The 121896-nt window shown below is 41.4% G+C and overlaps 1 protein-coding gene across 2 annotated transcripts; it reads right to left on the reverse strand.

Moving 5' to 3' along the window:
* Window positions 1-80164: 80164 nt before the first annotated feature.
* Window positions 80165-116052, reverse strand: ERCC3 (ERCC excision repair 3, TFIIH core complex helicase subunit). 2 transcript variants are annotated; one of them, XM_045826016.1, is made up of 15 exons: window positions 115929-116052; window positions 115420-115625; window positions 114542-114778; window positions 111938-111987; window positions 111385-111520; window positions 111040-111204; window positions 110406-110610; window positions 108633-108947; window positions 100125-100309; window positions 95331-95533; window positions 89902-89998; window positions 88717-88834; window positions 84532-84650; window positions 82510-82662; window positions 80165-80571 (listed from the first exon to the last, which is right to left on the reverse strand). In XM_045826016.1, exons 1-15 carry the CDS (start codon window positions 115954-115956, stop codon window positions 80440-80442), a joined length of 2349 nt encoding a protein of 782 aa, XP_045681972.1. In that variant the 5' UTR covers window positions 115957-116052; the 3' UTR covers window positions 80165-80439. The 2 variants fall into 2 exon arrangements, with proteins under 2 accessions (XP_045681972.1, XP_045681973.1); XM_045826017.1 differs by lacking the exon at window positions 80165-80571 and having other exon boundaries at window positions 82529-82662; window positions 84532-84652; window positions 88718-88834.
* Between the last annotated feature and the right edge of the window lie 5844 nt (window positions 116053-121896).

A 121896-nucleotide genomic window follows, 5' to 3' on the forward strand; every position in this document is an offset into this window, starting at 1 on the left:
CCAGTTTTAATTTTTGAATATTTCTTTCAAGCAGAAACTAATACTCAATTTCTTTAGAAGCTTTGACTAGAAATGGAAACACTAGTTTTGAGAAAAAAATTCAAATTGTTCTTTTAATTTTGAGCCCCTCTGCAGGGCCTTTATCTAGTGCTCAAGATTAAGTGTTGCTTCTGGTGTTTTCTCCCAATAATTACAGTATTTCAGAGGCATCTTAATGTTCTCTTCTCAAATAGGAACAGTACATTGAAATTGTCATCTAACATAGAATCCTGAAGCAGTATTACAGAATGTATATTCAAGCTCTAAATTTCTAAGTAAACATTTCCTCACTCAAATGCAGGGGAGACTACCAGTAACGAAATACAGAGTATAGCATAAGAATAAGACAACATACCAGACATGAGAATTCAGAAACACTGCTTAAAAACCAGTGTTTAACAAACTGGTTTAAACAATAGCTGTTTCCCCAAAGAGAAGACAGCTCTGGTGTGCAAGAATAAAATTAATCTTTTCACATTACTTTGCATAAAGGTTTGTCAGTCTCCCAGAACTGAGGCCAGTTTATCACCAAGAAAGCCTCTAAAAGGGATAAAGGTCAGTGACATCACACCAGCTTGTCAGTCCACTGACTACATTTAAAAATCCAGGCTTACTTTCTATTCACAGAATGCAGGTGTATAGACTTCCCAGGAGTCAGAAGTCTGTGGGTTTTTGAATGAATAGCTATAGTCCAATAAGATATTTTATCTCAAAATGTTGAAGCAACTAAGAAAAGAAAGAGCAAGGAGGGAGTCACACTTGAAACAGCAGAAAATTCACAGGATCCTTGAGGTCCTTTAGTCCCCCAGCTATGGCCAAGGGCTGCAGGGACCAAGGAAACAAGAGAACAGTTCCAAGTAGAGGACACTAAGGCTCTTGGCCAGTGTGATGCTAGGCTTTTAAAAACAGCTTTAGGTCCTGAACATAGAGTCTGCCTTGTGCACTGAGCAACTGTGAAGGTGATGAGATAAAAATACACAGGAGTATGTTGAAATGACTTACATTTTACTAGCAACTCCCAAATTTAACTCCACTGTTTCCACTCTAGGTCTAATAAAGAAAAACTCAAAAGGATCAAGAAGGAAGAAAAATACAGGTTTCCTACTGATTCAGAATCTGCAGCCACTTCAGACTTAATACAGACATGATGGGGGGGTGGCTATTGGGAGGAAGTGAATTATCTAGACTTCATTTGTTATGTTCTTAATTTAAATAGTCTTGATTTGTACCTTTGATTGTTTATCATTTTACCATTTCTACAGTTCCAAAGGAGAACCAACCCTACCTCTCAAGGTAAAACTGGAAAGGACCTGAACAATAATGAGTTTTAAAGAACATGGAAGGAAGTCTTCAGACTCTTAAATCAATCATCTCCAACCAACTGGTCCTAGGAGCAAAAGGCAACCTGCTCTAAAGACCTCATGGAACGCACTGTAACCAGAAAAGACACCAGCATTCAATCTGCCTGTCACTACCAAACCCGATAAGCAATGACAGCAATTGAATCTTTTATGGGTGCTTTATTCAGAATGGCCAGCAATCTGAGAAGATGGTGGGTTCATACCCTAACAAACCATCTTGTCTTTTCTTTCCAGGCCAGACCTTTTGTAAGGTGGGGGTAGGTGGATAAACAAGGTGTGGTGAAGGCTTTGAAATTCAGGGAGGATTAGGTGAGCGAAGCTGCAGCATTCCTGTTCTGGACAGTTAGCTGTTCCCAGGGCAGGGTGGTCATCTGCTCTCCCTGGAACACAAGGGCCTGGATGCCTCCAACTTGTTCCCAGGTGGTAATCTCTAGCAGTGCCCCAGGAGGCTGACTGTTTTCCCAGGAGCCAGGTTAGGCTTTATCTGTAGTTTCTGAAACAAAAGCTTTAATATACACATTACTTGCTAGACTTACAACTTTTTACCTTAAGCTAAAATTTTCCAAGTCTTGAGTCCCCTATCAACACCTCAGTTCCTGCTCAGTGCAGGAAGGCAGAGGAGCTCCTGACCCCTCCCCCATGACCAACTGTATCCAGAATAAAGTCTGAACACATACAGACTGTCTGTGTTGGGGAACACAAGACTGTCTCGTGTGATCCAGGCTGCTCTGCCCTGACCCTGCCCTGAGTCTCTCTCCAGGCTGTCTCGCAGGAGAAGTAGAACCCACTGATGGATCCTCAGGGTGGGCTAGGACTCTGCAAGTAGAGATGGCAAGGGAGGTCAGGCAGGGGCCAAGACTGCAATATGGACATCTTCTGAACTGTGTTGTCACTGTTAAAGAGCCAAGCTAAATGACTTGCACGTAGAGAGCTCCATCATGTGGCATCACCCAAATCTAACCTGTTCTGGCCTCACAGAACTGCTTGCACATTTCCATGTGGCATAAGACTTTGCTTTGAAGGTCTCTCACTTTAAGGCCAATGTGTCCCACGGTTTCTTTTCCTTTCTGAGTTGGTGGCACATACTCACTGAAAAATCAGAACTACACAGTGAGCATAAAAGCCCCCCCACAAAAAAAAGCCCCCTCTTCCACTTCATATTTTCAGTTACAAAGGAGCTGTGGTGTGTCCCCTCTAAACATCCTTCTGTGCATTATAAGTATCTTGTTCCTGATTTTAAGGAAATACATTGGAAGTTTGCATCATTGAAGTCTTCCTTTCTCTTCCCACAGCCCACAGGGATGTTCCTTATCTGGTTAGGGAAGACACCATTATTTCTGGTTAAAGAGAAACCTCTCTTACCGATGTGTTAACAGCTGCTGAATTTTACCAATTATTTTTGAGGGATAGTCATATAATTTTTCTCCTTTAATTTTACATTGTGATACGTTAAATCACAGATTTTCTTGAGGTGGGCCATGCTTACATTCCTGAATATACCTGACTTGATGTGGATGCATTTGTTTCATACATTGCTGGATTTCATTGGTCAATTTTTCATTTAGGCTATTTTTCATTTTTGTTAATACATCATTTTGGACTGTAGTTTTCCTCTCATTATCTTTTTAAAGTTTGAATATCAAGGTTATGCAAGTCTAATAAAAATGAGGCTTCCTTTTCCTACTCTCTATTTGTGTAAGGTGTCTTCTTCTGCAGCCCCATTTCTGACTCCTCCCACAATTGGCTACACCTGCCAGCATTCCCGTATTTTTCCAGCTTTTCTGGGCTGCCATAGTAAGTCTGGGTAGGCATGGCACCATGGCATGTTGCCAACCATCTCCAAGCTCTCACACAAGTGCAATAACCAGGGGCAATTGCCTCCCAGTTACATCCTAGGTGGAAGTCACTCCTGTCTCCCTGGCTCAAAGCACTAACCACAGCTACTTAACATATCTATGAAACCAGTCAAAAGTTATAGATATGTTAAATGACCATTCTAGAGGTTATTTGCAAAATTGTTGATATGCAAAATAACTCAATGGCCCTGCTCTATGTGTCCCATCCTCTAGTTCAGAATTGTGGGGGGAGGACATCCTATATTTTTAATATTTTCTGGACACCCTAAGTTCTGAATGACAGTCTGGTCTGATCTTGCATAGAGGCAATCCAGCCAGCAAGGCAAGACATTGGAACAAACAGACCAGGGTGGTACAGCACTCAAGTAATGGTCAGGGATAGGATAATTCCAAGAACTAGAAAGCCGCAGGATAGAAACACACAATAAGAGAAAAGTAGAGCAGTTCAAAGTAACCAATTACAAGGCTACTTCCCCATAGTGCCGCAGGGTGGGATGGGGGTGTTTACTTAAAAAACCCACCTAAAACAAAAACAAACTAAGCAAACAACTAGAACAGGAACAGAACCACAGAAATAGAGATCACATGGAGGGTTAGCAACAGGGGAGTGGGAGGAAGAGAAAGGGGGAAAAGGTACAGAGAATAAGTAGCATAGATGGTAGGTAGAAAATAGATGGGGGAAGGCAAGAATAGTATGGAAAATGTAGAAGCTAAAGAACTTAGTATAACACATGGACATGAACTAAAGGAGGGGAATGTGGGTGGGAGAGGGTGTGCAGGGTGGAGGGGAGTGAAGGGGGGAATGGGACAACTGTAATAACATAATCAATAAAATATACTTTTTTAAAAAAACCTGCATGGAGTCACCAGGTGAGAACTGGTCTCAGCTCTACTACTTCCCCTTTCTCACTCTGGAGAGATTCTGCTTTCAATAAATCCTTGATTTGCTATTTTCTCACTGTCTTCTCATGGCTTCTCGGCAGCTCCAATCTCACATTTTCTATGTTAAAACTCGAGAGTCAAGGTTGCTTGGGCCCGGTCCTCCTCAGACTGGACCCACTGGGTCTGAACTCAACTCCTGGACCAACAGCCACTGAGGATCTCATGAGTCCATGGCTTGAGCTCTCCGCTTGGCTGTTTAATCCCAGCTGTCTCCTCTGTCCAGAATCACCTAGCCACTGCACCTATCCTCCACAGACAACAGTGGTCATGAATATACAGGGTGAGTTTGAGCACCCCCACCAATCTCTCTGAAGACCTGTCTCTGTCTCCTCTTACCACAGCAGTCCACTGGTACTCACTACTTGAAACCTGAACGTTCAGTCAGAGCCCTCCTCGTTTCTCCCGCCAGGGCATTCAAGTCCCAAGGACGCCTGGGAAGACTGTTCCTCTTCTCACTAGCCTGCAGCAGCGACATAGGGACGTCCATCTCACAGCTCAGTCCATCTGTGGTTTGGGACTCATTCTCATACTCATCCTGACATTTGTTCTCCTCTTTGCAATTCTCTCCACAATGGGGAATGGTCAATCCCTACCTCTGAAGATACCCCTTAGGTGTATTCTTTGAAACATAAAGACACTCCAGTTAGACCAGGAGATTAAACCTAGAGGTTCATCTTTTTCTCCACCATGGAATGGCCCCAATATCCTCTAGACAACCAGAATCAATGGCCAGAAAACAGCACCTTCGATTTCGACATTCTCACAGATCTTGATAATTTCATGCGGTACACTGACAAGTGGTCCCAGCTCATATCTCTCCAGGCTTTTTGGACACTTAGGGCCAAACCCTCAGTCTATCAAGACCTCACTACCTTTCAACTCCTCTTCTCTAAGGAAAAGGGATCTAAGCCTACCCCTTCTGCACCTCCTCCACCCCCACTCTTCTTCAGCCACCTCCTTTGATCCCAACGATCACCCTCTGCCCTATGCAGATCCCCCACCCTTAGACAACTCATCTCCTTCAGGGAACTCGGAACCTTCACAGACCCCCAGCTCTGATTTCTCTACCCCCAGAACAAAGTCCTTATACCTGCCTGTTTCCCTGCCTCATACTCATTCTCACGGGCCTATCTCAAATCCCTCAATATCTGCCCCCACTGAGACTTCCTTGGGGATATTCCTTTCAGGGAAGTAGCAGGATGAGAGAAAGTAATGTGTGTTCATGTTCTTTTTTCATGCTCAGACTTAGCACAAATAAAGCACAGGCTCAGCTTTTTTCCTGAGGACCCCACAAATTATGTTAAGGAATTTTCAAACTTGTGATCTCACATATCAGGATGTTAATGTCATCCTCACCTCAACCATGGCCCCAGAGTAGAAAAGCCATATCTGGACTGCAGCTACAACACATATAGATGAGCTATATGCTGAGGATCCAACCCACCCCCAGAGCATGGTTGTGGTTCCTATCATCCCTCCTAACTGGGATTATGAACCAGATTCACCCGATATAAGAAAAATCTCACACTTCCTGACTTGCATTATTGAGGACATAAAGAAGGCTAGCTTTAAGGTTGTAAATTATGATAAAATTCTAGAAATCACCCAAGGCCCAGATGAAAATTCTGTGGCCTTCATGAGACATCTCAATGAGGCAGTTCTCAAATACACCAATCTGGACTCAGGCTCTGCAGAAGGGAGCTTATACCTTCACACTCATTTTATAAGTCAATCTGCACCCAATATTCAGAAAAAGCTCCAAAAACTAGAGGATAGGCCACAAACACCCCAAAGAGACCTCATTAAGATGGCTTTCCATGTGCTCAACAACAGGGAGGAGGAGAAAAAACTAGAACAGAAAATGAGAAATAAAGAGAGAGAAGAAGAAGAAAGTGCCAGGGAAAAGGAGAGTCAGGAAAGAGAGAACTCAAGATACCTAATGCTTGCCACTGCCCTCCAGGGACAAACCCCCAGGGGTCATGGGAAAGGGAAGAAATCTACCCAGGAGGGGCTCTCCAGGATCCTTGTTTCAGGTGTGGAAAGGAGGGACATTGGGTGAGGCTTGCCCAAATCCATGGCCACCTCCCAAACCCTGTCCTCTCTGCAAGAAGACAGGGCATTAGAAAGTTGACTGTCTATTGGCCTCTAGCTGAGAGACCAGACTTCCTTCCTCTATGGGAGAAGCAGCCCCCAAGTTCACAGTCCCTAACCTACTCGGTCTAGCTGCAGAAGACTGATAAGGCCCAGATTCAAGAGCCCTGACTGTTGCCATCACCACTGCTTAAACTAGGGTAACCCTGTGAGTGGCAGGTAAGCCCATCTCCTTTATCCTAGATATGGGAGCCATGTTCTTAGTTCTGCCAGAATATGCAGGGCCTTTAACCCCATCCTCAGTCTCTGTTGTAGGAATAGATGGAAAACTAACAAAACCATGGGCCATTCCTCAGCAATTCTGCCATATAGAGGAACACACCTTTGCTCACTTTCTTAATTATACCTACCTGCCCTGTCCTGCTAATAGGGAGAGATATTTTAGCCAAGCTACAAGCCTCACTTCTAATACCCTCATTATAGAGCGTAACACATACTTTAAACCCACAAACCATCCTGCTGCTAACCTTAGGAAGCCACCCTAACACCCCAGCACCTAACTCATCAGATCCCACCTTCCTTTTCTTTATTGACCCTCATGTTTGGGACACAGAACACCCTTCTGTAGCCTCACATCATAAATTGGTCAAGGTAGCTCTTAAAGACCCCAGAAAATTCCCCAGTAAAGCTCAGTATCCCCTCACTGCCCAGGCCCTAGTAGGAGTCAAACCCATTATAGGCTGTCTCCTCTCAGCAGGCCTCTTATACAATGCAGCTTCCCCAGCCAACATTTCCATCTTGCAGTAATGCAAGTAATGGAACGTACTGACTCATACAAGATCTTCAAGTGGTAAATGAGGCAACCATTCCCAATACCCCCATAGTGTTCAACTCATACTCCCTGCTCTCCCAAATACCCATATGAACCACTCATTACACTGTCCTAGACCTAAAAGATGCATTTTTTACCATTCCCCTCTCCTCCCAATCACAGAACCTCTTTGTTTTCACTTGGACAGAACCAACTACAAACTTAGCCAAACAATTGACATGGATCGTCCTCCCTCAGGGCTTCAGGGGTAGCCCCCATCTCTTCCATCAGGCCCTGGCCTCTGACCCATAAGAGATAGACCTAGCCCCTGGCACTCTACTCCAATATGTAGATGACATTTTACTCTGCAGTCCATCTGAAGAAATCTGGAAGAAGCACATCATCACCCTTCTTAACTTCCTATTTAAAAAGTGTTATCAGGTTCCAAGGCAAAGGGGCAGTTTTCACAGGCTCTGGTCACCTACCTAGGACTTTTACTAACTTCTATCTATAAGGCCATCACACAACAGTGCTGGAGTCTCATTACTAACACCCCTCTACCTCAGACCAAGCAGAAGTTACTTTCCTTGCTGCAGTTAGCCAACTTCTTTAGGACCTGGATTCCCAACGTTGGCCCAATAGCTAAACCTTTATACTAGGTGACTACCAGTGACTTACAGGAGTCAAAATGCTTTCCAGAAACTTGACACCCTTGAGCAGGCCCCCACTTTAGCTCTCTCAGACCCCCAATGACCATTTATACTATATATGGACACCTGAGATGGCTATGCCTTGGGCCTCTTAACTCAACACTATGGGCCTGACCTAAGGTCCATAGCTTATTTCTCTAAACCACTAGCTGCTTCACTCCTAGGCTGGCCAGCTTGCCTGAGGGCTCTGGCCACAGTAGTCATCATTATTCAAGAGGTTCTTAAGCTATATGCCAACCTGACAGTATATTCCTCCTGCTCCATGAATCCTCTCATCACACACTTGACTATATCTAATTCTTCTCCCTCCCAGCTACAATTTCTCCATGCTCAGACCCAAGAAAACTTTCAAGTTAAAATCCATCCCTCCCTTCAAAGTCTTAATCCAGCTTCCTTGCTGTCTCTCTTTAACTTGTCTACAGAGTCTCACCATTGTAGTGAGGTAATTCACACCTTTTTACATCCCTTCCCTAATCTCCAGGATAGCCCTCTCCTACCACCTATACCCAATTGGTTCATAGATGGGAGTTTCTTTAAGGCCCCCAAGCAGGGAGTGGGCTACGCTATCATCACCCTTGATATTCTAGAATGTAAGTCTCTCCCTCCAGGAACAACCTCTCAACAGGCAGAGCTTATAGCTCTAACTAGGGCACTAACTCTCACCAAGTGACAGACAGTGAACATATATACCAACTCCAAGTATACCTTCCATATCATACATTCACATATCCCATATGGAGGGAGAGAGGATACCTCACCTCTAAACATTCCCCCATCACTAACAGAAACCTCATCCTCAATCTCTTCCAGGCAGCCTCATTACCCAAACATGCTGCTGTAATTCACCGTAAGGGACATCAACATAAGAGAGATCACATCTCCAAAGGAAACTGTTGGGGACTGCTCTGTGTGCTTTCAGAGACTGGAGCCCTACAAGAGCAAGCTCTGAAAGAGGCTGGTAAGTCTCCCTGGAAAACCAGGTCATAACGCAGGTTGCAGGCATGACTCCATTCTAACACCAAGGGTCCCATGGGAATCAGGCCTGAAATGTACATTTTTGTCCTCTGAAGCTGGCTCTGCTCATCAATAAGCCCTGTCAGTATAACCCAGATGTTTGTGTTCAAGGCATAAGGAGTGAAACTCCCTACTTCATGATATACGCCTTTACAGCCATCTGGCGCCTGCATGTCTCACAGACACCAACCTGAAAAGATTTATGTGTTTTTTAATTCTTATCTATAGATAGTGTTAGTTTTTTATGACTACAGCCTGTTGGCCACTGATTGATAAGCTATGCACATATGCTGAATCCCCCTGCACTTCCCAACCCTAACAAAAAGCCGTGTCAGAAAAGAGCTCTGGGTATTCTCCACTAGAGGGAATCACCACCCCTTTTTTCCACTGAACAACAGGATTGCATCCAGGAAGACTCTTTATGTCCATCTGCGGCAGCCCTGGGGAACCTCGCTGACTGAAGTTCCCCTCAGGAAACAATAAAGCAGACACTGAGGCCAAAAGGCAAGCCCCAGAACACTCAACCACTTACCCAACTGTTAATTATACCCTCTAAAGCACCACCATACACCAATGAGGAACATCTAAATCTCCCCAAATGGGGAGTGACTTTTTCCAATGGGTGGTATACTCTTAAAAACAAAATAATTTCACCAGAACAACATACTACCCAAATCCTTACTGATCTGCACAACCAATTTCACATCAGTGAAAGACTGCTCACCTTTCTTCTCTCTCAGACCCTCCTACACCATTACCTACTCTCTAACCTAGAAAAAAATAACCAAGCAATGTGTCATCTGCCAACAAACAACACTACAAGGGGGATTGAGACCTCCCCCTTTCCCGACTCACCAAGCTACAGGACAGGTCCCTGGCCAGGACTGGCAGGTCAACTTCACACACATGCCACCAATACAGAAGCTCAGATATCTCCTAGTATTCATAGATACCTTCAGTGTATGGACAGAGGCATTCCCTTCTTCCTCAGAAAAAAAGCCTCACAGGTAACAGAAAAATTACTCACTCAAATCATTCCACATTTTGGCCTCCCAACATCCTTCCAATCGGATAATGGCCCAGCATTTATCTCCCAAATTACCCAGCAGGTATCCCAGTCTCTAGGTATCATGTGGAGGCTCCACACACCCTACAGGCCCCAGTCTGTAGGGTAAGTTGAGAGGATGAATGGCATCCTCAAGACTCACTTAATGCAACTTATCACCCAGACTCATCTGACCTAGGACAGACTCCTACCCCTAGCCCTCCTGAAAGTCAGGGCAGCTCCACACAAGTCACACATGTTAAGCCCTTTTGAGCTGATGTATAGGTGCTCTCTCACCCTCAGCAACATTGCTTCCAGCCATACATCTTGTGAAGACTATTTCCTATCCTAACACATACCAGGAACACCTTTAGAAACTATGCCAATTATTCTCTTCCCAGTACATCAAGGGAAATACTTTAGTGCCCCCCTCAATCATCCCAGGAGACTATTTATATAAAAAACCTTAACCCCGAAGCCTCTTTCCCCTATGTGGACAGGCCTGTACGTTGTCCTCCCCCCCCCCACCCTCCATCTGCCCTGCAGCTAAGCTTCAAGAGGTTGGGCCCTGGATACATTTTTCTCATCTCAAATTCATAACACAGGCACAACCCTCAGACACAGTAGGAGCCAGAGTACCAACTTCTCTGTCACTTGCTCCCATTCCAGAGGATGAGGAGACCCCCTCCTACAAACCATCATCATATACCTGTATCCCCACTGGAGACCTTAAGGTAAAAATCTCCTGGCCAAGGTAAACACTCCAATCTATGCTGCAAGACCTCCATCTTACAGGTTTAATACTGTTCCTCCATACAATCACGCAGGAACTCTCTTTATACCATAAACCCCCAGAGTCTATTTCTGAGCTCCCAGAAGTTATCAGAGTCCTTTGGCTATAAGGGGGCCTACAGGATTTTAACCCTCAGGAAATATAGTTCAGTACTTTCATCCTTACTCTGCTTCTTGCTGACCTCTTGCACTAATCTCAATAGGAAAATCAATCTCCTACTCTTTTTCCCTCTTATCTTTTCTATCCTGCCCTTTAGACATCCATCCCATCAGTGGTGATGGGATGCCAACACATAGCCAACATTATTCATAAAAACAATTGCAGGATATGCTCCAGTATCTCCTCCACTATGGGCATTAAGTTCATCACTTTCCCAGCAACCATATCTGAGTTACTAATACTCCAACCCTGACTATTCCATGTAGGGGAAAAATATAACTGACCCCAGTAGCAGGGAAAGCATAGGGCAGACACTCACTCTACAGCAAAGCTGGTTTCTGTTTCCAAAACTTCAACAGTACAGGGAGTAAGGTAATCTACTTAGGCACCTTTAACCATGCCCAACTATGCAATAACACTTATGTCTTGGCACAAAAAGGCAATCTTCTCACTCCCCAAAAACCCACTGGGGATGTGTCTCAATACCATCTATCACAACTCCACTGTCAAAGAACAGGTGCACACTTTTACCCACAGCACCTGGGGAATAGGGAACAGAACAGGCATAGTATACACACAGATAAATGTAACCTCCATAAATATCACAAAAGGGGAATCCTCATACACCTTTACTACTAGACTTATCTTTAATGGAGTTTGCCAACACCCACATAACCTCTCAACCGCTCCCCCATCCAATGGCAAATGTACCAAGAAAAATAGGGGGATCCTCTCTGCTTCCCAATGTAGCTCTGTTACTCCTGATTTCAGAAAATCAAAAAATAGAGGCTATTGGACAACTGTCCTGACACTAAGAGGGACAGGATTTTATTTCACGTGTGGAACCAAAGTATATCTAGTCCTCCCTAGGTACTGGTCTGGAACCTGCACCATAGTAAAACTTGTTCCTGACACAGGCATATTACTCAGCAAGAAATGGCTTCTTCTGAGAATGCCCCCAACTTTAGCTCTTTTTTTAAGTATTTCTCTCCAGTCATGGCCCAAATCATACACTAGGTCAAAGAGATCCCTAGCAGATCCTAACTGGAGCTATAATGCACATGATAACCCAATCCTAGAAAGGCCTGGTTTGGGCCACTCCATTGCTTGTGACTTCTTTTGGTTGGCAGGAATACCACTACTGGAAAGATCCATCTTAAACATATCCATTACTCTCCAACAAACCTGGAATGCCACCATCAACATGATAGAGAAGCAGCAAGAGTCACTCAATAGCCTAGCTGATGTAGTCCTACAGAACAGACAGGCCTTGGATATCTTAATGTCTGAGGTAGGAGGCACCTGTGCTATGCTTAATGAAACCTGCCATTTCTATATCAATAACACAGGTATAGTCGAGGAAAATTTAAGGGTACTGAAGAGAAATATTGACATAATACAAACTGCCAAGGAAAGGGCCTACACTAGTGGAAACCAGCTCTCAACTCTGCTTTCTTATCTCTTCCCATCACTGAAGGCACTCCTATTGCCCCTAATTACCCCTTTCCTCACTTTATTACTATTTCTCTTAGTAGGACTCTGTCTAATTAAGCTGTTAATTAACTTCATAAGAAGAATAATTGAAGCCACTGTGGCAGAAACCATGAAGACCATTCTGCTACTAAGAGGGTACCATACTTACACCATAATCCAGCACAGGAAGAGGAAGTCCCTTGCCCTGAGCTTATAAAATCTATGCTCCCCCTCAGCAGGAAGCAGCCAGAAGACCCTTGACATCCCCATTCCACTCACCCCTCCTTTTCTTTTTTTTATAAAAAGAATAAGGTAGGAATGACAGTCTAGTCTTACTTTGCATAGAGGCATCCCAGCCAGCAAGACAGGATATTGACACATAGACCAGGGTGGTACAGCACACAAGTAACCAATTGGTCAGGGACAGGATAGTTCCAGGAACTAGAGCTAGAAATCCAAGGAAATGAGTCCTAGAAACTAGAGAGCCACAGGATAGAAACACAGTAAGAGAAAAGGAGAGCAGTTCAAAGTAATCAATTATAAGACTACTTCCCCATAGTGCATAGGGGTTTTTTCCTTTTTAAAAACCCTGCACAGAGTGACCCAGGCAGGAACTGATCTCAGCTATACTTCCCTTCTCTTGCACCAGAGAGACCCTGCTTTCAATAAACCCCTTGTTTTGCTATTAGCTCTCTGTCTTCTCATGGTTTCTCGGGGACTCCAGTCTCACACTGGACCCCATTACAAATCCTTCTTTGGAGGGGAAGGCCCTGGCTGCACCCTGTTACAAACTCATAGGGAGATGAATAGGTAGATGATGATAGGTATGATAGATAGATATGTCAACATAAGAAATGTCTGAACCTGTAGGAATTTTTATATGTTTATCTGAGCCAAACTACAATTGCCAGGAAGTAAAACCTCAACAGATTAAGAAAATGCTCCAGAAAAGTGAGTTTTTCACATTATTTTATACATTTAATAAAAAGATTAGATGTAAATGGGTTACATAAAATTCATCGGTGAAAGTTAGGGAGAAGGGAAAAAGCAAAGCAGGGAAACCTCTAGGATTGGATAAAAAGGTAAAATAGTAGATGCATACTTCTTTTACATAGGTGGGTACCGAGTAGTTAACAGTCAACTATTAACATGACAAAAATAGCAATGAGGGGATTTGTGGCCTTTGCTCTGGTGCAGTGGTTGTGCCTCAGGGGTTTGGAAAAAGAGAAGTTACCTTGACACACCAAGGTATGTTATAATAAATGAAAAAGACAATAGATAGGCTCAGTTAAGGTAAAGATTAACTTTTGTCAAGGAATATTCTAGCCTGGGACAATGACTTCCTGCCATGACCTGCTTTTAGTTAGAAAATTTTAAATTTCAGATAATTCTGTATGGTTACTTTAGGAATCCGAGTTTTTAATGTCATCACACAGACCTCCTCTGAGCTTGTCCAGTTTGGTATGTGGCCCCTTTTTATCCATGCATCCCCCTTTTGGTCATAAGTCAATCCAAAGGATGCATTGATGACCAAACTTTTGGTTGGATAATGAGGTCTCACAGTGCTAGGAAGGCTCGTTTCTAGGAAGTTTCAGCGTCAGCATCCATTTTGCTGAATGATGAACCATTGGGGATGGGGCAAAACAGTAACCTTAGATTGAAGTATAGGTTGAATTTTCTCCAGAATGAAAGGTATGGAAATGGAAGGCAGTCAGTTCTTATGGGCCTTTATTAAGAAAAATACTCTGGATCCCTTCTAACTTATGAGCTATTACAATCCAGATTCTGTTTCCTGTCTCACTTTTCTATATTTTACATCTAGTATAACATTTATTTACAGTTTCATAATCTGACCATGAGATGTGTTTCTATTTACTCTTGAGGCAGGAGATAGTCAGGAAGGAGGAAACTCTGGAAGTTAAGATAAAGTACAATACAGGAGAGACACCCTATTCTAAGACCAGTTGTTTCCGCTTTCTGGAACAGAGCTGAATCCTGGTGAATCATGAATGCACTTGTGCAGAAGATGCTACATGACCCCTGCTTCATTATAATAACATTATAATAAATTAACATTGTGAGACCCCCTTCTCCAGTGGCCAGTCAGGGAAAATCATGGGAGACCACATGTGCAATAGCTTTAAAATAATACAACTACTTGTACATGTGTAATAAAAGCCTGCCAAAACTATCCAGGAAATATCCACCCTATAAGAATAGAATCCCTCCAGTCCCTGAAGCCAGTCTCTGCTGCTAGTTGGCCTACTCCCACATTCCATGGAGTGTACTATTGCTTAATACATCTGCTCTCACTTTCCCTGCTATGAACTCTCTGTGTGTTTGGTTTAATTTTTTGTCTGTGATCACCAAGAAGCTGCTTACCTATGCCCACTTGTGACACTATGTATTGGGAACTGTCCTACCTGGTTTCAGGAGCTGTAACCCCGCCAACAGGCTAAAAGGCCCCACGGCTAGGGGACCTTGGAACCATAAGCCACTAAGGAGACAAAACTTATCCTCCCAGCAGGGGCATAACCTCTGACCCCTTTACTTCACCCTGCTTGGCACCTGGAGGGTGGCTGGATAGTCAGTTATGGGTAAGATTTCTCAAGGAAGGAACAACCAACCTAAGACAGGCACAGTCATGAAAGGGCCATCAGGGAAGGATTTAGGGGATTGTAGAGGAGAGACAAAAGACCCTCACCCCTTGGCTTTGTCATAGCCTGAGTCCTCATTTTATCTATAAAAAGTCTCCTAATGCCTTGGCTGCCTTACTTTCCCGACCTGATTCAGGCCTGAAACAGTGCCGAAGGGAGGTGCAGCCCTGTGCTGGAACCAGTGATTCCTGGCAGGGAGGGCAATCAGTCCTAAGAAAGAATGCATAAAGTCCTGTGAAACCTGCTTTGCTAAGAACTTCCTAAATTTAAATGTTAAGGATCCAAGCACAAAATGAGTTTATTTCCCAAGGTTTTACAGCCAACTGGCATCACCCTGTCTACCAGACCCTGACTCAAAAGGATCCCCATGATCCAAGAAATTTTATCTGTAAACCATACCCCTTTCTTTTATATGCATCCCTATGCGAGCTAAACTCAAAAGCTCATTGAAAGTGAGGCTCAAGACCTTTCTCCTCTGAGAGACTGGTCAGCCTTTCCTCCCCATGCAGATCATGTCTTGGTAGACTTATTCTCATCCGTGGTGGCCAGGAGAGCTCTGCTGGATAAAGCTCCCCCAGAACTATGGCCAATTTATTTCTCATTGGAAGCACTCGAGTGCTGTTATTAATTTGATTTTCTATAGTTGTGAAATTGGAATCTGTAACCTTAAGTTTTAATCCAGGCCAATGCTGTAGGAATGCAATGTTATGAATTATAATTACCATCTAAAAAATTCCAGAGGCCAGGAGGACAATAAGAGTTTTATAAGTAATTTTCTCTATGACTTGGCAGCAGCTATAGAAGATGATGTTTTTTAGTCATTTCAGCTTCTATATGAATTAATGTATATAGTAGTCTTGGTTGCTTTGGGGGTAAGCACATTCAGGACAAACTATCTCCTTTTAGCTTCGTAAAAATACATATATATCTTTCCTTCCTCTTTCAATAGCATTTCTTCTATATTTCAAAGCAAGTTATAAAAGAGTATTATATAAAAGAGTAAGTTATGTTATACACCTTCAACAATTAACAGCTGGGCTGCAGACACAAGGTTTGAGAAAATCCTAAAGAAAGTACAACTGTTATTATTGTTAATATTACCAGACAGGTAAAGATAATCAAACAAATAATGTTTAACATTAATTTGTAAGTACACCAGCCTTGATGTTTTGGGATAGCTATCTATCTCTAGGGTCAGTGGCTTCTCATACTTGGGAAGTCTTTGGTCCCCACTGTAGGTGGAGGAGAGCATCAGGGATAGGAGCAAATGTCCATTTTCAGTTAAACAACCATTAAAGTCCCTTCCAACAATGTCAGAGAGAGAGTCCCTAGTTAACATCTTTTCCAATGGACAGAATCTCCTGGTTGTAAGTTGTAATTGAAATCTCTTTCTCCCAGGAGCACACTGTGAAGTGTTACTAATTTATTAGTGCCTATAAGCTGGTTAATGAGCCCTTGATAATAATGCAGAATGTCTCCTTTTATTAAAGTTGATTCATATGTCCTTTCATCTAGATTCATAGTGCAGCTAGTGACTATTTCATAGGGAGAAATGCTATGTTTCCCATAGATTTCTGGTTGAGGAGTACTGTTAGCAAACAACAATTGGGGTGCTGCTGCCTGCTGCCACCCTCCAAGCAAAATTCCAGAGGCAAAGTTTTGGTGATAAAGGAAAGCAGTCTTTATTCAAAAGCTTTGGTTTTGTAATAACAGCTTTCCACATGCATTAGTCAGTCAAAGCTATCAATTAAGGCTAAATTAACACCCGAGTTCTCCTTTCATTGCCCCTGTTAGTTTTTAATTATCCTATTTCTATAGGGCTAGTTTACAAACTAAAACAACATATGATACAAAAGCTACACATTTTGGGAATGGCAGACTTCTACCTTAGAGGTCATACCCTCTAGAACACCCAAAGAAGGATAACCCTCTGCCATTCTCTACCAGGTAAGCCTGATCCTAAGCTGTACCCTGAGTTCCTTTCCATCCAAAACACCTTCTGTTTGGAAATGTAGGAAGCTGCAGCATGAGCATCCAGGCATCCTCAAGGAAGAGAGCCCACAAGTGAGCCAGAGAGCCAGTCCTCTTTTATTTCCATGCACTCTGGAGGCATTCAGCTTCTCAGCCAATCCCATCCTAGCCTGACTGTCATTGCCTTGGCAAACTCCTCCTATAGCACCTCCCTAATTCTACCCAGTGATTTGATCAGATTTCTCTGTATCAGTGCTATCAGGAGAGTTTTGGCCAAAGGAGATTAAAAATTTCTGAATATTTACCTAGTTGAGTTTTAATTGTACTACCTCTATGTTCTACCAATCCAGAAAACTAGGAGTGATAGGTGTTAATGTGGTCAATGACACATGCTGTGAAAGAATTCACAAAGAGAAGAAAGTATGGAGAGTAAAGATCTTATTCACTCTCCAAGAAAGGAGAGAGGCATGGTGTGGGGCAATATGCTAGCACTGAGGGGTCGGGGCTTTGAGTTTTTATTGGATTATAATTGGATTAAAAAAAGGATTGCTGTTGTGTGGTCCCTGGGCTGTTGGAGCCACTGTAACAGAGGAGGTTTTGGGTGGTTTTGCATCAGCTGTGGTTTGCTCCGATGTTATCATTTGCCTGCGGCTATAGGGGGCAGTTAGTCATGTCCTGTTCTTGCTTTCCAGAAATTTCCAGTCCTGAGGACATAAGCTTAAAGAGCAAGTTGGCAGTCACATTCAACAAGGTCATAGGCCTCCTAGGCAAATGGTGCCATAATCGAAAACAGTACCTGCTTTATCCTTTCAATAGGCACAATAAAAATACTGTAGAATAGGCCAAATATTACTAATGGATTACATTGTTTGATAATAAATGTGTTTCTCAGTCACTAACTCAGAGGGAACTCCCCAATTGGGAATTAATTAATTTTTAAAATAATTTACCTATCGTAAAAGCTATTGTTATCCTGTATTGCTATATTGAGGCAAGAGAATGCCTCAACCCCTGCAAAATTATAACTAGTACATTTTTTTCTATACCTCAGTGGATATAAATGAAGTGGGAAATGTCCTTGGGACTGATGGAATGATTTATATTTGGACAGAGTATCTGCTATATACTTTATGAGCTACAGCAGGAGAAATATTGTTTACTCCATGAAATCATCTTTTAGGACCCTAATGATTTAGCTCATGTACATGTTCAAGTATATGTAATTAACCTCCTATAGGTAACATTGGTTTCTGATTGGTAATATTGGTTCCAAGTCATATCTGTTTACCTGGGATAGAGATTTGTGGCAGACACTGGCCAGCAGTATCCATCTGTCCTGCAGATGCTCATCAAAACACAAGAAAAACATACACAGAGACAACCAAGTCCTGTGGGGAAATCGGAACAGAATGGCCACTCTCTCTAGTAGGGAGCACCCCGTATCCATTCCCAAGCAGATTTTTATTGAGAATACAGACTTAGTTTGTGGATTCACAGTCTGGCAGAAAAGATCAAAAGAAGTAGGTGACTTACAAAGGTGCAGACAGAACCCCCGCTGTGGTTCTGGGCAGAGTTTGGAGTTTTAACATATTGCTTAAAGGCCTAGTTTTGGTTTCCTGTCTGTGCCTTCATATTCTAATTTAATAACATCCTCCAGCAAGCAGATCTCACAGGATCTTGCATATTCTGTGTCCCAGGCCTGATTACCCCCGGGTTCTGCCATTTCTGGTCTGGGCTGCACCGCCCCTGCTATTTCCGCAGGCCTGAGTCAACAGAGAAGACAAAGGCAGCCAGGAGACTTGGATTTCTCACTTCTAAGAACAAGGACTCAGGCTTTGACAAAGCCAAGGGGACAGCGGTTGATGTTCATCACCCCTTCATTTCCACAGCTCTGAGTCTCTTCCCAGAGGCCTCCTTGTGATCATGCCTGTCTTAGGAAATTCTCTCCATGGGAAATCTTACCCGTCATTGGCTAACTGATTAAGCTTAGGAGGTCAGGCACAGAACAGGCAGCATTCATGCCAGGGAAATAAGTTTTGTCTCCTTAGTGGCTCCTGGTCTGGAGGTCTCTCACTCAGCCTAAGTTATGGGGGGTTACAGCTTCCTGAGACCAGGCAGTGCGGTCCCCAACAGAGATTCCCCCTTTTTCTTGCCATATACTCTTTTTCCTCTTCAGCTGTCCATCACAACTATAAAAGAGAGAATTTTATTGATTTAATAGGAAGCAAGGAGCATTATCAGGTCTGGATAATTTGCCTGTTTAATGTTTCCTGTCTAGCTGCAGCATCAGCTAAATAATTTCCTTTTGCTTCCATGGTGGCAGATTTAAAATGCCCTGGAATTTGATAATCACCAATTGTTTCAATTTCTGTATGACATCTAATAATTTTACAATCTACTTTCCATTATTTATGGGCTTCCCTAAGAAAGTTAAGAAGCCTCACTCCTTCAACAGTATTCTAAAGTTATGAGCTACACCAAAGGCATAGCTATTATCAGTGTAAATATTGGCTATTTGAGCTTTGGCCAAATGACAAGACTGAATCAGAAAAATTAATTAGATTTATTGGGAAGATCTTATTTGGGAGAAAAAAGAACTTTTAATTACGTCCACCATGGAAGTCATTACATTCATCTTGATAACATTCGGTCTATCTTTCAAAGGTTCATCTGTAAACCAAATTTAATCAGCAATATCAAGAAGTTTCCTATAAACCATTCCTAGGAAGAAGAAGGTGGTCAGGTCAATTTGACTTTAATAAAACATATATAGGCTGGGTCATTAGTGAATATTTGGAATCCAATTGCAACAATATCCAGTCATACTCAGGAATCCTCTAAGCTGTTTTCTTGTTTTTGGAAAAGGAAAACATTGGATTCCTCTGAGTCTTTCATGGTTAATTAGTTTCTCATCTTTATTTTTTAAAGACTTATTTGTTTATTTTTAGAGAGAGGAGGAGGAGGGGAGAAAAAGAGAGGGGGAAACATTGACATGCAAGAGAAACATTGACAGATTTCCTCATGAGCCCCCATCCGGCAACTGAGCCTACAACTTAGGCATGTACCCTGACTGGGAATTGACCTTTTCCTTTGTGGGATGATGCCCAACCAACTGAGCCACACCATCAAGGCAGTAGCCCATGTTTAAATATTGGATAACCAAAGTATTTTACTTGGGGTAAACAGAATCAGAGCTTGTTTTTTTATCTCTTTTGTCCCTTTGTAAATAGTTGTTGTAATAAATAAATCATGTCTTTTGGGAAGTCTGGTAATTTCCTAGAACATAAACTAAGTTATCTGCATATTAGATCAGTGTGGAATGTCTAGAAAATTTAACATCATTTGAATCAGCTTTTAGTATCTAAGGCAATAGGTGGGACTCTGTATATCCTTGGAGCATTACTGTCCAAGTAAACTTTTAACCTTCCCAGATGAATGCAAAAAGGTATACAAATAGAACATCATTATAATTATTTGTTATTATAGTATTTATTATTATTATTATAGGTATTATTATTGTTGTTGTTATTATTATTTTGAAAAAGCTTCCAATGCAATTTCAAGCATCTAAAATTAGTTTAGAGTTATGGCCAAGACAGAGGCATAAGGTGGAAACCCTATGCTTTCTTGCACACCCAAAAGGAAGATAACAACTAATCTAAAACAATAAACAACCAGAAGTGCCATAAAATCAAACTTCATGGAACTCTGACAATGAAGGAATTAAGGAAACATTCAACCAGGCAGGTAGGAAGCAAAAGCACAGCTGGGTGGGCAGAGGAGACCCATGGCAAAGAGGCAGACCTCACAAGCAAGGCAGGGTTGGCTGAACTGGAAACTAAGACTGAAAGCTAGCTGTAAACTATGGTAAGGGTTGCCACAGTGGGAGAAAATCCCAGTCTCATATGAGAGTTCATTGGAAACTGGGGCTAGAACTGAGCAAGCAAACAGCATTGTTTCCTCTCTGACCCCTTCCCCACAGACAGCAACACAATGCCAAAAAGAGTGTTGCCCTGCCCTGGTAAATACCTAGGGCCCTGCCCCCTTGCAATATAACAGCTGCGCTGAGACAAAGAAATATGGCCCAAATGAAAGAACAGATCAAAGCTCCAGAGAAAGAGCTAAGCAAAGGAGAAAGCCAACCTATCTGATGGGGACTTCAAAACTCTGGTAATCAAGATGCTCACAGAAATGGTTGAGAATGGTCACAAAATGAAGCAACAAATGAAGGATACCCAAAGTGAAATAAAGCAAAATATTCAGGGAACCAACAGTGACAGGAAGGAAACCAGTACTCAAATCAACACTTTGGAACAAAAGGAAGAAATAAATATCCAACCAGAAAAGAATGAAGAAACAAGATTTCAAAAAAAAAAATGAGGAAAGGCTTAGGAACCTTTAGGACAGCTTTAAATATTTCAACATCTGAATCATAGGGGTGCTTGAAGAAGAACAAGAGCAAGAAATTGAAATCTTATTTGAACAAATAATGAAGGAAAACTTCCCCAACCTGGCAAAGGAAATAGACTTCCAGGAATTCCAGGAAATCTAGAGACTCCCAAAGAAATTGGACCCAAAGAGGAACACACCAAGTCACACCATCATTAAGTTACCCAAGATTGAAGATAAAGAGAGAATCTTAAAAGCAGCAAAGAACAGGAGAAAGTTACCTCCGAAGGAGTTCCCATAAACCATCAGCTCATTTCTCAAAAGAAACCTTGCATGCAAGAAGGGACTGGAAATAAGTATTCCAGGTAATGAAAGGCAAGGACCTACCATATTTTTCATACTACAACATGCACTCCTCCCCCAAACTTGGGAGGAATGATGGTTGTTAATGCTGCTGTTGAGTTCTGTTTACATTTCCATTGGTGAAATATTATGTTATTTATGTTATTAAATATTTTACCATATTTTTTGCTTCAAAATTTTTTTCCCTATTTTCCTCCTCTAAAACCTAGATGCGTCTTATGGTCCAAAAATATGGTACATCCAAGATTGCTCAATCCAGCAAAGCTATCATTTAGAATGGAAGGGCAGATAAAGTGCTTCCCAGATAAGGTAAAGTTAAAGGAGTTCATCATCACCAAGCTCTTATTATATGAAATGTTAAAAAGACCTGGCTGGTGTAGCTCAGTGGATTCAGTGCAGCCTGAAAACCAAAGTGTCACCTGTTCAATTCCCAGTCAAGGCACATGCACAGGTTGTGGGCCAGGTCTCTAGTGGGGGCCATGTGAGAGGCAACCAGACATTGATGTTTCTCTCCCTCACTCTCTCCATCTCTTTCCCTCTCTCTAAAAACAAACAAACAAACAAAAGGAATGTTAAAGGGACTTATATAAGAAATAGAAGATCAAAAACTATAACAGTAAAATGACAACAAACTCACAACTAACAACAACTGAGCCTCAAAAAAAAAAAGAGAAACAAAAACTAAGCAAACAACTAGAACAGGAACAGAATCAGAGAAATGGACATCACATGGAGGGTTTTCAGTAGGGAAAAGGAGGGGAGGAATAGGGGAGAAGGTAAAGGGAATAAGAAGCATAATCAGTAGGCATAAAATAGACAGGGAGAGGTTAAGAAAATGCAAAAATCAAAAAACTTATATATACAACCCATGGACATGAATGAGGGGTGTGGGTAATGCTGGATGGTTGGGGATGCAGGACAAAAGGGGAATAAAGGCAGAAAGTTGGGAAAACATGAACAATAAAACACCTTTATTTATTAATTATTTTGCTGTTCAATTACGATTGTCTGCATTTCCCTCCACTGCTCACCCCCACCCTAGACAAACCCCCCTCCCTTGCTTCCACCCTCCCCCTTAGATTTACCCATGTGCGCTCTACATTAGTTACTAAAATCCCTTCCCCCCATTATCCCCTACCACCTCCCCTCTGCTTACTGTCAGATTATTCTTACTTTTAGTGTCTCTGGTTATATTTTGCTTCCTTTTTTCTTTTGTTGATTATGTTCCAGTTAAACATGAGATCATACAGTATTTGTCCCCCACCACCTGATTTATTTACCTTAGCATAATGCTCTCCAGTACCATACATGCTGTTCCAAAAGGTAGGAGCTCCTTCTTTCTCTCTGCTATGTAGTATTCCATTGTGTAAATGTACCATAGCTTTTAGATCACCACAATTATTTATGGGCATGTAGGCTGTTTCTAGCACTTGGCTATTGTAAATTGTGCTGCTATGAACATTGGGGTGCATAGGTTCTTTTGGATGGGTGTTTCAGGGTTCTTAGGGTAAAATCCCAGGAGTGAACTTGCTGGGTCAAAAGGCAGTTCCATTTTTAGTTTTCTGAGAAAAGTCCATGCTGTTTTCCACAGTGGCTGCAGCAGTCTGCATTCCCACCAACAGGGAAGTAGGTTCCCTTTTCTGCACATCCTCTCCAACACTTGTTTTCTTTTGTGATGATTTGTCTTGATTTGTTTGTGATAGCCATTCTTTTGGGTGTGAAGTGGCATCTCCTTGTGTTTTTAATTTGCATCTCTCTGATAGCTAGTGATACTGAGCACCTTTTCATAAGTCTCTGGGCCCTCTGTCTGTCCTCCTTGGAGAACTGTCTATTCAATCTTTTGCCCATTTTTTAATTGGGTTGCTTGTCTTCCTGGAATGGAGTCATGTGAGTTCTTTGTATATTTTGGAGATCAAACCCTTGTCTGAAGTATCATTGGCAAATATATTTTCCCAAATAGTTCTCTTTTCATTTTAATGCTGTTTTCTTCAGCCATGAACAAGCTTTTGAATTTGATGAGGCCCCATTTGTTTATCATCTCCTTCATGTCCTTTGCTTTAGGGGACATATCTGTGAAGATATTGCTGTGTGGAATGTCTCAGATTTTCCTGCCAATGCTTTCCCCTAGGACTTTAATGGTGTTTAAGTTGGTGATCAAGTTTCAAATTTTTCTGCATGTATCTCTCCAGATCTCCAAACACCATTTGTTGAAGAAGCTATCTTGACTCAATTTTATGCCTCTTTCTCCTTTGTCAAATATTAATTCACCATAGAGACCTTGGTTTATTTCTGGGCTCTCTGTTCTTTTTTTTTAGTTTGTTTGTTTGTTTGTTTGTTTGTTTGTTTTTTACTCTTTTTATTTTAATTGTTGTTCAAGTAAAGTTTTCTGTCTTTCCCTCCCATCCAAGCCACTTCTTAGAGTGGAGTTGTGTAAGTTCTTTATATATTTTGGAGATTAAACCCTTGTCTGAGGTATCATTGGAAAATATGTTTTCCCATACAATTGGATCTCTTTTTATTTTAATACTGTTTTCTTTAGCTGTGCAAAAGCTTTTTATTTTTGATGAGGTCCCATTTGTTTATTCTTTCCTTTATGTCCCTTGCTCTAGGGGACATATCAGTAAAAATGTTGCTGCATGAAATATCTGAGATTTTCCTGCCTATATTCTCCTCCAGGACTTTAGTGGTGTCACAACTTATATTTACATATTTTATCCACCTTGAATTTATTTTTGTGTATGGTGTAAGTTGGTGCTCCAGTTTCATTTTTTTTGGAAGTAGCTTTCCAGTTCTCCCAACACCATTTGTTGAAGAGGCTGTTTTTACTCCATTTTATGTTGATGCACCCTTTGTCAAATATTAATTGACCATAGAGACTTGGGTGTATTTCTGGGCTCTCTGTTCTGTTCCATTAATCCATGTGCCTGTTTTTATGCCAGTACCAGGCTTTTTTTTTATTACAGTGGCCTTGTAATACAGTTTAGTATCAGGTATTTTGATCCACCTACTTTGCTCCTCTTTCTCAAAATTGCAGCAGCTATTGTGGGACATTTATAAATTTAAATTTTTGAAGTATTTGTTCTATGTCTGTGAAATATGCCATTGGTATTTTAATAGGTATTGCATTGAGTCTATAAATTGCTTTGGGTAGTATGGACATTCTGATGATGTTAATTCTTCCCATCCATGAACACGGTATACATTTCCATTTGTTTGTGTCTTCCTTGATTTCTTTCTTCACTGTTGTGTGGTTTTCTGTATACAGGTCTTTTACCTCTTTGGTTAGGTTTATTCCTAGGTATTTTATTTTCCTTTTTGTTATATCAAATGGGATTTTTTTTCTTGATTTCTGCTTCTGCTGTTTCATTGTTGGTGTACAGAAATACCTTTGATTTCTGGATATTGACTTTTCATCCTGCTGTTTTGCTAAATACATTTATTAGGTCAAGCAGTTTTTTGTCCGAGTCTATAGGATTTTCTATGTACACTATCATGTCATCTGCAAACAGTGACAGTTTTGTTTCCTCCATTCTTATTTGGATGGCCTTTTTTTTCCTTTTCTTGTCTTATCACTGAGTAGAAGTGGTGAAAGTGGACAGCCTTGTCTTGTTCCTGATATTAGTGGAAAAGTTTTTAGTTTTTTCCCATTCAGTATGATGTTGGCTGTAGATCTCTGATATATGGCCTTTATTATGTTGAGTAATGCTCCCTCTATTCCCACTTTGCTGAGTGTTTTTATCATAAATGGGTGCTGTACCTTATGAAATGCTTTTTCTGCATCTATTGACATGATCATGTGTTTTTGTCTCTGCTTTTGTTTATGTGATGTATTACATTTACCGATTTGCAAATATTGTACCATCCTTGCATTCCCAGGATGAATCCTACTTGGTCATGGTGTATGATCTTTTTAATGTGTTGCTGGATGCGGTTTGCCAATATTTTTGGAGGATTTTAGTATCTGTGTGCAGTGATATTGGCCCGAAGTTTTCTTTCTTTATTGTGCCTTTATCTGGTTTTGAGATTAGAATGATGTTGGCCTCATAAAAAGAGTTTGGAAGTCTTCCATCATTTTGGATTTTTTGAATGGTCTGTAAAGGATATGAGTTAGCTCTTCCTTAAATGCTTTGTAGAATTCTCCTGTGAGACCATCTGGTCCAGGGCTTTTGTGTGTTGGGAGTTTTTTGATTACTGCTTCAATTTCATTTGCTGTTATTGGTCTGTTAAAGCTTTCTGCTTCTTCTTCATTGTGTTTTGGAAGATTATATTTTTCTGAAAATTTGTCCATTTCACCTAGGTCTTCAAGTTTCTTGGCATACAGTTCTTTGTAGTAATTTCTTACAATCCTTTGTATTTCTGTGGTGTCAGTTGTAATCTCTCTTCTTTCATTTCTGATTGTGTTTATTTGGGTCTTCTCTCTTTTTTTCTTGATGAGTGTGCTTAAAGGCTTGTCAATTTTGTTTATCTTTTCAAAGAAACAGCTCCTTGATTCATTGATCCTTATAATTGTGCTTGTAATCTCTATGGCATTTAATTCTGCTCTGATCTTGGTTATTTTCTTCTTTCTACTCACTTTGGGCTTTGTTTTTGTTTGTTTGTTTGTTTGTTTGTTTGTTTGTTTGTTTGTTTTGTGTGTGTGTGTGTGGTTCCTCCAGTTCTTGTAGGTGTAGGTTAAGCTGTTTATTTCTGATGTTTCTATCTTTTTTAGGTAGGCCTGTATTGCTATGCACTTCCCTCTCAGGACTGACTTCGCTGTGTCCCATAACTTTTTGGTTGTTGTGAGTTTATTTTCATTTGTTTTCAGAAACTTTTTGATTTCTTCCCTACTTTCATTCTTGACCCATTCATTGTTCAATAGCATGCTATTTAATCTTCATGATTTTGAGTGTTTTGGGATTTTTCCCTTAAAGGGACTTATCTAAGAAAAAGAAGATAAAAAACATGTATAGTAAAATGACAGCAAACTCACAATTATTAACAACCACACCTAAAACAACAACAACAAAAAAACTAAGCAAGCAACTAGAACAGGAACAGAACCCCAGAAATGCAGACCCCATGGAGGGTTAGCAACAGGGGAGTGGGAGGAGGAGAGAGAAGGAAAATGTACAGAGAATAAGTAGCATAAATGGTAGGTAGAAAATAGATAAAGGGAAGGCAAGAATAGTATGAGAAATGTAGAAGCTAAAGAACTTATAACACATGGACATGAACTAAAGGGAGGGGGGATGTGGGTGGGAGAGGGTGTGCAGGGTGGAGGGGAATGAAGGAGGAAAAATGAGACAACTGTAATAGCATAATCAAGAAAATCTATTTTTAAAAAATGAAAAGAGAGCTAACCGTATGGGAAAACATTTGTCAATGACACCTCGGTTGAGGGCTTGATCTCCAAAATATATAAAGAACTCACATGATTCCACTCCTGGAAGACAAACAAAAAATATTTAAAAAATGGGCAAAAGACTTGAACAGACACTTCTCCAAGGAGGACAGACAGAGGACTCAGAGACATATGAAAAGATGCTCAGCATCACTAATCATCAGAGAGTTGAAAATTAAAACCACAATGAGATACCATCTCACACTGGTCAGAATGGACATGATAAACAAATTAATAAACAAGTGTTGGAGAGGATGGGGAGAAAAGGGAACTCTAGTGCACTGTTGGTGGGGATGCAGATGGCTGCAGCCACTGTGGAAAACATTATGGAATTTCCTCAGAAAACTAAAAATGGAACTTCCTTTTGATCCAGCAATTCTGGTGCTGGGATTATACCCTAAGAGCCCTAAAGCACCAACCCAAAAGAACCTATGCACCCCAATATTGATAGCAGTGAAATTTACAATAGCCAAGTGCTGGAAGCAATGTAGGTGCCCATCAATAAATGATTGGATCAAAAAACTATGGTACATTTACACAATGGAATTCTATGCAGCAGAAAGAAAGAAGGAGCTCCTTCACTTTGCCACAGCATAGATGGAACTGGAGAGCATTATGTTAAGTGAAATAAGCCAGGCAGTGAGGGACAAATACCATATGATCTCACCTTTAACTGAAACATAAAAAAAAAACAAAAGAAAAAAGCAAATGAAATATAACCAGAGTCATTAAAAATAAGAACCTTCTAACAATAGCCAGAGGAGAAGGGGATGGGGACAGAGGGGAGAAGGTTTTCAGGAACTACTATAAAGGACACATGGACAAAACCAAGGGAGAGGGTGGAAACAAGGGAGGGAGGTGGGTTTGGAGGGTGTGGGGGTGGAAAAGTGGGATGAAAATACAGACAACTGTAAGTGAACAACAATAAAATAATTTTTAAAATAAATAAATAAAATAACAAAAGGCATCCAATTTGGAAAGGAGGAAGCAAAACTCACTCTTTCCAGATGGCATGATAGTGTACATAGAAAACCCTATACACTTCACTGAAAAACTACTTGACCTAATAAATGAGTTTGGGAAAATGGTAGAATAAAAAGTGAACATTCAGAAATTGAAGGCATTTTTGTACACCAACAATAAAATATCAGAAACAGAAATCAGGAAAAAAAATCCCATTTAATATAGCTATAAGAAAAATAACATACTTAGAAATAAACTTAATCAAGGAGGTAAAAGACGTGTTCTCAGAAAACTACACAACACTGAAGAAATTAAGGAAGACACAAATAAATGGGGGCATATACCATGTTCATGGATTGGAAGAATTAAATCACTAAAATGTACACACTACCCAAAGCAATCTATAGGTTAAATGCAATCCTGGTCAAAATGCCATTGACATATTTCAAAGATATAGAACAAATATCTCAAAAATTTACATGGAAACATAAATGACCCTGAAAAACCTCAGCAACTTGGGAAAGAAGAACAAAGTAGGAGGGATCACAATACCTGATATCAAACAGGGCCATTGTAATCAAAATAGTCTGATATTGGCATAAGAACACATGCATAGATCAATAGAACAGAATACAGAGCCCAGAAATGAACCCATGTCAGTATGGATAGTTAATATTTGACAAATAGAGCAGGAACATAAAATGGAGTAAAAATAGCCTCTTCAACAAATTGGAAGATCTGGACAAATAATGCAAAAAAAATTGAAACTAGACCAACAACTTACGCCATAGACCAAAATAAACTAAAGATGGATCAAAGACTTAAATATAAGTCATGGTACCATAAAAGTCAGAGAGAAAAATATACACAAGAAAATTTCAGATATCCCACACGGCAATATTTTCACTGATATGTCCCCTGGAGCAAGAAATATAAAGGAAAGAATAAACAAATGGGACTTCATCAAAGTAAAAAGCTTCTGCACAGCTAAAGAAAACAGTAGCAAAATGAAAAGGGAACCAATTGTATTGAAAAATATATTCACAAATGATACCTTGGACAAGGGTTTGATCTCCAAATACATAAAGAACTCACATGGCTCCATTCCAGGAAGACAATCCAATTAAAAACTGGGCAAAGGACCTGGACAGACCTTCTCCAAAGAGGGCCTACAGAGGGTGCATAGACACATGAAAAACTGATCAGCATCACTAGCCATTAGAGAGATCTAAATTAAAACCACAGTGAGATACCACTTCACACCAGTTAGAATGACTGTTATTAATAAATCAACAAACAACCAGTGTTAGAGAGGTTGTGGAGAAAAGGGAACCCTAGTGGATTGTTGGTGGGAATGCAGACTGGCACAGCCACTGTGGAAAACAGTACGGAATTTCCTCAAAAAAATAAGGAAAGAAATGAAGATGGAACTGCCTTTTGATCCAGCGATCAACACTGCTGGCTTTATACCCCAAGAATCATGAATCACCAATTCAAAAGAACCTGTGCACCCCAATGTTCATAGAGCATTATTTACAATAGCCAAGTGCTGTAAACAGCCTAAGTGCCCATCTGTAAATGAGTGGATCAAAAGACTGTAGTACATTTACAGAATGAAATACTACACAGAAGGACAAAAGAATGAACCCCTACCCTTCACAACAGCATAGATGGAACTGGAGAGCATTATGCTGAGTGAAATAAGCTAGGTGGAAAAGACAAATACCATATGATCTTACCTATAAGTGGAATCTAATCAACAAAACAAGCAAGCAAAATAGAACCAGAGACTTGGAAATAAAGAACAAACTTACAGTGATGAAAGGGGTGGAGGAAGGGGAATAATGGGGGACAAAAGGGGAAGGGTAAAGCAATGGAACATGAATAGAGGACTCATGAGTATAAACAATGGGCGGGATGGACTGTGGGAGTGGAGTGCGGATGTGATGAGGGTGAGAAATGAGGAAAATGTAGGACTACTATAACTGAACAACATTAAATTTAAGAAAATTAAAAAGTAAATAAAAACAATAAAATTTACCTTCAAATTGGAAATAAAAACATTCAACCCCTGTCTCTGTTTATTGGTTCTGGTAGTCGACAGGCAGCATGAATGCCAACTTTTCCAGTTTGGTGACTGGTGGGATAGACTTTGGGTCTGTCTGATAAGTTTGGGTATTTGGTGGAGAGTCCTCTTGGCTGCCTGGATGGGAGGGCCCCAGGGTTCGGATTTGGAGACTCCCTAGCAACTGCCAAGTGATTTTGATATGGAGAGATCTGATTAGATCACTGGGGAGAAGTAGGACAGGGTCATTGGAGGTGGTTGACTGAGAAAATGGTAAACACTAAGAAAGGATCGGCTGAGAAGCTGAATGCCTCTAGAGCACATGGAATTATGCACCAGATATTTTAAATAGAAAGAGGGGCTCTCTGGCTTTCTTCCTCTAGGATGCCTGGATGATTGTGCTGCAGCTGCCTGCGTTTTCCAAAAGACAGTATTTTAGATGAATTTTGAATTGGAGAGGAAACTCCTTTGGAGTCTCGGGTTGGGGTAGCTTGCCAGAGGGTGGCAGGGTTATTCTTCTTTGTGTGTCCCAGAGGGAATGAGCTCTGAAGCAGAAGCCTGCCATTCTTCCAAAATTGTGTAGCTTTTATATCTCATGTTGTTTTAGTTTGTAAACTAACCCTATAGAAATAAGATAATTAAAAACTAACAGAGAACATGAGAGAACTCAGGTGTTAACGAGTTTAGCCTTAATTGATAGGTTTAAGTGATTAATGCTGTAACTAAAGAGTTAAGGACTTTAGCATCAATTGATAGCTTAAGTGGCTAATGCATGTGAAAAGTGATTATTCCAAATTGTGAAACTTTTGAATAAAGACTCCTTTCCTTTATCACCAAACCTTTGCCTCTGGAATTTTGCCTTGAGGGTGGTGGAGGGCAGCAGGACCCTACTTGCTGCTCTGTAACAATTTCATTTGGAGAACTCTCCTTCCCTGATTCTTGGCACTGCCCCTTGCCTTCACTTTTGATTGAATCACTGTGCTTTCTGGTTCAGGATTGCAGTCCCCAGTTACTTAAGGTGCCTTCTGGCTTACAGAACTCTGTCTGGTAAAAATAGTCTTCTGGTTTAATTAAGGTACCTCATGGTTTGTGTGATATTACAGAGTTCTGTCTGGTAGAATCAGGGGGAAGCAGTGTCCTTTGAAACACCCCTTTGGGGAAAATTTTGGCTGATTGACCAACCTATGCTTATAAAACTATTGTTAGGTAGATTAAGAGAAGGAGGAGGGTGGGAGAGGGTCCATAGTACTTGCATAAAAAGCTCATAAATAACTTTGATTATCATGTTTTGCTATGTAAAATGCACATTTTTATGCCCAAATTTTTGAGGGAAAAACAAGGATGTGCATTATATTAATTTCATATATATAAATTTTTTATTATTTTATTTATGCTTATGCATTAAAAGCATAACTCTGGAAAGCAATAATGATATCTGTATGTAAAATAATGCCCTGAAATATGATAATTGGTTTGTTTCTAAATATAAATAAATAAATAATTGAATTAATAAATTAAAACAAAATATTTTTTCCTGAAAGTTGCAGCCATAAACATAGGTGTGCATTATACATGGCAAAATACAGTAACTGCTTGTAGCCATGGTATCTGTTTTTAACAGGATAACAAAAGGTGGTCTGGGACAAGATAAAAATCTGACTTAACAGGCCTTATGCTTATTCTTAGGGGGTCACTCCATCCCTTAGAAGAGTATGTGCCACCTTCTTCCACCAAATAAATATGTAATTCCTTTACCCCACAAATTATATAACTCCTCAAACAGAGACCAACTGCCTATTCCTTTCCTGCCCACTTTGGCTAGGTCTATTCTTTTCCATGAGAACATATCACTAATTAACTTTGCTTACGTACTAACAGGTTTGCTGATCTGTAATTCTTTACTGTGTTGGAAAGAAGAATTGAGCCTCCCACAACATTTAGATTAAAAAGGCTATGGTTGTTTGTTGTTGTTGTTTTTATTGTAACACTGCTTGGTTTACACATAATCTGGACTCAGGAGAACATTGGCTGCTGAACAGATTTTTTTAATTACAATACTATACTGCAATCAAAATTATTTCATCAAAGATCAGGGAAGTGTATGAAATGCCTTACACAGAAGCTTTTATGAGTTTACATAATAATGATAAAGGATTAAAAGGAAATAAGTTAATGGTCTAGACAAAATGAAATTTTCCTGTGAAAGATAACAGGAACACAGAGGAAAGGGACCAGGAGGATCTAGATATCATGGCTGCTGTGAGCATGGTCAAAGTTCTCAAGGCCCCTCCAACCCTGAGGAATCTTCCTCCTTACTTGGCTGAGGGAGCTAGAGAATGTGAGCCTGAATTTGTCTCTCCATCCCAAACCCATCAGGGAACCAAATTTGGTGGAGAACAAACCCCTACCATGGCAGGGCAATACCCTTTGCAATGACTTTCAGTGGGAGTAAAGCCAGAGGGCCAGCCTGTTGAATATTATTGGGCACATACTCTGTTTTTGACATCAGATCTGTTAAACTGGAAAAGCTCAAATCCTTCTTATAGGGATAATACTACTAAAATAACTGATTTCATTGTGACAGTTTTTGCCACCTACCATCCCAGTTTGGTATACATACAAACCTTACTGAACATTTTGCTTCTGGAGAATGAGCAGAGACTGGTATTAGATAAAGCAAATGAAGAGGCTCAGAGAGTACACTAAGAAAATCTAGGTGGGGCTCCCAACCTACTAAGGCAATACTTTTAACCAAGTGAAGTTGGGACCCTAATGAGAATGGTTGCTCTCTCTTAGAGCATTTATAAGAGGTGCTCCTTAAGGGACTGAAGAAAGGAGTCCCTAAGCAGAAAAGTCTGAATACCATGCAGGCGATGCAACAAAAGCCCACAGAGGACACCTCTGAGTTTCTTGAAAGAATCTACCAGGTCTATAGGATATATTCTGATTTAGACACTTCAAAATATTAGAATGGTGAATGTGACTTTTATCTCTCAAAGTTTACCTAACATCAGAAAGAAACTTCAGAAGTTAGAAGGAGGAATAGGTATGAATCTCTCCCAATTAGTAAACTTGCCTTCAAAGTTTATAACAGAGAAGAGAAAAAGATACAAGTGGCCACTATTTTCTTGGTACAGGCTTCAGGGAAATTTCATCAGTGGGCAAGAGGCACCCAACCACATCTAAAATGCTTGTCACTGGTCAATGAGCATATTGTAAAGTAAAGGGGCACTGAAAAAAATGAATGTCCCAACCACAGAAAAAGGGGGCCAGAACCTGAAAAATCAAGTTATGCTGAGAAAAGGAATTTATTCTGATGATGAATTGTGGGGCCCAGAGGTTCTCTCATTACAACAACCTATTTAAGTCACCCCCAGGAACCTCAGGTTAAGCTAAGAGTAGGGTGACAAACTAGACTTTTTGATTCAAACTGGAGCAACATACTCTGTGGTCAATAGACCTCCAACTGAGTACTTGTGGCAGGCTGGAACTATAAGTGGAATTTCTGGAAGCCCTGAAAGCCAATTTTTTAAAAACCATTAGGATGTGCCATGGGAGATAGGGTTTTAACTCATAAACTCTTATATATTCTTGAGTGTCCAATGCCTCTCCTGGGAAGGGACTTGTCAAAACTCCATGACCAGATCATTTGTTCTCCAGAGAAATAACAGCTCTACCTACAGGTCTGTCCAGAGCATGCATGACAATTCCTCATGAAGTCATGCAGAGAGAAAGAATAAGCACATCCCTGGCCAGAAAGAAATTGAAAATCAAGCAAACCTCATTGTGTGGACTGCTGGAAGGTCTGGGATGGCCAAGTAAGCCTCTCCTGTTAAAGCTGACCTCAAACCAGGAGTGGGAACTCCCAATAAGAGTCAGTATCCCTTGTAGAAAGAGGCCCTAAAAAGAATACACACAATAATTCAGAAGTTTCAGGATTATGGACATATTTGGCCCTGCTGCTCTTCGTACAATACACTCATATTGCCCATTAAGAAACCTCACTCAAATAATATCAGTTTGTACAAGATTTAAAGGCCATAAATAACATTGTACAGGACATTCACTCCACTGTCCCAGCCATTATACTTTGATGAACAGTATACCTGGGGACAGCCTCTGGTATCCAGTATTGTACTTAAAATATGTTTTCTTTTGCATTCCAGTTGATCAAGAGTCTCAACCATTGTTTGCTGTTATATGGCAGGACCTGGAATCTCAGGTCAAGACTCAGTACTGCTGGACAGTTTACCACAAGGGTTCAAGAACTCCCTCACAATTTTAGGGAAGACCCTGAGCCAAGACTTAAAGGACCTAAAACTAGAAGGAGGAACTCTGTTACAATATGTAGACAATTTTTAATTACTGGGACATCATTTCAGCAATGTGTAACTAACACTATAGTTACCTTGAACCACCTGGCATCTTGTGGCTAAAAAGTATCAGCACAGAAGGCTCAGATTTACCAACAAGCAGTAAGGTTTCTTGGGTTCCTGCCTGAACCCAGCAAAAGGAGTCACTGGAAACAGAAGGAATCCATAATTCAAATAAGTGTTCCCAATATTAGGTAACAGTTAAGAGGATTCCAGGGAATGGTGGGCTACTGCCAAATTTGGATTTCATACTTTGGGCTCACTGTTAAACCATTGTACAAAGCTCTGAAAAGACCAGAATATGACCCATGGACAAAAGAGTGTACTCAGGCTTTTGAATACCTGAAGGCACACCTGGCTTCTGCACCAGCCTTGGGGCTTCCAAACCTACTAAAGCCCTTTCAATTATACGTTCATGAAGGAAGGGCACTGCCCTAGGAGTCCACACCCAAATGCTTAGTGACATTCCCCAACCCACTGCATACTTGTCAAAGAAATTACACCACAATGTCTAGGGGTGGCCAGTCTGAGAGCTGTACAGCCACCTGCAAACTTTTACAGGTAGCTGAAAATTTTTCCTTGGGACCACCTATCACCATTTATGCACCCCACCAAGTGTTGAACCTGCTGGAGCAAAAGGGAAATTTGCGGCTAACTACTGGAAGAATGGGCAGCTATGAAGGAATTCTTCCCAATAATCTCAACATCTCACTCAAAACTGTAAGTTAAATCCTGCCTCTCTTCCCCCAGAGCCTTACTTGGCTGCACTAATACACGACTCTGCTGAGATAATTGATAAAGTTTATTATAACTGAAGTGATTTGTAGAACCATCCTCTAGAAGAGGCAGACTGAAATTTATATATGTAGATGGGAGCAGTTATGTGGACAAAAGAAACTAAAAGGCTGGATATGCAACTGTGAATCTTGGAGTGAGAGGCCAAGGCAATAGTGCCTGGAACTTCTGCTCAGAAAGCTGAACTGATTGCATTAACAAGGGCACTGAAATTGTTGCATGGGAAGAGAGTGAATTTGTGTACTGACTCAACATAAACTTTCCTAATTTTGTATGCACATGTTTCCATCCAGAAGGAAAGAGGACTACTAGCCTACAATAGAAAGGAGATTAATCATGCAGCAGAAATTTTAAAATAATCTGAAGCTGTTCAGGTACTTTTACAGGTGGCCGTTATGCACTGCCTTGAGTGTCAAGAAGAGGACATCAAAGTAGCTAGAGGAAACAATCTGGCTGATTCAGCAGCGAAAGAGGTTGCTAAAAGAACACTTATGACTTTGGTAGCAGTGCTAGACTTCTCACAATTTGACCCTGAATGTTCAACTGCAGACTTAAAGAAAGCTGAGTCAGGATTTTGATTAAGAATGTCCTTGTAGTAGATGGAAAAATAATAAGAAAGGAGTTATATACTACTTTCTAAACACTTGGTAGAGCCAGTCATAAAGAATTTGCACAAAGACACTCACTATGTAAGGGACTCATTAACCACCTCTATTAAGCTGTGCCTAACAGGTTCTGGAATTCCTAAATCCATGCAACGAGTAATTGCTAGATGTGTTGTCTGCCAGAAGAACAACCCCAAGACAGATCCCCATCAAAAGAAAGGGAAACAATACCAAGGACAATGCCCACTTAAGGGCTGACAAATAGATTTAACCCAGGTGCCAAGGTCCAAGGATGGAAATATTTGTTAGTCTCTGTTGACCTTTTCAAGATGGGTAGAGGCCCACTTTACTAACAGTGAAATCCTCAAAGGTAATGAAAGCCCTACTGATGGAAATAATTCCTTACTTTGATCTCCCTAGCAGCATCTAGAGTGATAACAGACCTGCTTTTGTTTCAGAGATTACACAGAAGGTTAGTAAATTTTTAGGAATCAAGTAGAGATGGAGACCTCAACATGGCAGCATTTTTTCTCTCCTTCTGGGAAGGTAGAGAAAATGAATCACATCTTGAAGAAAAAGATAGCCAAGCTGTGTCAAGAAACTCATCTCCATTAGGATGAAGCTTTACCTATTGCCCTGCTCAAGATAAGGGTGGCTCCTCAGAGTGGTGTTTAATTGAGTCCTTATGAAATTGGATGACCATTTCAGACTATGATTGGGGTAGGAGATATGTATGTAAATCAATAGATGAAGGTATAAAAATATGTACAACATTTAAGTGAGACCTTAGCAGTAATTATTGACCTTGCTTCTATTAGAGACCTCTTCCCAAAAGGTTACATTTCTTTGAGCCTGGAGATAAGGTGCTACTTAGAACTTCGAAGACAGGATCTCCAGAGAACCAAATAGAAGAAAAGTGGATTAGACTTTGGGATGTACTCCTCACCATGCCAGGAATACAACTTTGGGTTCATCACACCAGAGTAAGGAAAACACCGGAAGAACAATGGAACGCCAAACCTCAAGAAGACCTGAAAGTCATCTTTCAAAAAACAATGACTTATGTTCTTTTTTTAATTTTTTAAGTAGTTTATTAATTTTTTAGAGAGTGGGGAAGGGAGGCAGAGAAACATCAATGTGTGGTTGCCTTTCACGCCACCCCCCTACTGGGGACCTGGCCCACAACTAGGCATGTGCCCTGACTGGGAATCGAACCAGCAATTCTTTGGTTCACAGGCTGGCACTCAATCCATGAACCACATCAGCCAGGGTGACTTATATTCTTTTAATTACTTCTTGTTTAACCCCACGTTGTGGAAAACTTATTCCTTTCAAACAAAATGAAAATATTTGGGTATAGTAGCAAAAAAAAGTTCTAAAGATCCCTTTTTGCTTGCAAGGGGAACTTATGTTGAACAAACTTTCACTTCATGTCTTATACATGTTTGTACTCCCCTGGAAAGCCTTTGAAATTATACTTTGTTTAAGCATATCAATAAGAAAATAACCTACTCTGATATTTATAACTGGGGACCTGTGGTAACTTTAAAGGACAGGGAAATGTTTTCCTTAAAATCACTAATGTAACCCCAGCTGGAGAGTGTGCAACTTTTGTCATCTGTACTAAAAATTGTTTTATGCTTTCAGCAAATGTGAAGATAAATTGCAATACCACCACTAATGTATCTTATGCCTTTGGTCATGTCAAATAGCCTGCAGGATGGTTTTTAATATGTGAAAGAACAGTTTATTCCTATGTCCAGCTAGTGCTTTTAGGGGCCATGCTCTCTAGGAAGACTGACAGTGTTTGTGTCTGAGATGTTCCACATCACTCAGGCTCTACAAGAACTCTCCCTTACACCTGACTGTAACAGTGATTTGTACCTTTTTAGCCCTGCTGAAGATACATCTTTAACTCTACTTGTAATGACAGCCATGGTAAACTTTTTGAATGTAGAAGTGGATAGATTAGCCTGTGCTATGGCAAAAGTTTTAAATGCCACTTTACAAGCCATCAGTGTCATTAGTCAAGAACTAAAACAAGACAGAGAAGTAGTATTAGAAAATCACATAGTTATACACTACCTCCTTTCAAGACATAATCATGGATGCGAAGAATATAAAAAAACTCTGCTGTTTCAACATGGCTGATAACTCACAGCTAATAGAGCATAAAATTAAGCAAATAAATGAAGTGGTATCTAATATAAAACAAAGAGAGGGTTTCTTTGGTATCATTTATCTAAACTAACCTTGAGGCTGCCTAGAATTACTGGCCTTAGAGAGGCATTTGTTGTTTTCATTCTTTTCATTTCTCAGTGTTATAGTTTCTTGTTGCATACCATGTGCCCCCTTATGTGAATTTGCAATTAAATATATTCCTGAATCCCTACCAGACTGTCTAATGCTAAGATACATGCTCAACAGCAAAGTAATTACTTCCATATGAAATTGATCTCATAGCAATAAGATAGTTTAGACTAACAGTGGGGGAAATGATAGGGGAACTCAAGAGTTGGAAACTTTAGTTTTAAGTAATAGTTTATAAGCTTAGTGATCAATGCATGTAGAAAGCATTTGTTCCAGGAACTGAAGGTATATCCCACCCTGACTCCAGGAGACCACAAGCAGTTCCACCTTTGTGCCTCGGGAGAACTGCAAGCAATCAAGATGCTGTCTGAGCCATTGTACTCCAGGGAGAGAACTCTGCTGACCAGGATGCAGATAAAGATCACTGCCCAGGGCACAGATGAGAGAATGCTGCACCTTTTTCTGATTAACTTTTTTCCTGAATTCCAAACCCCTTACCCACACTTTTCTCCTTATAAAAAAGATCAGTTTAAGCCCTGGATGGTGTGGCTCAGTGAGTTGAGTGCCAGCCTGTGAATCAAAAGGTTGCCAGCTTGATTCCCAGTCAGGGAACATGCCTGGGTTGTGGGCCAGGTCTCCAGTAGGGGGTGTGTGAGAGGCAACCCATCAGTGTATCTCCCACACATTGATGTTTCTCTCCTTCTGCATCTCCCTTCCCTCCATTCTTTCTAAAACTAAATTAATTAATTTTTTATTAAAAGTTGTCGTATTAGTTGCAGGTTTTTTTATAGATACCCTAAACAGGTTTTAAAAAGTTTTCATCTATTCCTGTTTTCAGATTATTTATTCAATCTTCTGCTCCAACTAATCTGCTCTTGATTCTTTCTAAGGTATTCTTTTCTAAAATTATATTTTATTGATTATGCTATTACAGTTGTCCCCTCCACTCAGCACGCCCCACTCCCTTAGGCAATACCCCCACCCGTGTTCATGTCCATGGGCCATGTGTGTAAAATCTTTGGCTACTCTCTTTCCTATACTGTACTTTACATGTCCATGGCTATTCTACCTATTTTTATTTCTTAATCCCCTCAACTCTTACCCATTCACTCACATGTCTCTCCCATCTCTTAATCTTTAACCTTTGGCATTTTAATTATGATGTGTATTTCGGGTGGGCTTCTTTGAGTTCATCTTGTTTGGGACTCTCTGTGCTTCCTGGACTTGCATGTCTATTTCCTTCACCAAATTAAGGAAGTTTTCTTCCCTTATTTTTTAAAATAGATTTCCACTATCTTGTTCTTTCTCTTCTCCTTCTGGCACCCCTAGGAAGCAAATGTTGGATTGCTTAAAGTTGGCCCACAGGCTGCTTATACTAGCCTCATTTTTTTGCATTCTCTTTTACTCTTGTTGTTCTGGTTGGTTTTTTGCTTCTTTATGTTCAAAATGATTTATTTGATTCTTGGCTTTATCACTCTAGTGTTGTTCCCCTTTAAATTGTTCATTTCACTTAGTGTATCCTTTGTTTCTGAGTGGATCTTTTTTAAGCTGCTGAGGTCCTCACAAAGTTCCTTGAGTATTCTTATAACCACTATTTTGAATTCTGCATTTCATAGATCTCTTATCTCCATTTTGTTTAGCTTCTGCTCTGGGGTCTTTTAAAAGTATATTTTATTGATTATGCTCTTAAAGTTGTTCCACTATTTTTCTCTCCTTGCCCTCCTCTGCCCTACACCCCCTCACACTCCAGTATTCCCCACTCTCTTAGTTCATGTCCATGGATTGTACATATAAGTTCTTTGGTTTCTCCATTTCCTATACTATTCTTAACCTCCCCCTGTCTATTTTATGCCTACCAATTATGCTTCTTATTCCCTGTATCTTTTCCCTCCATTCTCCCCTCCACCTCCCCACTGATATCCCTCTATGTGATCCCATTTCTGTGATTCTATTCCTGTTCTAGTTGTTTGCTTAGTTTTTGTTTGTGTTTTATATTCAGTTGTTGATAGTTGTGATTTTGTTGTCATTTTACAGTTCATATTTTTTTCATCTTCTTTTTCTTAGATAAGTCCCTTTAACATTTCATATAATAAGGGCTTGGTGATGATGAACTCCTTTAACTTGACCTTATCTGAGAAGAACTTTATTTGCCCTTCCATTCTAAATGATAGCTTTACTGGATAGAGTAATCTTGAATGTAGATCCTTGCTTTTCATGACTTTGAATATTTCTTTCCAGCCCTTTTCTTGCCTGTAAAGTTTCTTTGGGGAAATCAGCTGATAGTCTTATGGAACTCCTTTGTAGATAACTGTCTCCTTTCCTCTTGTTGCTTTTAAGGTTCTCTTAAGAGAACCTTAAGTTCTCTTTTAAAAAAAGTTCTCACCCTGGCTGGTGTAGCTCAGTAGATTGAGCATGGCCTGGGAACCAAAGGGTCGCAGGTTCGATTCCTAGTCAGGGCACATGCCTGGGTTGCAGGCCAGGTCCACAGTGGGGGGCATGCCGAGAGGCAACACACATTGATGTTTCTCTCTCTCTCTTCCTCCCTCCCTTCCCCTCTCTAAAAATAAATGAGTAAAATCTAAAAGAAAAGTTCTCTAAAAAAATCTTTGTTTAAGATTTTATTTATTTATTTTTAGAGAGGGAAGGGAGGGAGAAAGATAGAGGGAGAGAAGGAGGGAGGGAGGGAGGGAGAGAGAGAGAGAGAGAGGGAGAGAGAGAGAGAGAGAGAGAGAGAGAGAGAGAGAGAGAGAGAGATCAATGTGTGGTTGCTGGGGGCCATGGACTGCAACCCAGGCATGTGCCCTGACTGGGAATAGAACCTGCGATGCTTTGGTTCGTAGCCCACACTCAATCCACTGAGCTATGCCAGCCAGGGCTGAGAACCTTAAATCTTAAGGTTCTTAAGATTTAATCTTAAGTAACTTAATTATGATGTACCTTAGTGTGTTTCTTCTTGGATCCAATTCCTTTGGGACTCTCTGATCTTCCTGGACTTCCTGAAAGTCTACTTCCTTTGCCAGATTGAAGAAGTTCTTCCTCATTATGTGTTCAAATAAGTTTTCAATTTCTTGCTCTTCCCCTTCTCCTTCTGTCACCCCTATGATTCATATGTTGAAGCATTTAAAGTTGTCCCAAAGGTTCTTCAGCCTCTCTTCATTTTTTTGAATTCTTGTATCTTTAATCTGTTCTGGTTGGATGTTTATTTCTTCCCTTTGTTCCAAATCATTGATTTGAGTCCTGGTTTCTTTCCTTTCACTGTTGATTCCTTGTATACTTTGCTTTATTTCACTTTCTATAGCCTTTATTTCTTCCTTCATTTTGCAATGAAATTCCATCATTTCTGTGAGTACCCTGATTACCAGTGTTTTGAACTCTGCATCTGATAAGTTGGCTGTTGCTTCGTTGCTTAGTTCTTTTTCTGGAGTTTTGAACTGTTCTTTCATTTGGGCCATATTTCTTTGCTTCAACACACCTGTTACATTCTAAGAGACAGAGCTTTAGGTATTCACCAGGGCATGGCAAACCCCTCTGTTGCATTGTGTCACTGTCTGTGGGAAAGGGGTCAGAGAGGAAACAATGCCGCTTGCTCGGCTCTCACCCTATTTTCTGTCACTTCCCTCACTTTCCACAAGTAGATTGTGCCCTTTGAGGTGCTGATTCCCAGATTGGTGGGTATGTGTACATTCTAGGGCCCAATGGGCCTCTCCAATGGACTCTCCTGTGAGACTGGCAGTTTCTCCCACCTTCACAACTCCCACAGGTTTTATAGACAGAGGTTTTGAGGCCTTCTTTTCCCATGCTGGAACCCTGGGTTTCATGGTCTGTCTCACTCCCCAGTTGTTCCTCTCAATTTATCCTACTGAGTGGAGGATGAATGTAGGAACACCCTGTCTTCCAGCCCCTGCCTCACCCTTGCCATCCACCACATTTCTGTGGGTCCTCTCTACCACTCTGGATAAATGTTTCTTTGTTTCCTTGGTTGTTGGAGTTTCATGCAGTTTGATATTCTGTCAGTTCTGGGGGTTTTTTGGTTTTTTTGTTTTTAAATTGGTTGTTATCCTTCTTTTGGTTGTGCAAGGAAGCTAAGCATTTCTACCTATTCCTCCATCTTGGCAGGAGCTCTTTCTCTAAAGTTTTGATCTGTCCTTTAATTTGGTCCATGTTTCTTTGTCTTCTCATTTTGGCAGCTTGTTTGTTTGTTTGTTTGTTTGCTTGCTTGCTTGCTTGTTTTTATGTATTAGGTAGAACTGCTTTGATTCCATGTCTTGGTAGTGTGGCCTAATGTAGTAGGTGTCCTGTAGCATCCAGTGGCACAACCTTTCCTATCACCCAAATTGAGTACTCAAGATGCATGCTTTGTGTGGTCTGAGTACACCCTCCTCTTGTAGTTGAGCCTTAGTTGAATGGGAGGGATTTACCCAGGCCAATAAGCTACAAGAATTGGCTGTGACCACTGACCACCAACCTCCACCCTCTGTGGAGGATCATCTGTGCAGGGGCAGTGGTGCTCTGACGTGGTCTGTAGCTGTCCACTGGGTGCATTGGCCCTGGGGTTTCCTGGGTGGTACAGGCCAAGGTCAGCCCCTATCTGTGTTTGCTCAGAGCCACCCTGGCTGAGTTATAAAGCAATCTGAGGTGGTTGCTCTTTGTGCTGGTCTTGGAGATTTCCAGATGAAGCCAAGCTGAGAATCTAGATTGCTAGTTCCAGGCCTTGGACTCACTGAGGCAAGCTGCTGCTTTTGAGAAGATTTAAGAAGTTGTGAAGCATGAACCAAGACCAGCCATCCACATGGAAAACCAGCTTGGGCAGGCCCATACACTGGGTTGGGCAGAGTTTGGCGATCACCAGTGTAGGTCAACATTACCCCAGTTGATGGAATCTTAGATGTGGCACCAGTCTGCTGGCTCTGTGGGGTGAGGGCCCAAAAAAAGGACAATAGCCTCTGTTCACCTTGCTGCCAGACACCTCATCCTCCCCCTGAACACCAGTGATGCTCCTCAAGCTGCCTCCCTGGCCCTGGAGCCTAGAGGGAGTAAGTCTGAGTAGATGAGTCCATGTGTGGGTTCTTTAAGTGGAACTGCTTGGGGCTCCAGAAGTTTCTTCCACCAACTCAATTCCCACTGGTGTTTGCAGCCAGAAGTTTTAGAGACTTATCTTTCTGGCACTGTGACCCTGGCCTGAGATGCCTGGTATGGGACTGGGATGCCTCACTCTAAGATATCCTTCCCAAATTTGTATGCATCATATATGGATATGGGACCAGCCCATGCTACATCTCTGCCCCTCTTGCCAGTCTGGATGGATGTGGTTTCTTTAATTACATAGTTGTCAGACTTCCATTCAACTTGATTTCTGTCAGTTCTGAGTTAATGGTTGTTCTACATTTTAGTTGTAATTTTTTTGTGGTTGTGCAAAGAGGTGAGTAATGTCTGCCTACACCACCATCTTGACCAGAAGCTCCTAATGTAGTCTTCTTTTCAGTTATCATACTGTTCATTTCTGTTGCTTTTTGTTTTTATGAAATTTTTATGGTTGCTATCTTTTTGTTGAAGTTCTCTATTCTTCCCTTAAGTTCCTTAAGTATCCTTAAGACCACTGTTTTTAATTCTGCATCTCATAGATTGCCTGTCCCCATTTTGTTTAGTTCTTTTTGTAGAGTTTTGTTTTGTTCTTTCACTTGGAATATGTTTCTTTGTCTCCTCATTTTGGCAGCCTCCCTGTGTTTATTTCTATGTGTTAGGCAGAACAACTTTGTCTCCCATTCTTGGCAGAGTGGATTCTGTGAAGCCCAGTGACACAGTTTCTCTGGTCAACTGAACCAGGTGCTCTGGCGTTATCCCTTGTGTGAGTTTTCTGTGCCCTCCTGTTGTAGTTGAGCCTTGATTGTGATTAGCATGTCAGTGAGTGGAATTCTCTCTCGGGCTGATTGGCTGTAAGGGATGGCCATTACTACACAGATGAGCTGTTGTGTGGGGGCTGACCTCATGGAGCAGAAATCACTTTTATGGAGCTCTAGTATTAGCCAAGTCTACCTTTTGGGTGTGTCATTTCTAGAGGTTGTGGGTGCTGCTCTGGTGTGGTCTGAAGCCAACCACTGGATGTGTTTGTTCTGTAGGTTCTTAGGAGTGGTTTCTGTACATATCAAGTTTAGCAACTGCTTGTGCCTGCCTTAAGGCCATCTGGTAGGAGCTACAAAGTGCCTGCAGTTTATTGCCATTTGTACTGGGCTTGGAGGTGCTTGAAAGAGACTATTTTGCAAATCAAATCTGGCTACTACTAGTGTTGGTCTTAGTACATCACCATGTGAGCTGAGGCTAGCTGCCATTTGTGCTAGCTGCCATTTGTACTGTTACCACTTAATTGGTTCCAGGCCAAGACTGGCCACTGCTTATGCTAGGCTTGGGGTTACCTGATGAGAAATGCAATGTCAGTTGATACCCGTCACTGTTTGTGCAGGGTTTGGGGTAATCTGGCAAGAGGTTGACAGGGAATAAAGAGGCCAGCATTGCTTGTTTAGGGTTTGTGGACCTTTGAAAGATTTTAGGAAAGTCCACAGCATAAGCTGAGAAAGGCCACTTATGTGGAAAAGTCACTGGGAGCAACTCATGCCAGGCATGTAAGTTGGCTGGAGCAGGGTCTCAAGGAATCACAAGTGCTGGGCAAACAATATAAGCCACATTAATGGAGAGTTCAGATTTTGTACTCCCCTGTGCTGATCCACTGGGTAAGGGGAGGGCTCAAAAAATGGTGCCTTCTAGCCCTTTCATCTTAGAAGAGAACTGTCCCAACCCATGTCCCTCCAGCTCTTGCCCTGAAACTGGTCAATTTAGTTTCTTCCTCCAGGTCCCTGGTGATTTTTGAGCTGCTTCCTCTACATGGAGTTTAGAGCAAGTGATTTGTGAGTCTGTGCATGAGCCTTCTAAGACTTGCAGTGCTTGGGTCTCCAGCAGCTTCCATCTCACCTGGATGCAATCTCCATTGGTTTTCACAGCCTACTGTTATGGACTCTTATCTCCCCAGCACTAATGTCCTAAGCTGAGAAGCTCACTGTGGGACTGGAACCCCTCTTTCCTCAAGGGGACCTTATCTGCAGAGATAGCCATCCCAATTTTTTTTAGCCTCACTTGAGGACATTTTTTCATTTTTTTAGAGACAGAGGAGGAAGGAGAGAGAAGGGGAGAAAAACATCAATGCAAGAGAGAAACATCAATCAGCTACCTCCCATAGGTGCTTGAACTGGGGACTAAAGCTGCAATCTAGGCATGTACTCTGACCTGGAATCAAGCCTATAACACTTCTGCCCATGGAATGATGCTCCAACCAACTGAGCCACACCAGCCAAAGCCCCTCTCAATTCTTAATTACCACATCATGGGAATGGGACCTGCCTATTCCATTCTCTGCCCCTTCTACCAGTCTCCCTGTGGCTTCTTTATATCTTTAGTTGTAGGACTTCTTGTCAATCAGTCATTAAGTAGTTGTGTCAAAGATGGTCATGCTATAATTTAATTGTAATTTTGATGTGGTCTTAGAGGAGGCAAGCACAGCGTGTATCTGCTTCACCATCTTGACCAGAAAATGACACATAATTTAAAACTTACATTGTTTATTTCTGGAATTTTAGATTTAATAATTTCAGACCATGACTGACCATGGGTAACTGAAACTGTGGAAATCAAAACCATGAATAAGGGAGGACTACTGTATAAATTTTCAGATTCAATGTGCTAAAATTTAAAGAACTTTTGCATCCATGTTTATGAGGCAAAAATTAACATGTCTGAAATTGGTGTTACCAGTCTGGTTTTTTTTTTCTTGAACTGTCTTTGTTTTTATTATTCAAGTAATACTTTCTTTAGAGAATTATTTTGGAGGTAAAAGTATATATAGTCTTTCATAATATTCATTTACTATTCTTTTAATATCTGTAGAATTTGTAATAATGTCACCTCTCATTCTTTTTTTCCTTTTTTTTTTTAGAAGGGACTCTGTCTTCCTTTTTTTCTTTTTTAAAAGATTTTATTTATTTATTTTTAGAGACGGACAGAAACACCAATATGTGGTTGCCTCTCACATGCCACCTATTCAGGACCTGACCCGCAACCCAGGCATGTGCCCTGATTGGGAATCGAACCACAACCCTTTGGGTTACAGCCCGCACTAAATCTACTGAGCTATGCCAGCCAGGGCACCTCTCTCATTCTTGATATTTTTAATTTGTGTCTTTTTTTCTTTTTTTCTGATCCATCTGACTCAAAGTTTATCAATTTTATTGATTTTTTAAGGGACAAGTTTTCAGTATTATTGGCTTTCTCTGTTGTGTTTTGTTTCCTACCTCATTGATTTTTCTGCTTTGGTTTTTATCATTTTTCTTTTGCTTCTTTTGTGTTTTATTTGCTCTGCTTTTTCTTAAATTTGAAAATGAGGTCATTAATTTGAGCTCTTTCTTCTTATATAATATTGTCTAATTGTATACATTTCCCTCTAAATACTGAATTGATTACATCCCCCAAATTTTGATATGTTGGGTTTTGTTCTGTGTTCTTTTCTGTAACGGTCAGTCAGGTGCAACCACAAAAGGAAACACAGCACAGACTTAAGAAAACAAAAGTTCATTACACTCACAGTTCCTAGAAACAGGAGGCACATCACACCACACCATACAGGACCACATGGAGGAAGCCTCCGAGTAGTCAGCAGGCAGAAAGTGGGAGCAAGGGGAAAGCTGAGGCTAAAACATTTTTTGGACTCTCTGTGTGAGAGGCAAGGCAAAGCAGGATAGACAGTTTATGATTGGCTAGTTTGAATAATTTCAATGGGCCCTAAACTATAAAAGTGATCCCTAGTTGCATAGCACCTGGCCCTGGGATGATTATGCAGAGGAATATTATCTCCCAGACAGAGGTCAATAGAGAAGGTGTAGCACTCGATTGGTTAGTTTGCAGATCAAAGACTGCTCCTGGCTAAGTGCTTGGCTATTTCAAGAATTGGCTAGCTCAGGAATGGGCATCTCTCCCAAGTTAGAGAGTATTTTAAGATGTCAAAACATAATATACAGAAAATTTTAAACATATAAACAAGCCAGTTTTTATTTTTAGTAAATTCAAAATACTAATTTCTTTATTTTTTTTAATTTAGAATTGGTTTCTTAGTTTTCAAATATTTGGGGGTTTCCCAAATTTTTCTTCCCAAATATTTCTTTTTTAATAAATATATTTATTGATTATGCTATTACAGTTGTCCCATTTTCCCCCCTCCACTCCCCTCCACCCTGCACATCCCCTCCCACCCACATTCCCCCCCTTTAGTTCATGTCCATGTGTCATACTTATAAGTTCTTTAGCATCTATGTTTCCCATACATTCTTGCCCTCCCCCTGTCTATTTTCTACCTACCATCTATGCTATTTATTCTCTGTACCCTTTCCTCCTCTTTCCCCCTCCCACTTCCCTGTTTATAACCCTCCATGTGATCTCCCTTTCTGTGGTTCTGTTCCTGTTCTAGTTGTTTGCTTAGTTTCTTTTTGTTTTTGTTTTAGGTGTGGTTGTTAATTGTGAATTTGCTGTCATTTTACTATACACGTTTTTTTATCTTCTTTTCTTAGATAAGTCCCTTTAACATTTCATATAATGAGGGTTTGGTGTTGATGAACTCCTTTAACTTGACCTTATCTGAGAAGCACTTTATTTGCCCTTCCATTCTAAATGAAAGCTTTGCTGGATAGAGCAGTCTTGGATGTAGGTCCTTGCCTTTCATGAATTGGAATACTTCTGTTTGTTTGTTTTATTTTTAGACAGAGGGGGAGGGGAGGAGAAAGAGAGCGAGAGAAACATCAATGTTTTGTTGTTCTCATGTGCCCCCAGCTGGGGACCTGGCCCACAACCCAGGCATGTGCCCTGACTGGGAATCGAACCAGCAACCCTTTGTTTTACAAGCCCACACTCAATCCACTGAGCTACACCAGCCAGGGCTCCAGGGCTCATGACTCGGAATACTTCTTTCCAGCCCCTTCTTGCCTGCAAGGTCTCTCTTGAGAAATCAGCTGACAGTCTGATGGGAACTCCTTTGTAGATCACTCTCTCATTTTGTCTTGCTGCTTTTAAGATTCTCCTCTTCTCTTTAATCTTGGGTAATGTAATGATGATGTGCCTTGGTGTGTTCCTCCTTGGGTCCAATTTCTTTGGGACTCTCTGAGCTTCCTGGACTATTCTGGAAGTCTATTTCCTTTGCCAGATTGGGGAAGTTCTCCTTTACTATTTTTTCAAATAACTTTTCCACTTGTTGCTCTTCCTCTTCCCCTTCTGGTACCCCTATAATTCAGACATTGGGATGTCTAAAGATGTCCTGGAGGTTCCTAAGTTTCTCCTCATTTTTTTTTTTGAATTCTTGTTTCTTCATTCTTTTCTGTTTGGTTGTTTCTTTCCTCCTTCTGGTCCACTCCATTGATTTGAGTACCAGTTTCCTTCCCATCACTATTGGTTCCTTATGCATTTTCCTTTATTTCACTTAGCATAGCCTTCATTTTTTCCATTTAATTTGTGATGAAATTCTGTGAGCATCCTGATCACCAGTGCTTTGAACTGTGCATCTGATAGGTTGGCTATCTCTTTGTCACTTAGTTGTATTTACTGTGAAGCTATGATCTGTTCTTCCATTTGGGACATTTTTTTTTTGTCTTGATGTGCCTGTTAAGTAGTGAGGGGCAGAGAGCCTTAGGTGTTCACTAGGGTGGGGCAACCCAGTCATTGTGTTGTGACTTTGTTTGTTGGGGAGGGGTCTGAGAGGGAACAATGGTGCTTGCTCTGCCCTCTGCTGGATTTCAGTCCCTTCTGCAGCTTTCCCCAAGCAAACTGAGCCCTTCTGATGCTAATTTCCAGGTAGGTGGGCTTGTGTACCTTCTAGAACCCTGTGGGTCTCTTCAAGGAACTGTCCTGTGAGGCTGGGAGGCTCTCCTGGCACCTCAACCCCCACAGGTGTTTTCAACTGGTGTTTTGAGGCTTTATTTCCCTGTACTGGAACCCCAGGGTTGCGCAGTCTGTCTCGCTCCCGTTTCACCTAGTTTATCTGAGCACGAATGTGGGACCATGCGGTCAGCCTTACGCGCCATGGCCCTCCACAATCTGCTGCTTCACTGGGTCTGCCCACTTCCACCCCATACCCAGGGCTGCCAGTTGCCACCTGTGCACCCGGGGTCTGCCCACTGCCATCTTGCATGCTTGGTGTCCACAAGCCACTGCTTTTTTGCCGCAACCATCTCTGCCTGGCCATCCAACTCTGCCCCTTCTACCAGTCTGGATGAATGTGTCTATTTTAACTCCTTGGTTGTTGGACTTCCATACAGTTCAATTTTCTGTCAGTTATGGTTGTTTTTTGTTTCTAAATTGTCGTTTTCTTATTTTGGTTGTGCGAGGAGGCACAGTGTGTCTACCTATGCCTCCATCTTGGCTGGAAGTCCCCAAATCTTTCTTCTAATGATTATTAATTTATTCCCACTGCAGTAATGGAACATAGCTTACATGACTTGAATCTTTTTAAATTTTTTTTAGTTTTGTTTTTTAAGATTTTATTTAGTTTTAGAGAAGGGGGAAAGTAGGGAGAGAAACATCACTGGGTGAGAGACACATTGATTGGTTGCCTCTCACAATCCCCCAACTGAAGACCTGGCCCATAACCCAGGTATGTGTCCTGACTGGGAATCAAACCAATGAACTTTTGGTTCTCAGGCTGGTGCTCAATCCACTGAACCACACCAGCCAGGGCTCATTTTAAATTTATTGGACTTACTGTATGGCTCAAAATTGAATCTGTCATAGCAAATATTCTGTATGAACTTAAAAAGAATGTGTATTCTGCTGTTACTGGGTGGCATTCTAAATGTCAATTAGTTGAGGTTGGATGATAGTGTTAAGCCTATATATGTGCTGGTTTTGGGTCTACTTATTCTATCAATTATTGAGAAAAAGGTAATAAAATCTCTGAATGTAATTGTGAATTTATCTATTTTTTCTTTCAATTCTCTCAGCTTTTTTTCATGTGTTTCTAAACTGTTATTAGGGACATATTTAAAATTATTATAATTATTCCATCATAATTATAAAATAATCCTGGTAATGTTCTTTGCTCTGAAATCTACTTTTCCCAATATTAGTGTAGCCACTCTAGCTGTCTCTTGCTTAGTATTAGCATAGGTATATATATTTTACATTTTTTTGCATTCACCCTATTTGCACCCAAACATTTAATTTTGTTTACAGCATAATTTGGTTCTTCATTTAAAAATCTGACAATTTTTGCCCTTTAATTGAGGGTGTTTAGGCCATTTTCTATTTATTCTCTATTTGTTCCATCTGTTATTTATTTCCTTTTATCTCCTTCTCTGACTTCTTTAGGCTTATTTTTCATGATTCTATTTTATTTTCTATATTGGCTTATTGGCCATAATTTTTTGTGTGTCATTTTAGTGGTTGCTTTAGTGTTTATTTTAACTTATCAAAACTACTTTCAAGTAATGTTACACCACTTCATGTATAACACAAGAACCTTATAATAGTATACTTCCATTTCTACCCTCTTGGCTTTTCTGCTATTTTATTACAGTTCTTATTGTTTTATAAACTCCACAATATAGTATGCTTCCTTTACGTGGCAGACTCTGGCCAGCAGAGTCTGCCTTTGTGGCTGAAAGAGAAAATAAATGCAATCCTGTGGAGAAAAAGCAAATGGCATGACTACTCTCTCAAGGGGAGAGTGTCTATGAGTGCCTCGACCACTCTCTCAAGAGGAGAGCACCCTGACCCTTGCCTAGACAGGCTTTTATTATTTTTCTTGGGTCTTACATTAGAGAAAGATTTATTATTTATTACATAGAATATTGTTGTCTACATTTTAGGTACAATCAAGGAAATTAAAATAACATGCAGAGGGGAATGGTGATAAGCTGATTAGCTCTGTCCTTGGGTGAATTCACACAGGCTTTGGAAATTACCTTCAAGATAGACAATACAAATTTGTTGTTTTAGACCAGGGTGATGGAGTTTTAGCAAGAGCAAGCCATAACAGTCAGTATGCATTTTCTAGGCCTGATTCCCATGAGAAAACTCAGTTTGAAGGTCTGGCTCCTGCCCACCACTTCACTTCTGTAGGTTTTCCATACAGAGCTGAGTCACATTTGCCAGACTAAAACAAACTGGTGCCCTACACCTTTAAACAGTTATTTTTACTGTGATGAAATATATATAACAAAATTAACTATTTTAACCATTCAAGGGCAGAATTCAGTGGTATTAAGTGCACTCACACTGTTGTGCAACCATAACCACTATCTATCTCCAGAACTTAGCAAGCAAGTCTCCCTTTTGAAAAGAGAGGTACAAAAAATAAAAAGTAAAAATCTTTTATATTTACCAATGTAATGGGTTGGTCATAAAGTCTGTTCAGTTTTTTTCCATAAAACTTAGGATATAGTCCCTAAGGATGTACCATGGTGTAGTTTCCCTTATAGTTTCTGTGCTTAGGGTTCATGGAGTTTCTTGGAAATGGAGGTTGATAGTTTTTATCAAGTTTAGAAAAAATATAGCCATTATTTCTCAAAACTCTTTTTTCTTTGTTTGTTTGTTTATCTCTATCTTCCCTTCTCCTTCTTATGCTTCAGGAACTCTGAAGACACACCTATTAAACTACTTGAACTTATCCCACAGCTCACCAATGCTCTGCTCATTAGTTTCATTCTTTTTTCTGTGTTTTATTTTGGACAGTTACACTGTTGTGTTTTTGAGTTTACTGTCCTTTTCTTTTACAAAATTAACTCTCCAATACTCCCAGTTTTAGTGATCAGTTGTTGTTGGAAGAGGCTGACAATTTTTTAAACCCTCAAGAACTAGATTTTCTTTTGAAGTTTGGCTTTGACTTTTCCTCTCTTCTTTCATATTTCACCATTTAAGCAGCAAATAAATGAGATGGCACCTTGAGTGCTTTGCTTGCAAATCTAGATCACAAAATTCATTAGACATGTTCTGCTTTCCACCTAACTGCAGATGATTGTACCACCATCCATTAGATCAAATGGACTGCCTCAATAATTATGGAACTTTTCATTCCCCCAAAATAGGATACACATTCTTCTCAAGTGAACATGAAACACTCTCAAGGACAGATCATACACTGGGGCAAAAACTGGTCTCAACAAATGTAAGATAATTGTTATCACACTAAATATTTTCTGACTACAATGGTGTAAAACTGGAAATTAAACACAAGACTAAACCTGAAAAACAAGCCCACAAATATGTGGAGTTTAAACCACATGCTACTGAAAAGATATTGGGTCAAAATGGAAATAAAAGGAGAGATCAAGTGATGCGTAGATGGACTTGTGGCCAAAATGGAGGTGTAGGTGGATACACTGTGCCTCCTTGTACAACCAAAGTAAGGATAACAAAAATTTAGAAACAGAAAACAACCTGTACTGACAGAAAATTGAACTGTATGGAAGTCTGACATCCAAGGAGTTAAGACAGACACATTCATCCAGACTGGTAGGAGGGGTGGAGTTAGGTGGCTGGGCTGAGAAGGGTCGCAGCAAACAAACAAACAAACAAACAAACAAAACGGTGGCTGGCAGACCTCGGGCCCCGGTGTCACTGGGAGAACCCAGCCAGGTGGCAGATCGTGGAGGGGCACAGTGTGCAAGGCAGTTGGCTGACCGCGTGGTCCCACATTTGTGCTCAGATAAACCAGGTGAAACAGGAGCGAGACAGACCGCGCAACCCTGGAGTTCCAGTGCAGGGAAATAAAGCCTCAAAACACCAGTTGAAAACACCTGTGGGGGTTGAGGTGCCAGGAGAGCCTCCCAGCCTCACAGGACAGTTCCTTGGAGAGACCCACAGGGTCCTAGAAGGTACACAAGCCCACCTACCTGGAAATTAGCATCAGAAGGGCCCAGTTTGCTTGGGGAAAGCTGCAGAAGGGACTGAAATCCAGCAGAGGGCAGAGCAAGCACCATTGTTCCCTCTCAGACCCCTCCCAACAAACAGAGTCACAACACAATGACTGGGTTGCCCCACCCTAGTGAACACCTAAGGCTCTCTGCCCCTCACCATAACAAGAGCGACCAGACCAGGAAAAAAAAAAAAAAGGGAGAGAGAGAGAGACAGACTTGTCTCCAACAGAAGAACAGATCAGTCCCGCAGGACTCATCCTTTTGAGCGACCAACAAATAGCCAATCTATCAGATGTACAGTTCAAAACACTGGTGATCAGGAAGCTCATAGAATTGGTTGAGTTTGGGTTCAAATTACATGAAAAAATGCAGGTTACCATAAAAGAGATCAAGGAAGATGTATGGAGAACCAATAGTGAAGGCAAGAAAACTGGGACTCAAAACAATAGAGTGGACCAGAAGGAAGAAAAAAAACAACCAAGCAGGAAAGAATGAAGAAATAAGAATTCAAAAAAAATGAGGAGAAGCTTAGGAACCTCCAGGACATCTTTAAACGTTCCAACATCCGAATTATAGGGGTACCAGAAGGGGAAGAGGAAAAGCAACAGATTGAGCACGTATTTGAGCAAATAATAAAGGAGAACTTCCCCACTCGGGCAAAGGAAATAGACTTCCAAGAAATCCAGGAAGCTCAGAGAGTCCCAAAGAAGTTGGATCCAAGAAGAAACACACCAAGGCACATCATAATTACATTAGCCAAGGTAAAAGTGAAGGAGAGAAATCTAGAAGCAGCAAGAGATAAGGGGACAGTAACCTACAAAGGAGTTCCCATCAGACTGTCAGCTGATTTCTCAAAAGAAAAGAGACCTTACAGGCAAGAAGGGGCTGGAAAGAAGTATTCCAAGTCATGAAATACAAGTACCTACATCCCAGATTGCTCTATCCAGCAAAGCTCTCATTTAGAATGGAAGGGCAAATAAAGTGCTTCTCAGATAAGGTCAAGTTAAAGGAGTTCATCAACACCAAGCCCTTATTTTATGAAATGTTAAAGGGACTTATCTAAGAAAAGAAGATTAAAAAAAAAACATGTATAGTAAAAGGACAGCAAACTCACAATTATCAACAACCACACCTAAAGCAAAAACTAAAAGAAACTAAGCAAACAACTAGAACAGGAACAGAACCACAGAAAGGGAGATCACATGGAGGGTTAGCAACAGGGGAGTGGGAGGAGGAGAAAGGGAGAAAAGGTACAGGGAATAAGTAGCATAGATGGTAGGTAGAAAATAGACAGGGGCAGGGTAAGAATAGTATGGGAAATGTAGAAGCTAAAGAAATTATGACACATGGACATGACTAAAGGGGGGGATATGGGTGGGAGAGGGTGTACAGGGTGGAGGGGAGTGAAGGGGAGAAAATGGGACAACTGTAATAGCATAATCAATAAAATATATTAAAAAAATAAAAAATAATAAAACAAACAGCTGACTCTTTGGTAAAATAAACAGAATTGACACACCTCTGGCTAATCTCTCTAAGGAAAAAAGAGAAAATGCTCAAATAAATAAAATAAAAATGAAAGATAAGTTAAAATGGACACCATAGAAATATAAATGATTACACAAGAATACTATGAAAGGCTATATGCCACCATATTCAATAACCTAGAAGATATGGATAAATTCTTAGAAAAATACAACTTTTCTAGACTAAACCATGAAGAAATGGAAAACTGAATACCCCAATCACTAGGAGGAAATTGAAACAGCAATAACCTCTTAAAATAAATAAAAGTCTCACACCAGATAGCTCCTCTGGTGAATTCTACCAGACATCCAAAAAAGATCTCAAATACCCATGGGGCAGGAGATAGTCAGGAAAAAGGAAATTCTGGAGGTGCCCCAGGGCTAACATAAAGGACATCCATACAAGATCGAGACCCTGTTCTAAGACCAGCTGATCTCACTTTCTGGAAAAGCACTGAATCATGGTGACTCATGAATGCACCCGCACAGAAGATGCTACACGACCCCTGCTTCATTATAATAGCATTATAATAAATGAACATTGTGCACCCCCCTTTCCTAGTGGCCAGTCTAGAAAAATCATGGAAGACCACATTCACAGTAGCTTTCAAGTAATACAACTACTTGTACATGTGCAATAAAATCCCACCAAAACTAGCCAGGAAATGCCCATTCTGTAAGAGTAGAATCCCTCCAGCCCCTGAGGTCAGTCTCTGCAGGGAGTTGTCCTGCTCCCATGTTCTGTGGATTACACTATTACTTAATAAGTCTGCTCCCTCTCTTTCTGCTAAAAACTCTGTGTTCAGTTCAATTCTTTATCCACTGATCACCAAGAACCTGGTTACCTGTGCCCACCTGTGACAGTCTTTGGCAAGCCAGCTAGGAAAAGATGCCAGAGTGGGAAGCCCCCTTTCCGTTGCCTTCTGTTCTGTTTTGGTGAGTCTGCTTTTCCCTGATGGAAGGTCAGCCACTGAATTGGGGACATGGGTCCAGCAGTTAAAAGCTACAAGAGCACCCAACGCTTGAAGACACCTGTGATAGGATAACCTGGACACGGAATGGGGTCAGCCTTAGCCCCCACCAGGTGCAAGAAAATGTCCAGACATTAGTCAGGCACACTGTGAAAACCACAAGACACTGCCCCACCCCAAGGCTGCTCCCTCATAGGCATAGCTTGACTTTCCATTTGGGATATCAATCAACACTTTGCCTGCACTATGACTGCCTTTTCCAGTCTCCTCATCAGGCCCACAGATAGTCTTTTACACTTGTCCTCCCTGGCTGACTTTTGGCCTTTATACCTGCACTCGTACCCCACTTGCCTTTTGTGTAGGAAGGGTTCCTGCTGTCTTTGTACCCAGAATATCTATCTCAGAGTCACTAATAGTCCCATCGCTAAGTACAGTTGCAGGAATGAGCCACTCCCATCTTCGGCATGTATGTACTATCATTGTAAGCAGCAACATTGCCCAGAGCTGCTTAACAGGCACCTGCTGGTCATTGGTTACTAGAATGGCCATGTGGAGCCACTCTTACCCAATTAGTTGAATTTGGAATTCTGAGATGGTTTACTTGCTCCTGTAGGGGTATTTTAATTTCCCCTCTTGGCCCATTATCCATCTATGATATTCACCTCCAATATGAAGGGGGGAGGCCTTTAAACACCTCTTGAGGTCCCTTCGGAGGATATTCAGATTCAGGTACAATTTCCTAGAGCTCTGGAAAATTAGAATACCTGAGGGTCTTCTTTGTGATTTGGAAAAGAATCGTTTTATGGTAAGATAATCTTGGTGCCCCTCTTGGTGGTTTACAGGGCCAGAAACTATTTTGCTAGTAAGATACTTCCTTTGCCCCAAACCTGAAGGCTTACAGGAAATGAGTGTCTCTATAGATGAAGAATACAGAAATGGAAACGTACTTAGGCTACCTGGGTAGAGCAGTGGGTCTGGGGTTGTCAGGATTATAGGCAACTGCTCAAGGATACTGAAGTTGTCCCTTCCCAACAGTTCTTTGCAGCCTGGATACTCAGTAGGACCATAAATTATGCAAATGGTGTCCAGGGAACCCAAAACCTTTGAATTAAACATAGAAAAAAAAAAACAAAACTAGACTGTGATCCTCTTAAGTCTTTTAGATTTCTGTCAGCTAACATTCACTAGGATTTCTTTAGCCAGAGACATCTGGTAGGTCATTGGGTCCTGGGGGGATGCCCTGTGGCCCACTAGGAAAGTTCCTGAGGCAAGCAAAGAGGGATGCCTGTAGATTACAAAGGAGTATCTTTGAGTGTTTTTCCTTCTATTTAGGATCACCTCAGTCAAGATGGAAACCACATCTTCCATCCCTTCCAAATCATCATTGGATTGCATTCTTAGCAATTAGGATAAATTTGACCCTAAAAATTTAAAAAGGAAGAGACTAGTTTTCTTTTGTAACACTGTTTGGCCCCAATATAAATTAGGAGGTGACCTGAAAATGGGAGCAGGAATTATAATACTATCCTACAGTTAGATCTATTCTGCCTGAGGGAAGGCAAATGGTCCAAAATCCCTTAGGTGCAGGCCTTTATGGCTCTGTACTGAGATCCCTCATTTTGCTCCGGCCCCACCCTGATAGAACCTACAGGCCAAGTGTTGATCAATTAGAAGACAACCTCCTCAGTTCCCCACCTGTCTCTCAAGGGAGATTAAAGGGACCCAAGGGCTCTGGAGTCTCTACCCCTAACTTTAAAGAGGGATCAACCTCTCCATCACTTTATGCTATAGACAACTGAAAGCAGAGGAAAAACTCAGCCCCGCAGGACATACTAGGAGTGGCGCTTCGTATCTCCCTACCACTCCTACATGCCTACCCTTGAGGGAGGTAGCAGGTACCAAAGGCACTTTATAAGAGTACAAGTGCCCTTCTCTATAACTGATTTACAACAATGTCAAGACAGGCTAGGGAGTTTTTCAGAGGATCCTTCACATTTCACTAGTAATTTCCAGACTCTTACTTTAACCTAAGTATGTCATGGAGGGGTTTGTACATAATTCTGACCAGCTGCTGCTCCCTAGTTGAGAAACAGCAGTCTGGGAGGAGGCCCATAAACATGCAGACCAGCTGCACCCAGAACCCCAGCACTAGCCAGCCTGTTGCCCAAGCTGTCTCAGACCAGGATCCTGGATAGGGATACAATACTCAGGTGGGAATCCGGAATAGGGATGCAATGATACGTTGCCTGCTGGTGGGAATGAGAAACTGCGTGAAGAAACCTGTAAATTATGGAAAGATTAGGGAAATCACACAGGGCAAGGAAAAGAACTTAGCTCTCTTCAGAAACAGACTAGTAGAAGCCTTCCAAAAACATATGAACTTTGATCCATTATCCCTGGAGGGTTGAATCTTGATAGGACAGGAATCCTAGCATTTTATAAGTCAGTCTGCCCATGATATTCACAGGAAGCTTCAGAAATTATGAATGGGCCCACAGACCCCCCTAGACCCACTCATGGATATGGCCTTTTCAGTCTTTAACAATAAGGATTTGGAGGAAAGATAACAGGGAAAGAAGGAAAGGGAGAAGCAAGCTGAGCTCCTTGCACTAGCCTTTAGTGGTGCTATTGGTGGAAACCAGCCCCATCATGGGAGCTCGGGGAGGCCTCAAAAGAATCAGGGGCAAAAGGATCAGACCTGTCATAAGTGCAAGCACCCCAGACACTGGGCAAAAACTGCACTCAACCACCTGCAGGACCCTGTCCTCTATGCTAGAACATCAGTTCTGATCCCTGGCACTGGATCATCCCCAGAGTGGAAAGGAGTCATCACCCAAGGTCATGGCTACTCTTGAGGACTGTAGGTGCCCAGGAAACAGGTCAGCCCCAGGGGATACTCATATTCCCATCTCTACTGAAGAGCCCCGGGTAACTCTAGATGTGGCAGGTAAGAAAATCAACTTTCTTGTTGATACTGGGGCCACTTACTCTGACCTTAACTGTTACTCTGGACCTCTTTTCTCCAAATCAGCTAAGATAATGGGGGTTGAAGGAAACCTTGAGACCTATTTCTATACATTTCCTATCACTTGCCAATTTGAGAGTCAAAAATTCAAACACTCCTTTTTGAATATTCCTCAGTGCCCTATTCCTCTGTTAGGTCAGGACCTTTTAGCCATATGGGAACCATCTTGCTGTTCCCTGAAGAGCCACTTAAGTAAGGCCTGATAATCAGTAGTAACCAAAACCAGGAGGAAATCCCAAGTTCAGTTCTGGATGCAACAAACCCACTAGTTTGGGAGTCAGGAATTCTGGGGAGGAAAAAGACTGCATTACCAGTTAAAATCCAATTAAAACTCAAGACAGATTATCCTCACAGGAAGCAGTATCCTATTAAACAAGAGGCTTTGGAGGGATTACAGCCTATCATAATTAAATTTATACAGCATGGGTTCATAGTTCCTTGTCAATCTCCTTGCAATACTCCCATCTTACCAGTGAGAAAACCCACAAGAGAGTATAGGCTACTCCAGGATCTAAGGTTAGTCAATGAAGCAGTAGTCACTTTACATCCAATAGTAGCTAACCCTTACACCTTGCTCTCACAGGTAGCTGATGATGCTCAGTGGTATTCAGTGTTAGGTTTGAAAGATGCCTTCTTCTGCATCCCTTTGCATCCTGACTCTCAGTGTTTGTTTGGTTTTGAGTGGACTGATCCAAAGACAATGACACATCAGCAATACACTTGGACTGTGTTGCTGCAAGGGTTCAGGGACAGTCCCCACCCCTTTGCTAGGGTATTAGAAATGGATCTTAGAGATTTACAGCTACAAGGAGAGGCCATTTTACAGTATGTAGATGACATACTAATCTGCAGCCCCTCCAAGGAGGCTTCTGATCAAAATACCATCCAGACTCCGAATTTCCTAGCTGAAAGAGCATATCGGGTATCAAAGAAGAAGGCTCAGATTACCAAACAAAAAGTAAATTATTTAGAGTATATTTTGACCCCTCGGTCTAGGCAATTATCACAAGAAAGAATTAAAGCCATTACTGAGTTAACTCCACCTGCTACTAAACAGCAGCTTCACTTCTTTTTGTAATGACAGGATTCTGTAGACTTGGATACCCAACTTTAGGCTAATTGCCAAACCTTTGGGTGAAGCTACTAAGGGGCCAGACACTAAACCCGTTATATGGGGAAAGGAATGTGATCAGGCTTTTAATAAAATTAAGCAGGCCCTAGTTGAGGCCCCAGCCTTAGGCATCCCTAACTTAAACAAGCCTTTCTGTCTCCACATAGCAGAGAAGCAAGGAATAGCTTTAGGGCTCTTAGACCAACGACTAAGGAATGAACCTCAACTGGTTACATATTTCTCAAAAGAAACTGGACACTGTAGCAACTGGGTAGCCTCTGTGTCTAAGAGTAGTTGCAGCCACAACTATGCTAACTGAGGAAGCTGCTAAACTAACTCTTGGGCAGAAGCTAGAGGTCTTAACTCCCCATCAGGTACAAGAAGTATTAGAAATGAAAGGGCACCTCTGACTAACAGGAAACAGACTGACCAAATATCAGGCCCTTCTTCTGGACATTCCTAAAGTAACTGTGAAGACCTATAATACAGTAAATCCAGCCTCCTTAATGCCTACACAATCATCCCCAGATTTGACCCATTCCTATTCAGACATTATTAATCCTACTCACTCCAGCAGGACTGACTTGCTAGACCAATCGTTTCAATAGGTATTAGCAACATTTCTACCAATTCCTGCAGGACATCAGGAAAATAACTTAGGCCCCCTTAAGGATTGCCTTTCCCCCTTGCCATACACCCTCCTTAGCAGATATAATTCCACCAATGCCACAGTCGTCGCAGCACCCCTGGGCCTGGCTTTGTGGGACTCCCAATAACTGGCTAACAGATTATTCAGAACTTCAAGAAGCTATTGCTTATACATACGTCAGCAACTCTAAACATAGGGGTGACTGCACTTTAGGGACCTTGGCACCCCAAGACCTTACCATTATAAATATAACCCAGGGTCCTAAAAGTCCATCTCTCAGCAAAAAAATAAATAAATAAACTTTTGGTCTAATAGTGGCTGGAGCTGCTGCCACTATAGCCCCTGCAGCCCCCTGGGGAGGCTTTGCCTACCATGAGGCCACTCTAAGGGAACTCATTAAGATTATAGAAGAAGTCTCCAAAGACACTGCTGATACTCTAGCTGGACCCTCAAGATCAGTAGACTCACTGACAAATACAGTCATGGATAACCACCTCTCCCTTGACTATTCTAACAGAACAAGGTGTGATATGCACCGTTATCAATAAAACCTGCCACATCTATGTAAATAACTCTGGGATGGTTGAAACTAACATGAGGAAAATTTATGAACAGGCAGAGTAGCTACATAAATATAATTAACAGGGCCAAGGAATTAGGGATACCCTGACCTCCTGTCTCCCTAGCTTAATGTAGCTATTACCCATCTTAAGTCCCTTAATAACATTGCTGCTCTTACTACTTTTAGGACCTTGTTTGTTTAATTTACCTGTTAAATTTGTATCTTCTAGACTTAAGCAGTTCCATATCAAATTAATAATTCTCCAGGGTTTCCAACCAATCCCTGAGAGTGATGTTGAAGCTGACCAACATACAGCATCTGTGATAGCGTCAGGAGGTCCTCTTCAACCTCTAGATAGAATAGGGTGAGAGTTTCTTGGTTCTCCATAGGCAGGGATGACTGCCCAATCTAAGCCAAAAGAAGTTACAGAAGAATGATCTTCACCCTTCAACAACCCCCAAAAGATTTTTGAGAACCGTGTCTCTCAGGGGGAAAGTTGAAGCAGGAGATAGGAAACTCCGGAGGTGCCCCAGGGCTAAGATAAAGGACATGCATACAGGACAAAGACCCTGTTCTAAGACCAGTTGTTCCTACTTTCTGGAAAAGTGCTGGATCATGGTGACTCATGAATACACCTGAACAAAAGATGCTACATGACCCCTGCTTCATTATAATATCATTATAATAAATTAACATTGTGAGACCCCCTTCCCTGGTGACCAATCAAGAAAAATCATGGGAGACCACATGCACAGTAGCTTTCAAGTAATACAAATACTTGTACATGTGCAATAAAAGCCCACCAAAATTAGCTAGGAAATATCCACCCTATAAGAATAGAATCCCTCCAGCCTCTGAGGTCAGTCTCTACAGGGTGTTGGCCTGCTCCCATGTTCTGTGGAGTATACTATTGCTTAATAAGTCTGGTCTCTCTCTTTTTCTGCTGTAAACTCTGTTCAGTTTGATACTTTGTCTGCAATCACCAAGAACCTGGTTAACTGTGCCCACCCGTGTCACCTATACTTCTCAACCTCTTCCAAAAAAAAACTGAAGGAAAAGGACTACCTCCTACCTCATTTTAATAGGCCAACATTACCCTGATACCAAAACCCAGTAAGGGCTACACACACAGAAAAGAAAATTACAGGCCAATATCTCTGATGAACATAGATGCAAAAATTCCTTTAAAAATACTAGCAAATCAAATACATTAAAAGGATCATACATCATGATTAAGCAGGGTTCATTTGAGGGATGTTAGAATGGATCAACATCCACAAATCATTCGACGTTACCAAATAAAAGATAAAAATCATATGGTTGTATCAATAAATGCAGAAAAAGCATTTCCCAAGGCACAGCATCCATTTATGTTTAAAACACTCAGTAAAATAGATACAGAAGGAAAGTATCTCAACCTAGCAATGGGCATATAGGACAAACCCTCCACTAATATATTCAATGTTGAAAAACTGAAAGCTTACTCTCTGAGATCAGGAACAAGACAAGGATGCCTACACTTGCCATTGTTATTTAACAGGGTACTGGAAGTCCTGTCCAGAGCAATCAGTAAAGAATAAGAAACAAAAGGCATCCAAATGAGAATAAAGAAGTAGAACCATCACTATTTGTAGATGACATGATTCTGTATATAGAAAACCTTCAAGGCTCCAAGTCTTAAGTCTAATAGTCTTAAAACTATTAGAAACAGCAAACAGATACAACAAATTTTTAGGATACAAAATGAATAAGACACTTACCAAAGGAGGTGAAGGATCTGTATTCTGAAAACTACAAGGCCTTGTTGAAAGAAATTGTAGAAGACACAAAGAAATACATATATATTCCACATTAATAGACTGGAAGATTCAACATTGTTAAAATGGTCACATTCAGTGATAGGGAGGAGGAAGGGTGCCCACATTGACTGATCAGAGGAGGGCAGCAGAGGTTCAGAGGGATCGCAGTTCCCAGAGAGACTTAATATTTTTTAAATATATTTTATTGATTATGCTATTACAGTTGTCCCATTTCCCCCCTTCACTCCCCTCCACCCTGTACACCCTCTCCAACCCACATCCCCCCTCCCTTTAGTTCATGTCCATGTGTCATACTTATAAGTTCTTAACTTCTACATTTCTCATACTATTCTTACCCTGCCCCTGTCTATTTTCTACCTACAATCTATGCTACTTATTCCCTGTACCTTTTCTCCCTTTCTCCTCCTCCCACTCCCCTGTTGCTAACCCTTCATGTGATCTCCCTTTCTGTGGTTCTGTTCCTGTTCTAGTTGTTTGCTTAGTTTCTTTTGGTTTTGCTTTAGGTGTGGTTGTTGATAATTGTGAGTTTGCTGTCCTTTTACTATACATGTTTTTTTTTATCTTCTTTTCTTAGATAAGTCTCTTTAACATTCCATAAAATAAGGACTGGGTGATGATGAACTCCTTTAACTTGACCTTATCTGAGAAGCACTTTATCTGCCCTTCCATTCTAAATGAAAGCTTTGCTGGATAGAGTAATCTGGGATGTAGGTACTTGTATTTCATGACTTGGAATACTTCTTTCCAGTCCCTTCTTGCCTGTAAGGTCTCTTTTCTTTTGAGAAATCAGCTGACAGTCTGATGGGAACTCCTTTGTAGGTTACTGTCCTCTTATCTCTTGCTGCTTCTAGGATTCTCTCCTTCATTTTTACCTTGGCTAATGTAATGATGATGTGCCTTGGTGTGTTTCTTCTTGGGTCCAACTTCTTTGGGACTCTCTGAGCTTCCTGGACTTCCTGGAAGTTTATTTCCTTTGCCAGAATGGGGAAGTTCTCCTTTATTATTTGTTCAAATATGTTTTCAATCTGTTACTCTTCCTCTTCCCCTTCTGGTACCCCTATAATTCGGATGTTGGAATGTTTCAAGATGTCCTGGAGGTTCCTAAGCTTCTCCTCATTTTTTTGAATTTTTATTTCTCCATTCTTTCCTATTTGGTTGTTTTTTTCTTTCTTCTGGTCTACTCTATTGTTTTGAGTCCCAGTTTCCTTCCCATCACTATTGGTTCCCTGTGCATTTTCCTTCATTTCTTTTATGGTAACCTGCATTTGTTCATCTAATTTGCAACCAAAATCAACCAATTCTATGAGCTTCCTGATCACCAGTGTTTTGAACTGTGCATCTGATAGGTTAGCTATTTCTTGGTCACTCAAAAGGATGAGTTCTGGGGCACTGATTTGTTCTTCTGTTTGAGCCATCTCTCTCTTTTTTTTTTTGGTCTGGTCACTCCTGTTATGGTGAGGGGGAGAGCCTTAGGTGTTCTCCAGGGCTGGGCACCCCAGTAGCTAGATTGTGACGTTGTATGTGAGGGCAGGGTCAAGAGGGAACAATGGTGGTAGCTCTGTTCTCTGTGGGACCTCAGTCCCTTCTCTGGGATCCTGGGTTGCGTGCTCTGCCCTGCTCCACAATCACCGCCTCACTGGGTCTGCCAGCTGCCACTTGTGTACTCAGGGTCCACCCGCTGTGATCCTACGCACCCCAGATGCCTTATGTGCTCTCAATTGCCTTATGTGCCCAATTCTCCCTGTTCTCCGCTCCGCGGCCCATGCCCGGCTGCTCGTGTCCACTCCTCCTACCGATCTGGATGAACGGATCTATTTCAACTTCTTGGCTGTGTGACTTCCATTCAGATAAATTTTCTATCAGTTCTGGGTGTTATTCTGCCTCTAAATTGTTGTTGTTCTGATCTTGGTTGTGCGTGGAGGTACGGTGCGTCCACCTATGGCTCCATCTGGCCGGAAGTCAAGAGAAACTTAATTTAATAAGGGAACTAAACAGTCCTGAAAGGACTTTGAGATTGCACAGCACCAAGCCCAGCAAAGAGGAAGGAGGACTGGTGCAAGTTGCTTCTGATCAACGCACCTCACAGGCATTACAGCATGGTGGATTAAAGGCATTGGCCTGGCGCAGAGGGACAGTGGGTGCAGTGCAAAACCACAGGAAAGGAAAAACTTAAAGTCCAACCCCCCTCTGCCTTCAGCATCCAGGAAAACCAGAAGAACACACTTGGTGGGTTTTAAGTCAACATGAGGCTTCTTTCTTCCCCCAAAGTGTGAAACAATAAGCCCTGGAGGTGTTAAAGGACCAAATACAGATCCAGAGAGAGATCAGAAGACTAATGCCAACAACTGAGAAACTGAGAAAAATTTCACTTTGCTATCCCTACAGAACTTGCATTTTATTTTCTATTTTTCTTATTTCTTTCATTATTTTTCTTTTATTACTTTTTCCTCTTCTTTCTGTTCAGTTTTCTTCATTTTCTTAGTTTAACTGCATTGTTTGACTGGTTTTCTTTGTTCTCCCTTTCACATTCCATTCAATTTTTTCTACTCTCACTTCACTTGTATTCCAATAACACACTACTCTTGGTCTTTTTTTTCTATTCTTTTTATTCAGATCATATATTTCTTGTCACATTATTGTTGTTCCTGTATTATTGTAAATAATTGTTGTTCCATATTATGTCAGTCCTACACAGCACTCCTCCCTAGTCTTGGCCCATTTCACTGTCTTCCTGAACTTTATTACTGTTGTGGTTAACTTTATTCTCTCACACATTATGCCTAGTTTCTATCCCGCACTCTCACTATATCTCACCATCTAAACTTGCAGTAGCACCCTATCTTCTGGATTCAGCTCATATTTTTTCTCCCCTCTAATAAGAGTCCTACTTTTTTTTCACCTTTTATAAAAAGTGGCTAGTTGGGTGAAATATCAGGGTTATCACTGTACTTCTCCAAAGGATCTCCTATCTGTTTTCTACTTGTTTGGTACTTTAAATCCCATAGAATACTTTCCCAATGTCTTAATCAGTTTTGCCTTCCCCCTGCCATTGATCACACACAAAATAAAGTGGGAGTTGTGAACACCAGTAAACCCACTGGAGGAGAGAAGCCACAAACAAAGAAACCTGTTGGGAACCACCCTGCCTGGAATCAGAAGCTGTAACCCCCGCCTAGGCTAAGGCTAAGGGAATGCCTTTGGAACCATAAGCCAGCAAGGAGACAAGCTTATCTCCCTGACAGGAGCACTGCTTCTGCTCCTTCATACCTCACCCTGCCAGGACCCCAATGCTTGGTCGGTTAGCCAATGACGGGTAAGATTCCCCAAGGGGGGGAATGACCTAAGACAGGCATGATCACATGGGAGGCCCCCAAAAGAAGGGCTTTGGAGGCTATGGCAAAAGGGGGTGTTGGACTCTCACCCTTTGGCTTTGACAAAGCCCAAGTCCTCCTGCTCTGCAAGAAAATCTCTTAATCTCTTGACTGCCTTACTTCCCTTGCTCCTCCTAAGCCTGAAACAATGAGAGGGTGGTGCCGCCCTGTGCTGGAAGGGGCGGATTACCCGGGTGATCAGGCCTAAGAAAGAACATGTAAATTCCTGTGAAACCTTCTTTGTTTAGAATGCTCTCAGTTGAATGAGAAGGGTCCAAGGAGGAAGTTAGTTTGTTCCTTAAAGTCTTACAGCTCTTTGACCCTGACTCAAAACAGACCTTCAGAGTTCCTTGTTACCTATCGTTTGATCCTTACTTCCTCACAATGAATAATGTGCTTTACCTAAGTTCTTATGCAAAACAAACCCAATAAAAGCTGGTTTGGACGGTAAATTGGTGTGCTCCCCACTAGAGGGGGTGGCCGTTCTGTCCCTACTTCTCCACAGAAACTGGTCTGTCTCTGTGCATGTTTTTTTCTTGCGTTTCGACGAGCCATCCACAGCGTTCTGTGATCACTGCTGGCCAGTGACCCACGCATCAGAAACCACCAACAGGTAAAACCCCAGTACAACAAGACAACCCATACAAACTGAAGAAAGAACAATCCTAGAGTATCCACACAAAGAGATCAAAGAGAGCACACCATTGAATCCCACGGAATTCCTACATAGAAGTTCACCCTACAAAGGACAACTAGCAAAGCAGAGCATCAGGAATCACAGAAACAAACAAAAGAGTCACCTAAAATGGGGAAACAAAGAAAGAACCTGCAACCAAAAAGAATGGAAAACTCCATACTACCAGAGCTAAATGAAGTAGAGGCAAGCAAACTATCAGATAGTTTGGTTATAAGTATATTCAAGGAACTCACAGACAAGTACAAGAAACTATGTGAGAACTACAACATATGAAAAAAGAAATGTAAACTATAAACAAGAACCAAGAAGAAATGAAGAATACAATTTCTGAAATAAAAAACACACTAGAAGGAATTACAAGCAGGTTGGATGAAGCAGAGGACTGAATTAGTGAGCTGGAAGACAAGGTAGAAAGAAACACCCAGGTAGAGTAGCTGTATGAAAAAAGATTAAAAAATTTGAAGATAGCTTAAGGGAACTCCAAGATAACATGAAATGCAACAACATTCAAATCATAGGAATACCAGAAGGAGAAAAGGAACAAGGGATAGAAACCGTGTTTGAAAAAAGTGACTAAAAACTTTCCAAACCTGGAGAGGGGGAAAAACATGCAAGTTTAGGAAGCGCAGAGGGTCCCAATCAAGATGAATCCAAGAGGTCTACTCCAAGACATGTCATAATTAAAAAGCCAAGTTGTAAAGACAAAAAGAGAATCTTAAAAGCAGCAAGGAAGAAACAAGAAGTAACATACAAGGGAACTCCAATAAGACTAGCAGCTGAGTTCTCAACAGACACAATACAGATCAGGATAGAATGACAAGGAATATTCCAAGTAATGAAAAGCAAAGACCTGCAACCAAAACTACTCTACCCAGAGAGCTTCTCAATTAAAACAGAAGGTGAAATAAGAAGTTTCCCAGACAAAAGAAGGCTAAAACAATATATGTCCACAAAACCAGTCCTTCAAGACATGCTAAAGGTACTGCTATAAGAAGAGGAAGCAGCCCGGGCTGGTGTAGTTCAGTGGATTGACTGCCAGTCTAGAAACCAAAGGGTTTCCAGTTTAATTCCCAGTCAGGATACATGCCTGAGTTGTGGGCCTGTTCCCCCGTGGGGGCGCATGAGAGGGAACCACACATTGGTCTTTCTCTCCCTGTCTTTCTCCTTCCCTTCCCCTCTCTCTAAAATTAAATAAATAAAATATTTTAAAAAATAAGAAGAGGAAGAAAAAGAGTGACAGAGAAGAACACAGGTACAAAGTGGATAAAATGACAATGAATAAGTACCTACCAATAATAACCTTAAATGTTAATGGATTAAATGATCCAATCAAAAGACAAAGGGTAGCTGAATGAATAAGGGAAAATAACCCACGCATATGCTGCCTACCAGAATTCCACCTCAGAAAAAAATACCTACACAGACTGAAAGTGAAGGTTTGGAAAAAAATATTCCAAGCAAATGGACAGGGGAAAAAAAAAGCTGGGGTAGCAACACGTGTCTCAGACAATATATACTTCAAAAGCCATCATAATACTCAAGACATAAACATTGTAAACATATATGCACCCAACATAGGAGCACCCAAATATACAAGAAAATCTTGGAGGACTTCAAGAAAGATATACACAGCAACACACATATACTAGGGGATTTTAACACCACATTATCAAATGGATACATCTTTCAAAATGTCAACAAGGATATTGCAGCACTGAACAAGCACTGAACAATAACAGATACACATAGAATGTTTCATTCCAAAGAAGCAAAGAACACGTTCTCGCCAAATGCACATGCAACATTTTCAAAGATAGATCACAATAGGACACAAAATAAGTCTCAACAAATTCAAGAAAATTGGAATGATATCAAGCATTTTCTCACACCATAAAGGACTGAAACCAGAAACTAACCTCAAGGAAAAAATTAAAAAACACACAAACTCATGGAAATTGAATAGCATGCTATTAAACAGTGAATGGATTAATAATGATATCAGTGAAGAAATAAAAAAGTTTGTAGAAAAAAATGTAAACGAACCACAACAGTCCAAAACTTATGGGACAGAGCGAAGGCAGTCCTGAGAGGGAAGTTCATAGCGATACAGGCCTATCTAAAAAACATAGAAACATTTCAAATAAACAACATAACCCTACATCAACAAGAACTGGAGGAACCACAAAAAAACAAAGCCCAAAGCAAATACAGGGAAGGAAAAAATGAAGATGAGAGCAGAATTAAAGGACATAGAGATTAAAACAACAATCCAAAGGATCAATAAATCCAGGACTTGGTTCTTTGAAAAGATAAACAAAATTGACAAGCCTTTAAGCAGACTCATCAAGAAAAAAAAAGAGAGGACCCAAATAAACACAATCAGAAATGAAAGAGAAGAGACTGCAACTGATACCACAGAGATACAAAGAATTGTAAGACATTACTAAGAACAACTATATGCCAAGTAATTTGAAAACTAGGGTGAAATGGATAAATTTCTAGAAAAACATAATCTTCCAAAACTCAGTGAAGAAGAAGCAGAAAGCCTGAACAGACTAATAACCGCTGATGAAATCAAAGCTGTAATCAAAAACTCTTGGCACACTAAAGCCCTAGAACCGACAGTTTCACAAGACAATTTTACAAAACATTTAAGGAAGAGCTAACCCCTATCTTTTAACAAATTATTCCAAAAAATCCAAGAAGAGGAAAGACTCCCAAACTTTTTACAAAGTCAGCATCATCCTAATTCCAAAACCAGACAAAGGCACAACAAAGAGGGAAAACTACAGTCCAAAATCACTGATGAACACAGACACTAAAATCCTCAGCAAAATATTGGCAAACTGCATCCAGCAATACATTAAAAAGATCATACATTATGATCAAGTGAGATTCATCCCAGGGATGCAAAGATGGTACAACATTCACAAATCAATAAGTGTAACATATCACATAAACAAAAGGAAATACATAAATCACATGATCATATTAACAGATGAGGGAAAAGCATTTGATGAGGGAAATCATTTGATAAGGTACAGCACCCATTTATGATAAAAAACACTCAGCAAAGTGGGTGTAAAAGAAGCATTCCTCAACATAATAAAGGCCATATAAGAGAGACCTATAGCCAACATCATACTCAATGACCAAAAACTAAAAGCTTTCCCACTAAGATCAGGAACAAGACAAAGATGTCTGCTTTTACCACTTCTATTCAACACAGTATTGGAAGTACTAGCCACAGCTATCAGAGAAGAGAGAGAAATAAAAGGTATCCAAATTGGAAAGGAGGAAGCAAAGCTGTCATTGTTTGCAGATGACATGATAATGAACACAGAAAGCCCTAAAGACTCCACCAAAAACTACTCTACCTAATAAGTGAATGTGGCAAAACAGCAGGGTTCAAAGTCAATATTCAGAACCAAAGGCATTTTTTTATATACCAATAACAAAAGGTCAGAATCAGAAATCAGGAAAAAAAGTCCCATTTGCTATGGCAACTGCAAAAGTAAAGTACATGGGAATAAACCTTATCAAGGAGGTGAAAAACCTGTTCTCAGAAAACTACACAACACTGAAGAAAAAAAGGAAGACACTAACAAATGGAAACATATACCATGTTCATGGATTGGAAGAATTAACATCCTCCAACTGTCCATATTACCCAAAGCAATTTATGGGTTCAATGCAATCCTTATTTAAATACCAATGGCATATTTCACAGATATAAAACAAACATTTCAGAAATTTTTATGGAACCATAAATGACCCCAAATAGCCACAGCAATTTCGAGAAAGAAGTACAAAGTAGGAGGGATCACAATACCAGATATCAAACTGTATTACAAGGCTGCTGTAATCAAAACAGCCTGGTACTGGCATAAGAACAGACACATAGACCAATGGAACAGAATAGAGAGCCCAGAAATAAGCCCAAGTCTCTATGGTCAATTAGTATTTGACAAAGTGGGCAGAAGCATAAAATGGACTAAAATAGCCTCTTCAGCAAACGGTGTTGGGAGATCTGGATACCTACATGCAAAAAAATGAAACTTGATCACCAACTTACACCATACACAAAAATGAACTCAAGGTGGATAAAAGGCCCTAGTTGGTGTGGCTCAGTGGATTGAGTGATTGCCTGCAAACCAAAGGGTTGCCAGTCCAATTCCTAGTCAGGGCACATTCCTGAGTTGTGGGCCAATTCCCCAGTGGGGGATGCATGAGAGACAACCACACTTTGATAATTTTCTCTGTCTCATTCTCCCTCCCTTTCACTCTCTCAAAAAATAAAGTCTTTTAAAAAAACTTTAAAAAGATGGACAAAAGATTAAAATATAAGTTGTGACACCATAAAAGTCCTAGAGGAAAAGACAAGCAGGAAAATCTCAGATATTCCACACAGCAGTATTTTCATCAATATGTCTCCTAGAGCAAGGGGCATAAAGGAAAGAATAATTAAATGGGATCTCAAAATCTCTTGCACAGCTGAAAAAAGCATTAAAATTAAAAGAGAACCAACCATATGGGAAAATATATTTGCAAATGATACTTCAGACAGAGTTTGATCTCCAAAATACATAATGAACTCACATGACTCCACTCCAAGAAGACAAAAAAAAAAAATGGACAATGTACCTGGAACAGACACTTCTCCAAGGAGGACAGACAGAGGGCCCAGAGACATGTGAAAAGATGCTCGGCATCACTAGCCATCAGCGATGCAAATTAAAACCACAATGAGACACCACTTCACACCAGTCAGAATGGCCATCATAAACAAATCAACAAACAACAAGTGTTGGAGAGGTTGTGGAGAAATGGAATCCTATTGCACGATTGGTGCAAATACAGACTGGTGCAGCCACTGTGGAAAACAGTATGGAATTTCTTCAGAAAACTAAAGATGAAACTGCTGTTGACCCGGTAATTCCACTGCTTGGATTATATCCTAAGAACCCTGAAACACCAATTCAAGAGGACCTACACACCCCAATGTTCATAGCAGCACAATTTACAAGAGCCAAGTGCTGGAAGCAACCTAAGTGCTCAGCAGTAAATAAGTGGATCATAGAACTGTGGTACATTTACACAATGGAATGTTACACAACAGAAAGAAAGAAGAAGCTCCCACCCTTTGTGACAGCATGGATGTATCTGAAGAGCATTATGCTAAGTGAAATAAGCCGGGTAGTAAAAGAGAAATACCATACAATCTCACCTATAAGTGGAAGCTAATCACCAAAACAAGCATGCAAAATACAACCAGAGATGTTGAAATAAAGAACAAACTGAGAGTAAAGTTAGGAAGGGGGAGAGGATTAATAGGAGATAATAGGGAAAGGACCATAGGAATGTGTACAAAGATACATGGACAAAGCCAAAGGAGGTAGATTCAAGGGTTGGAGGCAGGCATGGGTAGGGCAGTGGGGGAATAGTGGGGTGGAAATGGATATAACTATACTTGAACAACAACAGAAAAACAGCAAAATAAAAATAAAATGGCCATGTTACCTAAAGCAATATACAAACTGATGCAATTTCCATCAAAATTCCAATGACATTTTTTTCACAGAAATAGAACAAAAAGTCCTCAGATTTGTATGGAAAAACAAAAGATCCTATATAGCCAAAGCAATCCTGATTTAGAAAAAAAAAAAAAAAGGAATAAAGCCAAAGGTATCACACTCACTGACCTTAAACTATACTATAAAGACTACAATAATCAAAACAGTATGATACTGGCCAAAGGACAGACACACAACCAATGGAACAGAATTGAGAATAAAGAAATAAACCCACATATATTTGAGCAACTAATTTTCAACACTGGCACCAAAAATACACAATAGAGAAAGAAATGTTTCCTCAGTAAATGGTGGTGGGAAAACTGGAAAGCCAGATGCAAAATGAATAAAACTAGACTGCTATATGACACTATTCACAAAAATTAACTGAAAATGGATTAAAGATTTGAATATATAAGACAGGAAATAATAAAACATACAGAAGAAAACACAAGCACTACACTTATGGACCGTGGTCTCAGTACTAAACTTATGACCCCAAAGACAAGGGAAGTAAAAGGAAAAAAATAAATAAATGGGACTACATAAAACTAAAAAGCTACATCAACAAAGAAAAGGGTAACAAAATGAATGGAAGAAGGTATTTGCAAATGATACCTCCAATCAGGAGCTAATATCCAAAACACATAAAGAACTCATACAACTCAACAACAATAAAAAATCTGATTAAAAAATGGGAAGAGGACCTGAATAGACAATTTTCCAAGTAAGAAATACAAATGGCCAACAGTTATATTAGGAGACGGCCAACATCACTGTACAGAAAATGCAAATTAAAACCACAATGAGATACCATGTTGTTGGGAACTGTCCTGCCTGGTTTCAAAAGCTGTAACCCCGCTGACACACGAAAAGGCCCCACGGATAGGGGACCTTAGGACCATAAGCCACTAAGAAGACATAACTTACCCTCCTGGCAGGGGTGCAGCCTCTGCCCCCTTTACTTCACCCTGCTTGGCACCTGGAAGATGGTTGGATAGTCAATTATGGGTAAGATTCCTCAAGGAAGGAACAACCTAAGACAGGCACAGTCATGAAGGGGCCATCAGGGAAGGACTTAGAGGATTATAGAGGAGGGACAAAAGACTCTCACCCCCTGGCTTTGTCATAGCCTGAGTCCTCATTCTATCTGTAAAATGTCTCCTAATCTCTTGACTGCCTTGCTTCCCCTGCCTGATTCAGGCCTGAAGCAATGTGAAGCAGGGTGCAGCCCCATGCTGGAACTGGTGGTTTCAAGGAGCAATCAGACCTGAGAAAGAATGCAGTAAGTGCTGTGAAACCTGCTTTGCTAAGAACTCCCTCAATTTAAATGTTGAGGGTCCAAGCACAAAATAAGTTTGTTTCCCAAGGTTTTACAGCCAATTGGCGTCACCTTGTCTACCAGACCCTGACTCAAAAGGACTCCCACAATCCCAGAAATGTTATCTGTAAACCATACCTCCTTTCTTCGATATGCATCTGTATGCAAGGTAAACTCAATAAAAGCCCATTGAGAGAGAGGCTCAAGACCTTTCTCCTCTTGAGAGACTGGTCAGTCTTTCCTCCCCAAGAAAATCATGTCTTTGTAGACTTATTCTTATCCACAGCAGCAGGGAGTTCTGCAGGCAGAGCACCCCAACACCACCTCACAACTGTTAGAATGTTTATTATCAAGAAGAAAAGAAGTAAGTGTTATAGAGGATGTGGAAAAAATGAACCTTCCCAGTACTGGTGGGAATGTAAATTGGTGCAGCTAGTATGGAAAACAGTATAGAGATTCATCAAGAAATTAAGAATAGAGCTACCATATCACCCAGGAATCCCTCTTCTAGGTATATACCTAAAGATTTTTACAATACTCATTTATAAAGACATATGTTCATTGGAGCATTATTCACAATAGCCAATACACAGAAACAATCTAAGTGCCTTTCCACTTATGATTAGATCAAGAAGATGTGGTACGAATATACAATGAAATACTACTCAGCCATAAAAAGATGAAATATTGCCATTGGCAATAACATGGATGGGACTTGAGTATAATGCTAAATAAATTAGATGCAAAAGGGCAAGAACCGTATGATTTCACTCAGATGTGGGATATAAAGAAGCAACAAATGAACAAACAAAACAGAAAAATCAAGCTTATAGATACAGACAATGGTATGTTGGTTACCACAGGGAAAGATGGTGGGAGGGAGGTTGAAGAGGGTAAAGGGGTCAGATATATGGTGACAGAGGAAGACCAGTCTTCAGGTAGTGAGCACACAGTAGCGTATACAGATGTTGTATTACAAAGTTGTACGCCTAAAACTTATGTTATTATCAATCAATGTTACCACAATAAATCTTTTTTTAAAATATATTTTGTTGATTATATTATAGTTGTCCCATTTCCCCCCTTCACTCCCCTCCACCCTGTACACCCTCTCCCACCCACTTCCCCCCTTTTAGTTCATGTCCATGTGTCATACTTATAAGTTCTTAACTTCTACATTTCTCATACTATTCTTACCCTGCCCCTGTCTATTTTCTACCTACAATCTATGCTACTTATTCCCTGTACCTTTTCTCCCTTTCTCCTCCTCCCACTCCCCTGTTGCTAACCCTTCATGTGATCTCCCTTTCTGTGGTTCTGTTCCTGTTCTAGTTGTTTGCTTAGTTTCTTTTGGTTTTGCTTTAGGTGTGGTTGTTGATAATTGTGAGTTTGCTGTCCTTTTACTATACATGTTTTTTTTTATCTTCTTTTCTTAGATAAGTCTCTTTAACATTCCATAAAATAAGGACTGGGTGATGATGAACTCCTTTAACTTGACCTTATCTGAGAAGCACTTTATCTGCCCTTCCATTCTAAATGAAAGCTTTGCTGGATAGAGTAATCTGGGATGTAGGTACTTGTATTTCATGACTTGGAATACTTCTTTCCAGTCCCTTCTTGCCTGTAAGGTCTCTTTTTCTTTTGAGAAATCAGCTGACAGTCTGATGGGAACTCCTTTGTAGGTTACTGTCCTCTTATCTCTTGCTGCTTCTAGGATTCTCTCCTTCATTTTTACCTTGGCTAATGTAATGATGATGTGCCTTGGTGTGTTTCTTCTTGGGTCCAACTTCTTTGGGACTCTCTGAGCTTCCTGGATTTCCTGGAAGCCTATTTCCTTTGCCAGAATGGGGAAGTTCTCCTTTATTATTTGTTCAAATATGTGCTCCATCTGTTGCTCTACCTCTTCCCCTTCTGGTACCCCTTAAATCGATGGAACATTTAAAGATGTCCTGGTGGTTCCCAAGCTTCTCCTCATTTTTTTGAATTTTTATTTCTCCATTCTTTCCTGTTTGGTTGTTTCTTTCTTCCTTCTGGTCCACTCTATTATTTTGAGTCCCAGTTTCCTTCCCATCACTATTGGCTCCCTGTGCATTTTCCTTCATTTCTTTTATGGTAACCTGCATTTGCTCATCTAATTTGCAACCAAAATCAACCAATTCTATGAGCTTCCTGATCACCAGTGTTTTGAACTGTGCATCTGATAGGTTAGCTATTTCTTGGTCACTCAAAAGGATGAGTTCTGGGGGCACTGATTTGTTCTTCTGTTTGAGCCATCTCTCTCTCTGGTCTGGTCACTCCTGTTATGGTGAGGGGGGAGAGCCTTAGGTGTTCTCCAGGGCTGGGCACCCCAGTAGCTAGATTGTGATGTTGTATGTGAGGGCAGGGTCAAGAGGGAACAATGGTGGTAGCTCTGTTCTCTGTGGGACCTCAGTCCCTTCTCTGGGATCCTGGGTTGCGTGCTCTGCCCTGCTCCATAATCACCACCTCACTGGGTCTGCCAGCTGCCGCCTGTGCACTCAGCATCCACCCGCTGAGATCTTGCACGCCCCAGATGCCTTACGCACTCCCAGTTGCCCTATGTGCCCAATTCTCCCTGTTCTCCGCTCCGCGGCCCGCGCCTGGCTGCTCGTCTCCACCCCTCCTACCAGTCTGGATGAACAGGTCTATTTCAACTTCTTGGCTGTCTGACTTCCATTCGGATAAATTTTCTATCAGTTCTGGGTGTTATTCTGCCTCTAAATTGTTGTTGTTCTGATCTTGGTTGTGCGTGGAGGTACGGTGCGTCTACCTATGCCTCCAACTTGGCCGGAAGTCCAATGTTACCACAATAAATCTTTAAAATAAAACTACAAAAGAAATCCTTCCAGCGCTGGCTGATGTGGCTCAGTGGAATGAATGCCGGCCTGCAAACCAAAGTGTCACTGGTTCGATTCCCAGTCAGGGTACATGCCTGGGTTGTGGGCCAGTTCCTCAGAAGGGGGCACATAAGAGGCAACCACACACTGATGTTTCTCTCCCTCTCTTTCTTCCTCCCTTCCTTTGTCTAAATATAAATAAAATATTTTTAAAACGTTTTTTAAAAAAAGAAAAAGAGAAAAGAAATCCAACCTCTTCCTAGTTCCAAATCCATTCCCACATTTTGGGTTATTTGTTACAACAGCATTTCACTCTTGGTACCAAAATATGTATTAGTTATCTTTTGCTGTGTAATCATGTGCAACCATGACCACTATCCGTTTCTAGAATTTAGCAATAAATTTCTTTCAAAAATGTAAGAAAATTTTTAATTTTTAAAATTTTAAAACATTTAAAATTAAGTAGCTTAAAATAACATGTACTATCTTACACTTTCTGTGCATCAGGAATCGAGGTCCTCATCTGGATCAGGGTATCTCACAGACTGCAATCAAAGTAGATTAGGGCTATAGTCATGTCAGTCTTACTGGGGGCAAGTATTGGTTTCCAAACTCACTTGCAGTTGTTGGCAGGATTCAGCCTTCCACAGGCTACTGGACTGAGGTCTTTGTCAGTTCCTTACCATGTGGGCCTCTCCCCAGGGCAGATTACTTTGTCAGAGCAAGCAAATGAGAACAGTGTGGAAACCAGTTGAAGTCTTTTGTAACCTAGTCTTAAACATCTTATCACTTTCAATGGATTTTATCCAATAAAAGCAAGTCTGTACTTCTGCCTCACACTAAGGGAGATGAATCCACAATGGCCTGAATACCAGAAGGGATAATTGGAACCCATTTCAGAATCTGCCAAAACAACCCACAGGGTATACTTTTCATTTTAGACAATGTAGTTTTCATCTCTAGAAGTTTGATTCGGATCATTTTTGTATCATTTACAACTTAACATGCAAAATCTTTCCTCTAACTTTGTGAACATATGGAATACAGTTACAACTTTAATGCCCTGTGTACTAATTCTTTCATCTGAGCCATCTGTGGGTCCATTTTATTTTCATTATGAATCCTATTTTTCAGGCCCTTTGCTTGCCTGGTGATCTCCAATTGTATGTCAGACACTGTTACTATATGGTTGCTGAATAATTCTGTGGCACAGTAATTTTTTTTTTCTGGGATATGTTAAGATATTTGGAAATATTTTGATCATTTCAGGTGTTGCTTTTAAACTTTGTTCAACAGAACCAACGCAGAATTAGTTGAGGGCTAACTTTACACAATACTGGGGCGACAACTCACTGAAAATTCGGTCAGATGCCCTATGATAAGGTCTTTTTCACTCTGGCTGGTGGAAACAGGAATAGTCGAGGGCCTGGGTAAGCTCTCCCTAATCCTTTCATGTAGCTTCCATATGTACATGTGCTAACCAGTGCTCAGTGGAAAGCTAGAGAGACCCTAAGCACCTCTCTACAGTTCTTTGTGCAGCTCTCCTATTTTGGTATTTTGCCCTTGCAAATTCCACTGCCATGGGGTGTAAGGGCTGACTCAAGGAAAAGGTGGGAGGAAAACAGGATAGACTGTCACCAGTAAACAGTTCCCTCATAACTTCCCTCAAGAAATAAATAGGCAAGGTTATTTTACTTCTTTTAAATCCATAAGCTTTGAAAAGTGCCCAATTCAAGAGTTAATGGGTGCCTACTGTATGCCAGATATTAGGGTACACACAGAACTCAGCTAATAAGATACACATGTGAAAATAAAACAAAACGAAAGCATAAAGAACACAGCACAGCAGAGGATACTATTAGGGGCAGGAGTTAGGCTTCCTGGGGGTAGTCTCCCAACTTACTTTTAGAGAATAGGAATTTGTTTCATGGTGTCAAACAAAAACCCAGTGCAGACTTGGTAAAGAGACTTTATTTGAAAGAATTATTTCGAAGGGGGTGGGGGACAGCTATTGCAATAGGGAGAATGTGCTAATCATAAGATCTGTGTCTAAAGGGTTAGACAAAAGTTTTTCTTTTACGGTGAGGGGAAAAAAAAAGGTAGAAACAGGGTGTTGGGAAGCAGGATGAATGCGAGTGGCAGTCAGACAATAGGCCAGACAATGACGCTCAGTCTAGCCTGTTCTCAGGAGGGGGCTGTCAGCTAAAGGTAAGCCAAAATCCAAGGGTCAGGTGAAAAGGAGAGAATCTTAACCACAATTGGGTAAAAAGCATTTTGCTCATATTGAACATCAGGGGAAAGCAATTCAGCTAATCATCTGAGGCAAAGAATTGGTATTTGGAAGGTCTATGTCTGGCCTTGTCATAGATAATCAATCAACTGGGCATCCATGACTCTTACCTAAGTTGTATGTGAAGGGTAGTTCTTTGCAGTAAGCTGTTTTCCAGAATGCAAAAGATCACAAGACTCACTTAAAATTCAACACTGCCAAGAGAGGTTAGGGAACAAAAAAACAGCAGGTACCAGTCCACTAAGAAGTGACATGCAGGTCTGCAGGCCTTAGCACTTACGTGCCTGGGCACAGGCCTCAGGTCTGGCTGTTCAGGGCCATTTCTGGGGTTTGCACTGACAAAGTGCCCAGCTGCATGTTAGCACCAACTGCTGGCCAGACTATAAGAGTGTGTTGTGTCCCCAAAAGGCCAGCTCAGAGAAGTAGAATTCAGGGAAGGTAGATGTTGCTTCAAGGCACTCCTGCTACAGTAGACATTGTCACCTCCCCAGGGCTGCCAAGTCACTGCTTTGTGGAACTGGACAGGAGTAAAAACACTAACCACTGGGAAGTAGAAGGCTGATGCACAGCTACAGAATAGGCTAGGACTCCAAATTTAGAGCCTTACTGACACAGGCTTTTAACACTCCCCAGGTGTGAATGCTGTTTCCCATTACAATGAGCCTCTACCTCAAAAGTTTTTCTTCATGATCTATGCCTCTGTGTACTTTTGTTTCAGGGAGCAATTCTGCCTTGTCTTTTCCTTAACAACACCCTTTCTTTCATTCCAGAACAAGAGAAAAAAAAACCCAAAGACATTTTTTCGGAATAAAGGAACTAGATACCAAAGGCTCAAGGGTAATAAGCTGTTATTAGGAGAGGAATCCGGCCTCCCAGGAATATCAGAACTGTATTTGGGGGAGAAATCAAGGTTTTTCTCTTAGAAAATATCAACCATCAGGAGATATGTGCACTGTGGCTTCCTAAGGAGGTGATGGCCTTCAGGTGATCTAAAGGACCAACACACTGTGGGTTCCCTCTGTTGAATGCACCTGAGATAAACAGGAACAGGTAGCACTGAAAACTGCTTCAAGCTCTTCCCTTTGCCTGGACCACACCCCATCCCCAGCTACCGAGGCCTATCCCCATCAACACTTCAACACCAAGCAGTAAATCTCTTCTCATCATCCCAGTAACTCCCTCAGAATGGGCTCCACCTCACTCTGCCTGCAACAAAGTGTGGATTTGACAAAGGGTTGTCATACAGTCATGAAGCATGCCTATGACAAGGAAGAAGGGCATCTATAATGAAAAGTGATTAAACTGTCCATTTGTTTATTCAGGAAAACAGTAGGATAAATACACCTTAAATATTACACATTTTTATATACAGGACTGACCATTGCCCAACAAGTTTGAAAAGTGATCTGAGAAGAACAAAAAAGTGTAGACCCCCCACTAATTTTTTAAACCCTGGATAATCCATGGAGACAGAACCAAATTCTTGATATATTTTCTTCAACATAGCATCAGTTTGGCCAACGCTGGAGGGAGAACATGATTTGTCTACGTAGCCCCACGGATGTCATTTCCGGAAGCGCTTGAAAAGGGGGTGTACATGCTTGGTGGAAGCCTTGCTCCTCGCTGAGTGGTACTCCATGTACACAGTGTCATCGGCCCCAGACATGGAACTCATTGTGCCAAAGCGCCGAGATACCTGTGGGGGACCCAGCCCACTGTTAGTTTCCAAGGGGAAAGACACTCCTTTTATAACATTTATAATAAGTTTCAAAATTTTTTTAACAAATTTTATGGTATTTAAATAACATTTATTAACCACTTACCATGTCTCAGGCATGGTTCTAAGCAGTATACACACTTACATGTATTAACTCATCTAATCCTCATAAACATTGTAATCTCCACTTTATAGAAGAGGAAACTGAAACACAGACAGGGTAAGTAACTTGTATAAAATCATACAGCTCTTAAAGAGATGGGACTTGAACACCAGCAGGCTGGCTTAAGCTTTCCTATACTTAAACGTAATGCTACACTACCTCTCCTAGTGACAATTTTTGAAGAGAATTTTTTAACAGTGAGGGCAGAAGTCCCTCAAAATTTCCCAAGACTCCACACAAGGCTTTGAGTCAAGTGGAAAACCACAAATCCTAGGTATGAATCTTGTCTTTGCATCTCATTGGGTGACCTTGGGCAAATATTGAATGCCTACACCTCAGTGAAGTCATCTGTTGGATAGGAATAACCACACCTGCCTAGACATAGGTGCCATGAACAGAAACCATTCAAGTCTGGGGTGTGTCCCAGAGTCTCGCACCCACAGGGACCAAATGGCAACAATACACACAGATGGGCCCTGAAGTAATGCCTGTAACAGCCTGGCCTCAGGGGACCCACTGTGAGATAAGACTGACCCAAAGTTGCCCATAACATGGTCAGAGGCAAGGAGTTTCCCTGGGGCCCCCATGGAGAGTGCCATTGAGCCAGTCCCCAAACCCCAGATCTGAGGGGAGCAAGGTCTCTGGCTGCAGGGAGGGCGGCACCTCTCCTGGTGATGTTGCTTCTCTCTTTCCTTGTTCCAGTCATCACTCTCCTTTTGGTTCTAATGCCAATTTAGTTTCAAAAGCACCAAACTTGCTTCTCTCCTTGGAGGGCCTGATTAAGAATTCCCCATAATGATACTTTTGTTAATTATGCCATGCCTGACACACAGTAGGCATTCAATAATTATGTGCAGAATAAAAAGTTGAGTACTTTCAGAAAACTCTAAACTTTTTTCAAAGTACTGAAACTACAAAATGAGTTGATCCTCAGATCCATTTTATAGGCTGGAAGGCTCAGCTAGGGACTAGGAAGGAAACCAGAGATGGAAGTGACTTGCCCCAGGCCAAGAGTAGCAGCCCCAGGCCCATCACACTCCTTTCTACAGCTACCCTAGTAAGAGCCTGAGGTCATGTCTGCCATCCTAAGCTTCAACATAAAAATACTAATACTTGTAGAGCCAGAGATCAATTACAGCCACTGCAGGCTCAGCCATGTAAAACAGGATGTACAGAAGAGAAGATACATACCAACAGCTTAATGAGTTGTTAATATTCTCTTCTCTACAAGTTTTTTTAGAAGATTGCACAGGCACATACGCACAACTGTGCATGTGTAAGTCTAAGGACTCGGTCCTTCAGGAGCTTCACATACGCACTCACTGACAGACCTAGGCAGGCCTAGGAGGAATGGAAAATCAACAGGCGAGAGAAAGGCACCATGGGAAACTGTATCGTGGGAACTTCCTACAGACCCTACCCAGGAAAAAGATGCCTGGCTAAGGTTGGGGTCTGGGGTCAGCCTGTCCAGTATAACAGGATGCAGCTTTAACTTGAGCCTGACAAGATATATCAAGAACAACGGTCAGCAGAAATGGCACCCAGCAACCAGCTCTTGCTAATCAGACTCTGACAACTTAACCAGTTACCCTTCGTGGGTTTTTGCACTTAAAAACCCTGCCCTAAGAACAACCAAGTGAGTCTTAACCTCCCTTGGTGGCTCCACTTTTCCTTCTTATTCCCCACTAATAAACCCTGCTCCTTAGCTCACTGCTTCTGTCTGGTTTCTTGAGCGACTCCAGCCTAACACTCACCTGACTGGATCTGAAGCCAGACTCTCCTGCCACCACCTCTTCCTCAGCATCCAGGTCAGTGGCTGCCAAGACTTTCTGCAAGAGCTGCTGCTGTTCTTCTTTCGTCGAAAATGCCAGGTCTTCCTCCTCCATGCCGGCAAGTTTTGTGATCACCTGTAAGGCCAAAACCAGCAGGCGACACTCTCCCTTCGCTTTCCCTCCCCTCACCTTCCCTACTGCCTTCTCTCAGGTTCACTTGCTCTGGTCACTTCCTTTGACCAGTGGCGTAGGTAGGTGGTTAACAGTGGAGAGCTCCTTGGGGCACTCCAGAGACCAGCTTTAGCAGTCACCTTCAATAGGAATGCAATCAATGACTGCAAAGCAGGAGAGGTTAAGAAAATTCCAGAGAAATCTGCTCCCAACACATAACAGCTAAATGATCCCTTAACAAAAGATCAACGAGGATCTTGATGATGTTGAAACATCTTGCACCAGTTGACAAAAGGGACCAGAGACTGGAAGGCACTGCCTGCTGCCCCTGAGAAGGTCTTCAACCTCCTGGCATGGACCCAAGGTTTCCAGCAGGGGGAGCACTTTCAAAAAACAAAATGTCAAGAATGGATTTACAAGGTTTTTCTTAAAAGAGCAAGATGACAGCCTGATGGAGATTTGGTTTTCATTTCTTTGGGGGTAACTTACTACAAGGTCTGCCTAGCCCTGCAGTAAGCTTAGACTGATTTATGTAAAGGGGACTTTTTTCCCTCTAATTCTTCTCATAATTTTAATTGAAAGAAAATTCCTAAAGCAAGGATCTGGCTGAGCCCTTCTGGTGGCCAGATCTGGATTACAGATATGGGTGGGACACCTCTGCCCTCACCTGGCCACCCCTCGAGAGTCCCGACTCTGGAGAGTCTGACCTGGCTGCTCTCAGCCGCAGCACAAAAAGCAAAGAAGATGAAGACAGCTGCCACCAACACAGAAACTATACATCAGGTGCCTTTCTATCAATGTCACCCTTCAAAGAACTCACAGCACTTCGTAACTCAGTGCGCTTCTCCCACCCTACCTCTCCCAGGGATCAAGAGTCATGAATGCTGTCAACAGTGCATACTTTACAGATATATAAAAAGGTCATGATGCAAATCTTTCAAAAAAACTGCCCCAAGAGTCCTATCCTCTAGCCCAACATAAGAAGTCTGAAAAGTGTCACTGTCTCTGGCTAAAAGAAGTGTCAGACAACCTTATTCTCTTGTCCACGGCTAATAGGATCTCTAACTAAAGCACCTGTATAAGACAGCCTACAGTGTTTCTCAAATCAAGAACCTGGGAACCTACACACCCAAGTTCTAGTGAGGTCCTTTTAGTCCCCTTCTTCCAGCATCTTCCATCCAACTCCACAAATAAAAACCCATTGGGACACTAAATCCTGATATAACCTACTATTTGTGTCAGGAAAGAAAATGCCTCAGCAAATGACAGCCAAAGCTTTAGAATTTCCCAAGTTATTCAAATAACTGATTTGTAGTACACTGGATGGCTATCATGTCTGTGAAGCCCACTAAGGCCCAGGCTCACCGGCTGACTATGGGAAGAGCTGTCCATGCCACCTGGAGCGCTACCCCTTAGGAAAGTAACCCCAGGGTCTCACACTAACATACTGAGGGCCACAGTTTGTGAGTACCTCAAGTTCTGTTAGCCTTACATATTTCCCCACCAACATCTAATGTTTTTTGCATAAGACAACTAAAAAATGTTAATAAGCAGATTCCAGCCTCTTGCTTCAAAGGTCCCATTCTTTGACCATTCACTGTGGGAAGCTGGGGGAATGAGGGGATCCTGCACAATGTTTTCCCTCATAGACCCTGCAATTCAGGCAAAGATAAAGGGAGTCTACAGCAGGCAAGGCCTCCAGTCCCCTAATGTTCCATGCCTGTCTGAGCTCTGTCCCATGCTGGTACTAACCATGGCCCCACTTTTCCTGGAGGCCTGAGTACAAAAAAAAGCTATGGTCCTACTATGACCAGAGACTAAATGGAAACATACCTTAAAGCTGTAACCCTGGTCTACCAAGAATCTCTGCCGCTTGGTTGAATAAGCCATTTCCTGTGTGTCCTGAGATACCAGTGAGTAGAAGAAGGCATTGTACTCCTCTGCAACCATTCCTGGGGAGAGGGCAGGAAAAAGAATAACATTAGCCATGAGAATGCAAGAACTAAGGTTCCAGGGCTCAGAAGCAAGTAATGCAGTGAGAGAGCTTTGTGGTCAGGAGTTGATTGCCCTAATTTTGTATGGGGACTTCATCAAAGTTAAAAGCTTTTGTGCTTCAAAGAACACCATCCAAAAATTGGAAGAAAAAAAACATAATGGGAAAAATATTTACAAAACATATACCTGATAAGGAGTTTGTATCTAGGTCATATAAAGAACTATTACAACTCAATAATGAAAACACAACTCCATTACAAAAAGGGTCCAGGATCAGAATAGACACTTCTCTAAAGAGAATACAGAAATGGCTAATCAGCATTTGAAGAGATGCTCAACACTATTAGTCATCAGGGAAACACAAATCAAAACCACCATGAGATACACACTAATATAGCTAAAATTTTTAAAAGACAGATTATTACAGTTGTTGTCAAGGATGTGGAGAAGTTGGAACCCTTGTACATAGTTAGTGAGAACATAAATGGTACAGTCACTTTGTAAACAGTCTGGAGGTTTATTAAAATATTAACCATAGTAACTACATGACCCAGCAATTCTATTCCTAGATACATAGCCGAGAGGACTGAAAACATTAAGTCCACATAAAACTTGCACATAAATTACATAATATATTCTGTGAGCCAAAAAAGTAGAAATAGTCCAAATATCCATTTACCAGATTATTTATCAGATGAATGGATAAATAAAACGTGGTATGTCCGTACAATGGAACATCATTCAGCAATAAAAAAAATGAGGAAATTCTGGTAATGGGGAAGGATTTCTTTTGAGGGTGATAATAATATTCTAAATATAGATTGTGGTGATAATTATGCAACTTTGTGAATATACTAAAAACCAATGAATTGTACACTTGAAATAGATCAGTTGTATGGTATGTGAATTATATCTCAAGAAAGCTGCTAAAAAAAAACAGCTCAGTGTGAAAACCTAGAACAGAATTAGCACAGAAACTAGGACAGAAAATACTGTAGCCTATAAAACCTGATCTTTCAGGAAAATCTAAACATTTATGTTTCACAGTTCAAATTTCCGTAAGTATTGGTATACTACTTCTGAAATCAATTGTTTCCTAGTCTTATAAGAACTCAAAGATGCAAAGGGGCCAAATATCTACTTCAAATAGTTTTTTCTTTTTTCTTTCAATTTTATTGAGATAAAACTGACATACAGACTATGTAAGTTTAAAGTGCACAGCATGATTTGACTTACATATATTGTAAAATAATTACCACAATAAATTTGGTTAACATCCATGATTTTTTACTGATACAAATGTTTTTCCTTGTGAGAAGAACTTGTAGGATTTACCCCTAGCAATTTTCAAATATACTATACAGCAACATTAACTATGTCCACCTAAAAATAAAAGGCCACAGTGAGAGGCAATAACCATTTATTTAAAATCAAAAAGAATAGCTTTTCAGGAAGCACTGATTCAGGTAGAAGCCCAAATAGTGCTCAGGTTAGAAGACTAAAGCAATGAGTGTTTATGAGAAAGGGAAGGGAAACAATTATACCAACAGAAGGAAGACCTTTCTACAGGTGCGAATAACATAACACAGGGATGTTAATTCTAAATAATGTTTTTAATTTTCAGTCCAGGAGTCATCATATCTGCTTTCTTGTAATCGCTGAAAACAGTTTTTTAGGACATAAGGTTGCTTTAAAACCAGTCCAAAGGTTATTTTGCCCTGTTTTAACATCCAAAGGTTTGAAAAGACGTACAAGGCAGTTCCTCTATAATGACAGCTCTAGCTCCATTTTAAAGTGGCTCCATTAATATCTTTCTTTTTACAACCATAGCCATCATATTGTACATTACACACACACCCAGTAATTATTTACCTTATAACTGGAAGTTTAACCTTTCTGAACACCGTCATCCAATGCCTCTAGTAGCCACAAATTTAAACTCTTTTTTATGATTTGTTTGTTTTTTTTTTTCTCGGTATTTCACACATAAGTGAGATTTTATAGTATATGAGTTACTTCACTTAGCATAATGCCCTCAAGGTCCATCCATGTTGTTACAAATGGTAGGATTTCCTTTTTATTTTATGGCTAAATAGTCTTTTAATATATATACACCATGTTCTCTTTATACATTCATATGTCAAGGCACTTAGATTGTTAGCATGTCTTCGCTATTGTAAATAAGGCTGCAGTTAACTTTGGGTGCAGTTTTCTCCCACCTACTGATTTCAGTTCTGTCAGATATACATCCAGAAGTGGAATTACTGGACGATATGGTACTTCTATCTTTAATTTTTTGAGGAATCTTCATACTGTTTCCCATAGTGGCTATACTAATTTATAATTACACCAACAGCAGGCATAAGGGTTGCCACCCCACCCTTTTTTAAGATTTTATTTATTTTTAGAGAGAGGGAAGGGAGGGACAAAGTGAGGGAGAGAAATATCGATGTGTGAGAGAAACATTGATCAGGTGCCTCTTTTATGCGCCCCGACCAGGGACTGAACCTGCAACCCAGCCATGTGCCCTGACCAGGAATCACCTGTGATCTTTTGCTTTGACAGACAACACCCAATCAACTGAGCCACATCGCTCAGGGCAAGTCAAATAGTATTTTAAAACAAAATTCTAAATCTAATTCAAAGGCGTTTTCAAATTGTGTAAGTGTGTGTGTATACAATTTCTTGGTGAAGAATAAGGAAAGTAACGAATTACTTTCACATATGCTACTCAAGCAAGGTATGCTTGTCAGTTTCATAAAAGCCACAATTTATCCAGCAGCAAACTATATTCTGTTATGTAAGTCTCGTTCCTCACTATAGTCCTGCAAGATAGGATTGTCACTCCTACTTTGGATGGGAAATCAAGGCTCAGAGGGGCAAATTACTTGCCCAGGTCACACAACTGGTCTGGTACCCAAGCCTATGCTTGCTATTTCTAATGTGCCCTCTTCTCCACTTTAAGCATAGTCAATTAGCTGCTTCTTAAACATAATCAAATACAGTACAATTCCAACATGTGTCCACTAAATGTTGTCATTTTCAAACATCCTACCAGTCCAGGTGCTTCCTAAGATAAGTGAATTCCTTGAGGACAGGGCCTGTGAACTTGTCTTAGGTCTTGGCTGGTCCCAGGAGAATGCCATGTCTGAGCAGCAATGTCAGTCCCTACCGTGCCTGCAAATGAAATCTAAGTTTTCTATGCCCTGGTGTGGCTCAGTGGATTGAGCGCTGGCCTGTGAACCAAAAGGTTGCCAGTTCAATTTCCGGTCAGCGCACATGCCTGGGTTACAGGCCAGGTCCTCAGTTAGGGGCGTAGAGCAACTAATCAATGTTTCTATCTCACATCAATGTTTCTCTCCCTCTCTTTCTCCCTACCTTCCCCTCTCCCTAAAAATTAATACATAAAATCTTAAAAAAAAAAAAAAGAAACCTGAGTTGTTTGGGGTTTTTTTGTTGTTGTTGTTGTTTTTAATCACAGCTAACAAGCAGAGTATCCATGCCTTTTGCTTCTTCATTCACTGAGCTTCTGACACCCTTGATGCAAGCAGCCACTTAGGGCACCACAATTCACAGGTTATAAGGAAAGCATACGCTTGTGGCTGCTCAAGTTGCTCCCTAGGCCCTCCCGTCACTCCTAAGTTAAGGTTCAGGGGACAAGTTCCAGCTCTGACACTTGCACTGGTGGCCCAGCTGTGCTTTCTCCCTTCTGTGTCTATATGATGCAGATTGCTGTCTGGATCCTCTTACTATCTACCAATATAAGAGCTCAGCTTAGAGGGCATCTGCGTGAGTTCCAGGCAGCTGCCATTGAAAACACACACATATCCACCCTCAAGGCATAAGAAATAAGGGCCAAGAAGATCTTGGTCCTGCTTTGGGAGTCCCTCCCTCAGAGTATACCTAGTCCAGCAGCACAAGTTCGCCATCACAAACACACTGGCAGCTCAGCCCTACCCTCTTCCTATCCAAGGTAGTTAGAATGGAGAGACCCCAGAGAAGAAGGGGGAAGACCACCTTTACCTTTTTTGGCTCGCAGCACTCGCCCTAGCCTTTGGGCCTCCTGCCGTCGGGAACCACCATGAGATGAAATCTGAATAAGAACGTTTGCTTCTGGCAGATCAAATGATGTGTCACCCACCTATAGAAATAAAGCAGCTGTGTATCTGGGAAGGTTTTTATATGAGACAGAGAAAAAAATCAACTGGTCTCAAATTTAAATAAGCTCTGTGGGTAATTAAGGAAAACAATTACTGTTTTCTTCTCTCTGTGCCAGGGTCTTTCAGATGCAGGCAGGCCTCTAAGAACAAGAGCAAATTCTCCTGAGAGCTGTCCTTTAGAAAACTATCTCCAGTCTCCACTGTCTGTCTCAGCCACATTCCCAGTGTGGGCTGCTAGGGGCCCAAACACAAGAGGGCCCTATCAACAGAGACTTTCTGTAAGCAATTCTTATTTTTTATTACACAAACAGGCCTGCCTAAAACCATCTACACTCTTCAGTAGATGCCATTGAGACCAGCTGTACATGTCATACATGTGACTTAGTGGGTGTCACTTGCCTTCACTGGGCTCGATTCTTACTCAGGGTAGCTGCCTCAGTTTGGGGCTTCCAACCATCTAAATTCCCACATAGACATCAAAGTTTGGTACTTACAGACCTAGTCATGATCACTTTATAGGTAAATCTTATTTCTTTTGGGCTCTGGGTCTATCCTAATCTGAATGACTGATCTAAACAGTTGCACCACAGCTTCTGACTGCAAATTAAAACCATCACCAACTTGGATGTACATGCCTTTGCATTGTGTTTACATTCACCACCCATCACCAAGGCACAGCAGGAGTCAGGACAAAGGCTGCCAGTGATCCACAGGCCTCTCCAATTCCACAAAGAGAATTTCACCCAAATGCCTACTTTTGTCAGAGTAGGTGATGAACTTTTTTCTCTTTTATAAAGAAAATACAGCTTAAAATTCCTGCATCCCAAAAAGAAGTGGGAAAACTCATCAAGCAAAAGGACTGCATAGGTTATACATAATACATAATATTTGTATATCTGTTTCTTCTACTGTTTCTTCTACTACCCAGACATGTGGAAATGAAAACTGACGAATGATGTTCCTTCAACAAACACCAATTCACTGCCCCCCACCCCTAGGCTTTAGGATTGCTGGCAATCCTCACCACCACCATGCATGTCACACAGACCTTGGATATGAAGATGGTGTTGATTTTGGGGTTGTGCTTGAAATTCTGGAGAATCTGCATCCTTTCTCCCTGAGATGTAGGACCATAGATATAGGGTCTAGAGAAGAACAAAGCTGTATTAGGAAGACCACAGAATCATTCCTCAGTTTTCCTGAAAGTACATCAAAGTAGGAGCTTCTGCAAAGTACTCTTTCCCAGGAAGCCCCGTCATTCAAGAGTATCAGGAAGAGAACCATAAGAAAGAGTGGCAATACACCCTCCCTATTCCTCTTCCAAAACACAACACACACTTTATCTCTTCCCCATTGAACCGAGGTTCAAGGTACCATTCTCTTGAGGATTTCCTCCTTTAATTTTTCCTTGGTTTTTGGACTAAGATCTCTAGCCCTAAGCTTAGTGTCTATACTCCCTGGATTTCATGAAGCACAATGGGGTAGAAAAGAAAACATTGCTGTTTGGAAACAAGTGTTTCCTAATGACACAAGCATTCTCCAAGAAAGGGGTAGGAAGGAGCAAAGAGCCACCTCTAGACCTTTGCCTTCTGGCCTCCTATAACACTATGTTTAAAACCCTTCTATTTAATTCCCAGCTCTCAGCCAAAGGGCACAAGCCTATCTGGCAGACTCAGTGGTCATCCATCACCTCCTGTGATCTGGCAATGCCATTCCTGCACTATTCATGGAATGACCTGGTCTCTGTAGCTTTAGTATGGTGGAGATGATGATGATGATAACGACAAGGACAGCTACCAGATATATAGGTCCCACCCACACTTAACACTGAGCTGGACACCATGTTGAAAAAAAAAATCCATCCATCCCTGCCAACAGTCCTCAGAACTATAAAAGACAGGTTTCATTTTTCCAAGGTATACGTGATTGAGGGGCAACAGTCTGAGGCGACTAAACCCAAGTGTAAATGTTCCACCACCCAGGCCCACTAACCATCCCAGGGCAGTGCCCATGGAAGGCAGAAAGCACAATTTTTGATCCTCCACATGCTTCCCAATCCTGTGCCACAAAGTAGTAATGGGTATACCTGGAATAGCAAAAACTCTTGCCCATGGGGAAGCTGGGAAGGGCCTGGGACAGACAGACACTCCAGGTTGATGGCCTCTGGTCACCTCAACCATTGTAAGCCTGTTATACTAGAGTGCTCAGGACACCAAACATCTTCTATGTTATTTTCTATGTGTGCCATGTTGTGAAAAAGGCTGGAAAACACTGCTCTCGACAGCCTGTCTCTCAATACCCAGGTTTTTAGGTGGTTCTTTTTCTCCTTCCTCATCAGAAAAAAATAGTCACAGGATGGTAAACCCCAAGTTTCTAAAGATTCATTCCCCTGTATGAGAAATGAAACAGAAGGATGACCATCCTTCAGAAGAACCCCTACCATTTGTTGAACACCTACTAGATGTCGGGGACAAGAATCCTCTGAGGTGGATAGTGGTAAGTCAACATGACAGAGAGAAAGAGAAGGTTGAGAGGGGTAAACAACACCCCTGAGGTCAGAGAGCTATTAAGAAGAGTTGCTGAGAGTCAGGTCCACCATGTCAGACTCCACAGTTGATGTCCTTCTTACTACCTCACATACCAAATAACCCAACAGTCTCTCCTGTGAAGTAATTTAGTGACACCTATTCCTTTCTTATTAAGGCTAGGATAAACCAGAAGCTCAGAGACTCCCCCTGTCCCCCAAATCAGTCCTAACCTACTGAATGAAGCAACTGCCCAAGATTCATAAGATCATTTTAAAGCAAGAAACAAGGCAAACAAAAGTATTTCATAAATTTAAAGGTCAGATGAACAAAAAAGAAGGTAAGTACAAGTTGAAATGATCTTTCCAGTATCCATAAGAGAGCTGTGAGCTACTGCCCTTCATTGTGGTAGACAGGCTCAGATTCCACAGTGCCAGGCCAACGAGTGTCCCTCACCCAGAAGATGTTCAGGAGGCTGCAACCAAAAGACAAGCCTCAGGTGTGTTCAAATGTAAGCGTGAAGGAGGACACCTGAAGAAGCTCCAGGAAGAATGTAGACGGAGTACTGAAAAGGGGGGGGGGGGCGGCAGCGGGGGAGTGGTAAGGAGAGGACAGATATTCAATATGACACAATAAACATATGCATTGTCTTGCTGCCCTTCTCAAATTGACACTAACATGACAGTAAAGGATTAAGAAGACACAAACAGCCCTGGCTGGTGTGGTTCAGTGGATTGAGTGTCAGCCTGTGAACCAAAAGGTCACTCACTGGTTTGATTCCCAGTCAGGGCATATGCCCGGGTTGTAGGCCAGGTCCCCAGTGGGGAGGCACATGAGAGGCAGCCACACATTGATGTTTCTCTCCCTCCCTTTTTCCCTTCCTTCCCCTCTCTCTAAAAATAAATCAATAAAATCTTAAAATAAAGACACAAACCCACAACGACAAAGAGAACAAGTGAAGTAACAGCAGAGGGTGAACACATTGTGGTAGTCAAAACACAGATGGATGCAGGCATGGCAACAGATCTAGTAACTAGAGGAAGCGGGTACCCAAGCCAGCAGGAGGGAAAGTCAATACAATACAAGCCCTCTTCTTTGCAGAACACAGTCACTAGGTGCTTTGAAAGTTGGGTTGTGGGGCAGGACTGCAGACAGAAGGACTGGCAAAGTATCTGGATGAGGAGTAGTGTAGGGCTCCAGTCCCAGCAGCCAGGCATACCTCCTCCCACCTGGCAGAAACCTGGAGGCTTACTTTCTAGATTCACAAGGAGGTTCTGCACTTAGGAAACTCAGGCAGAGCTGAGGACAAAGGCAAGACTAAAAGTGAAAAATGAAGGGAAACCCCTTCTCCCTCTCCCACCACATGCTGCTATATCTGAGGGACCAGAAGACCCCTCTTTGGAGAAAATGTCCTACCCAAGAAAAAAGACCTAGAGATACTGCATTTGGCAATCTCTTAACGAAGCACCAGGTTCTTGCCCAATCATGCCACTCTGAGGTTCACAGGTGGGCTAACCCACTAAACTATACAGAAAGGCCATTCAGCTTTTTAGTGACTGACTCTTAAACAAGAAAATACAACCAAGGATTACCAAAAATCAGAAAGGCTCTGAAGACAGAGGTGAAACAACGAAAACAATAAAACTTGAAAAAGGGAGAGACAGTGTAAGGAACAGAAGAAAATTTTAAAAGCTTTACGAGTTCCAGAAAAGACATTGTATGCATGAAACAAAAACAGTTAGCAATAAAGAACTGTTGCAAATTAACAAAATCTTCAACAGAAGGGTTGGAAGACAAAGGAGGAAAAAAAGTAAGAAAATTAGAGAAGTTGTTCAGAACATCCAACATCTTACCATCAGGGACTTGAAAAAGAGAGAGAGAGAGAGAGAGAGAGAGAGAACAGGAAAAACAGTGAAGATGAGTTAACAAGGAAAAACACAAATTCTCAGAGTTGAAACATGAGTTTCCATATAAAAGGTTCTAATGAGTGCACATTACAATGAAAGAAAATCACACTAAACATTTTGTTTTGAAATCTCAAAAAAATATCCTGAAAGGTTCCTAAGAGAAGGAAACAGATGACTACAACAGATCACATAGAGAGAGGAATCAGAAGGGCATCAGACTTCTGAGTGCCGCACTGGAAGTCCCAACAAGACTGAGTCCTGGCTTCAGCATTCTGAGGCCCAGTCTAGCTAATGATCAAGTGTAAGGCTGAGTGAATATATTTGCAAGAACAGTCTTTAAAATGTTCTTCCTATATACCTTTCATCAGGAACTACTGGAGGTTGTGCTCATTCAAAATGAGTGACCAAGAAAGAGGAGACTAGAGATACAGAAAAGGGCTCCAGCACAGGGAGAGGCATAGGGAACTGACAGGAGGATTATGGCTGAGCAGCATCCCTGGTCCCAGAGCAGAAGGATGAAATGCTGGTAGGGAAAGAAGGTAAGAAAATTAGAGAAGTTGTTCAGAACATTTCCCCCAGGGAAAGAAAGAAAAGAAGAACTAATGTGTCTCACCCTCCTGAGAGGGAGTTTATGGTTGCAGGAAGGGTCTAAAGAGCAGTAGTTAAGTATATAAAAAAAACAAGCAAAAGCAATGGCAAGTCAATATTAATGCCAGAAAAAACAAATTTAAAAAATATGTAATCAGCCCTGGCTGGCGTAGCTCAGTGGATTGAGCATGGGCTGTGAACCAAAGTGTTGCAGCTTCGATTCCAGTCAGGGCACATGCCTGGGTTGCATGCCATGACCCCCAGAAACCGCACATTGATGTTTCTCTCTCTCTCTCTATCTCCCTCCCTTCCCTCTCTAAAAATAAATAAAATCTTTAAAAAAATGTTAAAATATATATATATAATCATACTACACTATATATGCCTTGGCGTGGACAATACATATAGTCAAAATAATTTAATGCTGAATACTAACTTACCCCCAAACACACTAGGAGGATGAGGGAGGGTAGCAGTGTGTGCAAGAAAGCTAAATCCTAAACTTTTATAGTAGAAAGTTCAAGGTGCTTTCTATAATTAATAATCAAGAAACTGCTAGGTAAATTATTACTTAGAAGTACAAAGGTAAATAGAGAAAAGAGTTGAAAGTGGCTGTCTCTGGAGAACAGGAATTGTGAGTAGGAAGACATACAGGAACTGCTATTTTTCATAACAATCAATGTTACTCTGATAAAAATAAAATACTTTCTAAATTGAAAAAAGTTATAATTTTAGAAATTTAAGAAATTTAATCTTTCTGTGTCTTAGTTTTCTCATCTGCAAAATGGGAACAATGAAATGACCTTCTATGGCTACAGTGAGGATTAAATCATAGCTTGCTAAAAAGAAGCTGGTCTGCATGCATACTTCCCTCTCCATCCCTACTGCCACAAAAGAAATTCAGGCCTGTCTTCAGATAGGGCTTTATCTTCTGCTACACTCACAGCACTGTGTCACTGAAGTAGGCTTTAATCACAGGCATCTGGGTGGGGCTGTGAGTTGGTGATGACTCTACTAGGTGTTTTTCCTAAAAAGCTCTTTCTCAATGCCAGGCCATCCGTGAGATGCTGGTCCAGTCTGCCTTGCCCTCCTGGTTCCTAGCTCATACAGTCTGACCTTACTACCCCTCCCCCCCTAGAGTGCTCACTCAGCCTGAAATTCCTGATGCCAACTTATGCCCACCTTTGGAGCCCAGTTCCAAAGCAACATGACTCTAGCCTCTGCTCCCTGGGTTCAGGGTGACCATGTTTCTTTTTCTCCACACTCTAACCTTTGACTCCAAGCAGCTGCTCCTGTCTGGCCTGGTTCCTAGAACTGGGGCCACAGAACCAGACCTTGAGATCCTAGCAAGTTTCTGAAAGTTTGAAACACACACACACACACACACACACACACACACACACACACACACACACAAAAACCGGCACCTCTGCACTCTCACAAAAAGATATTCTTACTTGTTCAGCCGAATAGCATATTCCTTTAGGGCAAACACATTATCAGCAAAGACAATAATCTTGTCATTCCTCCTTTCATGAAACTTGATCAGGAACTGGCAAGCTCTGAATTTGTTGGGATTCATGGTATACAGTAAGATTCGCTTCTTGGTTTTGATTGCCACATACTCCCTGTAAAATTCAGGAGACATGGGGCACCAAACCTGAGATACAATAAGAAATAGAAGTCAGTTTGCAAGTTGAAACATCACACAGTTGGAAACTTGAAGATCATTTATTTGGCACAATTAACTTTAAAACAAATCAAAACAAAACCAATGGTATGTCACTTATATCTCAATATAACTGTAAACAAACACATACACACAAGACCTCATACTTAAGGCTGAACTAGGGCACTTGAACACGTTAATTACTACACAAAGATTTTTAAATGTGTTGATATCCAGGGAATTATTTTAACACCAGCTCCAAGTGAAAAGCACCAGACTCTCAACCTGTGATACAAGTGATCCCTCTCCCTTAGATCACACTTTCCCTTGAGTTGACACAGCGCTGCATAGAGTACTGCACACACACTTCCCAACTCTATCGACTAAGCCTAGAAATGATATCCTAGTGGCAATGAACACACCTAACAACCAGATCTTGGCTTGTAAGTTATATTTTCTACTGAAAGGTTCCATGGAAAATGGCTAATTCCAGGGCCAGAACAAGTACCAGATGAGTCAGAAATATATTGCTGAGTTGCCACAATGAAGATGTAGGTAGATACACTTTGCCTCCTCACACAACCAAAAGGACAACAAATAATTTAAAAACAAAAAATAACCAGAACTGCCAGAAAATCAAACCATATGGAAGTCTGATAACCAAGGAGTTAAAGAAGAAACATTCATTCAGACCAGTAGGGAGGGGTGGAGATGGGCAGCCAGGGTGGAAAGTATGCTTGGAAAGGCAGTGTCTGGAAGACCAGGGTGGGCAAGGTGGAGGCTCAAGGACCAGGCGAGGTAGCAGCTGGCCGAGCAGGCAGTCCCACATTTGCACATGGACGAACCAGGACGAACAACTGAGGAGCAAGACAGACCCTATAATCCAGGGTTCCGGCATGGGGAAATAAAGCCTCAAAACCTCTGAATGAAAAAAACTGTGGGGGTTGAGGTGGCAGGAGAAACTCCCAGTCTCAGAAGAGAGTTCACAGGAGAGACTCACAGGATCCTAGAACGTACACAAACCCACCCGCCCAGGAATCAGCACCAGAAGGGCCCAATTCCCTTGTGTGAAGCAGGGAAAGTGACTGAAAGTCAGCAGAGAGCAGAGCAAGCGCCATTTTTCTCTTGTGGACCCCTCCCCACATACAGTGCCACAATGAAATGATGTGGGTTGTGCCTTACCCAATCTGGCAAAGGAAGTAGACTTCCAGGAAGTCCAAGAAGCCCAGAGAATCCCCAGAAAGTTGTACCCAAGGATGCACACCCCAAGGTACATCATAATTAAGTTACTTAAGATAAAGGATAAGGACAGAACCTTAAAAGCAGCAAGAGAAAAGAAGACAGTTACCTACACAGAAGTTCCATAAGACTATCAGCTGATTTCTCAAAAGAAACCTTGCAGGCAAGAAGAAGCTGGATAGATTTAAAGTCATGAAAGACAAGGACCTACATCCAAGATTGCTCTATCCCACAAAGCTATCATTTAGAATAGCAGATACAGGGCTCCTAGATAAGGTCAAGTTAAAGGAGTTCATCATCAACAAGCCCTTATTATATGAAATGTTAAAGGGACTTACTTAAAAAAAAGATGATGATAAAAAATATGAACAGCAGAATGACAACAAACTCACAACTATCAACAACCGAACCTTAAAAAACAAACTAAGCGAACAGCTAGAACAGGAACAGAATCATAGAAATGGAGGTTATGTGGAGGGTTGGTAATTAGTGGGAAGGGGGAGGGGGAAAATGGGGGAGAAGGTACAGAGAATAAGAAGCATAAATGGTAGTTACAAAATAGACAGGGGGAGGTTAAGAATAGTATGAGAAATGGAGAAGCCCAAGAACATATATGTGGGACCCATGGGCATGAACTAAGGTGGGTGAATGCTGGTGGGAGAGGAGTACAGAACGGAGGGGAATAAAGGGGAGAAAAAATGCAACAACTGTAATAGCATAATCAATAAAATATATTTTTTAAGAAATCTACCAAAAAAAAAGAAGGAAGAAGAAGAAAAAAGAAGAAAGAAGAAAGAAGAAGAAATATATTTGCTGGGCCAGAAAGCAAGAGGTGCTGAAAGAATGATGGGAAAATGTCAACTGGCAAAAAAAAGCCAGATTAAATATAGTCCCACTGGTCACATCTAGGACAATCTGAGCATCCAAATAAGAATGACAGTAACATTCCTGAGGGCCTCCTCTGTGCTAGGCCCTGTCCCTGTGCTAACAGAAACTCAGGCAAATATTCTGAAGTGCCATGAGTTTTCAAGTTCTCAAGCTTGTGTACAAATAAAAATGACCCTCTTGGAGCCTTGCACTAGAACCAACTCTGACTTTTCAGCTGTGACCAATGCTATTTCTGTGTAATCACCACAACCATTTATTCAGGCAGCCACCACTGGAGACCTAGCTACCATCACTACATGCCAGACTGCATGCTGAGCTCAAATCCATAAGTTTTGCTGTTAACGTTTTCTGGTTACCTGAGTCATATCCTGTTATGTCTTCATTAGAGTTTCTAGTTCTTTATAATCACAGCAATTCTTTTCCAACAGTAAAATATTTAAAATCCCACATTTTACAGAATATGAAACACAAATGGCCAATAAATATATGAAAAGAGGAAAACATAAATTAATACCATAAAAGAATACCATTCCACACTTAGCATGTTAGCAAAAATTAAAGGAAACAATTCGATATTAGTATTGGAAGAGATGTGAAGTGACCTCACTTGCCCTTGATGAATGTTAACTGGTACAATCACTTCGGAAATGTTTGCCATGACATGACCAGTAAAGTAAACCTCCACAGAGCATTTGACCCAGCAATGCTACTTCTGGGTGTATCTGCCAGAGTAGCGGCCTTCAATCTTGGATTATTTTACATCACAAACTAAACAGTCACATATACACACAGAGTTTTATGAAACAATATAAATATACCCTCAATACATATTATGCATTCTGGTAAATTCTATTCTATCCTGATCATGACCCACCAAAGTGATGTCACCATCTACTATGGGATCCCAGTCCACAGTGTGAACACCACTGCTTTAAAAAAATCTGTGACCCAAGGGACCAAGGAAACAGGTACAAAAACATTTGCAGAAATATTGTCATAATACAAAAAAAACTAAGCTCCAAATTTATAGACAAAATAAATCACTGGCTGCCTAGGGTGGGAGTAGAAGCAGAGATTCAATGCAAATGGTCACGAAGGAACTTTGGAGGTAATGGAAGCATTCTAACACTAGATTGTGGGGACAGCTACACAACTCTTTACATTAACTATAATCAAAAAAGTTATAAATCACAATATTCACTTACAACAGGTAAATGTTATAGAACATCAATTAAACTTTGATAAGGCTCTTAAAAATTTTAAACAACTTAGCAACCCAAATTCCTGTCAACATTGGAAAAGATTTTTATTTTTTATTGCTGTGTAATATCCTATTACATATCAAATTGCAGTATAGTTGTACAATGGAATACTACAGAGCAATTCAAAGGGATGAACAACTACATTCATCATCAAAAAATAATGTATCACACGAATAAAAATAGAGCAAATGAAAGAAGTCATACAATATATACATAACCTGTTTCTATTTATATATATATGTGTGTGTGTACATATATATATGTGTGTGTGTGTGTATATATATATATATATGTATATATATATACGTTTAAAAAGGTAAAATGAAGCAACAAATGTTTAGGAAAATATACACAGGAGGTAAAATAATAAAGAAAAGCAAGAAAATGAGAAACCTAAGCTCCAAGACCATGGTTCCCTGGCAGGTAGAAGGGAGATGCAACTAGAGAGGAACAGGTCCTCCAAGGTTCTGGCAATTGTCTCATAAGATGGGTGGTGATTACAAAGATGCAACTAAAAAGTAAAGAAGCTTTGCAACACTGTAAGTCTATCTGCACAGGGTCCTCACACTCACCTTTAACCAAAAGGCCCCATTCTACCCTTTCATGACAAAGGCCACTCTAACTACTGAATGACAGTCATTCTTAGATGCCAGAAAGGATTCCAGAAAGTTATTTTAGATGCCAGTCATTTTTAGATGTTGTATTTCCTTCTGAGAAGACTTACCTTTGAAGATGTACTTTTAATATATACCTATGCCAGTTTTCCCTATAGAACAATATTGAGAAAACATATTCTTAGCAATGAAATGACCAAGGCCATAGGTGCCTTCTGGGGGTATCAAAACCAACAGGCTTTGGCACTGAGGGGTAGCCTGGATGAATGCCCACACAAGAACACCCTGAGCCACCCCCAGAAAGGAAGAAGAGCGTGGACTTTGGAGCAGAGCCAGCCTGGACTAGCATCCTCACTTTACCATTTACTGTATGTCCCTAGACAGTGATTTTGCTTCACACATCTGTGACATGGCAGAACACCACCTATCTCACAGGGGACTGACAGGACTGCATGAGGCGGCAGCCCTTCTGCTCAGGTCATGACCTGTCTAGCTACCCACAAGAAATTGACACAGTCCACTTCCCCTGAACCATGAAAGAGCCTCTCCCTGAGAGACTGCAAGGAAGGGGACAGCTACCTCAGCACACTGGACTTTGGCAATGTAGCCGTTGTTCTGCAGCTCCATCCAGTTGGCTTCATAGAGCTTGGGCCCGATCAGAAAATTTAAGTCAACAATTTTATCATCTTCCCGGACAAGAGTTGCGGTCAAACCCAGCTTGCAGTGGGCCTGCACAATGGTGAGCACCCGTCGAAACATCTTGGCTGGGGAAACAATTGGTGATTCACACTGTTAAAAAACTTCTAAAAACTTTTTTTTAATCCTCACCCAAGAATATGTTCACTGATTTTAGAGAGACAGGAAGAGGGAAAGAATGGAAGAAGTAGAGAGGGAGAGAGGGGGAAAGGGAGACATCCATTAGTTGCATCACGTACACGCCCCAACCGGGGTATATCCCTGACTAGGAATCGAACTGGCAAACTTTTGGTACATAGGACAATGCTCAGCCAACTTAGCCACCCAGCCAGGTCCACACTGTTACTTTTTTAAATGCCCAAGTACCACATACAGACTTGCGACTTAACACTGGCCTGTGACACTATGTGGGCTAATCCCTGAGTTTCTGGGTATCTGGATCACAGGAACCTGGCTCTAGATAAGAATGACCATGTGGGAACACTTAATCACCACTGCCAGACCTCTTCAATGGAAGGATGAAAGGAGAACAAAAAGTGAGAAGCAACTTCCAGCATTCTCCACACCATAGCTCAGCAGGAACACCAGTGGCAATTTGACATGGGACCTACAACACTTAATGTGCCAATTATCCAAGGGATCTGTCACCCTGAAACCTGCACTAAGGTGACCAAGAAGATAGCTGGGCACCTGGGGATCAGAGGAACACAAGGAGCCAGATCTGGTCAGTTTCCCATCGTCTTCCCAGAAACCAAGAAGAAAACAGGGTAAGATGAACTTCAGATACCCTGACCTGCCTTAAGAAACTCTTTTCCACACTCCTCCAATTAGCTGGTAAACCAGCAGCTTCCTCTGTCTTCCCTTCTTTTGAACATTGTAATTCTTTTTGGTTTATCAGATTAAATAAAATAAATACATAAAGGGTATGAGGTATTAATTTTAAAAGACCCAATTTATGAGTTTCCATGGGCTCACATTGTAAAAATTCTAACAGTTTATCCTTGAACAAGTTTAAATTGTATGGGTCCATAAGAGTCAACTGTACTTTCGATCTGAGGTCAGGAATCTGTATGCAGAGGACCTACTTAAGTTATACAGAGGTTTCTAAAGGGTCGCTGGTTTGATTCCCAGTCAGGACACATGCCTGGGTTGCAGGCCAGGTCCCTGTTAGGGGGCCCATGAAAGGTAACCACACACTGATGTTCCTCTCCCTTTCTTTCTCCTTTCCTTCCCCTCCCTCTAAAAGTAAATTAAATATTTTTTTTAAAGAATCTACCTTTCCTTATAAGCCAAATCCCTCTAGGTTTCAGAGTCATACCTGTGAAGTACAGAGTTAAGACTCAGCAGTCATTCACAAAGCTAGTAGATGAGACCTCTGTAACATGCAGACAGTGTCATGATCAAATTAGAACCTATCAGTATGCTATTGGTTCGTATTTATGCTGTGTTAAATTTTCTGAATAATGCTCCTAGAAGCAAAGACAAAATGTTTCTGCCTAGACATACGTTAATTTCCATGATAATAATTAGCTACAACTGACCCAAATATGAGCTATCATTCTGAAAAATATTAATATTAGCAAACACAACTTCAAGGCAGGTATCTATTTTTAAAATTTAAAATACAAGGTGGGGCAAAAGTAGGTTTACAATTTTCACATAAAAAATAACATAATTAACAAAAATAATACAAGAATAAAAAACATTATACAGAGGTTTCTGATGCACAAGAACTGGCACCTCGAGTTGGTCAACTTTATTCTGAAGAAAAGTTAAAATGCTTATCTTACAATTAAAGGTAAGGTTAATGATAACACTGAAGAATGAGAGGTCAAACTGTACCAAAACATAAATGAAAACTGTAACAGTAAAATAACGGAGGGCTGTCTAATCCTAAGGAAACACCTAGGTTTCACAGAGTTTCACGTGCCGAGGCCTAACATGGATTACACACACACTTAGAAAACAAACAAAAAACCAGGGTTAGGGTAACCCCCCAAAACACTGCCAACTAAAAAAAAAAACAAAAAAACAGGTAGCCAAGAACCCCAGACAAGTTTCACCACATCAGAAGGACAAGGTAACCACACCAATCTAACATGGACCCTGGAAGGCAGAACCAGGGATGGCCCAAGGATTATTAGCTACAGGGCAGCAGAGTTAGGCCCTCCCTGAGGCATCTGCCCACAGACCATTCACATGGCTATTACACTCTCTTACAGCTGTGACAGCTGTCAAAGGAGAAGAACTCACATTACAATAAAGTGCACAGCTTGATCAATTTTTATACAGGTACGCACCTGCAGAACCACCCAGGTCATGATCTTAGTGATCATAGCACCTAGAATTCTCTCTGCTGACCTGTCCTGTCGACACCAGCTCCAACTCAAGGGCACCTTGACTCTGGCTTCAAATATCATGTAGGACATCTGCCTCCTTTTTGACTGGATATTATATCACAGTTGTTATCTGACATGTATTTGCACGACTCTTGTCCTGCCTACATTGTCTCCAGTGACAAGCACAGTGCCTGCTACTTAAAGCATTTCAATAAATACCTGTAAAAATAATGAAATTGGTACAGTGACTCCCATGCAATAAACACTTTATGCAAGTACTGTAGTAATTTATTAATATAATGACCTAATAGGGCTCCTTTTGAAAGATCTGTAAAAGAACACAGCAACCTTTTCTTTTTAAAATATATTTTATTGATTATGCTATTACAGTTGTCCCATTTCCCCCCTTCACTCCCCTCTGCCCTGTACATCCCCTCCCATCCATATTCCCCACCTTTAGTTCATGTCCATGGATCATACATGTAAGCTATTTTGCTTCTAGATTTCCTATACTATTCTTACCCTCCCCCTTTCTATTTTCTACCTACCATCTATGCTACTTATTCTCTGTATCTTTTCCCCCTCTCTCCCCCTCCCACTCTCCTGTTGATAACCCTCCATGGGGTCTCCATTTCTGGGGTTCTGTCCCTGTTCTAGTTGTTTGCTTAGTTTGCTTTTGTTTTTGTTTTAGGTGTGGTTGTTAATGATTGTAAGGTTGCTGTCATTTTACCATTCATATTTTTCTTCTTTTTCTTAGATAAATCCCTTTAACATTTCATATAACAAGGGCTGGGTGATGATGAACTCCTTTAACTTGACTTTATCTGAGAAGCACTTTATCTGCCCTTCTACTCTAAATGAAAGCTTTGCTTGATAGAGCAATCTGGGATGTAGGTCCTTGCCTTTCATGACTTGGAATATTTCTTTCTTGCCCCTTCTTGTCAGCAAGGTTTCTTTTGCGAAATCGGCTGACAGTCTGATGGGAACTCCTTTGTAGGTAACTGTCTCCTTTTCTCTAGCTGCTTCTAGGATTCTCTCCTTAATTTTAATCTTGGGTAATGTAATTATGATGTGCCTTGATGTGTTTCTCCTTGGGTCCAACTTCTTGGGGCTCTCTGAGCTTCCTGGACTACCTGGAAGTCTATTTCCTTTGCCAGATTGGGGAACTTCTCCTTTTATTATTTGTTCAAATAACTTTTCCACTTGTTGCTCTTCCTCTTCCTCTTCTGGTACCCCTATTATTCGGATGTTGGAACGTTTAAAGATGTCCTGGAGGTTCCTAAGCCTCTCCTCACTTTTTTGAATTCTTGTTTCTTCATTCTTTTCTGGTTGGATGTCTTTCTTCCTTCTGGTCCACTCCATTGATTTGAGTCCCAGTTTCCTTCCCATCACTACTGGTTCTCTGTGCATTTTCCTTTATTTCACTTAGTGTAGCCTTCATTTTCTCATCTAATTTGCAACCAAATTCAACCAATTCTGTGAGCATCCTGATGACCAGTGTTTTGAACTGTGCATCTGTTAGGCTGGCTATCACTTCATCACTTAGTTGTATTTTTTCTGGAGCTTTGATATGTTCTTCCATTTGGGCCTTTTTTTTTGTCTTGACATGCCTGTTACATAGTGAGGGGCGGAGCCTTAAGTGTTCACCAGGGCAGGGTACCCCACATTGCTGCCTTGTGACACTATGTGGGGAAAGGGTCAGAGAGGGAACAATGGCACTTGTTCCACTCTCCCCTGGATTCCAGTCACTTCCCCCACTTCCCACAAGCAAATGGGTCCTTCTGGTGCTGATTCCCAGGGAAGTGGGCTTGTGTACATTCTAGGACCCTGTGGGTCTCCAATGAACTCTCCTGTGAGGCTGGGAATTTCTCCAACTGCCTCAACCCCCACAGGTGTTTTCAATAGTGGTTTGAGCCTTTATTTCCCTGTGCTAGGGCCCTGGGTTAAGCAAGCCATCCCGCTCCCCAATAGCTTCTCCAGGTTTATCTGTGCACAAATGTGGGACTGCCTAGTCTGCAATCAGCCACCTCACCGGGTCCACCTGCTGCAGCCTTGCCTGGGGGTCCTTTCTGTCCCACTGCCCATCTCTGCCCCTCCTGTCTGGATGAATGTTTCTTAACTCTTTGTTGGACTTCCATACAGTCAATTTTCGGTCAGTTCTGGTTGTTTTTTGTTTTTAAATTGTTGTTGTCCTTTTTTTGGTTGTGTGAGGAGGCACAGTGTATCTACCTACACCTCTATCTTGGGCGAAAGTCCCCTATTTTTTTTTAGATAAATCTCAAAGGTTTATTATTCTATTTAATCCAATGTGGTATCTAACAGTCAAAAAACTTACTCTGATTTGCTATAATTCCCTTATTTAACATTTGCTCTTTGCCCTGTTGAGGACCTAAACTCAAAATCCTTTAGAGCTGTTAGGTTTCACTCTCCTGCACAAACAGAGAGTAAGTGATGCAGCAAACCATAGCAGAGAGACAGGCACATAGCTAGCATGAACTGTACACAGCAAAACCTCATCCCCAGATAACCAGGCCCAAGCCTGGCTGCCACCCTCTGGGACCCGGGATGCAGGTGAAAACAACATACTAAATATATACTTGGACAGAAAGCCTCCAGCCTTCGTAAGCTTCAAATGCAGATGATAGGTTCTCTGTATTATCAATTTCCAATCTAATCAGACCAAATACTCACACTCTCCCAATTTTTTTTAGTTTTTAAATGATCACAAAGTAAAACTAATTGTTCTCCAGTGGGGGGGGGGGTCAGTGAGTGTGATCAGTTCTATAAATTTTAACTCATGTATAGATTTGTGTAACCACCACCATAAGTGGGAATACAGACCAATCCATCACCCCCAAAACCTCCCTTGTGTCCTCCCTTTATAGTCACCCTCCTCTACCCCACCCTGGCACCCACTGCTCTATCCCCATCATTACAGTTTTGTTTCAAGAATGTGCTGTCAAAGGCTTAACACACCATGTAACCTTTGAAAGAGGCCCATTCACTCAGCACACTGCCTCTGAGATTCAGCCAGGTTGCCACACACAGCAATAGTGTGTCCCTTTTCACTACTTAGCAATGATCCAGGGGACAGATGCACCAGTTTATCTCTCCAGTCACCTACTGATGAGCATGTTGGTTGTTGCTAGGTTTTAGAGATTATGACTAGAGTCAGAATAAACATTCGCATGCAGGTTTTTGAGTGAAGCTACATTTTCATTTCTCTAGGATGGACATCCATGGGTGATGAGACTGTTGAGTTGTATGGTTACTTTCTAATAAACTACCCAACTTGTCCAGAGTGACTACACACTGTACACTGCCGCGGGCAATGTGTGACAGCTGCAGCTGTTCTGTACTCTGTCAGTACTGGGTATTGCCAGTGTTTTATTTTAGTCACTCTAACAAGTATGCAGCAGTGTCTCATTATGCTTTTAATCTGCATTTCCTTGAAAGCTAATGATTGGGAAATTCTGTTCAAATGATTATTGACACCTCTACATTCTCTTGGTGAAAAATCTATTCATGTCTTCTCTCATTTTCTAGCGTCTTTGTCATTGCCTGAATGTCTAACAGGCAATCGAATTAAAATGTCTAAAGCCTAACCCTCATCATCACTTTCCAAACCTGCTCCTCCTAGTTTGCCCCCCTTTAAAAAAATATTTTATTTAGTTATTTTTAGAGAGAGCAGGGAAGCGAAAGAGAGGGAGAGAAACATCAATGTCTGGTTGCTTCTTGCATGTCCCCTACTGGGGGCTTGATCTGGCCTGCAACCCAGGCATGTGCCCTGACTGGGAATCAAACTGGTGACCCTTTAGTTCGCAGGCCAGCGCTCAATCCACGGTGCCACACCAGCCAGGGCCAGTTTTCCCCACTTCAATTAATGTACACTCTATGCTTCTAAGTGCTCAAGCCAAAAACCTGACAGTTATCCTTGACTTCTCTTTCTCTCAGTTCCCACATCCAATCTGTCAGTTTAACCTTTACAACATATCCAGAATTAGATTACCTTTATTCTTTTTTTTTTAATCCTCACCTGAAAATGTTTTATTGATTTTTAGAGAGAGAGAAGGGAGAGAGGGAGGGAGGGCAGGGTGGGAGGGTTTCTCTCTCACATCAATGTTTCTCTCACATTGATGTAAGAGAGAAACATTGAGAGAAACACTGATAGGTTGCCTCCCACATGCACCCAGACTGGGGATCAAACCCACAACCTTGGTACATGCCCTGACTGGGGACTGAACCTACAACCTTTTGGTATATGGGATGATGCTCCAACCAACTGAGCCACTTGGCCAGAGTATGATTACCTTTATTCTTACTAGGTGAAACCTCTTGTTGGGATTCCACAAATGAACCCACTTAGCTGCTTCTATCCTTTCATCTTTCAGTCTATTGTCAGGACAGTAGCCAGGGTGATACTATTCTAGTGTTAAGTCAGATCATGTCACCTTTGCACAAATTCCTCAAATAGCTTCCCACCCAATCAAGGATATAACCCTTACTGTGACCTACAAGACCCTACATACAAGATTTGCCCCCAATAGCTACCCTGCCTGTCCCTCTACAACCTCAACTTGACTGTCGCCCTCTAGTCACATGGTCACCTTGCTGTTGTTTTGTTTTTTTTGTTTGTTTAGAGAGGGAAGGGAGGGAGAAAGAGAGAGAGAGAAACATCAATGTGCGGTTGCTGGGGGCCATGGCCTGCAACCCAGGCATGTGCCCTGACTGGGAATCGAACCTGTGACACTTTGGTTTGCAGCCCGCGCTCAATCCACTGAGCTACGCCAGCCAGGGCCCAACCTTGCTGTTGTTGGGCCATGCCAAGTACTTTCTGGACTTGCACCCTGTTCCTTCTACCTGAGAGACACCTGATCTCTACCTAGCTTGCCATGAACATCTAGGTATCTTCAGACACCAAGAGGTGCTGGAGTAGCTCTCATTACACAGAAAAAAAAAAGCAGATGCTAGAGCCATTTGGACAATATTTTGAATACTCCATGTAAAATGCCTCCAATATCATTTCATTGAGTATCTCTAACTGAAACTTAATTTATCAAATTCCTCTTAATTTGTTCTATCAAGAAAGTTTTGCCTGGAATACTATACAGAAATAAAAGGAACACACTATAAATACATGTTACAATGTGGATGAACCATTATGCAAAGTGAAAGATGCCAGATGCAAGAAAATATGTATGATCCTATTAATATGGTGTCTCCAGAAAAGGCAAGGTTATAGAGATAGAAAGCAAGTCAGTGGTCACCTGGGGATATGGATGAAAATACTGACTATAAATTAATATGAAGAAGTTCTAAAACTAGATCATGGTGATGTTTGCACAACTCCGTAAGTTTACTAAAAATCTTGAATCATATACGTATAATGAGTGGGTTTTATGGTATTTAAGTTATATTAACTTAGCTGTTTTTAAAAAACAAATTGCTTACAATACTAGAAGTAGGGCTTCTGTAACATATTAAGGATTAATACTTTAGCCTTCAAATAAAACAAATAACACTATTGCAAGGATTTTCAGTGTTCCTAGTCATTTTTACAGGACCATAAAAAATGAGTTAAGGGTAAGCTGAACTGCAACAAAAAAAATAAGACTGAAAAAGAAAGCAACTACTCTGGGCCAGTGATTAAGGAAGTTGTGAATGTATACACCATCCACCCCTACCCTTACCCAAAATGCTTCTGACTTATTTAATTATTTTCTTTAATTGATTTCAAAGAGAGAAAGGAAGAGAGAAAGGAAGAGAGGGAGAGAGAAACACCGATCTGTTGTTCCACTTACTGATGCATTTATTGGTTGATTCTTGTATATGCCGTGACTGGGGATCAAACCTGCAACCTTGGCATAGTGGGATAATGTCTAACCAACTGAGCTACCCAGCCAGGACACTTAGGATTTATTTAAAAGCTTTACCCAGTAAGTCTCTGTAGAAAGATGGTTATACTGCACAGCAGCCCCTCCCTCAAGCCAACAGCTGGAAATCAGTTTTTGTCTATGCAATGACTGGGCAACTTAGCTCTCACCCTGCTTACCTGGTATGGTATGTACTTCATCCAAGATCATGAGGCCCCACTCTTGAGTTCTGAGCCACTCCATAACTCGCTCAGCCTCCCAGGACCTTTTGGTGGTGTGGCCCAGCATGGAGTAGGTGCTGATGGCAATGGAGCAGCCTATGGGCTTGTCCTTGGCATCAGAGGTAAAGCGGCAGATCTGGCTGTCATCAATGGTGGACCACATCTTGAACTGGGCTTTCCACTGCTCCACAGACACCGCTGAGTTGCCTAGTACCAGACAGCGTTTTCTGACGGTGCATGCAGCTGTCACACCAACCAGGGATTTCCCAGCACCTACAAGAAACCAAAGAATAATCCTACCCAAGGCCAAGCTGAAATGAAGGACAGAGATAGACAGATTGATCAGCACACAAATCTGGACAAATTATTTGTAACCATCTTCACAGCTGACATTATGAAGCACTTACTGCTCTGGAGTCTGTTTCTGTCTTCATAAAATGGAGCCATGCTCACTTTACACACAAATATAAGAAGTAAAAGAGGCAAGTGCCAGCCCCTATTGTAGCATTTTACATGTATCTTGTTTAAAGGCTGAAACCTCAAAACAAACCAGAGATAAGAGACTGTATTATTGCCATTTTTTTCACTCCATTCTTTTTTGTTTAAGATTTTATTTATTTATTTTTAAAGAGGGAAGGGAGGGAGAAAGAGAGAGAGAAACATCAATGTGCGGTTGCTGGGGGCCATGGCCTGCAACCCAGGTATGTGGCCTGACTGGGAATCGAACCTGCGACACTTTGGTTCACAGCCCGCACTCAATCTACTGAACTACGCCAGCCAGGGCCAGTATTATTGCCATTTTAAATGTGGTAGAACTAAAGCTAAGGCATAATTTGCCCAAATCCATGGAAAAATGGTCTTTCTGGGGTAGACTGTGCCCAGCACACAGATCCACCATGGAGGACTCAACAAAAGACAGCTGTCATGACTACACAACCAAGTGGGCTGAGAAGTCAAAAATGTAGTAAGTGTGTACACTGCTGGTAAAGACAGAGAAGGTGAAATTTCAGGAGCTTCCACATTTACTACCATCAACCATTTGAAGATCAAGATAAAAAAATCAAGCTATTCCTTTAGGCAGCAATATAACTGTGCATCAAAATAACTCGTGGAGCTTTTAAAAAAGAACCACCACCACCTAAAGGCCTAGGTCACTCCCTTAGAGCTCTACCAGCTTAAGTCCAGGACAGCGGAGTCTTTGTGACTACAGGCCGTGAAGGTAGACCAGGAGCTGCCATGACTTGGGATAAATAATATCAGATTGAAGCCAGGGCTGCCCCTGCCTTCGTGGATGCACACACTCTACCCTGCTGTCCAGGAACAAGCCAGTGTCTGTGCCTGGGAACCTCCACACAAACAGGCTTCACAAGACTGACTGTGAAGAAAAACAGCCCAACCCAGCATACAAAATGATACCTCCCTGGCACACTGTTGTTTTTCTACACTGCCCAAGAATTCACACACTGCTTAGGTGATTTGTATACCATCTGTCTCCACCTCACCAGAATAAGCTTGAGATCAGAGTGTCGCTCTCTCCATCATTACATCCTGGTGTGGATGGAGGTCAGGGTCCTGCACACAGCAAGCACTCAAATACTTTTCAAGTCCTGAATCAGGGAGTCATCTGACCATGGTTGTTCTCTGGCCAGGTGTGAGGTACATTTAGAGAAAGGTACACGAGAAAATTTTGGGAGGCAGCCTGGAGATCTTCTTCATTTAAGCATCACTTACCACAAGGAAGAACAATGACCCCTGAACGTGCACGCCCATTCCCAAACATCTTCCGCAAGCTCTTCTCCTGATAAGGTCTAAGGACAGCTGTGGGTTTCAGGTCAATGTTGATATCAGGGTTAACAGAATCATTCCGAAAGTCATATTCTGCCAACAGAGGGTACTCCAGGTGAATGCAACGTTTTTGAAGCTCCTCAATCATCTCCTGGGGAGTGAGAACAAAGTAAGTATTATAACTTTCCTAACTTCAGAGCATGCTCATAAACAGCACATATTCTAAGGGGACTTGTGGTCAAAAGGACAGCAGTTTATCTATGCTTTGGCAACTTCAGATCCTGCTTAATAACAGCTGGGTTAAAACATGGAAAGGCAACCCAAACTAAGGACATATACAAAATGAAATCCAACCAGCTGCCAAAAATGCCCCTCTGGCACCATTTCTCACACCTCCCTAAGAACTTGTGAAGGCTGACCCACCAGCGCGAGGCCCACAGACATCAAGAAGGAGAAAGCAATTTGGGAACAGATGAGCATTCCTTCCTCTCACATAGACTATAGAAAGAGTCCGTGCAGCACTGGACCAGCTTCTGACATTGTCTTAGAGAAGGAACCAGGAGGGGATCTGTTCAATAACCTGCTTGACTTCAAAAGATACTGTCTGTGTCTCTTCTTCATCTTCTTCATCCTTGTCCATTTGCTCATAAAAGTCAAATAGATCCGTGGGGATGTCAGATTTACCCTGTGGATCTGTCACCTGGGAAGTGGAGGGCCCACCACTGTCTTCAGCAGTCTTTGCAATCTGTAAGAGAAAGACAGGATTTGGATTCACATGCAACAGTTAGCCCCACTGTTACCAAGCAAGAACTTAAGTTGCAAGAAAACAGCAAGGCCACTAGGTTGCAAATACTGAAACAGGAGCACCTGAAAGAGCTGTAATACCAAATGCTCCCACCCCAGGGTGACCCAGAAGCTCACGTACAGCAGATCTGCTTGTGAAAGTCTCTGTGATGAGCTCAGTCACCTCCCCCTCAGAGCTCCTCAGGCGGCACTCCCGAATCACTGGATCCTGGAGAAGATGCTGGATAACATCAGGGTGGGAGCTTTCAACAAAGTACCTACAAGAGGAAGAAGGTGCCAACTGACTAGTACACCATTTTCAGAGGGTCTCACTGCTCAATCAGATGTCTAAAAACAGTGACCTTATGCCTCTCTCCACTTTATCACTCTCCCACAACCCTTTGCCAAATCTAAGCTAGCAACTACTAGCTACCTAATATGAGAGTTGTAGACAAAGCCATACTATGAAGAAAAATAATCCAAAATCTGAGCCCTGGCTCCACTTGGGGTAACGTGGTGGCCAGTGAAGAAACTTTTAGATTTGGCCACATTACGTTACTTACTCCTTTGTATCACCTTACTCAGGGGAGTGGGTGTTGATGCAGAGTGGACAGTCCACAAATGTTGGCTTCTTAACATCTGCAGCACAGAGAGTGAAAGTGCCTTGGACAGGCCTGCCACACAGAATCCCTTACCTGTTGTGCTTCAGGACCAGCTTGACTTTTCCATAACTGACAGTACACAACTGCAAGGAGTAACAAATCAGGTAAAATTAGCAACATGCAGCCCACTCAGAACGCATTCACTACTGGGCACGCCCTACCACCTATCAACCAAGTATAGAGTTCATGTTGCTATAGGAAAACTCAATGTACAATCTTAACATGGTCAGAGCTGCCTACATTGAGCTTTTTCTACTACACTCTTCATTTTGAGAGCAACACCTTCTTCTTGTCTAACTAATGTTAATACACATTTCTTAATTAATAAAGAGCTGCTTAAAATCTTTATTTTCCCTTTCTCTTTCTTCTCTATTCCCACAGGCCCCAGTCTAATCCATAGACCCATCATACCACATCAGTATTACTCCAGCTCCCAGCACAATGCTGGCCAGAGAGTGTGTTCTGTAGTTGTTTGTTGTGTAAATTAAATGCAAAGCCTCCTGGCCTCCTCACCAAGGTTTCTATTTCCCCACGTAGCATATAAGCTTCTTAATGGTACAGAATAAAACATACATCCCTCCAGGTTGCGTGGTGGCCATGAAAAGCCACCCCTCAGACCCAGGGCTGCTGCCTGCTTCCACAGCTGCCTTTCTGGATCCACCAATGCACTGTGACAACACCTACAGGCCTGCAGGCAGCTCCCAGCCAAGACTGAGTGCAGCAAAGTGCTGATGTGGTTCATTCCAGCATATAGCAGGCCCTTTTCCCTGGGCAGCCTTCCATATCACAGGAGAAGAGAACTCTCTCTAGAACTGCTGCTAGCTTCTCTGAGGTTGGATGCATTACTCTTCTGGAGCCCTCTGGCACTCATCTTCTGCCACACCAGATTTTGGGGTTTGAATCCAACTCCCCTTAGATAAGCAGAGGGCAACAAAAGCCACTGTCCATCTCTTCTGAAAGGTATTTCACCTATCTCTTTGAACAAACCCAAGCATTTTCAACTGCTCTTCATGTGGAACACTACCCACTTCAACATTTGAAGTTCTTTTTGACTTTTCCTAATGAAAACTGTTGACTATTATCTGATGCAGGTTATTCAGCCTTAGATGGAGTTTACCATCTGTGTTATTCTACTTGGGCTGTTATGCAGAACAACATACAGTGGGTGGTTTAACAACAGAAACTTATTTCTAAAATTCTGGAATCAAAGTGCCAGTGATTCAGTTTCTAGTGAAGGTTCTCCTCCTGGCTTACAGAGAGCTTTCTTGTTTTGTGCTCACATGATCTTGTCTTTGTATACATGCAAAGAGAAAGAGAGTGAACAAGCCTTCTGGTGTCTTTTCTTATAAAGACACTAATCCTGTTGGATCAGGTGTTGGGAACTGTCCTGCCTGGTTTCAGGAGCTGTAACCTCGCTAACAGACTAAAAGGCCCCACGGCTAGGGGACCCTGGGACCATAAACCACTAAGGAGACGAAACTTATCTTCCTGGCAGGGGTGCAGCCTCTGCCCCCTTTACTTCAACCTGCTTGGCACCTGGAGGATGGCTGGATAGTCAATTATGGATAAGATTCCTCAAGGAAGGAACAACCTAAGACAGGCACAATCACGAAGGGGCCATCATGGAAAGGCTTAGGGGACCATAGAGGAGGGACAAAAGACCCTCAACCCTCAGCTTTGTCATAGCCTGAGTCCTCATTCTATCTGTAAAATGTCTCCTAATCTCTTGGCTGCCTAGTTTCCCCTGCCTGATTCAGGCATGAAAGAATGTGAAGCAGGGTGCAGCCTTGTGCCAGAACCAGTGGTTTCCAGGGGCAATCAGAGCTGAGAAAGAATGCATTAAATCCTGTGAAACCTGCTTTGCTAAGAATGTCCTCAGCTATGCATACTAAATGTTTAGGGTCCAAGCACAAAATAAGTTTGTTTCCCCAGGTTTGATGGCCAATTGTCATCAACCTGTCTACCAGACCCTGACTCAAAAGGACCTCCATGATCCCAGAAATGCTGTCTGTTAACCTTATCTCCTTTCTTTGATCATTACTGTCTGACATCGATTGATGAGCTTTACATGCACACTATGCAAACTATGCAAACTAAACTCAATAAAAGTCCATTGAGAAAGAGACTCCAGGCCCTTCTCATCAGATTGCCAACTTTCCTCCCTAAGCAGATCATGTCTTGGTAGATTTCTTCTCATCCATGGCGGCGGGAGAGCTATGCTTTACCCACAATCAGGGAACCATGCTTATGACCTCATTTAACCTTAATTACTTCCTTACTTCAAATGTGGTTAGGGTTCTATGATACGAATTGTGGAGAGTACACAATTCAGTCCACACCACTATTAGCTTTGGGCTGCATTCCCAAATAACGTTGGCCAAAATGGGCTTGAATTACTACCCTCATTGTGTGAGTACCCACTGGCTAAGAGCACCTCATGGGAAGTGTGGCCTCAGCAAGAACACAATGCTAGATTCACAGGAGTAGCAGCTTGTACAGTAATGAGTTATTATGCTCCCCACACTGGATCTGAATGGCCATTTTCTTGACTGCCACAATTAACAATATGTCACACCTGTCCTCAGTATTACTACATTAACGGGGAGGACAAAAGTGCCAGCCTTTTCCCCCACTTACCTTAATAAACTGAATGATTCCTTCAGGAATTCCAGTCTTGCTGAGCTTCCTAAGGTATTCAGTGATGTCACTGGTTTGCAGCCCAACACTGACAGCTGCATATAGGGAGTAGGCAGTCAGTTTGTACTCATGCACATGGGTTGGTCGGCACACTGGCTCTGCAATAGCCACGAGGAAGTCTTGAGCATATTTGTAAACTGGAGAGAAGGCTTCTAAAAAAATGTGGCCATCAGGAGCCTGAGAAACACCAAACAGACATAAAACTAATGAATTTCTAAGACTATTAGGTTTTTCCCGTATCATTTATCTATAAAAGATTAAGTTGCTAAAAAAGTGATACACCAAGGATAGTTTTGTAAGCACTCCTTCAGCCAACTGTGGGGCCTTTTACTTTGATCACATACAGGGAGTGAAAATAGAAGAAACGGTTTACAAAGTCAGTAGCTGCTTCCCACTATTCTTCACAGTAAAACCCACCTTACCATCTATCCTCAAGTTACCTTTTGGCTAGATCAAATGAATGCAGAGCCTTGATTACTTCAAATTGAGCAAAAAAAAAAAAAACAAAAAAACAAAAAAAAACTATGTCTTCACAAATTTTTAAAAGTGGGGAATTAAAATGTTACATAATAAATGCCATCTATTCGGTGGAAAAAAATATTCCCAAACTTGCAGTAGAAGTGGAGAGAAGGGGATGTAAAATGTGGGGTTAGAGAGGAAGAAAGCTGGCACAGGTGTGCACACCTACCATCCCTATCTCAGCTGTCCACACTACCGGTATGAAAGCTCTCCCCAGCCAACTCTGCCAGCAGTAGCCTGAATTTGTTTTGGCCCCAAAGATTCCTTGCGGGCCCTGCCCTGGCTGTCAGTATGCTCACCACCCAAAGGGGCCGGGAGATGTGGTCTGCCTTCAGCGGCATCTGCAGCCTGTAGTCCTTGGCTCCATACTCATCCAATTTTGTGCTCGACTCATCCACTTGCTTTCCGGCAGCCGAGGGCACCGCCTCCTGAGAATCGTTCCCAGGGGCGTCATCTTCATCTTCCTCCTCATCCTCGTAGTGCCGCTTCTTGGACTTCTTCTTATCTGGAGATATGGGCACAGAAATGAGCCCCCCAGGAGCAAGGGCCCCTCTGCCGCGCCTAGCGGCATTTCCGGGAACCGGCCGCAGCCAGGCTGCAGCAGCCCACACGTTTCTGGCTAAGAATCGAGTGCTGCAGGGGCGCCTCTCCCTCAGACCCTGCCCACCCGACCGAAAACACAGGGCTGCCCAAGGGCCACAGATCACCACTACCCTCGCCCTCGCCCCCGCCCGGCTCGGGGTACTGGTCGGGGAAAACGACGCGACTGTGAGTGCGGACAGCCAGGCGCGCCGACGCCACCTCTCACCGCGGTCCGCACGGTCCCTTTTGCCCATGGCGCCCAAAGCAAGAAACAAGCTGCCTGTCTCCCAAGGGCCAACTGCTCTCCAGTCACTTCCGGTTCACCCCGAAACTCTTCCGACGACCACAAGGAAAGTCCCGCCTCTGAGTTCCGGTGGCCGGGTAGGCCTGTGAGTAGGGGAACGGGGGTGCGGGGAATGCGGGGGTGCGAGCGGGTGGCTGCTGAACGACACGACCCAGTTCGTGACCACGCGCGGGTCGTGTTATTCTTTCTTCTAGTCAGTGATGTGTATTTTCTGAGCGCCTGGCGTGGTCCTCAAGCACTGTTTTAGCCACTGTTGGAGGCCCCCCCGGAACTTAAACTCGACAGATGTTGACAGTGAACAAATTTGGTGTTAACCGCAAAGAAGGAATAAAACAGGGCCCAGGGCCAGGGCAGTTGTGCCATTCTACATGCAGTGGTCAGATCCTCTGCCCTGGTGATGAGCAAAAGATCTGAAGAAGTGAAACTGTTCTGTGTGGTGGGCCCGGGCTGGCACAGAACAAATGTGACGGAAAGTAACAACAGATGGTGGCTGGTGGTTGGTGCCCATTCAACGCCAACTGGAATCCCCAATTTGGGGAGAGGTGAAAAAAGGAAATTTTATTCAATGCAAAACAATCCCAAAGCCCAATTAAGCAGCAGCAGCGCTCTGAGGAGGTCCAGGAGCCAGGCCCTTTCCAGCTACACAGCTCTGCTCTGCTCTGCTCTGCTCTCAAGGCTCTGCGCAGGTCTGCACCTCTCGGCTCTAGCAGCTGTCTTTGGGCACGTCAACTTCAACTCCAGTCAGCAAAACTCAGTCTCCACTTTTTGTGGAAAGAGAAGGTACACTCCTTAATCCAGAGGGGAGCGGACTTATAAACAGAAGTTTGCAATCCTGGTCCCTGACTGATCTGTCCTCATCAAATGAGGAGTCCAAATCCTCAGTTTGATTGATTCAGAAGGCATTGTCCCCAATTGGTCAGAATGAAGCTGCTCTGTTTGGTTAGTGAAAAAGCTGATGGGGATATAGCTGCACCACTCCATTCAAAGAAGAAAGTCTCAGTTCTATTGGTTGAAATAGGTTTCCAGGAACTCCTTTATAAGGGCTGGCTCAGCTGGCAGAAACCCTGCAGGCAGGCAGCTCAATGCAGGCTTCTCACTGATGTGCACTTTGCATGAGAGGCCCCAGTGTGGAAATAGCTGCTAAGCTGTTTTTTGTTGTTTGTTCTTTAATTTCAGCCCACTTAGCCATCGGAAGCCCTTTTTTGGTAATCTTCTTTCTCAGGGTCCACAACAGGTTTGGTAGGTAAGAGTATGGACCAAAATGGGGTGCTATAATAAATCTGACAAGTCCAGTGACAGAAAGGAACCTCCCAGGGCAATCTGATCATAAATTCCTAACTTGGCAGGTCATGGTGGTCAGTCATGTCCTAGGCCTTTAGTACCCTTAGCAAAGATCATTATTTACCTTAAGCAAGCTCTGTCCATTGTTCTTGTGCATCTAATTAACACTTCTTTGAAATGCCTTTTTGCAGCGCTCCAGGTGAGAAATGGCTGGCATATGAACTCAAAGAGGCCCACACCAAGATACGTCATAATGAAAATGCCAAAGATTAAAGACAAAGAGAAAAACTTATAAAACAGCAAGAGAAAAGCAGTTACTTACAAGGGAGCTCCCATTAAGCCTCAGCTGATTTCTCAACAGCAACTTTGCAGTCCAGAAGAGATTGCCATATTCTGTGAATTTAAGAAACATTCAAACCTGTAGAGTTTTTATGAGTTTATTTGAGCCAAACTGATGACAAATGTCAGGGAGCAGGATCTCAAGTGCTCCAGAAAATAACAGCTTTGCAGCTTCTTTTACACATTTGAAGTTAAGGAGAGAAGGGAACATAAGGAAAATACAAGAAGGTGAAAGAAAGCAAGGTGGTAGCTTACAGCATAGTAAACAAGATTATGTGCTTTCTTGAAGGTGGTTACCACTTAATTCAAAAATGTGTTAACCTAGATGCACAGAAACAATGCATAGGGCTTGGTAAAGGCAAAGATAAATCTTTTACTAAAAAGTTGTATGTCTGGGACCCTGGTCTGGTGGCTCAGTTTGTTGGAGCATCATCTCACACACCAAAGGGTGTAGTTTTTGATTTTCAGTCAGGGCATATAGTTAGGTTGCAGGTTTGATCCCCAGTTGAGGCCCATTTGGGAGTCAAGTGGTTGATGTTTCTCTCTCATATCAGTGTTTCTCCCTCGCTCTCTGTCAATTCAATCACATATCCTCAGATGAGGATTTAAAAAAAAAAAAAAAGTTAGGCCCTGGCTGGCGTAGCTCAGTGGATGGAGTGTGGGCTGCGAACCAAAGTGTCGCAGGTTTGATTCCCAGTCAGGGCACATGCCTGGGTTGTAGACCACGGCCCCCAGCAACCACACACTGATGTTTCTCTCTCTCTCTCTCTCTCTCTCTCTCTTTTTACCTCCCTTCCCTCTCTAAAAATAAATAAATAAAATCTTTAAAAAATATTTAAAAATTTTTAAAAAGTTATATGGCTGGGGCATGACTACCTACCATGACCTGTCCAGTTAGGAATTTATGATCAGATCATCTTCTGAGGTTACTTTGCATGGAACCCCCCTTTTTTGTCCACAATTCAAAGTGATGAAAAGCAAGGACCTACAACCAAGGCAACTCTATCCAGAAAGGTTATCATTCAGAATCAAAGGAAAAAGAGTTTCCCAGACATGAACAATCTAAAATTCATCACCACTAAACCAGTATTACAAGAGATGTTAAAGGGACTTCTTTAAAAATAAGGGGGGGATTAAAAGTATGAATAAGAAAATATCACAAGGAAAAAATTCTCACTTGCAAAGGCAAACAATAAAGACACTGAACCAACCAATACTAAAGCTAGTAAAAGGTTAACAGGCAAAGGTAGAAAGATCATGTGTAATTACAACAGTAAACTGAAGGAAATACAAATACACAAAACAAGTAAAAAATGATGACAAAAACATAAATGTGGAGGGAGGGAGTAAAAATGGTAGTGATTTTAGAATGTGTTCAAATTTAAACCACTGTCACTTAAAATGGACTGCTGTAAATGTAGCTTGGTATATATATGAAGTACATGGTAACTGCAAACCAAAAATATATGATAGATAGATAGAAAAGAAGTAAAGAGAAAGGAATCCAAAAGATACCACCGCAGAAAGTCAACATATAAGAGAACAGAGCATGAGAATAAGGAACACGGAACTACAAAAACAACCAGAAAACAATTTAATGAAAGGACAATAACTACCCACCTATCAATACTTCAAATGTAAATGTATTAAATGCTCCAACCAAAAGATGAATAGATAAAAGTGTGGTACATAATATATAATGAAATATTACTTAGCCATAAAAAATGACATCTTACCATTTATAAAAATATGGATGGATCTAGAGAGTGTTATGCTAAGTGACACATTAGAAAGACAAATATCATATGATTTTACTTATATGTGGAATCTAAAAATCCAAATAAAACCAGACTCATAGACACAGAACAAACTGATGGTTGCCAGTTGGAAGTGGGTTTGGGGAAGCTGAGTGAAAAAAGTAAAGCAATTAAGAACTACAAATTAGTTACAAAATAGTGACAGGGATATAAAGTACAGCATAGGAAGTACAGTCAATATTGTAATAACTATATATGGGGTCAGGCAGATGCAAGACTTATTGAGGAATCACCTCTTAATTTATATAAGTATCTAACCACTATGCTGTATACCTGAAACTAATATAATATTGAATGTCAACTGTAATTGAAAACTTTTTAAAGTTTTTTTTTTTACTTTACCAGTGTGGTAAAGGTAAAAGTAATGAAAAGTGGTTCCTTTCTGAAGCTAGAGCTTGATTTGCAGACTGACTACATATGGAAAGTGGGAGAAAGAGTAAGGACAACTCTCTCTTCAGAATTTTGGCCTGAGAAACTGCAAACGTATACTTTAGGGAAGGTACATACTTGAAGGGTAGTTTTAGACATATTGAATATGAATAGTTGTATCAGTCTGCTCCAGTGTAATAACAAAATACCACAGACTGTGTTATTTAAACAACAGAAATTTGTTTTCTTAAAGTTCTAGGGACTGGAAGAACATGATCAAGCTCTTGCTTTCCTCCTGGCTTGAAGATGGCTGCCTTCTGGCCTTCTCGCTGTATCCTCACATAGGGATTGAAGGGCAAGGTCCCTGGTGTCTGTTCCTCTTACATAAGGGCATCAGCTTTGTTGAATTAGAGCCTCACCCTTATTAACTCTTTTAACCTCTATTACCCCCTCACAGGCTCTATCTCCAAATACTGGCACATTAGGGGTTAGAGCTAATATGAATTATGGGGAAGATGCAATTCAGTCCATAGAAGTGGCCTATTAGACAATTAAATGACATGTCGAGAAGGCAGGTGAATATAAGTCTTTACTTCTGGGACTTAGAAATATAGTTCGAGAACTGTCAACATATCTATTGTATTGAAGCTAAAAAACTAATAGAAGTTACCTAGAGAATGAATGTAGGTAGAAGAAAGTTTGAGAACATTTTAGTGAAGAGGCTGAAAGATGAGGGAGAATTGGGCAACCTGCATTGGGGAATAGTCAGTGAGATAGAAAAATCAGGAGTCCTGGCAGTTCTGCTTTCAATTAATTTTATTTCAAGGTGGAGGAACTGATTGAGTGTTTTAGATGCTGCTGACTGGCTGAGCAAATTGAAGACTGAGACTCAGCCACAGGATTTGCAATGTAGAGGTCAGTTCTCAGCTAAATGGCCTTCAGTAAGTTGGTTTGTTGGTCCCTGCTCTACATAAATTTCACTTACTCAAGAAGTGGAATAACCAAACCTTTAAAACAGGCTTTTGCATTTTAATATTTTCTCCGATAAGTAATACTGGTCATGCAAAAGTCTTGGAAAACAAAGAAATGCATGGCAAAGGCTATCAACATTTTGGTATATTTTCTTCTAGGCTTTTTTTTCCCTGCAGATGTTTTTACAACATGGAAGTATTACTTGGACAGATATAATTTTATGTCTTCCAACATAAGATTTGTTCACCCCTCATTAAAGTGAATGTTTAATTACTAATTTTCCATTGTATGGCAATATCATTGTTTACTTACCCAAGCCCTGGAACAAACCCCTGGATTGTTCAAGTTTACCTTTTATCTTATTATAAGTAGTCTGTGATGAATGTCATTGGATTTAAATCTTTAACTGCATCTTGGGTTGTTTTCTTAAAGTAAATTCTGAGAAACAAATGGCAGGTTAAACATATGTCCTTTTTAAAAGCTCTTAAACCTGCTAAACCTGGTCAATTTTACTGAAAATGATGATGTGGAAGAATGATTAATCTAACATTTTCATAATTAATAAAGTATTTTGTGAACTAATATTTGACAAGAATTCTCAATGGGGAAAAGACAGTCTCTTAAATAAATGTATTGGGAAAACTGTATAACCACATCCAGAAGAATGAAATTGGACCCTTATCTTACATTATTCAAAAAAATTAATTCAAAGTAGATTAAAGACTTAAATATAAGACCTGAAACCATATAACTCCTGAAAGAAAATATAGGGAAAAGACTCCTTGACATTGGTGTTTGCAACAAGTGTTTGTATGTAACAACAAAAGCACAAGCAACAAATGCAAAAATAAGTGGGATGACATAAAAATTAAAAGGTTCTACACAACATGAACAACAAAATGAAAAGGCAACATATAGAATAAAAAAATCTGCAAACCATATCTGGTAAGGGGTTAATAGCCAAAATATATAAAAAACTCATACACTTGAATACAAAAACAAACAACCCAACTAAAAATTGGGCAGAGGAACTAAACAAGCATTTTTCCAAGGAAAACAAACAAATGGCCAGCGGGTACATGAAAAGATGCTCAACATCACTAATCATCAGA

Source organism: Phyllostomus hastatus, unplaced genomic scaffold, assembly GCF_019186645.2.
Source record: "Phyllostomus hastatus isolate PE091 unplaced genomic scaffold, TTU_PhHast_1.1 phas_scaffold_60, whole genome shotgun sequence".
Taxonomy (NCBI): Eukaryota; Metazoa; Chordata; class Mammalia; order Chiroptera; family Phyllostomidae; genus Phyllostomus; species Phyllostomus hastatus.

Bases quoted from the DNA above. Each gene is read 5' to 3' on its own strand.
- ERCC3 (XM_045826016.1), bottom strand. From the start codon at position 115,956: ATGGGCAAAAGGGACCGTGCGGACCGCG. The intron at 115,626-115,928 runs GTGAGAGGTGGC...CCATATCTCCAG, and splicing joins AAGGGACCGTGCGGACCGCG to ATAAGAAGAAGTCCAAGAAG. The intron at 100,310-108,632 runs GTAAGCAGGGTG...TTGTTTCCCCAG, and splicing joins TGAAGTACATACCATACCAG to CCAAGATGTTTCGACGGGTG.